The sequence below is a fragment of the Cricetulus griseus genome, chromosome 7 (assembly GCF_003668045.3).
Source record: "Cricetulus griseus strain 17A/GY chromosome 7, alternate assembly CriGri-PICRH-1.0, whole genome shotgun sequence".
Taxonomy (NCBI): Eukaryota; Metazoa; Chordata; class Mammalia; order Rodentia; family Cricetidae; genus Cricetulus; species Cricetulus griseus.
The window spans coordinates 28,100,900-28,245,078 of record NC_048600.1 but is presented as its reverse complement, the minus strand read 5'-3'; the positions used below and the strand labels follow the sequence as shown (position 1 = coordinate 28,245,078).

The 144,179-nt window shown below is 45.4% G+C and overlaps 1 long non-coding RNA gene across 1 annotated transcript; it reads right to left on the bottom strand.

Moving 5' to 3' along the window:
- Positions 1-65,909: 65,909 nt before the first annotated feature.
- Positions 65,910-138,977, bottom strand: LOC118239158. Its single transcript, XR_004770786.1, has 4 exons — positions 138,856-138,977; positions 134,831-134,965; positions 130,602-130,755; positions 65,910-66,807 (listed from the first exon to the last, which is right to left on the bottom strand). It is a non-coding gene; the product is annotated as an uncharacterized LOC118239158 (long non-coding RNA).
- Between the last annotated feature and the right edge of the window lie 5,202 nt (positions 138,978-144,179).

Sequence of the window (144,179 nt, the reverse complement as noted above, 5' to 3'; positions counted from 1 at the left end):
GGAAGTGGCACTCTGGTGGCTTTGTGCAAGAATTTCCCAAGGCTAACAGGATGCTTTTCTCTTCAAACAGATCTGATGTCCTTGTGCCCCATTGCCCTTGGAGCAGATCAGATACAAAGGCAATTTTTCCAAGACAATCAGGTTTGTGACTCCCCTTTGCAATCGACCTTTGGAAGCCTGTGATGTGCTGGCCAGCAACCCCCCCTCCCCCCGGGCACACTTTCCTTGGCTCTGTTATCAAGTCTGTTTTGAAGCAGTATCTTTCCAAAGCTGTTTCTTTGAAAAGTAGCCATTTCAAAGGATATTTTCAGTCACCATGTCAGCAGACAGCTGTATGGACATTAACGCATCTTATCACTTTAGGCATCAGGCTGCCTCTGGTACTTAGAAGCAATCCAGGCTTATCATGCTCTCCAAGTCCTGCCCATGCAGAGAGGGACAGTGTTGCAGATCAGTGTGGGAGAGCACAGCCATTTCTATTTGCCTATTCTCTTGTTCCTTCATTACAGAAAGGCACATGGAGCCACAGCTCTGAGCCACACTCCGAAGAGGCTTGAGAAATACAAGGAAAAGTGACATGGTCACCATCCTCAAGACAAACCTGTTCTAAAGAGGATGTGCAGAATGTATGTGGAGGCTCCAGAGGAGGGACAAACCATCAGTGGAGCTGGAGAAGGATTCCAAGATGGAGGAGACATTGTGTCTCTTCTATGTCCTTTATCTCTAGAAGGTAGCAGCCAGAGGTGTGCCAAAAAAAGAAAACACCATCTTGATGTCCTTGGTGTTAAATTCTCACTTAACACAGAAAATGCCAGACTACTGATAAACACCACTGTAAAATGGCTTAGTAGTAGCCACACCAGCACACAGCATGTCACCTACAAATATGAGGGACATATTACCTTTGGGACAACAGATAAAAGTAAAATAATTGGAAAGTGGCAGATTTGAATACTGTATTTGCTCCTTCTAGAATTCAAACTCCTTCCAAATTCTCAGAATGGACTTTAAAACTATGAACATGTTCAATAACCTGTTCCTCTGCATCCTCAGAGGCTACCATCACCTCATGGGTGGCAGCAGCCAGCTTCCTTGTTCCTGAGTCATTCCATCCCTTGCTGCCACAGTGACAGTCAGAATGCCCCCCACCCCTTACTGAAATCGCACCCCATTCTTCTATCCAGGCTTCCTGCTGTGAAAGTAAAGGCCTCAACTTCCACTCTGCCAATCCCTTCTCCACAGAATAGTCCCACCCCTTCCTAAAACATGGGCCTGGTCATGACAGCTACCCCATTAAGTCCTTTTATGAGCCTTCCATTCTCAGGCCCTCTGCCTCTGCCCCTAAGTCCTCACCATCCATCTTCCCACACCCTACCCTCCCGCCACCCTAGGCCTCCTTTGGCCCAAGTGCATCTTGTTCTTTGGGGTTTTCCAGTTTCATTGGCCTTCAGATGCACTTAGACTTAGCTTCCTTGAGGAGATTTTTCCCTATCCCAAGAAGAGAGTCTCCCTCTTTGATGCCCCCACGGGATCCCAGGCTTGAGGCTTGGAAGTTCCTATAATTGGACTCTGCTACTTGGTCTGGCACTTCCACATCCAGCATGAGACATGATTCAGACTGCATGAGTGTGACCCTGGCGCTGTCACCTGCAAGCTGTGTGTCCTGGAACTACTGTGCCTCTGTTTCTCTGTGAAATGAAGGAAAGGGCAGTGTGAAAGAATTAAACCTACATATGGCTATGTTAGCCTTGAATAACTTCATGTGCAGTGGGCATTTGGAAGTGCATCAGGCCCACAGGAAGCCAGTTCTCACTCTTATGTGGGCAGACCTGCCTATGTCTGCTTGCTCCTATCTGCAAAAGTATAGCAAGTGCTAACCATGCAATAGGGGCTCAGTACCCCTTCTAGGATGAGGCATCCAAAGGCTACATGGATTTGTGAGAGGCAAAGCAGCTAGGCTCTGGCTGCTGATGGCATAGTGACGAAGGGATTAATCAAAGAAAGGCCTGACTGGCAGGGCCCAGGGCTCAAGATGGCGGTAGCAGGTGTGTGGGAATTAGTGCAACAGCAGGAAGCCTCCCAGAAAGTCCATAGGCAGTATCTAGCTTTGACATTCTTTTTGGAACACACATCTTCATTTCACACCCTGTATCAGTCATCTCAGCTGCTCTGTCCAGCATGTGGATTTTTGTTGTTGTTGTTACAGAAGCTGTTCTTTCTCATGGTTCTAGAATTAAAAAGCTCAGAATCTAGATGGAATGAAGCCAGTTTCCAGTGACAGCACTCCTACTGGCTTGTAGAGGGTCACCTGTTTCCTGGGTCCTCCAGCAGCCTTGCCTTGGTAGATAGGTATATAGAGAGAGCACCAGTCTTGTTCTGAGGACACAAATCCTTTTGGTTAAGGTCCTACCTTGAGAGCCTCATCTACCCTTAATTACTTCCTTGGAGACTACACTTCCAGTACAATCTGCACTGAGGATTAGGGCTTCACCCTAAGAATTCAGAGAACACACACACATTCAGCCTGTGGCATCCCCTTGTTCCATGTGCTCTGACTCTTCATACAGGAACAGCAGACCTGCCCTTACATCTACTGGACGACAATGACGATGATGATGGCAGAGGCAGCAGCAGCCGTATGCAGAGGGGAAGAGGAAAAGCAGTTTCCTAGCATGCCAGCTCAGCCATCTGCTCCCAGCCTGGCTGCTAATGGCAACCTCGGTATATCCACCACATCTGCAACCTGAGAATTTGCTTCTAAACTGGGGACCTTATTAGCTGCTAACTGCTGAGCCGAGAAAGTGAGACGAGGCCTTTGAGGTGCCGGCCTTTCCGCTCAAGTCTCCTCTCTGGGGCTTGTCTGGGCCACTGCACACCCGGAGTTTTCTATCTTGCTTCATTTCTGTCAAGTAATTATTTACAAATTAGACTCCCAGGGAATACATGAGCAGAGGATGCAAGCATTACACATGTAAATAATAACAAACGGTTTTCCAGTAAACAACAAACCTTTCTCCAAATGCCCACCAACATTAGGGAACTTGGGGACCTGCCACAGTGACATCTCTCCAGTTGAGGGCATCCAACCAGCTCCAGGTCACCCTGCCGCCAGGGCAGGGGTGAGGATGTGGTGTGGCAGGGAGATCTCATGCTATGAAAATAACTATCTCATGCTATGAAAATAACTAGGTCACTAGACCTAGAACATTCATGAAACACGGCGTCAAATCAAGACCCCTGCATGCCTTGTGGAAGCTGGGGGTTTACTCGTGGCTTTGTTGAAGCTACAGCAACTGCTTCCTTAGAACATCTACTGTTTTCTGTAGGAATGGCTAAGTCTTTGGACATCACCAGCAAGATGTCACAATGGCTACCTTCCTTTGATGCACTTCAATATTGTCTGTGTCCAGCTGAAAGATCGTACTTGCTTGTCTCCCTCCCTTCAGGCCCATCCCATGGACGTGTAGCCAGAGATAAGATGGCTCACATACACAAGGTGAGGTAGCAAAGCAGCTTCCAGAAAAGACGCCCAATACAAGCATGGGGAAGAGAGTTGAGCACTTTTCCCTCTTCCCTTTTCTCTGAATATGAAGTGATGTCAAGAACACCCCCACACATAGTTTGACCAGGAGCTGGTCTCATGATTTAGATGAAGACTCTGGGGCTGCACCACCAGAGAAGGGTGTGGTGACTGTGGAGTGGTCCACCCAGACTGCTGAGACCCATACCAGCAGCAAATACCTCATTCCCAGGATGTGAGGGCTTGCTATTTCTCTCTAAGGCCAGCATGGACTTGGGGTCCAGAGTTTATTTAGAGGCAGGACTTTGCCAGTCTTTTTTTCATTCGCTCACTAATTACTTGTGACTAAAAGCTTCCAAGGGTAATTCTGTCCTGCAGCATTCCCAAGATAGTTTATGTTGTAGCATCAGCCTGGATGTTGTTCAATTCCAAGGGGTCATATCCTAAGCAGGGTTGGGCCTGCTGGAATTTATGAGTGTCAAAGTCAGGTGTATGGGTTTGTCCTTCCCTTCTTTTGGAAAGCTGCAGAGATGGAAATCTCCAAGACATGTGACTGCAAAAGTACACAAACATGTATACATGTGTGTGTATATGTGTGTGGGCATGAATATGAGCATATATATGCACATGTGCTCATGTGGATGCATCTGTGTATGTGTGTGCCATGTGGGTGTTTGCGTATGTTTACATGTGAGGGAACGTGCTTTGTGTGAGGCTGTGCTCATATACACATATGTGTACTTGCATGCATGAGCTCTTCTGGATACCAGGGGGTTGAAGAAGAAGAGACACAGCAGAGGATATGCGTGAGGCTCTGTGGATGAGTGCAATCAAATTAACATTTCCTGGCCAAAGTCCGCAATTCTTCCCCACCCCCACCCCTAGACAGGGTTTCTCTGTGTAAGCCTGGCTGTACTGGAACTCGCTGTGTACACCAGGTTGGCCTCGAACTCACAGAGACCCGCCTGTCTCTGCCTCCCAAGTTCTGGGATTAAAGGTGTGTGCCACCAACACCTGGCTCAAAGCCCATGATTCTTAACATTTGTATCTCAGCACTAACTTGCCTGCATTTAATGGCTGTTAAAACCTCCCACTACCACAGCAAAAAAAAAAAGAAAAAAAAAAGTATAGTGGCTCAACTCCATATAATTTTATTATTTCCAATAAAAGCAAAATAAATGTTAACAATACAACTATGTGTGATTGAGTTTTTATGTTTATGTAAGATGCTGCATATAATTAGACTCCCAATCCCTAAACTTCACTTTCTTCTGTGGCTCCAGTTTCAGTGTGAGATGGAAGAAACTAGCATCAGGGCATGACAATCTATTCGGAACTAGAGCATCTTCCCAGGGAAGGGAAAGCTATTCTTTACATTACTCTGACACTTCTTGTATACTCATCTCACTTAGTCATAGAAGATAGTCATATTATTTGGAATGATATATAAAAAAAAAAAAACCAATATTCTGTGCCTAGAAAGCCCACTGACGTGTGCACAACACAGAGCTGGCAGGCAGCGATCACACATGCTTTTACTTGAACTTCACCTTCTCAGGAGTGTAGTAGTGGCCTCTGCCTGAAAGTCTGGAACCTGGATTCTTTTGTTCCCCCCCCAAAAAAATGACAATAATTAAACCAGGCAGCTGCTGCCCCTAGCAATATGACATCCCCTCTGCTCCCTGGAATTTGTTGGAATTGCCCTGTCTGTGCCCATCCTGTTCGAATTAGCTGCTCCCTCCCCGTGTCGTAGAGATCTGGGCGAGTTCCCATCTATTAGCTGAGTTATTCAGATGTTTACCCACAATGGCACAGCAGTCACACGACTGGCTTCTAAATCATCAGTGAATTACATTATTGACAATCTGAGCAGATTAATTAAGAAATCTGTCACAATGACACGATGAGAGCTGGCTCCTTTTCAGGGCAGATCTGCACTGTCTTCAAGACAGGCACACCTGACAAGATTCCAGAAGAGGGAAGAGAAAGAGCCAGTCATCACAGCACCATGGCTGGGGACAGTTCCTACTGGGCTTGGAAGGGGAGGATAGGACAGAAAGTTCCCCACCCACACACAGGCTGCTGCCCGGGTGGGAGGACTGAAGATGATAACTGCCCCACTCCACCCCGTATTCTCCACACAGGGAAGTCCCTTTCAGAAGGAGCCTTATTGTAGACATGTGGCAGTGACAGCCTAAGATTATCTTAACCCTGTTGGACGAGGCTGCTTGCCCCCTGAGCTGCCCCATTCCTGTGTGTTTTAAGGGTCTAAAGGCTCTCAAAAAGCAAAGCTAGCCTACAAAAAATCCTCCCCATTGCCCAGCAAAGAGAAAGCAATTTCTATGCTCATCTATTCCCCCCTCCACATAATGAAAGTTTTATTGGTTTTTCCAGAGTCTTGCAACCGAACCCAGCATAAACACTAATGAGAGAGTAAATAAACGTTAAAATCAGAATAGCACACTGCTCAGGCCGATTTAACTGAGAAATGACTTGATAGTCAGCTAGACTGATCTGCAATAATTTTGCAGATTGACAGTGGATCCTGCATGTAGGCTAAAATCTGAACTCTTAAAGTTGTACTCAACCCTTTTGTAACCTGATGGGTGGCCTTGGGCCTGTCACCCTGGACCCAACAATGTGAACAGCAACAAAGAAAAGGACAGGAAGAGTTAGAAAGGTCAAGTACATTTTGGGAAGTTTCACCGTTTCCAGTGACACTGGAAGCCAGCTCATGTGCCAAGCACGGGCTTTAGGCTCAGGCTGAGGCACTCCCAAGAAGCACCTGAGCAGGAAGCTCAGGGAGGCAGGGAGGGGTTTAGTCAAAGCCAAGTGCAGTAAAGAAATGCTCTGGGAGCATCCTGTGGGGAAGAACCACAGAAAAGGAGGCCCTGAGATGACCGTGTGCCCGTAACCAGCAAGAGTCTAAACCAAGCTGTGTCAATGGAGACAGAGTGGAGACACTGCTTGCAGCTGTCACAGTAGCAAGGTAACAGGGGTGACAACTGGCACTGACTGAAGTGATCTGTGGGACTGGCATTGCTCTGGCTACTGTGCATGTGTTCATCCAGTCAGGGTACCCATTTACTGCTTGCAGTTGATTGAAGTAACACTCACAGGGCTTGGGCTCTATGACTGGACTTCAAGAGCCTGCGGGAAGAGGGGATGTGTGTGTCACTCCTGCATAGCCTGAGATGAAATCAGACAGGTCTACCGCCTATCGAGTGCCGTGCCTCTGATCACCTGAAGATGATTTTTGCCTCACAAAAGCCACAGGCAAAGACGCCTTATCTCCCCTGCCTGCATCTTGCTTAGAACTAGGACACATCTCATGACTGCTGCTTGTCACCATCCCCATCTTTCACATCTGATCTAGCCAGTCCTGGAACAAAACTGGACAGACTTCAAAGCAACGCCTAAAAGCAGAGATAAACTTCAGAGGTATATCTCCTTAGGTCAGAGATGAGCCCATCTAACCCGCATGATATGACAGACTTGAAGAATGAAGACAAGGGTCGCAGCTGCATGACACAGGACACTTGCCTGGAAGGAGGCAGTAGAGGAGAGACTGTCTTGCCAGAATCCAGAGAGCACCAGCTAGGGAGCATCCTTATCTCGGTAAAAACCCCATGCACCATCACTGCTCTCTTGCCATTCTGGAGACCCCTGTAGTTTCAGTGACACAGATACCACTTGACTGAAACACCCAGGGCTCTGGAATTCATCTTAGGAGCAGCCTTGGGCTTCAGGCATCCTTCCCTCCTGCTCCAACTTCAGCCAGAGTAGCATCTCAGGCTCACTTGACTCATGGAAATTGTCTTTGTGCTAGTGTCACACACACACACACACACATACACACACACACTTAATTTCCTGAACTCTGCTGGAAAGCATTTTGGTGGCAAGAAAGACGCCCTTAATGGTGTTCATCTGATTTCACCTAGATGCTTAAATTCTATAATCCCACCCCTTCTAACTGCTCAGATCCCCAAGTTCTGATCAGGTTGTGTGACAGGTCATTCCTACCTCTTCACCAAGATTTTGTTGCTAAAACATTTCCTCCCTAATGGGTTGGAAGAATTTTTGGAAAATGAGAAAGGAGAGGCTGTTAAATTTTCACAGCCTATATGCAGAAAAAAAATTAAGACCGGGGAACAGAATGAAGGCCCTCTGTTGGCTAGTGAGATGTTCCAGGTAAGGTAGCCAGCCAGAGGGATGCCTGAGGCCTCCTAGCAGTGGGGACAAGAGTCTAGTCCTCACACAGGAAGCCTGACTGATATAATCCCTCCTGAGTGTACACAACAGCCTATGGCTTTCTGTGGAGAAAACTGGGTCCATCCTCAAGGTACCAGGTTACCTGTAGCCACCTCCTGAAGATTATCTCAGTCAACATGGGCCATGGATCTTTGGCACTGAAGCTGCTCTTATCACTATGATGTTCATAGTACAAGTTGGTACTAATATAATCTTCCATATTTTAGAGTGAAAAGTAAATCATTAGGAATCCATCCACATGCAGTTCTGTCTGCTGTCTCACTTAACCCTTTTTCCAAATCAGAGGTGTAATGATGAGCATCTAGATTTATAGAAGTAAGAACTAGGGCTCTGCATGTTTACATGAAGTGTTTTTCTAAAGAAACTTCATGTTTTGTGCATTTCATAGAGCAAACTCAGTGGTACCCCTAGATGACTACCCATCACCCAAGACACCTATAACAACAGGATCTTATAACTACTGCATTAAAGACACCTATAAGAACAGATCCCTCCTCATAACTACTAAACTAGACTCTCCAAGACATTTATAGGAGGAAAGTTTATAAAATGTGACTTTAAAAGAGCCTCCCCACACAAATGGAGACCAGAGGAGTAAGCCAAGACCACAGGCATCCCCATTGATTTCTCATGCTGACTTTGAAAGGCTATTTCAGAGGTCTTGTGTTTTTATCTATTTGTCCTCATTAACACTATGCAGTTAGTTCATGGAAGGTTTTTCTTAGTATAACATTGTCCGCCCCATGGTGGAACAGAGGTCACTTATGGTGGTATTTCCCAGAAATACAAGACTCATTTTCATCCATGAGAGGAGAGATGAAGGTATCTTTGCAGATCTAAACTTGTTAAAGACCAGATCATTCCTCTACAATGAACCCCAGAGGGGAATTACATCCTAATGTATGCTTGCATTTGACAGTTTCCATTGGGCATGAAAGTGTTGGCTTTAAAGTCCATGAGTGTGCTCATTCATAGTTCACATAATCCTGGTACACCATACATACCTTATGAGCCTCTATTTTGTCATCTATGAAATAGATGCAACTGTGCTAACATCCTCCACAAAGTATGCTGCCTGGTGACACTGGTGTCTTGTTGGTTGTATGGGTATGTTCTGTGTCACACAATGACACAACTGCTTGTGATGCATTTCTCAGAATGTCTACCCATCACCAGATGACATTTGACTATCTATGGGACATACACACAAAGAGAAAAGACAACGCCATACTTAATCTTGATTGTCAACTTGATTGAATCCAGAAAATCTTGAATGCATACAGTACAGCTTTGGGTAATGCCTATGAGGTTACTTACAAGGTCACTGATAGGTAACACAGCATCTAGATCCTCCCTCAATGTGAACACCACCACCCAATAAACCAGGGACCCAGGAAGAACAAGAAGAAGAGGAAGAAGGAAGTAGATACAAGTAAACTCCAGTCTTCCTGGATGGGTGTGTCTGTGTCTGATTCTATCTCCCATGGACCCCAGACGCTGACTTCTATATGCTTTCTAGGAAGGTTCACGCCAGCAACTCTCCAGGAAGATTCTGGACCTTTAGCCCTGGGCTGGGACTGAATCATTGGTTATTCTGGTTCTGTGACTTTCAGTGTTTTGACCTGAGCAACTTCTGGGTTCTTTGTTTCTCCAGTATGTCAAAAGCCACTGTCCCCATTATGTCAGCCAATCAAATAGGTTTTTTTTTTGGTTTTTTTTTTTGGTTTTTTTTTGGTTTTTTTTTTGTTTTTTTGTTTTTTTGTTTTTTTGTTTTTTTGTTTTTTTTTTTGTGTGTGTGTGTGTGTTTACTGGCTCTCTTCCTCTAGTCAACCCTAATACAGTTAGTATGTCATTTGTAATGACTGAATTTTAAAATGGGGAAAATATTCCTTGCTTATTTCTTTTTTTATTTTCAAGCTTTGCCACAACTACCACCACAAATGTGGTCATTTAAATAAAAGTGGTCATCAGTACCAATGGCTAACATGAAGCCATGAATGTTGGAAAACTGATGGTGAAGAATCCATGGCACACACAAAGTGTGGTTCACTTCCACTTTCCCGGTGCTAGGATTATAAAATGTTACCTAACCTGGATTTTGTTTTATGTAAGTTCTAGAGATTAAGATATCACCTCAGATATTCATGATTGTGTGGTGTGGGGGTTTGAATGAAAATGGCCCCCAGAGGCTCATAGATTTCAATGCTTGGTCCTAACTGGTGGACTGAAGGATTAGGAGGTGTGGCCTTGTTGGAGGAGATATGTCACTTGGGGTGGGCTTTGAGGTGTCAAAAGACCAGGCCATTCCCAATTAAGTCCCCCCCTCCACCACTTCCCTCTGTCTTGTGCTTAGGATCAGCTGTAAGCCCTTATCTATGTCTTTTTTTAAATGATATTTTTATTCTTATTTTTGAGATTATAATTACAGCATTTCTCACTTCTCTTTCCTCCCTCCAAGTCCTCCCATATACCCCTCCTTGCTCTCTTTCAAATTCATGGCCTCTTTTTCATTAACTGTTATTACATTCATACATGTCTATGTGTTCCTAAATATAACCCGATCCGTCTGTAGTTTCTCCAGCACCATGGTTGCCTGCCTGTTCCCCACCGTGACAGTTATAGACCCACACTCTGAAACCATAAGCAAGCCCCCAATTAAATGTTTTCTTTTATAAATTGCCTTTGTCATGGTGTCTCTTCACAGCAATAGAACGTGACTAAGACATGTGGCAAACATTTCACCAACTGAGTCACCCCTTTATTCCTTCTCTCCCTGGCTTACTATAGAACTATAGATTATTTACTCAGACCTGGAGACCCTTCAACAGGAATGCTGTGCTCCAAGAGTCATTACAGTCCCTGGGAAGTTGTCCTTCACTCACATAACCCTAATATATCCAAATGGAACACATTTTCCCTCATCAAGTTTAATATTTTTCAGAAAAGCTAAAACATAACCATGTCAAATCATAACAATTCTTTATATTAATTAATATCAGTACATAAAGCTGCTGTGTAAAATTGCTTTCTAACCCCATACTCCAAATTATAGCAAAACATTGATAGAGCTTTTAATTTATGATTTAAAAATATGCAGTTCCAGACATGAAGTCTTCCCAGTTCTGTTGATTCTATAACTGAAAAAAACAAGAGCTTCATCATTAAGTGGTATTGATGAGCCCCAGAGTGGTCATGTTTGTCAATTTCATTAACCTTTCAAATTAGGTATTCAAAATGTGTTAATGACAGTATAACAGTCCATTACATTATTCAATGTAATTTCATGGATATTATGTATAGCTGGTAACATTAGATCTCTTCTCTTTACAGCTGTTAGAAAACATTATATTTTCCAAAACCATTGGGGAGGTAGGAATACCAAACAGCTAAATCCACAGCTCGAATAATGGTCCCTGCCCAGCTCTGAATCCAGATCAGGAGTGACCACAGCCCTTGTCAAGAAGGAGGGTTTTGCTCCCTTTGGGGTGGCAGAGCAGGAGAGAATCTAGGAGGAGCTTGAGAACCTATCCCATTAAATCCCCTTCAGACTGGCATGTGAAATTCATTTACAGCTTAGCAAATAGCCATTATCCATCCCCTTGGAACAGAGCATATTTGCTTCTAGTGACCATGGGACTGGTCACTGGCTTATCATAGCCAATGAAGTGTGAGGAAACAATGGGGATGAGTGTTGTAACTGTGTTCCTGTGGTTGCTTTGTCCTCTGTATCCCTGTGACTCAGCATTATGACAGTGAGATGCTCTAGCACAAGACCTTTAGAACAAGCCTGGATCCAAGCCCACTCACACCTAATAGAAATGGCAGAACCTCAGCCCCAGACCCATCACTGAGAAGCACAAATAAGAAAACTCAAAATTGCTTGTTACCCAGAATCATCAGAGCGATACAGACTGAAACAGAGGCGAAATTATTTAACTCTTCTAGCTGATTGCCGCTTCCATGTAAACCAGCAAAACCTTCTGAGCATTGATTCTTGGGTGCTAAATTTTTGCCCCTTTTATTACAATCACATTATCAACACCAAGTGACCATGTGTATTTTCTCTTAATGTTCTGTGTGTGCTTCAGTTTGTTCATAATTCATTTGGCAAGTCAGTCACTCCTTCACATAAATACTGTGCAGCACTTCCCATGTTCCATACATTAGTCTGATCAAGGAAGGAAGCATGGCCAATGAAATAACTGTAATACCTGCTCTACTAACATCTTAAGGTTGGAAGACAAACTCAGACCATGACCATGCTTGTAGAAGTACTATAGTCATTAGCAACATTGAGAAATCTGATTTTAACCCCAGAATCTTTATAAGTTAACATGTAGCCCAACTGTTAACAAGTCTGCCTTTAAAGGGAGCAAAACATGTAGTCTCACTTCAGCTTAGAGGAAAGTACTTGTGTTTGTGTCAGCATCTAGGATTGAGCATCTTCTGAACTTAGCAAGGATTCAAATCCCTTATCTCATCTCTATTGCAAAAGTGAAAAGAATGAATGAATTTTTCCCTTTCCTGTCTCTTCTCATTTGTTTATCATTTTCAAATTTATGTGTGCACTGATGCTAATTCCTCCACTTTGGCAATTGTGTAATAAGAGAGATTTAGTGTGAAGGCATTCGGAGGCTGGCGAGATGGTTTAGTTAGTTAAAGCTAAAGTCAAGGACTGGGAAATTCATAACTTAAGTCTAAGGTTCTATGAAAAAGCCATATGGGGATCTAATGCTTCGTATATTTGAAGACAGATAGGGGTTGGATTAGACTCACCCTAAATAGGAGGGGATTATGATCATCTCAGAAGTCATAGGTTGTCAAAAATAAAGAGCAGTACCAGGTGTGAGATAAACTGCCCTCCAGTTGTTGATCACGATATCTCAAAGACCCCTAAAACAATATAGGCTATTGCTATTGTTCTCTGCTGCTCATCAGAACTTGATGGTAAAACTCTACTGCTGAGGATACCATACACATGGGTGACAGGACATGGAGAAACAAAGCTGATACTGACCAGGAGCCTTCTCCCTACTAGCTAGCACTCTTAGTACTGGGAGATACTAGGGTTGGGGAAGTAATCAACATACTTACCCAGCTATGATGCCTATGAACTGCAATAAGGACCAGTGTGCCAAGATATACTCATGAGTGCAATAGTGTCATGCTTGCTTTGGGGGTAACTAGCTACTTTCTAATTGGATTTAAGGTCCACAAAGAAGGAAACACATCCCTGGTACTGAAGATCTTACCAAGAACCCATGCATGGGGAATTCACAGGCCCAGGATGTTGTATCAAACTGCTGTCTACATTCATATCTCTCTACCTATAACATAGCAAGCACAGCTCTCAGATCTCAGCAGAGGAGCTTCTTTGTACAGTAGATGGCAGCTAATGCAGAAACTCACAACTAGCCAACATGCAGAGAATAAGTGATGAACAAGACATCTATATCACACCTCTCTCCAAGGCTCAGGGACCACAGTAGATCAGGACCACAGCAGAAGAACCAGAGACCAGGGAAATTGAAGCAAAACAGTGCCTCCTGGACAGACCGACTGCACTCATGACCCCATAACAACTGTGTTTCCCTGCACAAGATCAATCCAGTCAACATTCCATCATGGAGTAGGAAGGGCTTCACACTCTTCCTCCCTTAACTAAGGAATTATGTGCAGCTGATGACTTCTGGGGGAGGAAGACTCAATTTTTTAAGGGCGTGGCTCCTAGTAAGCCAACCACACTTCAGTGGATGGCCCACATCCAGTAGTGTATGGACAGCACAATCAGAGTTGAAGGGTTACTAAATTTAACTTTTAAAAAAGTTAAAAGAGGGCTAGGGATATGGCTCAGTGGAAGAACACTAGCTTGGCATGCACAAGGTCCTAGCAATCCCCAATACCCGTGAAACATGGGGAAAGAATAGATGAACCACCCATCACCCACAAAGATAGCCTGGCACCCAGACTGACAGTGGTAGCTTTAAAAAAAAAACCAAACTAATAAACAGGAAAAGAGTTTGGGTTTCAAAAATCAACCAATTTCCTTACTGTGGCTGTATCTAGGTTGCGTATCAAAGAAAACAAAAATAATTCTGGGCACAGAAGAGAGATGGGATATTTCCACACTCAGCACCGGGCCAGCTTGGCTCCTTCCCAGGCACAGAATTCTGGTGTCTCTTTTTAAAATAATAATAAATAAAATAAAGCAGTTCAACCCTGTGGTGGGTGCCAGCAAAAGCAACAATGCCTGGGGAGTGGGTGGGAAGTGTGAACATTTGGCAATTACTGACAGCAGCCTTGTTGTGAAGCAAACAGCTGGGAGCATAAGGCAGGTGTGCTAACACAGCTGGGCCATTCCCACGCCCCCCCACTCCTCCAAGCCTGGGCTCTGCTGTCCACTAAGTACCTCTCTCCCACAACATGCTTGAGAAGCCAGCTACTACCCATCCAACACCCCCACAGTGGTCAGTCCCTGCTCCTCACTTGGATGCTGTCTCTGACCTACCCTACAGCCCAGAAGTTCTGCATATCTGCCCCGAGCCAGAGGTTCAACTGTCTGTTTCTGTTGTCCAATCCATGGGCAGGCAACTTGATCAGGTTAAAACTACCAAAAGCCTGACTCACACATGGTATAGGGCTTTGTAAAGGCTTCTGGAAATTTCCATGTTCAAATCTTTGCTTGGGAAAGCTGGTCTCTCATATTCCCCCTTTATACACAAATTTAGGGAGGGGGGCAGAGCATCAGTAGCAAGAGGGATGTTCTCTCCTCATTTCAATGATGGTACTGAGCAGGCTGCTAGAGAGCTTGTAGAAATTCAATCATAATCTAAACATTGTCCCTGATGCTTGTAAAATCAGCTCTGCCTAACAACCAGGCCTTCTCCACAAGGAGATCTTCGGCTGACTTTCCAGGTTCCTTCCTGCATGAGGCTTTAGAAAAACCTCAGTCCCATCAAAGGGAAAAAAGATCAGGTAGGTATAAAATATTGGCATTCCCAGGGTCATTTTGTGTGCATGAATGTACATGCACATTCACTTGTGAATACGTGTGCAAACACCTGTCTTTGGGCTTGTATGCATGCATGTATATGATGTTTGTGTGTGTGTGTGTGTGTGTGTGTGTGTGTGTGTGTGTGTGTGTGTGTGTGTATGCCTGTGTGCTCCAATGTGTGTTTGTGTATGCAGGTGCATGGGTAAGTTACTTAACCTCTGGCACTCCTTGCTCCCCTGTAATGAGGGTGCTTCTGCATCAGAAGTTGGTCATGAGAAAGCCATGGAACAACTGGGTAGAGTTCAGGCATAGGATGTACCTGCACTTGACATGAATTCTCTACCTCTGTATAGATAGCATCAGGGCATTGTCATCTTCACTTGACCAAGATTCACAGATTCAAAAGGAGCCAGTTACTTACTTTTGGCAGTAATGAAACACACAGCAGGAAAACAGCACACACTGGCACTCCAGCCACAGTGCAAAGGAGGATAGATGTGGCAATTGCAGTTGTCACCAATGCCCCAGACAGCTGAGGCCTTGGCTAGGGGACAGGCGGGCCACCAAGTGCCCTAGAATCAGGGTAGTGTGTAAATGATGTATCAGGAACTGAGCTGGCTGCAAACCATGGAGGCCAGGGGAACATCTGTGACCACTAAATGACTGGTGCCAAAAAGTTGGCCCCAGCTGTGCAAGCTTTTCTTCCCTCACCCAAATCCTACACCCCTTCAGGCCCACAATACCCCATCCCTGCACGTGCCCAATCACCTGGACCACCCCACCACATGCTCCCAAGCAAGCCTGTTTTATAGTTATCCCTCTAATTTCTACAGCAAAAGACTCTTATTGAAGCATTTAAGCATATAATGTTATAGAGAAAAAAGATCAAGAAATTTCCCAGAGTCAGCAAGCACTCTTTACCTAGAAGATGTTTCAGTGGAAAGGTCACCCTACCTCTTGCTCAGACACTGAGCTTTATATGATCCATCCTTGCCCATCACCATAACATTAGCACGTCTAGGAACACGGGGCAGGGGCATAAGATACTAGCAAAATGTTTTTTTGGAGCCAGTGGCCATGAGCCCCTGTTTCTTTATCCAAAGGGAAGCATTACCAGCTGGGATGCACCTCACCCAGTGTTCTCCTTTCTGGAGCCTGTCTTGACGGAATCCCTTTTTTTTTCAGCAATTTTAATTTCTGAAATGAGAAGGGAAGTATACAGTGCACGTGGGTGGGATATATACCAAAAATAAAAAAATATTCCAGCTCATCTGCTATGGATGTTATACAGATAGTGAATATCTATCTAGTTCTCTGTCTCTAGACATTCCTCCAGAACATGCATGATGATCTTATGGGCTAACACAATGGAAAGTCTCGGTCTTGAATTGTTAAGTCACAAGGTTATTGAAAATGTTCACATGTTCCACCATCTGTACAATTAATTGAAAGGAAGAAAACTGGGTCATGTATTCAACAGAATGGAGAAGCTGTGAAGCAAGCCAAGGCTGACAAAGTTTTATGACAGCTTGGGTGGCCTCAAAGCCTAAGTGACAAACACACAACAGAGAGCCCAATGGATGGAGACATCAACATTTAAGGGCCATAAATAGAAAGTGTCCATTTCAAAGATGAGCAGAGGTTAGATAGGCAGTTAGATGGAGACCACAGAACCCAAAATGTGCTCTGCCAGAAGTGTGGCTATGACTTTAGCTGCAAGCAGTGGGGCCTGAGATAGCTATCTGCTCAGAGTGTGGCCAGCGTCACCATGGCAGACAGCAAACCCACGCCACCTGCATGACACACCAGCATCACCATTCAACCACTTCTGTGTGTCCCTTCCTGGAATCTCAAACCTTGACTGCCAGACTTGTGAACATGATGCTTCATCCTGCAAGGTGACAGCCATGTTGACAACTGTCCCAACAATTGGAGGGCATGAATTCTGACAGAAGGGGATAACCATTGCTCTGTTCCTCTCCAAAATAGAGATAGATAATTCCCTCAAAGTAAACACACCCATATAACCAGCCATGCCTAAGTCCAATAGCATGGGTCAGAAGAGACCAAACATTTGGTCTCAGGATCCTTGCACACTTAAGTTCTGGGAAATCTCAAGGGGAGATATATACATATGCATGCTAACGTGGGGGGTGCACATGCAGATGTGTGCTTTTATGGAAACTGGGGAACATCTCAGGAACACTATCCACCCCCTTTTGAGACAGGATTTCCCCTAGTACACTTCACTGGCTGGCTCCCAAGCCCCAAGATTCCTTCTGGCTCTACCTCCCTGGTACTGTGATTACAAGCATCCACCATTGCACCTGGCATTTTTATACTGGCACCGGGGTGGGGGGGGAGTGAACTAGGTCTTCATGTTTGCAAAGTAAAAAAATCCCCCCATGGGGATTTTTAGTAATATAAATGAATATGGTATAGCCTGGAGATATTCAGTCACTAAGAAATGAGAGTAAAGGGCTCAATGTTAAACCAAGCTTTCAAAGACAAAATAAACACCTTGTGAAAATGGACAAGGTGAAGAAACAAGACATCCATGCAAGGTATAGATGCAACTTTGAAAAAACAAAAGCCAATACCTTGTTGAAACTCCCTGGGACCATCACTCTGGAGATCCCAGGGGCTCTAGTGTCTCCTTGAATAGTTCAAAAGGAGAATGACTCTACAGGGGTGAGTGTTTCCTCCTGTAGGAGAAACTGTGGCCAGCCTACCCAAGCTGCAATCACCTGCCCCTGTGCCCAGGCTAGCCTATATGAGCATGCACATGCTTGGCAGGCACTTCCTCCCTGAGCCAAGCTGCCAAGCCTGCCTCAATGCCCAGAGACTGCTGACGAAGAGATACCTGACCCAGAGACACTAATGAGGAAAGGACATGCAGTAGAGTCAGCTGCCTGAGCCAAGAGGACCTTGAGAGGGGTATAAAGGCAGGTCTAACTTCCTTAATAAAGGAGTCTGCAGAACACTCTGCTACTCACTGACTCCCAGGGCCTGAGTCATTGGTGCTGCCTCTTCTCGCCCCCTCCCCCAAGGGGTGTCCAAGTAGGGTAACCAGCAACACCTTCCATCATCAGAAACCATCCATCCATGGAAACCAGTAAGATGGAATCAAGTTTGTGAAGCTGACCGAGGCTGGTGGGATTCTAGTGTAGACATTCATCCCAATCTCTGCGTGTCTGCCCTGGATTGAGCTACTTCCCAGAACTGGACTGTTCTGGTCTCCCTGGTTTGCTGCCTTGACTGCTCAAAGGTGGCCAGTAAGGAAATGTTCCTAGTATCATACTCCAAAAAGGCCTTTCTTTAGCCATTGTTCCTCTTCACAAAATTGTGTTGATAGTGAACAGAACCATCACCCAATGAGCCCCAATCAGAACCTATAGCTTTAAAATGCCAGGAGTGTAATGAAGTGGCAGAGTTAATCCCCCAAACATGGATGTCCTTGTACATGTTAACCTCCTGCAGGGCTGGAATCATTACTTGTCCGTGTTGCCTTAGGGTCCTACATAGTCCTGGGATGCAGATAACTTCAAAACACATTTGTAGAATTGTCTGCTAAATATGGTTATTATATGTAGAATGTGTGCATATGCAGCTGAATAGATTGTCTTGTAAGACCCCCAAAAGCTCAGGCTTCCAGGATCTCAGCCCAGGACCTCGGCCACTCCAATCACCATGCAGAGTCAAAAGCTTGATGCAAACTGCATGAGGCTTTATTGTTGTTTAACGAGCTAACCCCATGTTAGCTCGGGTCTTCCATCCATCCACCATGGCCGATGGCTAGAAAAGACAGCTCGAAGAGTCTGCATAGAGATCTTATAGGGCAGCATAAGGGGGGGTGTCTAGGGATACGCACAGGCTCAGGATTGGTGTGCCTCCAGGCTTGGAGGGCTTGCCCTGTGTTAATTGGTCAACTGGTTGTTATGGCCCATAGGACCCCCGCCCCCAGGGTGGTTGCTATGCTCTGTGCGTCATTGTTGTGCACTTTTCCGTAAAGCACACCCAGAGCCATAAAGCATAGCACCACCAGCTAACTTCTGATTGGTTCCTTGCCACGAGGCAGGCGTCTGACCTCTTAGTGACTAAGACAAGGTCGGACAAGCATGTGTTCGGCTGTTATGGCTGCTGAAATGGGGAGCTGGTCCCTTCAGTCTGATAATTGACTTCTTTTCAACTACATTAGAGCCACATTGGAGGGAAATTACAATGATTGCTACTGATCTCACAGGCTAATGAAAAGTTCTAAGGGAAGCATTCTAGTGTTCCTTTTCCTTTACATGTTTTATTTACCTATAGCATGATGATGATGATGATGATGATGATGATTGCTGGGGCCTGGTTTGTATCAGTCCCATGCTACAAAGGCCATCTGTTCCGGACTGATGTCTTTGGGGCTGTAATCAGAGCCACCCAAACAGCCTCGGGTCCATCCCTGAATGGGGGTGCATGGACCTCGGGGAAACTCCTAGCTACCCCGAGGCGTTAAGGACAAGACACAGACACATCTTGTCGTCTCAGGAGAGCTCTCAGTCCATGCTGGAAACTGGAGTCTCCAGTTTATTCAAGCATCCTTTTAAATAGCTTTCCAACAGTGGGGGTGACCTCAGAAGATATCTACTATCATGTATATCAAAATTTTCTTTTCTGATATCAAAAAATTCTTTTAACCCTAGTGCACACCTGAACAGTCCCTAGGCACTTAAACAAAGCTCTCAGAACAGGTGTGGGCACACCCAGGGCATAGGTCTGTTGTTATGCAAACTTGGAGACATTCTCCACTGAGGTCAAGCCATCAGCAGTAATTAGCCAGACATCTGAAAGACAATGGGAGATTCAGGCTCCTGGAAATAGAGCGGAGGTTTGGATCCCAAACTTTATAATCGATATTTTTGAGGCCCCAATAAACGATGATGGTAATGATGGTGGTTATGGTGGTGAATGTGATGATGATGGTGATGGTGGCTATGGTGATGATGATGGTGGTGATGATGGTGATAGTGATGATTCACAAATACTATATATTGAACCCTTCTATTTGCCTGTACTTTCCCACCCATCCACTCTCCACCCCCAATTTTGTAAAACAATGTTTCATTATGTTGCTAAATTGTCCTTAAACTCACAATCCTTCTGCCTCAGCCTCCTAAGTACTAGGATTATAGGTGTGTGCCACCATACCTGGCCTATTGTCAAACACTATTCAACACATTTTATGTCCACTTATGCCTGCCTGTTGTTACCTTAGACATTTCTTTATAAACTAGCAAATCATGTTTGATTTCAGAATAAATATGGGAAAACAATTTAGGTATAAGAAGATGGAGGGCACTCAGGATCTTAAAATATAAACAATATGGGCAGAGCATTCCACCAATACCCTAAGATGAACATTTCCCTGCTTGTGATAACTAATCCTAACAGTTACCTTGGTGAGATCTAGAAATACCTGGGAGAGGACACTTTTCAAAATACCTGTGGTGTATTATCTTAATTAAGTTTTTTGGGATGGGAAGGCTTGCCCACTATGGTTGGCACCACTCCCTGTGCTAGGGTCTCTCTGTTTCTTGAGTACGAATCACAGCAACTAGAAAAACAGCTATGATACTGGCTAATGTCCAGCGGGTCCACAGGAGGGAAAGGCCATCAGCTCATCTTCAGATAAAGTCTTGGCTACTAGAAGCTCTTCAACAGAGAGCAAGCTTGAATGGAGGTGAGGTTGCCTCAGAGTGATTGCAGGCTTGTAAATGAGGTACCCAGGTGTGTGTCCCCCATGAGTCAACATTGTCAGTGCAGACAGAAGAGAGGAGAGAATGCTGGGACTCCCTAACAACTAACTAACAAGCCTTTCTTGAATATTTCTAAACCTAGAAAGAAAACAAATTGGACCTATAAAAGAAAAATGGAGGGGAAAAGAAAAAGATGATTCATCTCGAAAAACCCCTCACCCTCCATTTCCTATCGTGAGGCGCTTGCTGCGCCCTTGCTGTGATCCACTCTGTTATTTTAGTGTCATCATTCTCTCTCTTTCTCTCTTTGATCCAGAGATTAGCTGAGCATATTCTATGTGTTTCCCACATCCTGCCCACATCCTTTTATCTAAATGTCTTCAAGGTCTCACAATGAGGTACCAGCAACTTCTCTAAAACACTGTTGTCTCTTTCTTAGCCAGCCTTTCTGGAAACATAAGCATTTTCCTCCACTGGGCAAATGTTGGACAGCGAGACAGAAGGGTTCAAAGCTGAGCAGGCAGCAGACCATACCCTCAGGATCCTTGAGTTCTAATTTGAGGGTCAATTAATAGAAATTGTATTAATTGTTTCACAGAGTGGTCTAGACCCAGAATCATGAGAAAAGAACAAACAAAGTGACAGTTTATAGCAAGGGATCAAATGCCAGAAGGGATCAAAACTACAAAAATACTCTGAGCAAAGGACCTAGTTTGGCATACTCAAAACACCTGAAAATCAAACATGGATGAAGTATGTAACAAAAATTTCCAGAACAGTATGAAGCAGGGAAACTTCTTCAGGGGAGGCAGGGGGAGGCAGGGGGAGGCAGGGGGGCAGATTTTCCAGGGAATCATTGGTGTGGAGAGGGACATTGACACCAGATCAATGGAGGCAAGGAGCTATCATAAGTGATGTAGGAATGAATAATAACTTATCTTTCAGTTGTTTGGCCAATGCTCCTGAGAAACAGCTCCTGGTTCCCAGCTCTGCCATTAGCCAACCCATAACACCAGTGCCATACTGGTTATGTGGAGTTAGAGGGGGCTATTGGGACATATACTCAAAATTCCATTTTTAATAGATTTCTGATCCCAGCCCCTACACACACACACACACACACACACACACACACACAAAATAGCTCTAGGCTCCCACTCAGCTTGGCATATATTAAAAATCTGTTTGGAAGCAAACTGTTTTTTAAAGTACCTTTGGTTTTAATTAGTTTAGCATTTTAATTTTAAGAAAGGACAAGAAGCCTCAATAAGAAGCATCTTCCATTCGTGTGTTTGAGTCTGCATCATGATGCTGCATTGAGACAATCACTGTCATGTTGATGACATGTCCTAGGGGACACTAGGAACGTGGAAGGCTGCTGTGACTTACTCAGCTCAACTTGCGCTCAGTCCACCTTGAAATCCTATTAATCCCTGTTACATATGACAGGATCATTTAAATTCTTAAATAAGACATTTTTGTTAGCCTTTTATCTCAGTGACTTTATGGGTTTTGACAGGCCCTAAAGCCCATTTATATCTTTCAAAACACATTTTGTCCGGTGTTTTACCTATGTCTAATTTGACCCATGTTTAGGCTCCATATGAATCTAGCTGACCTGCTCCAGATCTCCCGGGGTTATAAACAGCACAGCTTTACATGGAGTTAGAGGTAGATGAGAACAGGATCAAGTAGGTATCGACTCCAAGGTACACAGACAACTCCAAAGTGACAACCAATGCAATTGTCTGGAAATGCACTTTGTGTGCAGAAACGAGGGATCTTACTTTTTTTTTTTTTTTCATTGCACAAGAAACTTTCTGAGAAAAACAAGGAGGAAATGTTTGGCTTTGGCTTACAGTTTGGAAATGTAGTCCATCATGGCAGCAGGAGCATGAGGCAGCTGGTCACACTGCATCCACAGTCAGGAAGCACCGAAAGAGATGGCTGCTGGGGCTCAGCCCATTTCCTCAGTTTGATTCAGTCTTGGAACAACACTGCCTACATCCCTGATGGGTCTTCTTACCTCAGTTTACCCTGCCTAGAAAGTCCCACAGACACAGCCAAAGGTTTGTCTCCTGGGTGAATCTAAACCAGTGGTTCTCAACCCGTGGGTTATGACCCCTATGTTTTCTGATGATCATCTAAGACCATCAGAAAACATAGGCACTTACATCACAATTGATAACTAGTCAAGTTTGCAGTTGTGAAACAGCAACGAAAATAGTTCTATTGTTGGGGGTCACCACAGCATGAGGATTAAAGGGTCACAGCTTTAGAAAGGCTGAGAACCACTGCTCTTAACCTCTCAAGCTGATTATCAGAGTTAACCATAACTACTCTTACATCGGAGCATGCAGGTGCCATAGGTGTCATGAGCAAAATGGCACCATCTGAAATGTTAATAAGCAGTTATCTATGACAATCTTGGGACTCTTGGAAGCTATGATAAGGTTAGAGAAAATCCACATCATCAGAGAGGCCATTGCTCCATCTAATCCTTTGTCTCTACCATCATTGATTCATATTAAATTAACAAATGTGGGCTGGCAAGAAGGCTCAGTTGGTAGAGGCACTCACTTCCAAGCCTGATGGGCCTGAGTTCAATCTTGAAGACCTAATGTTGCCCTCTGACCTCCACATACAGGTTGTGACAAGCACAGGAACACACACAAAAATATAACCAAAATATCCTAAAATAATGAATGTTTCAAGTTCTGTTCCTGCAGAAATCCTTGGAGAAAGATTATAAGAGCCAGGTTAAAGTCACTCCGAATCAAGGCATGGATAGTGCCACCCATCAACTAGACCTACTCAGACTGAGCCCTTTGATGAACTCACATACCAGACTCTGCCATCACTCACCTCACCTCTCCCCATCTCTTACTTAAATGGCAGTAGACACAGCAGCTCCCACCAATGGAGTCCTTCCCAGAATGCACCACACTGCCTGATGTGTTCAGATTACTATCTATCCACTTGGGACAAACAGTGACTTCAAGTCACTAAGAATTTTAGGCCATTAAGGAAGGACACAAAGAGCTTCAGCAGGGAAGATTCTAGCTCCAAAGGGTGACAACACACAGCGAGGGCACAGTTGGTGAGGAATTAAAGGGGCCACATGGCTCTCAGCCCTTTTCCCATGGGCAGCTGGGTTCTATTGCCCTCCTATTAGATACAGCCAATCTACAGTTGTTTGGGAAAAAAAATCAAAGAATTAGCAAAGTGTCTCCAGAAAATTCTTGGCAGAAAAAAAAAAAAAACTCACTCTACTCAATGTGAATTGAAATCAACAACCAATCCCTCTATGAGTGTCTGTCCTGTGCAAAGTTTGAGACACAGTGTTTGCTTATACCAAGTTCAAAGGGAATTAGGTGCCCTTCAAATTCATTTGACGAACCAGAGCTAGGCCAGCTCCCAAGTCAGGCTTCTGTCAGCCATGGTTGGCTTTCCTGGTTGGCATGTGCGATGTCTCAGCTGCTTTGCTGGAGAGTCCCCTTTGAGAAGTCCCGAGGGGAGGTGGATGTGGGGTGGTTTGATGGGCCTAGACTACTCAGTCATCCATCTATCCCCCTGCCCCCCCCCCCGGGTCTTTCGGTTTGTGAGTAAAGTCACCTGGGATGGCCCAAGTAGACCAGGCACAGGAGGAATGCCACTGAAACCTCTCTAGCCATCCAAGTACATCAGAAGATGTCAGGGAAGCCCTGCCTGGAATCCTGACCACAAAACCATATCTATCAGCCAATGCTTACTGTGCATGGTCATTTCCTGGCAGGAGAGGGGTTGCAATGCCACTATGGAACAGAACAGAAGTAAGGAGGAGAAATCAAAGCTGAGGCCCACAGCCACCAAGGTAATGAAAGCCTCAGCTGTCTTTGGGCATTCACACAGCTATTTTTAATGAGAGGGTTTAAATGATTGGAGCTTGCCTCTTGTTTTAGCATTTTGAGTGAAAGTTGATCATTACCAGATCCAGTCCTTAGAAAACACCTGAAACATAAACATAATCCTAAGGAACATCCTCAGTCTTCACTTCTACCAATCGTCCTTCTACTATGTTATCCTTTCTCAAAAGCAATTCGGAACAGCTTGTTTACAAGGCTGCAGCAGCTGTTGGTCCATTTGCTAATTAACGATTAAGGCAAAACCAGTGTAGATGATCAGGCGATAGCCAGTTTACAATTATTGGTTCTTTCTTTGTTATAGACCTTATAAATTATAGGCAATTCTGGAATTTTTACTCGTCATTAGTTAGGAAGCAGAAACTGCTGATGTTTCAGGCATTATCTTATTGATCACATCCAAGCAAAAAACCTAGGCATCCCCTCCTTGCTCCTCAGGGGCCAGTGGATGTGGACCAGACCCTACCTCCAGACCAGTCCCTCATCCCCTCTCCCCACCATGGTGCAAGACCCTGACGGTACTCTTCTTGTATGTGGAAACCATCCTCTGTCCCTGAAGTCCAGTGAGCAACTTTCAGATCCTAACCCTTAGCATCTGTGTATATGTCACTCTGTGTATTCTCTTTCCACAACTGTGACAAAAATCAACTTAAAGAAAGGGGCTGACACAGTTTGCAGGTATAGTTTATCATGACTGGGATGGAACATGCGCAAGACGGTTACATCATATACACAGAGAGATGGGAGTTGGTGCCCAGCTCACTTTCTCCTGTCTACTGTGTAAGAGACCCCAGCCCATGATATAGTGCTACCTGTATCAGACAAATCTTCCCTCCTCAGTCGAAGCTCTTTGGAAATGTGCTCATAGATGTACCCAGAGCTGTGTCTCTTAGGAGATCCCAAATCCAGTCGTGCTGGTAACGGTGACAAACCACCACACTTTGCATGCAAAGGGACTTGGTGGTTGTAACTAAATTAAGGATCCTTCAGTAGAGTTTATCCTCATCTGTTTGGACCTTGAGTCAATACAAGGTCTGGGACTGATGCAGCACAGCTGAGGGGTGGGGAATGGGAGGTCTGAGTTCAAATCCCTGGCACCCTTATAAAAGCCAGATGTGCATCTGGAACCACAGCCCTGGGAGGCAGAGGCAGGCAGGTCCAGGAACTCACTAGTTAGCCATCTAGCCAAAAGTAGCTCATGATTCGATGAGAAACCACATTACAGAATAAAGTGAAGAAGAAGCTCAACAAGGCATCTTGATCAACTTCCAGCCTCTACACATGCTGCCATGGATGAGAATACATGTATAACTACCCCCCTGTCTCTCTCTCTCACACACAGAGACAGAGAGATAGAGAGAGGGAGAGACAGAGAGCAGATTCTTCTTTCATTAGAAACCAAGTTTTGTTATCTTCTTGTTTCAAGTAACAATCAACCATCGAGGTCCTCAAACGTGAGCCCGGCTACTTCTGCTGATTCACAAAATGCCTCCCCACTACTCTGAACAAGGAGAAGCTTGCAAGAGGCACTAGGACACAGCAGGGACAGCAGCCAACAGAAAGAACAAGGGATATTGACTGACAGATTCGGGGTTCCTGCAGATTCTAAGTCTCCTGGGTTATTTTATCATTGCAGAGCTGAGGTTAGAGGTGACATTCACAGTCACCAGGGTGCTCCTGTTGGAGCAGGAATTAAAATGAAGTCCCTCTGCCATCTAGATCCCTCACAGCTTCCCTGCGCCGAAACCACTATTGATTCTATTCTGAGCCACAGCTCACTCCCGTCACACTGGCATTTCTGTCATTGTTCTTTTTCCTTTGGTCTGCAAGAGCATCCCTGTGGGGACACAATTTAGCCGGACATATTAAATCATGTCATCGGCAGTCACGGGCTGAATGAATTATTGATCAATGGCTGTGAAATCAAAGTGCATCTGTGGATTACACTTGGAGGCCAGGGTTTGCTTACAGTTAAGTTTATTCTAGAAGGTCTCCGACAGACCAAACACGGACTGGGTCCATGCCTCCAGCCTTTTCTCCTTATGTTCCTAACTATCTGTGTGTTGACTTGGAAGGAGCCATGCCAAGTCTAAAGAAGATCCTAAAGCTAGGATACTTTTCAATTCCAGTCATGGTTTTGTGTTTTCAGAAATGATACAAAATTGGATTTTCTAACAGTGTGTTATCCAGAGCTGTTGTTTCTAGCATACTACCCTATCCACTCATGACCACCGAGTGACACTCTGGGAAGATTCTGTACCTCACTGCGCTCCTTCCCGGACTGGACTGGTTTCCCTTCATGCCTGTCCTGCCTCTGGTATACAGTGCTGTTGAATCCTTTTGGTCCTATGACACTGGCACCCTTATTAACCCCATTTCCCAGAACAGGAATAAAACGGGGACAAGGAATTTTCCACGTGACACAGTGAATACGGGGTCCACCCTCACATGCCCCTCCTCACCTCTAGTTGGTACATGGATCTTCTAGAACCAAAAGGGACAAGCAGACAGTCTGGGCTGCACACAAAGCATCATGCATTGCATCCAGGCATCTTGGCTCTCTCAGAAAAGCCAGGCTCCAAAGGTCAGCTCAAAGAGGAGGCTCCTTAGAGGAGAAGCCTCCTGACCCTCAGCAACCTTGCAGGAAGGATAGGCACACTCAAAAAGGCTACTGAAGAGCTTGGAGAAGAGAGCATGTGTGGCCGCAGGCCTGGGCCAGTAAGAAGCCCACACTAGGACTAAACAAGCAACAGAGTAAACCAGTTCTATGTGCTAAGCATCAGGTCCAAAGGAAACTCCATTTCCCCAAATTCTGGCCCTTAGACAAAAGCCAGCATTCCTGAGGAACTCGGGAAGCTGGTACTCTTCTACCAAAGGAGTCATTTCCCTTATCATTGGCAAAAGGGACAAATGGCAATCTGGAGTGTCTGTTAGCATATTAAAGTGCATGCCAGCCTCCAGGCTCCCTCAGTACCACCGGTACCTCCTACTTCTCACTCCACTGCTACCTTCCCACCTTTACTCCTCCAGTCCATGATGGCTTCTCTCCTCCCATCTTTTCAACTCTCCTTATTACCTACTGTTTCAGCTATGCACTCTCTTTGACTTCTCTTCTCTCTCTCTCTCTCTCTCTCTCTCTCTCTCTCTCTGTGTGTGTGTGTGTGTGTGTGTGTGTGTGTGTGTGTGTGTGTGTGTGTGTCTCTTGGCCATGTTCAGTTTACTACTTCTCTCTCCATTCTGGACCCTTCCAGATGTCTGCCAGTTCTCTCCCTCGTATCTACAAGAAAAAACTTTCCCCTTAACCATACCTTGGAGCAGTCATATTGTCAATTTAGACATCTGGTGCCAAAACATCCAGTTGGGGTGCCATCAATTTATATAGCAGGGACTCGGGGCACAAGTGACACTAATGTCAGGTGCTGCAGTCTCAGGGAGGGACACCCTCTGCCATGCTCAGTCCTACAGGGAGCTCCCTTCCCTATGGGGTCCCAGCTGCCTCTTCTGGTTGAACCCAACTCCCACTACTTAGCCCAAGGTATGAGTTATGTCTAAAAGGCCCGGGAGAACTATCTGACATGACTCCCCACATAGATATCTTAGAGTCCTTTAGGTCCAGCCTGGGTTTTACAAGTTCCCCATTAAGCCACACCTGTGAATACTCAAAGGCCTCTGTGGTCTCTGTTTAGTGGTAGGGACAGTGGGCAACCAAAGCAAAACCCTTCTGCTCTTGATCTTATTCACTGGTGTCAGGAGCAGGAGGCACCCAGAGAACTGATAACAGAAACCACCATGCAGGTGCTAACTAGGGAAGTGAGGGTGGGGATGGCAAGCACCTCTCTAAGTACAATGCCCCAGAAGCATAGGTATAAGAAGGAGACATATTAGCATATTAGACTGAAGTCCAGGGACAATCAGTGGATGGGCATCGAAGAGTGGCCAGAAAGCCAGTGTGGCTGATGCACAGTGAGGTACCAAGGGTTCCGGGTACCCAACAACATCGGCATTCTTCCAAATGGATATACAATCCCTGGGCCCTCCTCTATGTCCTCTGATGACCTTGTAAAGCTAGAATAGAGGACCCTCTCTTTCACTCAGGTCCTGCATGGCTTCCTGACATCAGAAATCCCTGGTACCCAATCAGACACCAGTCGCTACAGGGCAGCACATCTTTAGACACCAGGGAACAGTGTGTGTCACATTTCTCCAAGAGCTCACCAACTTCCACCCTGACACAAGTATCAGATAGACCAAAGAGACTTACAGGGGGCCTGTGCATAACCCCGCCTACCCTGAAGGTTCCCTTGGATTTCCCTGGACTTGAAGGAAAGAGAGGCCACCTTCCACAGTGGGAAGAAGAGAACAGAATCACTTAGACTTTCTCTCCTCTCCCCAGGCCTCTTCTCATAGTCTAAAGTTGGGTGTGGTAGGCAGTGGGTGGCATTGAGCCTGTGGAAGGTGGCCAACCTCAATTTCTAGCACTCTTGAGAGTTTGGGCACACTCTCTTCACACTTTGGGTGTTCAGCCATGGCTCCTGGTTGTGCAAGAAAGGCCCTGCTCATACTCTGACTGCAAATGAAACCAGCATATGTCCTGAGGTAGACTTGTTAGCAACCTTGGTAAAGTGTAGCTTCCGGGAAGCCACCGCATCCTCTCAGAGAAGAGCACTTTGGCCTCTGGTCCCATGTATTTCTCAACTTTGCCGCCACCTTGACCAAGTCTCCTTACAGACCCTACATTTACTCTCCCCAGGTGCCTTGTATAAGACACACTGGCAAATTCTGTCTGATATGTATAATGCAATACCACATTGTTTGAAGGGCAGGCCTTGGGCATGGGGGTCAAAGGATCATCAATGATGAAGCAGTGAGGAGTAGGCAGCCAATCTCTTCCATCTGAAGCAGCACTTCATCAAAGGATCCATGGCATGTGAGATGAGTCCTAGAAGTGGAGAATGAGTGAGGATTCCCACAATCTGCATCACCAGCCACTCCACAAGGGCCATGGGGCGGGGAGTAAAAGGTGCCACTATCAAAATAGTCATCACGAGCATCGTAACACTGAGCTAATGGTTAATGTGCCAAGTTCACATCATAAAATCTGGGAGTTTTTTTGTATAAAATGATCAAAACACACACAGCTCTGCAGAGTCCCTATTTCTCCTATGTGGTTAGAAGGCATGTCATTTGGGGCATCCCAAAACCTCTGAGTGGGTTTTGGCTTCAAGAAGATTTTACAGCCAGTGACTCTAATCCAAGAAGCCACAGCACTTTGCAAGCACTACACCAAACTCTGAAGGCCTGAGATGGCCATGGAAGCCTCGATGACACGAAATCTGTCTTGCTGAGTGCTAACTCTGAGCATGACTCAACTTGAGTCTGGCTTGTTCAGGAAAATGACAGGGGTCTTAAGATCCAACATTGTGTGTTTTCTGTATGTCAGTTACTCATTCAAAGACAAATAATAATGTGTTGTTTCCCCACCCTCCTGATAAGATACAGATAAGGAAGCACAGACCTGGACAGAAAACAGTGACAGAGTAACTCATGGAGGCAGTAAAGATGGAGGAGTTATGCACCTGCCTGAACTCCCCACCTCCACAAGCTTCTAGAAATGACTCTTACTCCTTCCTCCCTCCCAGTGGGCACAAGAAACATAACATCATACCTGGACACCAGAATCTCTGAAGAATTAACTCCAAGTTCAGTTTCACTCCATCCGCCTTGCTGCGCAGCTTCTTTGGGGATGCCACACAAGGCCAGAAACCATGCAGTCACACAAAACAAATAGCGCACATTTGCAAGAGCCAAAAATTGCTTTGCCCAGTAAAGCGTGACTTTAATAAGCTCTGAATGTTGCAGTTGCATAATTTACAGTGGACATTTCTCTAATAGTGTCATTTCCAACAGCTAGCGCCCTGGCAAAATATCTAAGATGTAATTTTCATTGGAGATTTTCTTTTCTGCAAACGGTCTCTAAGTGAGAAGAGGATTTGAATCAATTATTTGACACTGGACACAAAGTACTGTCCTATAAAATGAATTTTTGAAAGGAGTAAGACGAAGAGAGGGAGAAATAAACCATGAGCAGCGAGTGATGGAATCTCACCCCACGTGCTCCTCAGCCAGCTTTCCTTTAACCACCAAGCCCAAGTCTCTGAGAGATACTGTTTACCCATTGTCCTAATCACGGTTTCTATTGTTGTGATGAAACACCATGACCAAAGCAACTTGGGGAGGAAACGGTTCATTTTACAAATACTTTCAAATCACTTTTCATCATTAAAGGAAGTCAGGACAGGAACTGGAGCATGCCAGAAACCTAGAATCAGGAGCTGATGCAGAGGCCATGGAGGGATGCTTCTTATTGGCTTGCTCCCCACGGCTTGCTCAACCTGCTTTCTGATGGACCCTAGGACCACCAGCCCAGGGATCCTTAAAGATGACTCTAGCTAAAACACATCAGCACACCCATGGAGGCAAGAATGTTCCAACTGTATCAGTCAGGTTTCTCTACATTCTAGCTGGTCTGCTCTTCTAGAAAACCCTGACTGATAAAATTAGAACATTCTTATTCAAGGTACAAAACAAACAACAGCAGAAAAAAAAAAAAAAAAAAAAAAAACCACAAAGTCCAAATTCTTGGCTTGCACAACTTTTAATCAGGAACAGAATCTCTAACTTACCAAGAGCTCCCTAGGAAATGGACATGATTTTCTGGGTCACATGACATTTGACCCTGCTGCTAAGTATACAATTCAGACTTGGTGAGTCTATGACTGAAGAAATCTGCTTGTGGGGGGAGGGTGTCAGGGGATAAAACCAGGTGTCACAGGGTAAATGGCACAAGTCAAGCAGTGAACCTATGGCCAGAAAGGTACCAGCCTGAGGAACAATTACCAGGCAACAGGACCTGGAGGAAGCACTGGATAAGGCAGGGTGCAGGAAGAGCAGACCCTGCTTACCTTAAACCTACAACTATGTCCAACTGTCCTGTCTGAGGCCGAGTTCATTATTACCTCATGCTGTCTGCTTGCCAGAATTGTTCTTTTCCATTATGTGTGGAGGTCAGAGGACAACCTGTGGGAGTCAATTACTCTCCATCTATCATGTGGATCCTTGAGGATTGACCTCCCGTCACCAGATTTGGCAGCAAGTACCTATAACCACTGAACCATCTCACAGGCTATAGTATTTGAATGAGAATGCCCCCATAGGCTCATGTATTAGAACATCTGGTTTCTGGTTGATGGGCCTGTTTAGGAAGGATTGGGAGGTGTGGCCTTGGAGGAGGTGTGTCACTGGGAGTGGGCTTTGATGCTTCAAGCCCACACCAGGCTCAGAGTGTCTCTCTCTCTCTCTCTCTCTCTCTCTCTCTCTCTCTCTCTCTCTCTCTCTCCTCTCCACCCCCCTGTCATGGCCCAGCATGTCTCAGCACCAAGCTTTGGCAGCCATGAGGTTCAGCCTGAGTTGGGGAGCATGGACTTGAAAGTTCCTAGCAACCCAACAGCGATAAAGACCAAACACAGGCATCTTGTCATCTTTAGAGAGCTCTCAGTTCCATGCTGCAAAACTGGAGTCTCTTGTTTATTTAGCATCTTCTTGGATGTTTCTTAACCATACTTCCATGGCCACGAGGAGGCCATTTCTCTCCTCCCGACCCCTCTCTGCTCGATGGCTCCTAACTCTCTCTCCTCACCCTAACCTCCTGCCCAGGTGCAGGCCTATTCAAATGCTTATTCCTGTAGAGATGCAAACTAGGAGGCATTGTACACTGGGGTTATGCTACACAATAGCAGACTTGCTCGAATTAGCAATACAATTGTGGGCCGGAGCTCCTGAGTGCTCCTGTTTACTGAAACTGGATGCTGGACCTTAAGACATTCCATAATGGAACTTTTTTGGTCCCCAACATCCCCCCCATCAGAATCTTAGCTACTGTTCCAGCACCATGCCTGCCTGCCGCCACACTCCCTGCCATTATGGTCTAACCCTCTGAAACTGTGAGCAAGCCTCTAATTAAAGGCTTTCTTTTAGATGCTGCCTTGGTTGCAGTGTCTCTTCACAGAAATAAAATAGCAACTAAGACACAGACTCAAGCAACCTTTTTGTATCTAAACATCTCCTGTTAGACCCCCGAAAACTCAAGTATTCGGGGTCCCAGGCCACGTTCGCGGTCACCCCAATCACCAGGCGGATTCGAGAGCTTGTTGCAAACTGCACGAGGCTTTATTGTAATTTAACGAGCTAACCCCATTGTTAGCTCGGGTCTTTCACCCACCCGCCATGGCGGACAGCTAGAAAAGACGGCTTGAAGCTGCTGCGCATAGATCTTTATAGGGCAGCGTAAGGGGAGTGTCTAGGGGTACGCACAGGCTCACGATTGGTGTGCCTCCAGGCTTGGAGGGCTTGCCCTGTGTTGATTGGTCAACTGGTTGTTATGGCTCATAGGCCCTCCCAGGGTGGTTGCTATGCTCTGCATGTCATTGCTGTGCGCTAGTCCGTAAAGCACACCCAGGGTCGTAAAGCATAGAGCCACCAGCTAACTTCTGATTGGTTCCTTGTCACGAGACAGGCATCTGACTTTCTAGTGACTAGGTCAAGGTCATAGAAGCACATGTTCGGCTATTATGGCTGCCGAAAGGGAAGCCGGTTCCTTCACTCCCAAAAATGTCATCACTAAAGTTGTGACATCAGTGTCCCCTTCTCTAGTCCTCCAGATGACCTGCCCCACACTCTGCCTTAATTAGCTTCAAGACACCTATTAGTATCTTCTGGGTGCTATGTTCACTTCATTCCTCTTACACCTGGACCCCTAAGGGCCAGAATTTGAATTAGATTCCTAGGCTGGTGACAACAAAGAATGAAGCCCAAATGTGAAATCACTGTGTGAGCAGGATGTCTCCTATAAGGGCTGTGAGGGTGGAGCCAGTCTAGGCTTGAGGGTGCCTGTCTACTCCCTGTGTGTCTTCAGGTCATCAGTTTTCCTATCTGGATATCTCTGTCCAAATGTTCCCTTCATCAAAGACGCCCATCCTGCTCATTAAAACCCACCATATACCACTTTACCTATTTGAAGAACCTGTCTCCAAACAGCCTCACTCTGAGATGCTAGAGGTAGACACCAGCATGCAGCCTTTTCTGTCAGGGAGGAAGGCACAATTAAGCCTACAACAAAGTCCTGTTCTGCACTGTGTTTCTAGCTCTTGTCAAGCAGATGCTTAGGCAAGAAAGGCAAGGGTGAACCTATGGCCAGAAAGATACCAGAAAGTACATGCATGAGTGTGTGTGTGTGTGTGTGTGTGTGTGTGTGTGTGTGAGTGTGTGTGTGTGTGTGTGTGTGTGTGTGTGTGTGTGTGTGTGTGTGTGTGTCTTTCCCATGGCGCACACACACAGACATAAACACACACACAGACACACCAAACTGTGGGAGGGTGCAGTAGGAGAAAGACCCTGGGAGCTCCACAGGGCATTGCTAAGGAGCCATCACAGATGGCAAAATGGAATTCCCTGCTGGCATCACTGGGCCAGAAAGCATCTGTAAAATAAAGGGCCAAAAGAAGACACACACAGCAGCCTCTTCGTCAACAGAATTACTCTCTACAAGCACAGACAGACCAATAGGCATGTGACCGTTACACATATCTGGATGTTCATGATCCCAACACAAAGGCATCCCAACAGTCATAATTTTACTGCATTTAATTTGAAATAATATTCAGGGGCTGGGGACATGGCTCAGTTTGTAAAGTGCCATCAATCAAGCAGAAGGACCTGGGTTTAGATCCCCAGAAACTGCATAAAAAGATGGGTATGGTGACAGCACCCAGTAAAACTCAGGACTGGGATGGTGGTGGCAGACATAGAAGGATCCCTGACACTCATGATCCAGGCAGCTTCTCTGTATCCATGAACTTTGGCTTCAATGAGAGAAATAATCTCGAAACATAAGATGAAGAGTGGGCAAGAAGGACTCCTAGCATCAACCTCTAGTTTGCACACACACACACATACACACACACACACACACACACACACACACCAGAAATACTCACGAACACTTTGCCTGGCTATTCAGAATAAACTCAAATATTTTTAACTGTGAAGAGCAAGATGGGCAGAACTTAACTTCATCTCTGTCTTTAACTCTCTGGGAAAACAAAACAAAACAAAACCCTTCTAACAATCACACCACAAATCAGAAGATAGATATAAACACAGTGCCAGGAAAGTGTCTCTATCCATATATATTTTTCCCCAAAATTACTTAAACGTTTTTTAGTGTTAGTAAATTAGTCCTACAGAAAAGACACATTTTATAGCCCTCTATAAAGGGCATTGAAATACCCATGGATGTTTAAGCAATATGGACACAGCTGTTTCTCAGCCAGTGGGCAACATGTGTCATGGCTTCTCCGTAAACAATAGCTTTTTAAATGAAACCCTCTTGTCCACTTAGAAAAATTAATTTTAAAATAATTTTAACCCAGCAGCAGTATTATGTGTAAAAGCATCTGAAAGTTTCAAGACCCAAATGTGAATACATTCACCATTCACTATTTTCCAAAAACTATACTCCCCTTGTCATCCCAATGTGGGTGTGGCAACCACTTGGTAGCAGGCAACGCAGGTGTAAAATATTCTTCCAGTTCAAGGCAGGCTAGAAGTAAGGGGAGGGGAGGAGGTGGTGTAAGTGCTGGAAGGCTTCTCATTAGGAAAGCTCTTGATTCACCTGCTATGTCCAAATCAAACTGCTGGGGTTGGCACTGGTGCCAGGAAGCGGTGCTGTCTGAGTGGTGGGCAGCTGGAACCCCCAGCCTATCTTCCCTTGTCAGGGATGAATCAATCATGGCGAGAGATGTCAGCATCTGCCCAAACCATTTCATATTAGAATAAATGGCAGATGGTGGTGTTTTTATATTTAATCAGTTCCACCAAATGCAGTTTCATCTCATATAAAGCAAAGCCATCTGCGATGTGTAGGTGTGCGAGCTCACTGAAGGCCCGCTGCAGAACCCTTTCCGGGAAGGTAAAGCCTACAGCTAACGTTTGCTGACACGAGGCACAATAAGCCCAGAAGCCTTAAAAATAAAGCCTCGTGTTGTCAACAAATACTCGTGTGCAATCATGCTAAATATTTATGGTGGAGGTACCCTCCATCTGAGGCTTGGGACACAGGTCACACCTCTAGAAGTGTCCAAACTCTCTGGAAACACTCTCAAAACAAAAACAGTTATTTTCCTTGCCTGAGGATCATTCTGATTTAGTGTTGGCATTGTTTTAAATTATTTTTTAGACTTAAGTTATATATGTATGGATATGTGCTGCATACATCTGCGTGTGTGCACCATGTGCTATGCCTGGTGCCCATGGAGATGAGAGAAGGATATCAGATCCACTGGCACTGGAGTTAAAGATCCTGTGATTCTCTGTGCGGGGGCTGGGAATTGAACCTGGGTCCTCTGGAAGTGCACCCAGTGCTCCTAACCACTGAGCCGTCTCACCTGCCTTCCTCTTCATCCACTTTAACATGAATTCTTCTAGTTCAAGATGGCCATGGCTGTCTCAGTAAACAGCTCACGGAAACACAGGGTGCACACCCCCACAACATCAACATAAAAAATGTTAATGTGTACATGTGTATTTCCTATGCGAGTGAGGGCTAACCAATGTAAAAACTGAAAAATTTTTTAATGTTGGCAGATAGGACCCCAACATTTTTGGCCTCAGAAAGCCACATACAAGCCTACCACCGGTGCCAAGTTCACACTCTAATCCTCCAAAGGCTGAGCACCAGAGTCAATATAACATAAAGGCAAGGAAAGAGATGTGCTCCCACCTCAAACAAGTAATGGCTGGCTACCTTTCCCCAAGATGGCAAACACTGAAGAGGTAGATTGTTCCAGAACCTTCTATCCCACATGCATTTCTTACCAGTCACAAGGTTGGTCGCCATGAATCCAGCAACAAATACTGTTCTACAGATATTGTCCTCCTGCTCTGATTTTAAAGGTTGACTTACACTGTTCAGATCCCTGGGTATGGTGTCCCCAACTCTCCCAGCATGGCCTAGTCTGTTTCTGGCTCCTGCTCTGCTCTACAAAGCCCCCATTTTTAAAGGAAACTCATTGCCACCTCCACCCTGAAGCTGCCTGTGCCCTGTAGCTGTTTGCCCCTCTGATTCCCACTGTTGTTTGTGTACCTGCCACTCAATGTCCTGACTCTCTAATACTCTGTCTCCTCCATAATCTCTCCAACTCTTCACTCCCTGCTTCACTCTGCTTCTAAGATACCAGTTCTTTCATCTGTTGTTTATTTGTTTGGGTTTTGTTTGCTTGGTGGTCACAACCCTGGTAGTGATGGTATGGTATTTTATTTTATTCTCATACAGCCCAAGCTGACCTTCAAATTCTTATGTAGCCAAAGATGACCTAGAACTCCTGATCCTTTCTTCGTCCACCAAGTGCTGGTATTACAAGTGTATACTACCATACCAAGCTAATAGCTACCATTCATGACTTCTTCATGTTATGTAAAACAGAGCTAGGAGGTCAATAAAAACTAAGAGTGAATGCACAGGACTGGTGTTGCAGCTCATCTGGTAGAGTGCTTGCTGAGCCTGCGCTAAACCCCTGGGTTGGGTGTTCAGCACTCGACTGATGAGTGGGTAGTGTATACCTGTAATTCCCAAACTCCAGACCTAAAGGAGAAGACAAGGCAGCAGACGCCTGGCATGGCATACCCAATTAGGAAGCATCAAAGAGAGAGCTATGCTGAAGCTCCACTCACTGTCTTTGTCTAGGACCTCAGCCCACTGACAGTGTCACCTGTCACTCAAAGTGGACCTTCGCTCTTCAGTTAAACCATTCTGGAAACACCTTCATAGACTCATTCAGAGGTTAAGAGTATTAACCATCACACCCATCAAGAGGCTTGTCTCCTTGCCTATATGGCCATGGCTGGCAACACAAGTCTTTCCCCTATGCTTTCCTTCCTGAAGAAGCCCTGCCTGATGAGGCAGACTCTGAGGAGCAATAGATCTGGTCATGGACTCTGCTTCCTCAACCCCACCCCCACCTGGTGCTCATGATCTGGCCCTCCCAGTGATTGGTCATTTCTACCCTATGGCACTCAACTCCCCCTTCCAGCCCCCTCCTCCCCTCTGATTTCATCCAGGTTTTCCTTGTCCAGGCACTAATGCCCTCCCACTTAAAATCTTCTAGTGACTTCCTGTCACCACTTGAACTGCAGACATGTGGCTCTTCCTGCTCTCTACCCTCTTCTTGTGCCCTTGGACTTCTCCCCACTGGGGCTGCACCTATCTTCCCTGTGTGCCTTACACACCCACTTCCTGTCTGTCCTGGGGCCACACATGTCCTACAGAAAACACACTGGCTGCTTCTTCTTCGTCACTCCAGAGCCAAAGCCCCTCCTACTCCAACAAGTTCCATGGCTCTCACACTTAAGTGAACTTTTGTCCCCAGCCCAGCCATCCATAATGTCCTGGGGTTCTAATATTGTCCTGGTACTATTTATAGCAGGCTCATTACCGTTTGGTCCCATGAAGGCCCTGTGGACCCTGCAGAAATGGGAAGCTTGTCTTTCTACTTCATCCCCTTTGCCAAGACCTTTTTCTGCTCTTACTAAACATTCAGGAAAATCACTGACTTCCTGGTGAGATCTTTGAACATCACCAATACCTGAGCTATCTGTAGACGAAAGGGTTAAATAATTACATGAGGAGACTTCAGGAAAGTTATGGCCTCCGATTCCCATAGAAACTGTACTTGCATTAAAAATGGCATCAATCACAAGGTCCTGTGGCAGTCCACTGAAATTGACCTAAGTAGACCCATTGGCTGTTTTCTAAGGTTCATTCACCTGCCTTTAGACTGGGCCCTTCTGTTAGACAAGTGACTACTGAAAGAGAAGGTTTGTGCAGACCGGTGAGGCTTCTGAGGGTAGGGCGGTCGTGGGCGTGTGCAGAAGAGCTCTCAACCTGGGTGAGAGCAAAACCTCCCTGGAAGTGACTTTGCAGGATATCAGGATGTGTGCATTCCAGGAGGGGAACACGGCCTATTGTCACATATGGAGATGGAAAATCACTCTGACGAGAGCATAAAGGTTAGTTCAAGTGGACCCCAACTGTCATAAATACAGGTAAATGTGTCTTATCTTCTAACACCAGTGACTCCCCCCCACATGGGCCCCCACAAATGAAGTCTGTGTTTGGATCCAGAGCTAGACAAGCAAGAACTTCTTTTCCAGCCAGTCACTGATGGCAGACTTTTGTTTCCTATCAGTAGGTGTCACTCAACCTGTCATGTGTAGTCTATTGCTGTTGCTGAAGAAAATGTCTTCTAGATGTGTCCCTTATATATCCTCCCTCCCCCTATACCATCCTGAGATTTTTTTAGATTCATTTTAGTTTCATTTATGTGTTTGCATCTATATGTGTATGCACTAAGTGCATGCAGATGCCAGTGAAGGCTAGAAGAAGGTATTCCATCTCCTGGAGTCATAGGCAGTTGTGAGCTGCCCCATATGGGTGCTGGGAACTGAACTTAGGGACTCTGGAAGAGCAGCAAGCACTCTTAACCACTGAGCCATCTCTCCAGTCCCTGCGTTATTTATGTAAATCTCAGACATCCTTATATACACTGAATATAACCCAATAAAAAATAAGTTGTCATAGAAAAACTCATACATGTAGTCTGAATGTGGTACCAGAAAGGGTGACTGTAATTATGCCTGCCTCTGAAGGGAAATCTCTATTCCTCCTGGTAAACTGTATTTCTCCATGGCTTTCCCGGGCTGCCAGGAACCCCACAGCTGAATGAGATGGGAAATCATGGTAACAATTATCACCCTTATTTTTTACCACCTACTTCCTTCTTTATTCCCATAAGTTTCTATTTCTGTTTCATCTTTGTTAGAGTTAGTAACAGCTATTGTTGGGGCTGGCTTGTTGATTTTCTATTTGTGTGTAGATCACATATCTGAGTACTGGTTAGTGGTCAGCTTCATTCTGTTCAAGGATTATGAAATGAATTGTGATCCTTCAAATAGAATTTCTTTTAGCCTGAGTGTGTGTTTGGGGGGAGAAGTAGTAAATGTATTCCTCCACACAGTGGTGGTAGAAGTTCTTTTAAACCCTGATGTCTATCCTGCCCTCTGATTAAAGTCCTGCAACTACCAAGTGGCTGCTGTATCCACCCAAGGGAAGAAGTCAGAAGAAGCATTGAGCAAGGACACAATCTTTTTTGTGTGAGGAAAATAAGATTTTTTGTGAAATGAATGTTGGGGTGGGGATATAGGGAAAGATGAAAACCTTGGTTGAGAGAAAATACTAATATGTAACAGATAGAATGGCAAACTTCCCTGAGCTGATTCTTGGGTTCAGTGATAACTCTTATCTGCCCAGTGTTCAAGCATCTCTCCTGCCCTCAATACAAGTCAGCTGACAGGCCCTTCCCTAGAATCTCAGGACACTCAAAGAGGATAGCACTCATTGCTGTGTCCTTTGCTTGAGTGGGGAAGCCATTAGCTTTGGCTGTCCTGCTCCTAATAGAGAGGAACTCAAAGACCCATTCCCTGGGCTTGTCACTGTCACCTGAAGAATCACGACAAGCACACACCTCTTTTGACAGGTCAGGGACAGGGGAGGAGGAGACCATAGGCTCCCAACAGCCACTTAGGGTTCTCTCTGCTGGGTACATCACTGCAGCTCACCTGTTCAGAACCTGAGGTGACAGAGGGCTATTTTTCAGAGTGACTCTGCGAACATGTTACCATGATCTTCAGTGAGCTTACTGTTTCCTCCCATCTCTCTTAATGGGGTGTGAAGAATCTACACATTCCCACTCTGCTAAAATCACCACAGCCGAGCCCGGGAGTTCTGCTCCTGAGAAGTTGGCTGCACTAATTAAGATGTCTACTTCTGCTGTGTTTGATGAAGATAGCTCTCCCTCCTTCATAACAAGAAACAAAGAGACAGAGAACTTTGTGTTTGCCTCGCCCTCTGTCTTGATGAAAACTTGCAATTTCTTTGCAAATACTACAGCGCAGACTCTCTATTTTAATCACCAAAAAGATGAAAATAAGGGCAGAGATGGGTTGTTCTGGGTTGTCTTCTGCATTGGACAGAGCAGCCTTGGACTTGATCCACATTGATGGAGGAGCCTTAGTGCCAACTCTGGCACTTAGTCAAGCCTAATGGCACAGACTGGCTACAGAATGAGGCACGGAGGTCACAAGTTCAAGGTTCACATGGGTTACAGTTTGAGCTGGGGGCCTGAGAAGGCAGGACACAGTCCCATAATAAAATAAAGGTGTGGGGCCGGGGAGATGACTAGGAAGGTAAGGTACTAACCATGCAAGCGTGATGACTAGGGTTCAAATCCCCAGCTTCTACAAAAGTCCAGGCAGGTGAGGTACCCCACCTGTAACTCTAGCACTCGGAAGATGGGATCTGAAGAGCAGACTAGAAAGGTAGAGGAGACCCTAGCTTACCAAAGAAGCTGTAGAGTCTAAGGATGGCTCAACCCTTCCATGTACTCACACACAGATGCAAGTGTGCCTACTTACATACACACCATACATTCACAGACACAAACAAAACATGCCATTTTTAAGAATATATAAATCAATTAACACGCTGGGTTTAGCACAGTGATAAAATGTTTGTGTAGTATGCTCCAGGTCCTAGGTTTAATCCTAAATAAAAAATTCAAAGCTAAACAAGAAGATCTGACTTCCAGGAATTATAAAATACATGCTTAGACCCTCACCTCTGTGGACACACTGCAGGTCCTCTCTCTGCTGATGCAAAATCCTCCTCCTTCCTGACCCTGCCAATCAGAAAAAAAATGCCTCACATACGTACGTATGGCCTGGCCTACCTGCTCCTCAGCAAGTCACATGGAATCATGTCGTGTCAGGCATAAATATACATCAGATGCCTGCTATAACATTATTAGCATAATGAATATTCTAATGTTAAAGCTGGCAACAAACATTAGTCCTTGGGGAATACTAACTGCCAAGAATATGCTTACCAACCTGTAAGAGGCAGAAGGGACTGAACTTGTGAAACCAAAGAACCATAGGACTTTTCCAGACACAGGCAGTCAGTTTGCCACAACAGGCTATCTAGCGGTGCGTGTGCGTGTGTGTGTGTGTGTGTGTGTGTGTGTGTGTGTGTGTGTGTGTGTGTGTGTGTGTGTGTGTGTGTGTGTGTGTGTGTGTGTGTGTGTGTGTGTGTGTGTGTGTGTGTGTGTGTGTGTGTGTGTGTGTGTGTGTGTGTGTGTGTGTGTGTGTGTGTGTGTGTGTGTGTGTGTGTGTGTATGTGTGTACATACCCACCTGCTGTCTCTTCCCTAGCCCCATTCCTACTAACACTCTTTTAGTTTATTTTTATCATGTTACTGCAGTAATAGAATTGAAACATAATTTAGTTATGTCACTAAGGGAGGACTTCGAAGAGCCAGGAGCAGCCAGGGAGCTTCTCTACTGCTGATTTCAAAATAATATGGTCATCACATCTGGGACACGTAAAAATGTTAAACTGAGTCATTGTAACTAAAATAAGGTCTAAGTCCTAAGTATTTTTTTTTTTGTTGTTGTGGTGGTGGTGAATTGGGGGTATGGGGAGAGCATGTAGCTAACTATATATCTTAGGCTGGCCTTGAACTTGTGTCAGTCTTTTTGCCTCATCCTCCCAAGAGCTGTGATCTTACTATGCCTAAGAACTAACTTTTGAGTGTTTTTTTTTTTTTTTCCACTACTCCACTACATTATGGAGGCAATTTGTATGGATTACAGTTACCACAACTTAGTTAGTTATACCCATGAACATGGACACTTAGTGGAGTCATGGAGCTAATAGCTGAGGTGAGCCAAGAGCTGTGTGGAGCTTATCTGTTCCCAGGGGGTGGACTTTGAAATGCCAAGGAACACTTCCAGTCTGTCTGAGCTCACACAGGGTCAGATTCAAACTCAGCCTTACCAGATGCCACAACCTGCCCACTAAACTAAGTATTTCTGGCATTCAGTGATGCCATCACTTCATATGGTTTCTGACAAGGGTAGTAGGGACAGGTTCTTCTGGCCACATAAGGGACCCATGAGTTTGGTTAATAGATAAAGAACTTTTTTGTTACACAAGCATGCCATTTGTCCCAAGCACTGCCAGGATGCAGATTTGGATCAGTAACTCATCATGGAACCAATGGAGCCACAGCTTATACTTAAGGAAGAGGTATGCTAGTCCAAAAGGTGTGACCTCGACCTCAGACTTAGTGTCACCTCCGCCCCCCAAGCTGCATTTAAAATTCCTTGTAAATGAACACAGTCAACAAGACACACAGTGAAGAGTGCCCATCCGGGGCTCCAGAAGAAAGTCACTCCATGGCCTGGCTTTTGGGGGAAAGCCTTGGAAACTAATTCAATGCAGTTGGAGGTGATTAGAAGTCACAGGCCCTCCTCCTGCCCATTCCCAAAAGCAAACAATGCTGGCAGCTCCAGATGGCAGCATGGGACAGGACTCCAAAGCTTTGCAGGAACAAATCCAGTAGGCTCAGAGATCAAAACTACCCTAGCAACCCTCTGTCAGCTAATCTTCCCTCCACAATGACTTCTTAAAGAAGCTAAGACGGAAGCTCTGGGTATAGAGAGAGGCAGAAAGTAGGTTCTGGGTGAAAATCCAGGAAAGATGTCACCCTGACAGGTTTGGGGCTTAGCGGGTTCACACTGGCTCAAGCGTGGAAAATGGATGGGAGGTAAAAAAATTGAAGACAGAAAGACAAAGTAGGCAATTTGGCTAGGAAACCCAAGCAAGAGGCAATTCAAGAGACCCAAAGGATGTGGAATTGATTAGACTTGTTGATGGATTAGAACTTGAAGGAAAGACAGCCATGAGGGAAATTCCCAGGTATTGGTTTGGCAGCTGACTAATAGAAAAATTCTGTAAAGATCAATCTGAAAAGCTGACATGTGATTACGGGAGTCCTCTCAGACAAACTTTTTAGTTGGTGCGGTTGGTGTCAAGATGATAAATTGATTATTCAAGCCTTGATTCAATACTCCATGGTGACATGTGTGAAACAGAGGCTTGTCATTCAAAATCCATGGAGAAGAACAGCAAGTGGAGGAGGGAGATGGAGAGAAGGGTGTATGTGTACACGGTCAGTTCCTCAAACAAGTAATTGTAGCATGTCTTTGTCTGTCCTGCCAGCCAGCTCCCAAACAATGACACAGAGACTTACATTAATTATGAAGGCTCAGCCTTAACTTAGGCTTGTTCCACCAGCTCTTATAACCTAAATTAACCCATTTATATCAATCTGCATTTTCCTCATGGCTTTTTACACTTCTTTCATTCTGTATGTCCAACTCCCTCTATGTCTCTTTGGCATACCCTCTCACACCTAGATTCCTCTCCAGTTTCTTCTCTCTGTCAGGAAGTCCCACCTATCTCTCCTGCCTAGCTATTGACCACTTGGCTCTTTATTAAACCAACCACAACAATATATCGTCACACAGTGTACAGATACCCCACAACAGGTAATAACACATATCCTCTGTCAGCCACAGGAGGCTGCCTGCTTGCAAAGGCATACCCTTTCTAGCCAAGATGAGATGAGTCATGCCCCTTGTAGTACAATATCTTCCATTCTAAGCCAGAAAAAAGGGGGGTAAGGGTAAGTCCTCCTGCAATGCACCTGAACCCACTCTGGGACTCAGACATGCAAGAAAAAGAGAGATACAGAAGCTAAGCCTGTCAGTGGGTGCTGCACCAGCCTAGCTAAATAAATAATAAACATGGGGCCAAGTCTGGGACTCACTACCAGATAGTAAGCATGTGGGCACAGGAGGCCATGGGGACAATGCATCCACAAGCTGATGTTTTGCCTTCCCTGGATATCAAGGGAGAGGATTTTATACACTCAGAACCCAAAAGTGTATTTGTCTACCTGCCTCAAAATCCAAATTGGTCCCACCAGCCCACTTGCTAGTCTCCCATTTATTCACATATTAACTATTCTTTTATCATGCATCCTTCACCCCATCCCCATGAGTGAGCTTGTAGGACAGGTTGGCACAGAGCCTGGTGGTCTGTTAGGGGTGGGGAGAGCTAGACACAAGCAGAAGTATTCCTGAACACTCGTAGACACCATCTGGAAAGGTGCAAGCCCAGAGCTGCTGTGGTGACAGGAAGATACCCAAGATTGATCCAGGAGAACAGAGGCAATTGGCAGTGACGAGAGCAAGCTGAGTGTCTTAGAAGTGATTCTATTACTGTGGAGAGACACCATGACTGTGGTGCTGAGAATAAGAATAGCCCCTGTAAGATGATATGTTTGAATGCTTGGTCTTCTGGAAGTGGAACTATTTGAGAAGGATTAGGAGCTATGGCCTTGTTGGAGGAAGTGTCAGCCAATAACCACAGGTGCATCCTGCTTGTTAGTCCTGGCTTACAGCCCCAGCCTCGACCCACTACACCTGGGAAAACATGAGCTCTTCTTCCACAAGCTCTTACACCTGGGGTTTTTCCACTGTGCTGTAAGTGTATATAAAGCTACTCTACCCTGGAATAAAGGAAGGCGAATACAGTCGGACAGACATGCATAGCACAAGTGGCCAGGTGTCTCTGCTTTTAAATAAATCTCCAGGCTTTCGCTTGATACTCAGACTTTGTAGTGGAGCGGATGCCACAGTGGGCTTTGGGGTTTCAAGAGCCTAAGCCTGGCCCAGTGTCTCCCTCTCTTCCTGCTGCCTACAGATCTTGATGTCAGACTCTGAGCTCCTTCTCCAGCACCATGTCTGCCTGCATGCTGTCATGATTCTTGCCATGATGATAATGAACTAAATTGACTAAACCTATGAAACTGTAAGCCAACCCCAATGAAATGTTTTCCTTTATAAGAGTTGCCATGGTCATGGTGTCTCTTCACAGCAACAGATCACTGACTAAGACAATGTCTGAGGCAGAGATAATAAGAGAAAGTATTTAATTAGCGGCTTTCTTACACTTTCAGGTGATTAGCCATGACCATGTTGGGAGCAGACAGGCATGGTGCTGGAGCAGTAGCTGAGAGCTTTTCATTCTGATCTGAAAGCAGCAGGAAGAGAAGGTGAAACTGGGATGGGCTTGAACTTTTAAAACCTCAAGGCTCACCCAAGTAACACACCTCCACCAAGGCTACATCCCCTAATCTTCCCCAAATACTTCCACTAACTGATGACAAACCATATGAGCCTATGGTGGCCATTCTCATTCACACCACCATACCAATGACACTGTGCTAACACTGCCTTCCTGCCAAAGCACCCTGGTGACTTCCCATAAGTGGATAGCATGGGCTCCTCTCCCTTCCTCTCTTTATCCTAGCCTGCTTGAGCTGGGTCACTTGTCACTGTTTCCAGAAAAAAAAAAATCTTCACTGTTAATTCGACTTCCAAATTGTAATTCTTGACCCAACCTCCCTCACAAAACCCTTTTGCCATGATTTGAATGCTTCCATGAGTGGCCCTGAGCCACTAGCACTACCTTATAGCCTTGCAATTACATAAATCAATTCCCTTCTTTAACTTAGGCCATAAAACAAATGGATCTCTGTCATCTATTATCAAAGACCTGCATGAAGCCGGTGCAGAATTCACTCAATTCTGGGTTGACCCACTGGGTTAAAAGCCATGGATCTTTTCCTGTGTCCTACAGTGGCCAAAGCTCAGTGCTTCTGGGAGGGACAAACTCAGTGAGAGATTAACCAAGAGGATGAAAGCTTCAGATTGTGACTGAGAGGTAATCCACACCACATCCACAGGATAGGACCCACACTTGTTTCAAAGTGCTCCCTCCAAGGGTTCTCCGTGATGATGAGCAATACTGTCCCTGGACCTGGTCCTCAGTTTGGAGGCATCTCCCAGGTGAGAGCAGGCTCTAGGAAACTAATAGGATCAGATGAAGTTCCCAGGGGTAGGATTGAAGCAGATGGCGATTTGCTAATAACCACACCAGCTGCCAGTCTTTGGAGAGTTACCATGAAGCTGACGCCAAGCTACACAGTAAAACATCTCATTTTGTTACCCTGTTTTAAGCTTGGAAAAGAACCCCCAGCCCATACATCTTATCTGTCAAGGGGGGGGGGGGGAGTCACAGAAGCCATGGGTTGCTTTATGAGAAAATGTCATCAGTGTATACAGATTAATCACCAAGGACCCCCAGTTTCATGGCTTCTTCTGTGACCCTGTATACACAGTTCTACCAAATATAGTGTCTTTCTCCCTGGTGACCGTCCTAATGATGAGGCACAGAGTTCAGCCTACAGGACTGCCCTATATGGCCCATTCCTGCATCATTCTGCCTGGCTGAACATCCAGACCCCATCACTGACCTTAACTAAAGAATAAGACCAAGTAGCCATTTTGGATGGACTGTGCATTTGGGGTAAACATGGTCCAATCTAAATGATAAGCCACCAGCAGCAACCGGTGGGGTTGGAGGTGTTCAGCTGACCTACTGAGCACCACACCTAGAGAGATTCACAAGCCTCCATGTTCCACAGTCATTGCTGGGGACCAGGGATGACCAAACCGGAGTCTGCAGAGGCAGGTGCACACGTGCCACTCCAGGGAAGGGTCCTGTAGTTGAAAATACTTTTCTCAATTGCATGGTGATGCCCCATCCGCTTGACCAGAAGAAAAGCCTGATTGCTACTACAATACCCACAAGAAAATAACATTGTAAAATTGTGTTATGAAGAGGCAATCTCAGGGGCTGGGGAGACAGCTCAGCAGGTAAAGAGTTTGCCTTGCAAGCATAAGGACTGGAGTTCAGATCCCTAGCACCATGTAAATGCTGGATAGGCTAAGTCCAAGGATGTGGGCGGTAGAGAGGCAGAGATGGAGGAACGCCAAAGCAAGCTGGCTAGCTTGGTTAGCTCTGGGCTTTAGGTAAGAGACCACCTCAACACATAAAGTAGAAAGCATGGTGGAAAACACCCAACATCAACCTCAGGCCTATGCACACACAGATTCACATGTACGCGCACACACACACACACACACACACACACACACACACATACTTCTGTAGTTTTGAGTAGGTAGAACCCCTTGATAGATGAACCAATCCTGAGAACAATGACCCTCTTCTAATCTGGACCCACTCCTTCACTGTTGGTTTCAGCTCTGGCTCCATGCTTGGGTTAGTTAGTCTTAATTGTCAACCTGATACAATGCAGAGTCTCAATGAGAAACTGACTAGACCTGGTTGGCCCATGGTGAGTTACAAGGGATTGTCTTGATTGCCTTAGTTGATATGAAAGTGGGTGGCACCATCCCCAGGTCCGGGCCCTGGACTATAAAAAAGTAGTGAAAGTTAACAGTGTACCAACCAAGCATTCGCTCTCTGCTCTTGACCCTGGATGAAGTGTGACTGGACACTTCAAGCCCCTCCCACTGTGACTTGCCCACAGTGACAGACTATTCCCTGAAACTGTAAACTAAACTCTTTCTCCCTTAGGTCAATTTTTGGCAAGATATTTTACCACACAAACATGAATGAACTAGCACAATGGATTCCCACCAAAAGGACAAGGAGAGGGAAATTTCTAAGCAGCTCCTTACCCATCTCCACTCCAGTCACTGTGCCACTTTCCAGTTTCTGCTGACAGTCACTGATGTGTCCTTAAACTACCCCAGTCTAACCCTGTGCAGTCTCCGTGCTCACATCTCCACCATCATCCTCTCGGGCCTTCAAGTCCAAGCCCATCGCCACCTCCAGAAACACTGGGCCACCCCCCTCTAAGGCAGGAATGTCAGAATCTAGTGTACTACCTGTCAGCTCCTCTCTAACTTACTTGAGGGAGCTTCCCCCTCATTCCTCCAGTCTCATCCTGCCTTTCCTCTGCAGCCACGCTGAGCCTCCAGCCTTCTCCTTGATTCCTCATCCAGGTTTCTTCTCAGGCCACCAGTGGCCACACAGAATCTAAGCCTCATCAGTCACTCCATCTCCTCCTTCAGAAGCGATCCCCAAAACGCTGGTGCAAAAGACAGCCCAGGAGTCTGTCTAAGTAGTGCTGAGTTTGTTGATGAGCCATCTCAGAGAAAGGTTAGCACATGCTGTGGGAGGAAGCCCCCAGCTAGCTACCTGCTGTAAAATTTCACAGCACAAACAGGAACAGAGCCATTTGCTCAAGTAACAAGCAGCTGCCCAGAGTATGGTTCAAAAAATCCCAGGAAGCTTTCCCTTCAAGGGTGATGCAGCACAGTGGAACCCTCTGGGCTTCCCCTGAAGCAGACATAAACGGTATCGCCCCACTATATGTGATAGAGATGAGAGCTAGGTCTCAGTGGTAGTTGGCTCTCCTCCTTCTCTCCCTTTCCTTCCCTCCCCACACCCAGGAATCATTCCATACAGCCCTGAAGGCAGCCTCTACTCCCTCTGCTCCCACCATCGATAGTGTTTCAGTGAGGGTCAGTGTGGACAGTGACCTGCTAGGTTTTTCAGAAAGTTAATGAACTGGAGAGGAAGGGAGACCTGCTTCTCAAGGCCAGAGGTTGGGGACACCAGAGCCACAGGCTATGCCCAGCAGCCAGAGGCCACAGTGGCTCAGGGTGTGGAACTTAGAAGATGGGAAAGGAATTATTTGGAAGTCCTTCTGTATGAGGGAGGGGCAGGTCTAATCACCATGTTTCACATCCACGCTTTTCCTAAGAATTCCAGCAAGACCCACTCAAACACTTTATTAGACTTCAAACATTGGCTGTGTGAACTTGTGACCCACCACAAGGATTGCTGAACCAAAAGATTATGGAAGCCTTTTAACAACTTAATAGACACCCATTTTAAATGAGATAATGAAAAGAAAAATCACCAAGTGTTTGCAATCAGCGATACCATCATTTTGGAGTATATGAAATGAGTATTTACAGGAGGAAAATCCTCTCCGAAAATACACTATTGAATAAATGTGAGCACTCCTTGGGGATTTACAAATCAATAGTGTGTATGCCCTCTCTTCCCTTCTCCCTACTAAAGAAATTTAATAATTACATCGCCACTAAAAGCAAACTCTTCGGTGGACCGTCTGGCTGCTGAAATTCAATCAAGACACACTCTGGAGTCACCTGCTCCCCTTTGAAAGGTCTATTACATTCCTCCCTCTATAATGAGCAGAAGTGTAAATGCAAGAAAGAAAAAAAATTGTCGAGGAGGCGGTTATGAGAAGTTCCTCATCTGGGTCCTCAGGTAAGCAAATTAAAGGGACCATCTTTCTTGCAGGGGTCAAGATTAATGCAATAAGCCCCAATCAAACAGGACACAAAGATATCAGAGATGCTGATGAGAGGCAAACAAAGGACGCCAACCCACCCCTACCAACATACAAGAGAGTGATAGGATGCTGAAGGCAGGCTCCACAGCATCTGTCAGATGCAGGATCTGAGTCTCCTGAGCAGCACTTTACAGCCATGCAGGCTCACTCTGCACATGGTAGTGTTCTTCCTGGACCCTTACAGACGGCTGGTGTTTCGCAGAGCTCTACAGTGTATACAGTTACAAAAGACTCTTAGTGCTTTCTAATAGTGCTATTTTAAAATTTTGCTTTTGTTGTTTTTAACTATGAGTATAGGTCCATGCACGTCCATGCAGGTGCCAGCAAATGTCAGACTGAGGGACTCTCCCAGAGCTCTGTGAGCCACTTGGCATGGGTACTAGGAAGAGAACTCAGGTTCTCTGCAAGAGCAGTAAGTGTTCTGAACTCCTGGGCCATCTCTCCAGCCCCAAGTGCTACTTTTAATTCCCATTAATTAATCATCTCAATCACTTCAAAGTTCCTAACTTCACTAAGTATATAGAGAGTATTCCTAAAAATCTTATCAGGAAAATTATGGCATATTTAGCACCACCTCATGGCACAAGTGGGAGATGAGAATGAGCCCCAATATTTGAATCCAAGAAAAAGAGACAACAGAGTTTTATATCAGTATAGGTGCTTATAGAAGAAGCCATACTGGGGATTTCAGCAAGAAGCATTGATTTTCTTATCACTGAAATTTTCAAACAGATTTTCATGTAACTCAACCAAAACTACTTAGATAGAAAATAAAACTTAATTACCTGAGTTTAAGAACTCACAAATTATGGCCCTGCAAGATGGCTTGGTGGATAAAAACAGATGGCTCAGTAGGTAAAGGCGCCTGTTGCCCATCCCAAGGCCACGCGGTAGAAAGGAACGACCAACTCCTGCAAGCTGTCCTCTGACTTACACATACATGCAATAAGTAAATAAATAGAGGAACATGAAATTTTTACAGAATTCACAAATCACACATTTTCCTTATAACAAAACACATTCTTTGACTTGATAACCCAAGTAACAAATAACTGATAAGCCATATGCAATTTACGTAATTAACAAAATTCTTGAATTGTGAAGTAACATATGCCAAGAGAGTATATAAACATCACACACACACACACACACACACACACACACACACACACACTTCCATGCCAGAATTCTTCCCCAAATTTGAACTTTTTTTTTTTAATTTGAACTTTTCTATGTTTGAAATACACACATCATAAAGGACTGTGAGAATTTGGGACATAGTTCAGCCACAGAGCACTTTGCCAAGTGTGTACAGCACAAGGCGGGGGGAGTCCCTAAATGTAAAATAAAATACACAGTGAACAGTTGAAATTTAAGTAAAGGAGATTTTCTAGGCCTCTCAAGAAGCCACCTAGAAGTTTTAGGGATACTCAGAGGCACTGACAGTCTCACAAGCAGCCTCCTGTTGAAACAGGAGACAGCTATGGCAACGGATCTCAAGCTGGTGAGAAGGCAAAGAGCCCAGAGGGGGCTGATATTCTGAGGGCCAGCTAGCTTTTCTTGCTAGTGCACAGGTAAAAGGCAGATGGGAAGGACCAGCTTGCACTAGCCAAGGGCACAAAAGGAGACAGGAAAGCAGTGAGCAGCAAATGCCAGAAGCAGGCTGTGGTGAGGCAGGAGCAGGGGAGACCTTAGGTTTCTGGCTAGAGTAACATCTGGGCATCTCAACAGGCTTTTAAAGTCAGGGCTGGAAGGAACATTTTCAAACAGGCCTATAATCCTGCTGGCCCATCCACAACATTCTCCTCCATTGTGTCACTTTGCAACAAACCAGACCAGAAAGAATTTACCTCAGTCATGTGTAATCAGTGACCAAAACCAAGGTAGTTCTCAGATTTATATTATATACCACAGCAAAAAACCAAAAATTTTATCACAGAAAAGCACAAAATTGGGGCTGGAGAGATGGCTCAGTAGTTAAGAGCACTGGCTGATCTTCCAAAGGATCCAGGTTCAATTCCCAGCACCCATACAGCAGCTCACAACTGTCTGTAACTCCAGTTCCAGGATATCTGATGCTCTCACACAGACACACATGCAGGCAAAACACCAATGCACATTAAATAAATAATAGAAAGAAAGGAAGAAAGAAAGGAAGAAAGAAAGAAAGAAAGAAAGAAAGAAAGAAAGGGAAGGAGGGAGGGAAAAAGAAAGGAAGGAAGAGAAAGAAAGAAAACAAAATCTTTAACACAGCACCATGTGGTTGTAAGAATTCAGATATAGTCACCTGACATGAGAGGCTCTCAAAGTAGAAAGGGCTCAAGAAGTTGTGGCCCAGCAACCACAGGAGGCAGACAAGCAGTAGAGCTTGGGAAAGACATGAAGAGAGAGGTAGGACCATCCGGAGATGAGGAACACAGCTGCCAGGTCTCAGAGTGCAGAGAACCCACAGGAAACAAGAGGATGTGATGATGGAAAACAAGCAAGAAACACAAATGACATGTACAGAGGGCTAAGGGGGACTAACAATGAAACAGGAGAGACTGACCACATGAGTCAGCCTGTGTGCTGTTGGTGTGCCCATGTTGATTGATAAGAGATGGAAAGGAGCACAGAGATGTATAGAGACAGGGGGACACACAGAGAGAGATGGAGAGACAGAGAAAGACAGACAGACACAGAGACAGAGACAGAGAAGCAGAAAGACAGCGAGAGAGACACACAGAAAGAGAGATAGAAAGAAAAAGGTAAAGAGAGAGACAAAGGAGTCAGAGACAGAGATATAGACACAGAAGCACAGAGACAAAGAGATATAGAGAGACAGAGAGACAGAGAAAGATGGAGACAGAATGACAGATGAAGACTGAGACCCACAGAGGAGACACATAGAAACAGAGCCGCAGACAGAGACAGAGAACGTCAGGAAAACTTGCATAAATGAAAGGTCTTAATTTACAGACACAAACTATAAGCACCAGGGAAATTTGACAGAATAGGATTAGAAATGGATAAGGAAACTAGCACACAATAATGAATAACTAAAATCCTACCAGTGGAAAACTTAAAAGACTCTTTCTCAATTCACAGCCAGATGAGAAATCTAAACTGAAATTGTGTTACAAATAGGAAAGAGTAACTAAAGTGTTCTGTGGTAGAACTAATGGGTGGTTCATATTTATAGCATAGATCTGAGAAGAAGCAAATAACCATACACATATACGTTAACAAACAGAAAGTACATGTGACTAGCTCATCAAAAGATGACATAAGAGGGATAAAATAAGGCAAAGAGTAACAGAAGTGACTCTACTAAACATGAAATATGAAATTAATAGTTTAGGAACTGAAAAGGATCACCATAATAAAATCAAAAGGCTATGAATAAATGAATGCACAAATATAGACAGCAAATATTATCTAATGCATTTTTAAATACACAGCCATGCATAAGCACCATAAGGGATTCGAAGGGACATTTGGAAAATCATGAGATCATATTCCTGAGCTTCCCGAAGCACTGAGAGTCTAAGAAGAGGGGACAAGATCCAGGAAAATAAAAATTATTAAAACTCCCATAAGAAATGGAATTCAGTCCTGATCAATTGCTGTCAAGAAAAATAGAGGACGTTGTTAAAGAATGCCTGCAAAGCAACGACCCCCTCAAAAGCAGTATGTTAGCATGACTTGATAGAATTCTACCAAATCTACCCAAAACCAGTAGTACCAATGTTCTTTCAAATTACTGTAGATTGCCAGAAAGAGTTCTCAATTGTTTGTCAGAGCATGAAAAGGGAAGTTCTGCTTATGAGTAGGAGTGCAAACCCCTTAACAAAATAATTAAAAGAACACTGTCATCAGGTCTGGTGGCACAGACCTGCAATCCCAGTTACTCGTGGGACTGAGGCAGGAGGATCACTACAGAGAGTTCAGTGCAATCTGAGGAATTTAATAAGACTTTGTTTTAAATATTTAAATTATGTGTTTATTACTAAATATAATACTATATTGCTATAATATAATATAGTGTATATTATATTAGTATGTATACTATATTACTATCTATGCTATATTATATATTACATATGTTATATTATAGTAATCTCAGAATAAAAGTGTAGTTAAATATTATTGAATCTATTAACATAGAGTATTATACAGATATGTTAAAATTAGAAACCAAGTGAACATTTCCATATATGATGCAGCCATTTGACATATTAACAATTTTAACAAATATCCTGCTGGGTGTTGGTGGTGCATGCCTTTAATCCCAGCACTCAGGAGTCAGAGGCAGGTGGGTGGATCTCTGTGAGTTCGGGACCAGCCTGGTCTACAAGAGCTAGTTCCAGGACAGCCTCCAAAGCCACAGAGAAACCCTGTCTCGAAAAACCAAAATAAATAAATAAATAAATAAATAAATAAATAAATATCATTAAACATAGGAATAGGTGGATAATTTAGAAGCATAACATCTATTTTCAAAATGCTTAGTTTATACATTTGTATGGATAATTATCTAAGGTAATTAACATTATATCTGGAACAGAGAAGGTAGAAGTTTCTAATCAGTGAAGAAAAAGTTAGAGGTTGGGAGACTGCTTGACAAATAAGGGTGCTTGCCACCAAGCTGGAAGCCGAGTTTTATCCCTGGAACACATGTGTTGGAAAGAGAGAACTGACTCCTGAAAGTTGTCCGTTGACCTGTACATTTATGTGATAGCATGCATTACACGCTAGCTAGCTAGCTATCCATCCATCCATCAATCCATCCATCCATCTCTCCCATTTAGGGCCGAGCACTCTGTAGTCTGTCTTCTCTGAGGGCTGACCAGTTGGGGGGCGGTCTCTGTTAACTGCCACCTACTGCAAGGAGAGCATCTCTTTGAGAGGTGGTCTGATCAGTGGGTATAGCAATAAGTCAATAGGAGTCATTTTAATATTATGCCCATTTAGCAGAATAATAGAATTAGGTTCCCATCCCTTGAGGCCTACGACCTGTCTATCCATGGATTCTTGGCCTCTTTAGCAGTGCCAGGTGTTGGTTCCATTTCATGGAGTAGGCTTCAGAGCCAAGCAGAAAGAAGTCAGTTATTCCCACAATATTCAAGGCACTACTGCACCAGTAGGCATATCTTGTCAGGGCAAGCTTTGATGTAGCTTGCAGAGTTTACAGGTGGCGAGATTGAGGATGAATTCTCTCCTCTTAGCAACATGCATAATTACCTTCCAGCACCACCCTGCTTCTCTCCCACTTCCCTTCTTTTCCATTCTTCAGTTTTAGAGTGGATAGGGTCTTACTAGGTAGTACTGGCCATGAGCTCACTATGTTGGGCTCACTATATGTGCCAGCTAGATGTATGGCAACTTGACACAAAATATAATCATCGGAGAGGAAGAAACCTCAACTGAGAAAATGCCTCTATAAGATCAGGCTGTGGAAACAGCCTGCAGAGCATTTTCTTAATCACTGATTGATGGGAGAGGGCCCAGCTCATCGTGGGTAAGGCTACTCTTGGGCTGTTGGTCCTGGGATCTATAAGAAAGCAGGCTGAGCAAGCCAGTAAGCAGCACCTCTCCATGGTCTCAGCATCAGCCCCGCCTCCAGGTTCCTGTCCCGCTTGAGTTCCTGTCCTGACTTCCTTCAGTGATGGACTATAATGTGGAAGTGTAAGCCTAATAAACCCTTTCCTCCCCAACTTGCCCTTTGGTCATGTTTCATTGCAGCAACAGTAACTCTAAGACACTATGTAGCCCAGGTTGGCTAGGAAGTCATCATCCTTCTGCCTCTACCTCTCAAGTGCTAGGATTACAGCAATGTGGCTCCATGCTAGTCTTTTAACTTCTCTTTCTCTCTCTCTCTCTTTATCTGTCCTGTCTCTTTCTCTGTCTGTCTCATCCAATTACAAACCAGTCATGTTCCCTTCTGATCCCATTAACTACTAGGTGATAAATGGGATCAAAGAAGAAAAGACCCAAGATATGATGATTCTTTCACAAACACAAACTTAAGCTTCCTCTCTGTGCCAGGTGATGGCGCTCACTATGGAGTTACACAATGGAACTACACAAAAAGGGGGTCAGAGCTCATTCTTTCACAAGACTCACAGCCCAGAGCCTCCCCCAGGGTGCCACTAATTGACTTTTGAAGTCACTAAATCAAACAGGTTAATTTGCATCTTATTTACATTTTAGAAAGTGCACCTCCACTCAGACATTTTCTCTACAGTCTATCTACATAGTGCTAATACATTCCCCACTTCCTCAACTAAAGGACAAGTCAGCCTAAAGCAGGCCATCCCTCTCCTCAGAATCTTACCCCAGTAGCCTCCCCACCCCATTCCCAGGTGAGCTGGTGCAGGGCCCAGCCCAGGAAACAGTCACTAGAGTTTCTCTGCCATGAAGACACCCTAGGTCACTGAGAGCACCCCTGAATTACCTCATCACAGCAGGCACTTCTGAATGAGCAGCTTCCTGAGTTTCCAGCATTCCCAGGATGCAGCACAAGCTCAATCTCCCCTGGGATATGTACAGTGTTCATCATCCCCAAATCCACTTTGCATCATCTGTGGTCTGGTAGGTAGTCTAGGATCTGTCACCAAAAACCTGCAGACCTAGTATGTGCTGTCAGTTGGCAGGTATCTGGGGACCTAGCATGCCCCACAGTCCTAATAGGGTCAGGACATTTGCATTCATTTAAAGGACTATAGAGGATATGGTAGAAATTTCCCAAAACACCCAATCCTACAGGAATGCATACAGTTCACTTTTCTGGTGGTGTGCCCCCCCACCCCCACCCCCCCCCCACCCCACCCCCACCCACCCCTCACCCCACCCCCGGCTTTACTGTCAACTTTCTCTTTGGAATCTATTTGTGTCCTTTCAAGGGTGGACTCTTAAACTCAACCTGAAACCCTGATGTGTGCATATGAGAAGCCACATATGTAAATGGCAGAGGTGAGCCCCCACCCCGAGAAAACCATCCCCACTCTAAGAAAAGCTTCTGTGATTTGTAGGCTGTGAGTCTACTTTCAAGAAAAGGAGGCTTCTGCCTGAGTCATCACCCTAGGCCACCACCCTCTGCCCCTGGCTGGAAGTTCTTTGGCCCTTCCCTCTGCCCTGTGCTAAGCACACTCCAACACTCTTCAGTACTGGCAGTAGGAGAACCTCACAGAAGGGTTAGAAGCTAACTGTAGGCAGACCTGTAGCCAGCCCCTAAGCAGGTGTGGCTACAGGTTCACCTACAGTTAGCTTCATATTCTTTTATTCTAGTGGAATTTTTAATAAAAAGTTTAAGGGAAAAGAAAGTATTGGTTGATGTCCCTGTCAGTGTGATTAAGATATGCACCAAAGCAACTGGAAGAAGAGAGGGCTTATTAGGGCTCACACTTTCAGGGTACAATCCCTCATGGCAGGGAAGTCATGGCAACAGGAGCTTGAGGCATTTGCAGTCAGGAAGCAGAGAGTGGTGAACACTGGAGCTCAGCTCACTTCTCCTTTTTATTTATTCCAGGACTCCAGCCCATGGGATGTGTCTTAGGGAGAGTTTGTATTGCTATGAAGAGACACCTTGATCATGGCAACCCCGTGAAGGAAAACATTTCATTGGGTAGCTTATAGTTTCAGAAGGTGAAGAGAAAGAAAGAAAGGAAAAAAGGAAGAGGAGGAGAAGGAGGAGAAGAGGGGGAAGGGGAGGAGAAAGAGGAAGAAGAAGAAAGAAAGGAGGAAGGAAGAGAAGAAGGGGAAAGAGTTGTGGCATTATGCTGTTAGGGTGACACCAACCAAGTGACACTAACAGTAGCTTTTAGTTTCACCAAACTAATAGTTTCATCCATTATCATCATGGTGGTACATGGTGGCATGTGGGCAGACATGGTGCTGGAGAAGAAGCTGAGAGTTAATACATCTTGATCCACAGGCAACAGGAACTGAACTATCTCACTGGGTGTAGCTTGAGCATAGGAGACCTCAAATTCCACCCCCACAGTGGCACACCACTCCAACAAAGGTTATACCTCCCAATAGTGCCACTCCCTTTGGTGGCCATTTTTTTTTCAAACCACCACAGAATGGTACCACCTGCCTTCCAATCTCAGTTAAGCTAATCTAGATGGCAAGAGGTTTGTTTTCCACCAAATCTAAGTCCCGTCAAGTAGAAAAGATGAACTACTGCACAGCTAAACTTAGTCACTGAGAAGACGGCTTTTAGGAAACCCATTGTTGTGATGCTTCGATTATCCCTTCCACCATTCCCCCTGTTCCCTGATTCAAGTTGACAAATATATTCTGAAACTCTGTTTGTCATCAAACAAAGTGCCAGGAGTCAAGAAGAAAAATAAGAGGACCACAGAGCTCAACCCTATGCTTAGAAGGTTGTCAACCTCTCAATCTACACAGGTTAGCATACACAAAATGACTATGAGTGACTGAGACAGACATCACCAAATGAGCAAGTACAACAAATATTAGAAACTCCAGCATCTTCAGTGTGTCTGAGTCAGCATTTCTCTCACACACAAGCTCTTCTCCTTCCCTCCGCATATGCTAGCACTGAGAGGCCAATACTATGAATACCAAATATGGTAGAAAAATGGCAGAAACAACAATGACCAACAAAGATTTTTGACTCGCTGAGCCCTGGGCCTCTAGTTACAATGGCATCATTAATTACTTGATTCCCAGCCCTGAAGCCCTTCACCCAGGGCCTTTCTTTCAGTCAGCCTCTCTGCTGACCTCAAGATCCAGCCACCCACTCTTGTCTCTGCCTCCCACAAAGAGCTCCACACAAGGGCACTCATCGTGAGGTGGAGAGCAAACAGTCAGTAAAAATATTTTGTTCAAATCTAATTCCCTGATATTGCGTGCGTTATGATATGCTGCAATTTTTCCCAATTCCAGTGGCATGTAAATTAATCTGCTGCATGGAAACCACTCCTTCAAACAAAGGAGACTGATTTATAGCCAGACTCTTCTTCGATATAAATTATCCTGTAGTGTGATACTTCAGGCTCTTGAGCTGTGCCAGCACTCACTTCTCACAAATGACGTAAGGTGACCTCCTGTCATACAAGGTAGCATAGCCATCACCCACAGTTCTTCCTGGCCATTCCAGTGAGGACTTCCTACCCACTTCCTTGCAAGCATGTCAAATGTGTCCTGGCTTGTTTTTATCTTGTAAATTAAGAAGTGTCAAAATTTAAGTCTTTGGCTTTGCCCTCTATCATACTTTGTCACCTCTGGGTATATAGATGTGTCACCTGTACCTGTCCCCTGTGCCAGTAACTTATACCAGGCATGCATGGAATCCAAAGGGCCTGGGGCACAGAACCATAACAGGCTCTGTCACTGTGTAGAGGAGTCTGGCTAATAGCCAAGGTTCTTCCTGTGAAATGCTCCATAGGGAATTATAGGAGAGGAACTCAAGGTCACTCTTTCCCATGTCATCTGCATGGACCTTCAGAAAACAGACAAAGGTTATCTAAAAGTAGCAGCCTGTGTTCACTAGGGCCAACATGCAGGTCAAGCCCTAAAGGCCACATCATTTCCTAAAAGAAAGGGCCTTCAAGAGAAAGGACAATGCCATGTACTTTAAGTTCAAGTTAGTGATAGCAAGTCCTTGAACATAGGCTTGAAGGTTTATCATCTTTCCAAAAGACCAAGTGTTTATGATGCAACCTGCCCTCCACCCTGCACACTGCAAAGGTGCATTTTTACTTCCTAGCATGTACCTTCAGCACATGTTACCTGCCATTAATGGTGAATGTTATCTTGGGCATGATTTTAGCAAAAACTGTGCATGAGTTAAATTTAAAAAAGGCTAAACCCTAGGAAATAAGAATTAAGAACCAGGCCACACATAGAACAAGATCAGGAGATCAGACACCCAGCTCAGTGACTTGGGCAGGCCATATCCAGAGGCTAGAAACCTGCACAGGAAAGAGAATGAGCCTTGAAGGCAACTTGATTGGTCCAAGCTCTGGGGTTGGCCTTAGTGTGGAGCATTATCCAAACAGTTGGTGACTGTGATTGACCAAAGCTGAGCTGTTATGACCGGATGGTATCTGTGACTGATCTCATTTGAAGAATGTAGCCTTTCTTCAAATATGCACTGAAGGCCAGCCTCCTGGTAGTTGAATTTTGATGATGTTCATTGCACAGAAGCTTAAGGTCAAGCCAAATGGGTGGTGTAGCTCATCTCTGAGGACTTGCCTAGCTTGTAATGCTCAAGCTCTGGGAGGAAGAATAGAAGGGAGGGAAAGAAAGGAGGGGGAGGGGAGGGGAAAGAGATGGAGGAAAAGGAGGGAAGAGAAAGGATGAAGGGTCTCCACTTATCCCTGTAGAGTTGTGCTCGCTGAGGCAAGCCACCCTGAGTCTTTAAGAAGAGTTCATTATACAGGGCTGGAGAGATGGCTCACTGGTTAAGAACACTAATTGCTCTTCTAGAGGACCTGGGTTCAGCTCCCAGCACCCACATGGCAGCCCAGAACTGTCTGTAACTCCAGTTCCAGGGGATCTGAAACCCATGGCAAAATACCAATGCACATAAAATTAAAAAAAAAGAAGTAAATTTTAAAAAGAAGTACTTTACTTTTCCAGCTATAGGGCAGAGAGGCATGGTTTACTTCTCTTCTAGCCCTGCAGATATGTTCTTCTGAGAGATATGTAGCCTAAGATGCCGGTGTCTGTTAGGGAATGCTTTTCTCTACAAGCAAGGCCACTTCCCTCTTTTGAGTTAGACATGGGTTGGAGTGGGGGTGTTAGGTGCCAAAGGCTGGAACTCTCAGAGCTTTGGCAAGACTTCTTGTTAAGTTATTTTTATTAAATCTTTTAGCTTACAAAGAAACACTGTGTTCCTTGTAAACAAATGATACAGATGCAAACTAAATAAACATTAGCCATCTTTCCTTCCCTGCTCTCTAGGTCTACAGGAGGTAGCTGACACTAAATCTGGCCATTCAGCATCCTCCCCATCCTTCAGTGCACTGGGGCCCTTCAGGAATGTGGCTGGGAATAAAAAATTGTTTTCCACAAATTGTTTAATTATAACATCCTCATGAACAGAGCATCCCACAGACCCTCCTCTTGAGGGAATGAGCTTTCAGTTGACACTCTCAGGGAAATCTGGAAGTAGGGTGGAGAATGGCTTGTGATAGAATTGAATTATTTTTGCCAATTCTACAAGAAATCCACACAGATCTGATTGAGCCACCAGATCACATGACCTACTCATTCTTAATAATGTTCGGAAGAAATTACAAATTGCCTTCATGCCATAAATAGATCTTCGACAGGAAGCCCTTAGAACGGGCATTGGAAACTCCTCCTGTGTAGATGAAAGTTTCTGTTCTGCCTGGTCCTGCCTCCCTTCAGACCCCAATAAATACAGAGACTTTTATTAATTAGAAACTGTTTGGCCCATGGCTTAGGCTTCCTACTAGCTAGCTCTCTATTAACCCATAACTACTAATCTACATATTTCTACATGGCCTTATCTTACCAGAGAAGGCTCCAGCATGTTACTCCTTCAGCGACTACATGGTGTCTCTCCCTGGCAGCTTCTCTCTCTCTTCTCTCCCCAGAATTCTCCTTGTCTCCTAGCCCCGCCTACACTTCCTGCCTGACTACTGGACAATCAGTGTTTTATTCATCAACCAATAAGAGAAACATATTCAGAAGGACATCCCCATCACTCCTGTCAAGAGCCACTCTCCTGGGCATCCTCAGGGTATCCATGCAACAGGGATGGAAGATGAAACAACTCAAAAGCATCCCTGCCATTCATGAAAGGGCTGGAGTAGGGTACCACTCCCATCTTCTTAATCCTGTCTGGAGAAGCCTCTGGTTACCAGTGGGCCCAGTCAATAAATACTCTTGAATTTTCTGATGAATAAGGACAGTATTTGCTAAGAAAATGAGAAAACAGGTAACACTGTAAGACCATCACGTACATCTGGCCATTGGATACATACTCTGCATTCTACCTCAGTTGTGCCAGGCATGCCTTGTGCAGTATTTAATGCAATCCATGTAAAAGCACTACACAGTCCTTGGAATTATCCCCTTTGCTGGGGTTGCAGGTTACATGAGCAAGAATACAACTTGGCTCTGTGGACTTTGATTGACAGGCAGGTGCCCTTCACTACCCAAGCACTGTCTCTATACTTCTCTCCTGCATGTTTAAGACTGGTCCTACATATTTGAGAGTGAACACAGGGGTGGCAGGATGCATGCAGCACACACCTGAAGGCCAACCCAGATTGACTATGTGATCTTTGGCCTAAATCACTTCAATATTTGGGCTCCACCAGTTCCCACATGACACCATGACACAGCTTGTGCAGTCCCACCTCCCCCTCGGTGCCCCCACCTCCCCCTCCATGCCCCCCACCTCCCCTCCATGCCCCCACCTCCCCCTCCATGCCCCTCCATGCCCCTCACCTCCAGTGTTTTCTAAAAGAGAAATCCATCTGCTACAGAAGCCATCTTGGACTCGCACATTGTTTGAGGGCACAGTCCATCACAGTGGAGAAGACAGGGAAGCAGGAGGCTGAGACTATTTATTCACTGCCTATCAGCAGCACAGGAGGTCAGGAAGTGAGCTCAGCTGTAGAGCTCAAGGCCCGCCTCTCCAAGAGCCACTTCCTCTAGTTAGCTTCCACTTCCCACAGGTTCCATAACCTGCCCAAATAGCAGCCAGCTGGGAACCAAGCTAAACACAAAAGCCCGTGAGGGACATTTTACACCCAAAACATAACACCCCCAATGGAAACTAAGCCACGGTTTGTGTTATCCGTGTAGGGGCGACTTTCCCCATTCACACATTCCATCTTTCTTTATTGCCCATTTTCATTTTCTGTCATCTGGATCCGTTGAACTTCTCATGGTTAGAATGAAACATTTTAAGCACTAAGTTCTTCCAAAGTCAAACTGTTCTGTGAACTTTTTAATGACTTCTATATTTATCACACCTGGTTTTCCTAATTGCTTAACAATTCTAAAATTAATAAGTATCATGAAGGGCTGTTTTATCTTCCTAAGGGAGAAGATGAAAACTATAGAAGAAAACTTGTCACCGTGGATATGAACAAAGGGAAATAGGCCACATGGAAGAATTCACGGTTATATTACAGCTCATTCTTACAAAAACACCTGTTCTGCTTTTCTAATTGCAGAAGAGATTGGCAACAGGGTTTCTTGATTTAAGGATGAATGCAAAGTACATATCTAGCACAGCAAAAGAGATTCTTTGCCATCATTCTTCCCCTGGGAACCATGGGCTTGTGTATACATGCAGTCAGATCTGTGAATAAGATGACATCAATTGATCTTGGCTGGATGTGTGTATGTGTCTTTTTAGAGATAAATAAATATAAATAAGCATGTCCATTGCCTTTGAAATCAAGAATGGGGCATATAAAATTATCTCAGTAATAGGCTCAAGCAGTGGGCAGGCACAGTTGGATGGATATGTGGTGTGGTCTGCTAAATAAGAAAAGGAAAGAAAACAGGAAACACAGGGGAGAGACTAAAGGTGGAGATGAGAAAGGGCTGAGGTATAGGAAATAAACAAAAAGAGATGCATCAGAGATGGTGAGATAAAACATGGGGAAAAAATCGAAGAAAGGGAGATAAAGTAGGATAAACTCCCAACAGAGGTCAAGAGAGGCCTCTGAAAAGATGAACATTGAGTTGAGATGCCAATCTCCAGAAAGCACACTCTAGGCTAAGAGTATAACAAGTCCAGTGTCCCTGCACTAAGGCGGGAGTAAGTATAGTCTCCTCAGGAACAGAAAAACCTCAGGGGTTAAAGTCAGGGGATCTCTACGCTGGAGGGCACAGTCTTAGAGAGGGAAGCCAGACACATATCACACAGCCATTTCAGGGCACAGGGAGACGTTGAGGTTTTTAGCATTGCAATGCAAACCCATTGACAGCTTTAAGTAAAAGGATATTACACTTCGACATGCATTTTTTAAAAGGTCACTCTGGATATTTCTGAAGAAAGTTTGGAGGGCAAGACTGGGTATAGGAAGACTGCCTGAGCTCAAGAGACACTGAGAGCAAAGCAAGAAAGAGCTGCAGTGGCGTGGCCCAGGGTAGTGACATCGGAAACTCTGAGCTGGGTAGACACGTTGAAACTGAAGCTAATATAAGAGCTGGGTTTATAGCTGGTGTGAAGGATAAGGACAGTCACAAACTCTGGGACTCTAGATGAAGATTCCTAATAGATGGTGGGGGCAGTGAGTGCATGAGTATAGTGGAGAAAGCATTTCAGAGGAACAGGGTAATGTCCTGTTAACTCTGAAGTGAAAGACAGATTTGCAAATGTGAGGCTTCTTGGCAATCAGGAGAGATCTCCTTTAACCCATGATACAGAGACATGGTGCAGGCCATAACATACAATAACACATGACCTGTATTTCCCAGGGCGAACTGAAGCTCAGACAGGAGGGGCTCTGCAAAAGCTTCCAAGTCAGTCACACACTGAGAACACAGCTCTGCTCTTAAGTCTGGGCTCTTTCAACAACTCTGTATGAAAAATGAGGAACAGAGCATACACAATGTGGTCCTAAGAATAACGTGAAGCAAATGTCTCTGATTCTGTGTAATTGCCATCCTTGTGACACAGCCTGCCCAGCATCCATCGTCCCTCATGTGAGCTCAGAACCAAATGAGTATCTGTGGAAATATGTCCGACTCCAAATAGACAAAAACTAACCTGTGTCTTGCCTAAGTTGTCCAAGTTATCACTCACATGCCTTACATTTAAATATTTTAATCATTTTACACCTGTAAGTTAGAGAAAATTTAATTTAAAAAATACCTGATTCATGTCCATAGAAATGCAAATTATAATGTTTGGGGTGATATTCTCTGGCTTTTGAGCAGTTGTAAATTCCCTGTAATGGTTCTGACTCTCTGTGTGTGTGTGTGTGTGTGTGTGTGTGTGTGTGTGTGTGTGTGTGTGTTGGATTCTTTTTTGAATTTGTCTCAGCCTCTCATTGGTTCTTTGAGTTAAAGCTTAGCTTTTTATTTATATGCATCCTTTCCTATTTATATGAATCATGACTTTAATCTTTTCAAAAACTGTCCTTTAACCTAAATATGTCAGCATTTAATTATTAAATTTCAAATATAATTTTAAAATATTCCTTCAAGTTTTGAATCATTAGGAAAAAGAATGACTTCAACAACAGAAACCAACTTTGGAATTTTAGAGATGTAAGTCAACTTGCCAGCAAATGAAGGCTGAACAGTTTTGGCCTTGAATAGTCTGCAGGCAGAGCAAGACCAATGTGGCATGCAAATCTCAATCTATGGACTTTGAATTTCCCAGAACTGAATGTGTAAAACTGTTTGCCACCTACTCCCCTATTTGCAGTCACAGCCACACACCTTGTCAGGGGAGAGACACCCTATCATGTCAAACATCTCTTCTTTGTTCAGGGACGAGTCCCTGGAGAGCCCTCCCAGATCCAATGAACATTTTGCATTGAATATAAGCAAACAGCCTCTCTCTTGGTATGAAAAAAGTGGTCAATGAAAAAGAGCTTCACAAACCATAAAAGAGGTTGAGGAAAGACAGATGCAGACATGGGGAATGAAGGTCCATCAGAGGGACAAGAAGCCTAGCTAAAAGTCACTATACACTCACTGAGGGTCTTGTGTTGACTTGGGCTCAATCCAAAGCCTGGAGCTCACTGTGGCAGAGCTCAAACATTCCTGGGTTGGAATGCTATAGCACAGTTTATCCTGGTACTTCTTCTGAATGCCTCCCAGTGCTGTGCCCTGTCCCAGGTAAAACTCGGGAAGCCTATCTGTGGGACCTGAGAGAACCATATCTTGGAGTAGTCAGTCACCTGTCATCAGTTGTCATCTGTCTCTGCAGAGGTGAAGAACCCAGAATCCCAGCCACAGGTGCACAGGCCACCACGGAGCTGTGCAGGGCCATTTGTCTCCAAGAGTGACACCCAGCAGGAGTGAAGTACAACTACAACAGAGGGGCACTGAGCTACTTCCCTGTAATGGCTGAATCTGAAAATTGAGTGAAGCTTTGGGCTGAGTGACCAACTCCCCTCCACAAGTGTGCGTTCGCATCATAGAAGACCTTCAAGAGGGTTGCTCTGTAAGGGCATATGCGAGTGGAATACATTTATTAGAAATATAAAAGCGATATTACCACATTTTTATCTCAAGTGGCTGAACCGGTTACACTGGTTTTCCTCTAATCAAATTTTGTATTACATTCTCACTGTACCTCAGGCAAGAAAAGTCAGAAAACCAGAAATAGAAGCCACATTAAATATTCCAATCACCTTCCAGCTGCTTTAGCTGTAGCTTTGCCCTTCCTGAAGGACAGAGGAGACAAAGGGGGGCAGTAATTACCGTGGAGCACTGGGAAGCAGGGAAGATTTGTTCCATGAGCAGGATCCTATTTGGTCAGAATTCCTAATCTCTGAAACTCCCAAGAGCCTGAGACTCAGGCCACACCCAGGCAGTAAGACAGGACTGGTTGACATTCTAACAGTGGCCCTAAGACCTGAAGCAAAATATCAGTTCTGGATAGCAATGATGAATAATAGCAGTGCCTCCAGAGCTTCTGGGGCCAAACGGTAAGACCATGAAGAAGCCTCTGCCAATTTCTATAAAGGTAGAAAGGAAACCGCATTAAGCCAGCCCTTCAGATAGGTGAGAGGTGAACTCAGGCGGAACCCCCAAAATAGACGTGGGTGGCTCCTGTGACAGCTTTCACTTCCACTAGACCTGGAGTTGCACTTCCAGGTGGGCCTGGTGGTTATTGGAAGGGGCCCACCATGGTGGGCTGTGACTCAAGCTTCTCCATCCATTCTGGTGCCACCTGCAACCACAGTCCGATTAGCGGAGGAAGTTCCAGAGCTGACTGCAGGCAGAGCGAAACCGACTGGAAGCAACGGGTTCTTACCCACGAAGGTCACCTGTCTCACGCAGATTCTGGGGGCCAAGTTGCTTTCGTTCTTTTATTTTCTCAGGAGCCTTCCCCCGGGGCTGGCTGGGTTCCATCTCTATACAACAGAAAAGAGTTGAGGACTCACCAGTTCAATCAAAAGGCTCATATCTTCTTTACTTTCAAAGAATTTAAGGGCTGGTGAAATGGCTCCATGGGAAAAAGGTGATTGCTGCCAAGCCTGACAAACCTGAGTTCCATCCCCCACGAATCACATGGTGGAAGAAAAGTACAAATTTCTGCAAATTTGTCTTCTCACCTCTGTACACCTTGGCACACATGTACCAGCACACACACACACACACACACACACACACACACACACACACACACACACAATAAATGTAATTTAGAAAAAAAAAAAGAATTTAGGATTAACACATGCTTATAATCCCAGAAGTTGAATGGGAAGCTGAAACAGGAGGATCTTGAGTTCAAAGCCAGCCTACACTTTCTGGGAGACCCTAAACAAAAGGACCTTGGTCTTTTGAGGTCTGTAGAAGGAAAAGTAGGAAAGTCACACAGCAATGACAATGCCTCATATGCTATTATTTAAATTTTTCTCTTAGGTCCTTTTCTAAAGACTTTCAGACCTTTATCTGTCCTAAATCTATCCAAATGAATACTCTGTGAAGGTGTAGTTACAAATGCTTGACAGTGAAAAAACCCTTAACACAGAATGATCAGGAAAGATGAACAGGGAAGATGCGAGAGAAAGAGAGGTCTTAGGGATGCAGACAGCAGAAAGAAGGAATTGTTTCCCCTCCATGAGTCTTGACATTCCAGTGACATCCAGTGATGAGAAGGCACCACTGTGCTATAAACAGAAGTGGGATCTTCCAAAGACATGTAACTTGACCCCTTTCTACCCTCACAGCCAGCTGCCCAAGGATCCACAGCCTAATCTTTCTGAATTCACGGGAAAAGGTAGGAACTAAGATACAATCCTCTACATAAATTTACAGTTTCACTTGTACAACTGATAAAATGAGAAGAAACAGGGCAGGAGGTGGGGTGGGGCTGCTCCAAAGGGGCAAAAATTGATGGGGAAGAAACAAGGAAGGAAGGAAGGAAGGAAGGAAGGAAGGAAGGAAGGAAGGAAGGAAGGAAGGAAGTCATCATTGCAACTTAACCCCTTCATCTGACTCAGTTGGTTGTTTACTGTCCCAAAATGGGGCTGTGAGGACAGGCATGAGGAGAGTCTCGGGTATGCGCTGGACCCAGATTCTGCTTGGACTCAAATATGATAGGGCAGACAGATGCATCACTGCTCATGGCACCATAGCCACAAAACAGTAACGGTCATAAATACTGTATGTGTCCTCGTATCTGAAGCTTAGGCACCTGCCAAAGAGGTCAACTTTGTCAGCCTCCTTTCACAGGTGAAAAGGTCAAGGCCAACAGACCTCAGAGCAATTCCAGATTTAAAGCAAAGCCTTAGGAAACAACAATACTCGGGAGTGATGAGGATAGGCACAGCCCAGAGGGGACAGTCAGTTAAAATGATGCCTGCTGGTTCCACTTGCCTTACCCAGTCTTTGCATGTGTGCTTTCATGGCCCAGGGCATAATTGCTTCTGGGGCAAGGACATTAAAGTAGGCTACAAGGTGTATTTGGGGAAGACAATAGCTGAAATTTTCAGATAGAGAAAACAGAACTCTACTGATTTGGAGGAGAAAACATAGAAGAAAAAAAGAAAGTTCTCCACAAAGTATGTCTGGCATTGGGAGTCCCCAGTGCTGGTGTACACCTTGACATTGACTTTACAGTCAATATTTTAGCATACTAAAATGGAGTACTTTAGACACTGAAGAGGACAGTGTCTAGTAACACATCACTGGTGCATACAGGAGTGCCCTCTCCCAGAAGGACCCTACACAGAAAAAATGCTACAAGGCAGACATAACTCAAAGTGCAAGGCTGAGGTTTGTCAAGGGTAAGCAGAACATACCACCCTGAGTCTCAGCTTCCTCGCTCATCAAAGTCACATTTTATAGAGCTGTGAACATGATATAAATTACAGCATCTACAAACCTCGCATGACATGGATACTATTCCAAACTGGCACATATTAACTTTCTTAATCCACACATGGCATGGGTAAACACTATCATAGACTCCATTTAACAGATTTGAGGACCCCATTACCTCCTGGGAAGAAGAATATTGTTCACTGACTTACACAGGCCTATAGCTCATACTTTTCTTCTAGAGTAGAAATTCACGACAATAAGACTACATCTCACCTACAATCGATCAGCCGCTTATAGTAGACGCCCAATAAGGATTTGTTGATCTAGCAGAGATAACTAAAATCCTAAAGAACAGAGAAGTTGATCATTTCTCTACAAGAAATCAATACCCACCAAAACAGAATCTCTCTGGTTGAGTTGGCTCATAACCAAAATATGGAAATGCCAAGTAAATGGCTTCCTTTGAAAAAGCCTATGTATGTGCTGTAGTGACAGCTGTGAGGCCACGGTGAGCCTGTGTGATGGTCTTGCTGTTCTGGATGACACACCCCTCAGGGACAGCTTTCCTCTGAAGGACCAGTAGATGCCTCAAGAGTCCCTCAGAAGCTGTGGACGGGAAGCAACCTTCAAAAGCAATGGTACTTCCCAATCTATGGATGCCTCAAACTGCCAAGCAAAGACTTGCAAACACTAGCCCTCTCCCTCCACTACTCCCTCCATACTCCCCTCTCCCTTCTTCTATACCTCCTCTCCCAGTCTGCAGATACTACAACACACTCTTCAAGATTCCAGTATAAAAAGAAGCCAACACACTGGTCACATGCTGAGACCAAAACTGCAAAGGCAGAGCCAGGAGGCACTACTGGTTCATTTACCCAAGGGACAGACTTCTTCCTGCTGTTCTGGAAAAAGGGAGAAGAGAAGGCAGCCTCTGCAGCAACTTGCAGCCTCGGGGGCCCAATGTCCCAGCTGCCAAAACCCAAACGCCCCAGTTCCATCCCAGTGTGAACAGTTTCCCTAGGAAAGGAACCCATCTTTGCAATCTTCTTGAACTGCACACTCCTCTTTCCAAAATATCAAATCAGCTTCCATTGGTACAGTTCTTGTTAGAGTTCTTTCAGGGTAAAAAACGGGCCATTAAACACATGTCCCTCCACAACTTTGCAATAGAACAGGAAATTGAAATGACCCATGCTCTGGCTCAGAGCAGCGCTGAACCAAAGGAGCCCCAATTTTTAAAACCCCACTCATCCCCAACTGCCAGTTAGGCTGGCATTATTGTGTTAATGTTCAGCGGGATGTATGCAGTGCTAGCCTCCACAGGGTTTTTATGGTCTGCTTTCCTGATTCTGTCCTGCTGTAACAAAACGGAGTTACAGCATCTCTGTGAAACCATTTAGTTCTAAGCTGTGAAATTTGTTTGCTGAAGTCAGCACCACAGCATCAAGAATTCCAAAAGCACAGGGTGGGGTGTCCGAGATAAACAGTGCCGCCAGCCTGTGGCGTCAGATAAGATTTATTCTGCAAACTTTGCCAACCCCCAAACAGAGATTATGCCCGGGTAGCTACAGCCCCACTTGGTTAGCGATGCTCATTTAGATTTTTTTTTAAACACTGAAGGTGCATTACATCTTCTTTATAAATATTAACAAAAGTTTGTTAAGAAGCATAATCCCCAAAGTAGGAGGCAGGCGACAGACTGAGCCCAACGGAGGCATGGATGGTGATGTCCCGGGAGAGCTGCTCGGCTCCTCTCTCCTGGTGGCATACTGTGTATACATTTGCTGGAACATTTCAAGTTAACCCTCCCAGAATCAGAGTTTTGTTTTTAATAATAACTACATATTTGGCGACAAATGATGCCTTCAGAACCCTAAATCAGTGATCTTCCTGCAGACTGGCAATCATATTTACAGAATACTGCACAGGCCTTTACAGACTTTTATTTATAAAAATAACAACAAAAATATATAACCACACCCCTGCCTGTGTCCCCTTCAGGCTGAATGCATCCCATTATTTAAGACCTCCCACTAAGCCCCTCCTTTTAAAGGTTCCACCCCCTACTTATCTATCCCATTAAGCCCTGCCTTTTAAAGGTTCCATACCTATTTATCTATCTCACTAAGCCCCACCTTTTAAAGGTTCCACCATCTTCCCACAGCACCAAGCCTTTGTCATAAGAGCCCTTAGGGATACTGCAAATTCAAGCTACAGCACACTCTGGGGTGTTAGCGTGGGCCTGTCCTCATAGATCTTATTACAATGGGATAAGGGAAAGTCACCTAAAAAGAAAGAAATCTTCAGCTTGAAAGTTAATTTCATATTGGGTAGTGCTTTCACCTTTTGAAAAAAAAATTGAGAATGAACCCAGAGAATCAATCGGTATCAAAGATAACTGAAGAAAAAACACTTTAAAAAAATAGTCATGAGAAAGTGGAGTCATTTTGACTCAATTGCTCACCAGTTTCAGGCCCATGGAAGTTCCCAGCAAAGCCACAGAGGATTTATCAGTTCATGTGGCCTCTCCTCCTATGAACCAGCCAGCCACACACCTCCACCCTGCAGTGGCCAGCATCATTCAGGTGATGTCACCATGTAGAGTGGAAACTGTAACCTTCTGATTTTGATGACCGGTATTACCATGACCTCAGGCGAGTTGGCGTTGCCACCACACAGAGTGGAAAGCCCAACATTCTGACCTCAGTGATGTGCATTGCAGTGACCTCATCAGACTAAACAGACGTCATAGCAGAAAGGAGGACAGGGCAACGCTCAGCTCTTAACAAGTGCTAGGTGACAGGTGCCATGACTTCAATAGCGATGACACAGGGGATATGTGAGTTTCACATTCAATATTTTCTTTCTGCTCTGAAAACCCAAACATTAACATGAGAGAGGACCAGAAAGTAAGACTCATAGTGACCAGGATGTGAAACTCACCACACACGCAGCTCACTTGTTACCTTGATGCTAAATAAAAGGACAAAAAATCCAACAACTTAAAAATTCTTCAAGGTTTCTCAGACAGGATCTCTGAGGTCCTGGGATAGCAGTGCTCAGATCCTGTCACAGTAACAGAAAGCACACAATTTAAACGTGTGTCTTAGTGATCTCTGGTACATTAGGGGCTCTTTGGAGAGCACTAGAATTTCCACAGCAGCTGTATTCTCCAGTCCTGGCGGTATTGGGGAAAACACTTGTCAAAGCCGTATCTGGAGCCAAAATTGCCTGCATGAAAACAATTTTTTCCTCTATTGTTAAGTGAAAATTCCATAAGAGGAAAAAATTTGCATTATGTCCATCAGAAATACATCTTTCCACTGAAAATATTGCCCTAATGAGTTTGCCTGTTGAGTATATGTTGAAAATGAGTACCAAAACATGCAGTCTCCACACCCTGTTCTCTTTTTACAAACTCATCTTCCACCTTTTAATAAGAATGGGAATAATCAGGAGGGGGTATCAGTGGTGGCAGATGCCATTCCTCCCCTGTGGATGGTGGGGAGTCCTTCAGAGAGCACCCCACTTCTGAGCCGCCACGGTCTTCTCCATGAGGCACTGCACATTAACGCATGGCTAAGAAGGCTCTGCCTCAGAACCATGGCACAGGCTTCAGGCTTCACACATTTGCAGAACCGGGTCCAACTGGCTGAAATAAGCCTTTGCTAATTTATCCTCTGGTTCAGGTCTCAGCTGCAGTTCTCAGCTTTGATCATAGCCAAAGCCCATATCGTCCTAAACGTCATGTGTGATCCTGGGGGTCTGGATCAGGGGAGGCTAGGGGGACCAAGAAGGGACAAGGAGCGTGGCTGGGCCACCTGCTCCCCTCATTAGCATGAGATGAAGTGGCACAGCTGATTGGTCCAGGGAGAAGTGGGGGTATGGTGGGGACAGGGAGAGGAGACTAGAGGTGTTCCCAAGGGGACTCAAACTGCCTCCCACCTGCTGCCTCTCATTAGCCTTGACTATGTACCAGGCACTGGACTTGGCTCTCAGAGACGGAGTCCAGCACCCAAGGACTTGCAGTCCAGTGGGAGACACAGACACAGAGAACTAGCTATTTCACACAATGCCCGGCAGATGGACGACTGCATGATCTGGGAGGAAGAAAGGAACCATAGGAGCACAGACAGGCTGCAGAGAGGTTCCCTTGGAAATGTAACTTTGAAAGGGAGATAAGAGGACAAAAAGGTATCTAAGACCTCATTTTTCTTATTTGGATCCAAGTAGATACATGTAGTTCTTATGCCCAGGACTCTGAGACACAGGTGCTGGCGGTGGCGGTTGGGGGGGGGGGTATGTTTATGCATCCCATGCTAGAGGATGCTTCCAGGGAAACTGAAACCTTCAAGGAGCCTTCAAGGTGAGCAGGGACTTCATCTTACCAAGATAGGAGTGGGGGGGTCCTGACAGAAGCCTTGGGAGCCAGACGAGGTAGCCCAGCCAGGTGCCCAGCTTTTCACCTTTGGCAGAAGCGCTGAAAAGAGGGAGCTTGCAGCCTGTAGGGAGCACATCTGGTGCCTCCTTAGGACAAAGGGGTCACCTTGAGATGCAGTTCCCTTGCTCTGTGAGTGTAACCACCTGGCGGGAAGGAAGCTCCCAAGGAGAAACACTACTGTCCTTGCCTTTAGCCATCAACCTATTGAAATCATCTCTCCCAGGAACTGGATTTTCTTAGGAGTTTCATACTGGGGGAGGGGAAGAATCCATGACCAGTGCTAGCCAGTGGGGGGGGGGGGACCTGTCTCCCGGAAAGAGATTCCATCCTGTTCTGACAGCTTGTCACACCACCTTGAAGAGAGACTGAAGCTGAGGCGATGACTCCAGGGGGAAACACACTTTGACTAGGACTGCTCGGTGATGTACACCTACCACTTGTTCCATTTAAGCACAAACTTCATTCATATGAGGACCCCAAAGATAGACCTGGAGTCAGGCCATCACAGTACTTCTTTGCTCTTCTTTTCAAAGTAGCCACAGTAAATAAACCCCATCTCTGCCTGTCACTGTGACTTGCCTGAGACAGTCTTTCTTGCCCTTTTTCCTATGAATGCCAGAGTCGGCTGAAACCAGCCATGATTTCATACTTGTCCCAGAGTCCCCCACTGATATCAGTATCCATTAACAATGAATTAACCCAGGAAAGGATGGGTTAGGTGCCAATCCTGAGGTATAAACAATGGTGGCAGCAGTGGGGACATCTCTCCTTCATCTCATTCTTCCCTTTGGGTTTTGTTTGCACAGGACTTCCCAGCACACAGTGCCCACTGGCTTGTGAGGAGTAACTAGGCCTTGCTTACTGCTTCTCCCTCTTTTTTTTTTTTTTTTTTTTTTTTTTTTTTTTTTTTTTTGGCCAGGCTAACTTTCTCCTCAGGCTCACAAACAGGCCTTTGGAAGTTTACCTTTCACTCCAATCTACCCTGGTGATTAAGTGCCATAATTGCCACCAAACAGTCCAGTGTAGCACAGAAAAAGGCAACCAATATCCACAGAGAGTATTTAGGTGCTGGCAGTGGGAATAGTCAAAGAAAGTTTACTAGGCACCAAGTAGTAAAAAGAGCAGGGGCGACAGACACTGAACAGCCCCTCCACCCTGGGCACTACCAGAGCGGCATGTAATGAAATAAACCTTCCTGCTGGGGCCTGGCAAAATCACATCATAAAACTGCAACAGACAGCAATCTAAAGTAACAAGTCCACAGTTACTTCACAGTGACAAAGGAGCATAGCCGTGAGGATCAATCATGTTCCAGAGCCCCTGAGAGGTTGGAGGACTTGACATTGACCCATCCCTCCAAAGGTTACTACATCCCCATGCCCACATCAGACCAGGTGATGTGTGAATGACTGTGGGCAACTGCAAGAGGCCTCTAGCTTCAGGAGACCCAGGGATAAACACTGTACTAGAGATTTTCCCACATGGCAAACAGGCCTGGTGCATCCCAAAGGTACAGAGGGGCACCCATGTTGGCCGAGGAGATCCTGAGAGCCCAGAGACCAAGCAGACAGCAGGTTAGACTGGGTAGGAGAACAGGCTAAAGGACCTTTGAAATGCATCTAAACCCAGAGTGTTGCTATATCCCTCAACCTGGTCTTTAGAAAAACCATTTTTAGCCAGAGGCACAGGCATTTTATCTTTTATCCCAGCACTCAAGAGGCAAAAGCAAGCACATTTCTGCATTCAAGTCCAGTCAGAGCTACACAGTGAGATCAGATCTCAAAATAAAACATACAAAACCAAAACAAAACATTTTTATGGATGGGGACAAACTATGAAGTTGAGAAAGTATACTTCCTACTCTAAGTTTGCAGCCAAAAATCAAGAGGAACCAAAAAACCTGTGTATGTATACACATGAGTACGTACACACACACACACACACACACACACACACTAGAATTCTCTATAGGAACAGAACTGGTAGCATGAATAAACACATACTAAGTGGAAATTTTAATATTTATATTTTAGTATTTAGATTTATGTGGTGTTGTAACAGTAGCTGTCTGTATATTGGACAAGAGGCTGAGCACTCAGTAGCTACTGGGTCCACAAGACTAGATGACTCAGTTGTGCCAACCTGAGAGATTCCTGGAGAGCCACTGGTCTTCAGTCCACAGGGGAAGGCCATGGATTTAGGTTCTGGTGTCAGTGAAGAAATGCAACTGCTGCAGCAGCAGTGACAATGTTGGCAGCAATAGCAGTGAGAGGGTAGATCCACTCACCAGCAAGATATATGGCAAAAACCAGAACTTTCCCCAGAGGTCCTCTCCTTCTCTAGGCTGGCAAGGAGAGGTGCCGCCCATACTTGGGGTGGGCCAACCACTTGAAACAGCATGATCAAGAAAAGCTCTTGCAGGCTGTCCAGTAGTCTCTTAGCTGATTTTAGATCCAGGCACACTGATTGACTACCAAGGTTAACCATCACTGCTACACATGTATGTGTATACATGTACATGTATTTACATGTATGTGTACATGTATGTGTATGCATGCATGTGTGCACATACAAATGTGTATGTGTACATCTATGCATATGTATATGTGTATGTGTACATCTATGCTTATGTATATGCATATGTGTCCATGTATATGTGCACATGTATGTGTATATATGTGTCTACTTCTATGTGTATGTATATGTGTGTACATCTAGGTACATATATATGTATGTGTGCCTCTATGTGTATTAATATATGTTTGTATATGTGCATGTGTACCTGTACATGTATGTGTATATATATGTGTATGTCCGCATATATATGTGTGTGTGTGTGTGTGTGTGTGTGTGTGTGTGTGTGTGTACATGTATGAGCCACGGGTTAAAGCCTTGGCATTAGTAGGATCCTTCCTTTCCCAGGACCAGCAGCAAAGGTGAATCTTCAAGGATGGAGAGCAACCACTGTGAACAGAGCCTGGAGAGAGCACCTGTTTTCAGAACATTTCTAGGTAGAGGCATCAGGGGTGGGCCCTAAGTAAATGATCATGTAATGTCTGGTCCAATACAACCAAGTGTGAGAAACAAGTTGTTACTAATAACATCTGGACAGTCCAGTGCAAATCACATTGCCAGGCTCTAGGTAAGGGAGGCACCTTGTGGGGAGAAGCAGATCACATGGGGAAGAGTTCAGACATTACAAATACCAAGACTTTATTTTCTCAGACATCACCCTCACCAGATTAGTTTAGTTCTCTGACCTTTCCCAGCCCACCTCACACCGACTCCCATGTTTGCTGGCTTGCTTGTTTGATATAGGGTCTCTCATAGCCCTGACTGGCCTCAAGCTGTAGCTGAGACTGGCCTTGAACTCCTAATCCTCTTGCCTCTTGCCTTCTGAGTGCTTCCCAGCGGTCAGATTACAAGTATGTGTCACCACACCCAGTTCCTCACATGGGCATTTGCTATCAGCAAAAGCAGGCAATGAAACTGGGAAGGACCATCAGAGAAATGGGCCAGAACACTTGTGAAACTCTTTCAACACGTTAGCATGCTCTGCAAACAGGAAACATTCAGCCAGTGGCATGCTCGCTGCTTGTGGGTGCAGTCAGGGGACTCAAAAGCACCTCCCACATAAGACCTGCTGCACCCTATTTTCTCCCCTTGAAATAGAAGTCAGAAAAGTGAAGCCCAGAGGTTACTGCGTGACAAAGGCATCCATGCCCTACCGGGGTGGTTTCTGAAGGACAGATGTGAAAGAGAACGCAATGCATCAGCTCTGCTGGGAAATGTCACCAAGGTCCCCGGTACTTCCCTGGTGTGGCAGTCACCTCAAGGGCAAGTCACTGAGAGAGGCTTCCTTCAAACACAGGCCTGCTTTGGATAAAAGCTCCCTAAGGAGTCAGAAGTCAGTGTGGCTACCATTTAAAAACAAACAGACTCAATAAATAGCACCAGAGGCCGGGCGGTGGGGGCGCACACCTTTAATCCCAGCACTCAGGAGGCAGAGGCAGGTGGATCTCTGTGAGTTCAAGACCAGCCTAGTCTACAAGAGCTAGTTCCAGGTCAGCCTCCAAAGCCACAGAGAAACCCTGCCTCAAAAAACCAAAAAATAAATTAAATAAATAAATAAATAAATAGCACCAGAGGAAAACAAACTAAGAGGTTTCTTACAACTTCTCTTCTGGGACCAAATTTTCCCTCCTCCTATATCTTCCATCCAAAGAAAATATATGCATACCTAGAAACCTAAAAGAGGAAAACTGTGAAGCCAGGGAGACAGCTTAGTGGGTAAAGGCTTGCCATGCAAGCCTGGGGTTTTAAGTTCAACCCCCAATATTCACACAAAAGCTAGGCCTGCCTGCAATCCCAGCGCTGGGGAGACAGACAAGAGGAAATCCCTGATCTAGCTGAATCAGCATCCTCAAATGGAGATGCCAAGCAAAGAGCAGGCCGTTGGAAGCAGCCAGGCCCGGCCCCTTTCAGAATGTGCACCTAGATGTGTGGCCAGTGAAGATGAGATGTGTTCTCTAATTCCATTTTCCACTCACTGTCCCCACAAAGTCCCTCAGTCCCCAAAAGATCGCCTTTGCCACTTCCCCTTACCCACATATAGCTCACATGTGACAGAGAGACACTGTTAGAGGAAAGGACTGCAACATTGTATCAACCTGCTTTGGAGTATTTGGAGTATTTCACACTAGGCTGGCCTTTGGCTTTACCAGCAAACCTTCCCCTAATGCAGCAATTCAAACTGATCACTGCATTGGTGGGTGTCCCAGTTTGGTCTCTGTTGTTGTGATGAGCAATCGTGACCAAAAATAGTTTGGGAAGGAAAGGATTTGCTACAATGTATAATACATCATCAAAGGAAGCCAAGGCAGGAACCTAGAAGCTAGGACTGGAGTAGGGAGCTGCTTACTGGCTTGCTCTCTATGGCTCTCTTGTCTGTCTTTCTTAGGTAACCCAGGACCACCTGCCCAGGGCTGGCACCACTCATGATGGGCTAAGTCTTCCTGCATTAATAATAAATTAAGGAAATGTTCCACAGACATGCCCAGAGGCCAGTCTGATGGAAGCAATTCCTCAATTGAGATTCCCTCTTCCCAGACTCTAGGTTGTATCAATTTGACAAAACTAGCCAGCATAGTAAGGAAGCATCCAGGCACATCAGACATCACTTGGACACATCCCAGGCACTCACTCCCAGCTTATTATAGGAAATAGCGGTTGTTAAATATGCAGTAACTATAGGTCCCTGAAGGCACCACTTCTCATGCACTTGTGTTTCTCGTGACTCATTCATAGTCTATTTACTTAGAAAATGGGTGATTCCCTGGGTTACCCCAAATGAGTGTCACCTCATTCTATCTATAATTGAAAGAATCCTCTGTCCAGTAAACATTAGTCATTGAATTTTAAATGTTTTCTGTGAGCCCTCAATAAGGAGTGTGGCTGGAGCTACTTCCTCTGCAGGATCTAAATGGCTTCCCATCATGCTTCCTCCATGCCCCATCCATGCTCTGTGCCCTGCAAGAGATTCAGAGGGAGGGAGGGAGGAAACGACCACCACACAGAATAACTGATTCCAAACTCCAGAGTCTGCTGTGGTCTGTATGTGTCCCTTAGAGCACATGTGTTGGCAACTTAATGCAACTGTGCTGGTTGGATGCAAGAAGCATCTGTTGGAATCACCAAGAAATGATTAGGCAGACGGTCTCTGCCCCGGTAAGCAGAGGAATGCCTGTATCATTAGTAAGAAAATCAACTTGTTATTGTGCAAGTGGGATCCTAACAGAAAGGCAATATGAACCCCCCCTCTTGCCCCCACTGTCTTCCAAGTAACAAGCAAATCTCACCAGATGTGGTCCCCCAAACCTTACACTTCCCAGCCTCCAGAATGGTGATTGAAATGTACTGTTGTATGTTAGAAATCACCCAGTCTCCGGACTTCTATTGAAACCCCACAAAATCCAGGTGAACCAAAGCTAGGTGACAAGAAAGAGGCCGAACATAACCCATCCTGAGCTCAGCAGACTGTTTCATATCCCATCCCCAACCCCAGGACTCTGCAGACAGTGTTTCCCTGAACAAGATTGCCCTGCCTGCCTCCCTGAGCTCCCTACTGCCTCCTCAGTCTCCTTTCAGTATTCCAGGTCTACTATTCCTACACAGCACCAGCAACCCCACCCACTCACCTGCTCACTGTTCACGTGTGCCATGGCACAGGACTCTTCCCACAATCCTGTGCTCCTAAACTGTGCACATCTCCAGGGCAGATGCCAAGCCTATGCTTCTGAGAGCTGCCAGCATCTTGCAAGGAACCAGGCACAAAATAAGCTCTCAATAGAGCTATGTGGAATGAATGAATACATGAATGCATGAATGAATGAATGAGTCCTATATTTATTCCTGTATTATTTCCTATCTCTTTGTGGAGAGTACTCAGCTTTTAAATAACAAGTAGATCCTATCTCAGAGTGTGTAGCCTCAGTGACTGTGGATGTCACTGTCAGATACAGATACCAGCATCACCAAGAAGCTGCCAGGTGCTACCATTCTCCCAAAGTGGCAGGTTGGTCGCTGAATGAATGAGTAAGCTTTTGGTTCTAGAAACCCATGGACATGTTCTTGGTCACAATGTAGCACACAGCAGCACATCCCACGCTTGCATGACCTCTTTCAACAGAACCCTGTCTTGAAGCCATCTATCTGGAGTCATCTCCATGGCCATGTTTCCTATGGGATCTACTGGTTTGTGGCAATACATTTGTCTTCTGGAAGGAAAAGTCTTAACTTCATCAATAACAAGGGCAGAAGTGAGCACTAGTGCTGGTGTTTTAGGGTTGAGCTTTCGTCTTCCTTTGAGATACTGCGTGAACTTTCTTAGTTTCTCCACATGAGTGAGGCAGAAACACACAAGGAAGGGCTTCCCACTCCTGTCCTCTTGCTCCTCTCTCCATAGATAGATGGATAGACAGATAGGTAGATAGACACAGATAGATATAGATATACACGTCAGCATTCTTCCTTGTCTGGCCTACTTCATCAGCTGGACCTCATTCTTCTCTGACATCCATTTCTTTATTGTTACTCCCACTGATCCATCTGTACACAGATTTGAAAATCTTATTTTACTGATTATTAATCCGACTTTTAACCTCTACAACCTCCTGTGCCATTTCATTTCCAAGATTTGACCTGCTTCTTAATCTTGAGTAAGCCCTAACTTTCAATATTCTGACTCAAGTTGATTCTAAGATCTACATGGCAAGAAAACATGTCCTTGAAAAATCCTCACCCTGCCGGCATATACCTGGATTTGACATGCAGGGAGCAGGACCAGGCTCTGCCTGTGGCATTGCCACCAGCAAGAGATGACCACTCTGACTCTCCCATCACCTGTCCTTCCCCAGGGGCCCAAACACAAAAAAAGACCCAGAAGCCAGCTGAAACAAAGAAGCTCTGAATGCCACCAAAAGTCTGTAGTGTCCACCGTCTCTCTAAGAGAGCCTTGACTAATCAATGGGTTAGCCAAACACTGGACTCATTTCAGAGATGAGAAGGATTAGCAGGGAAATGGGGGAAAGACAAGGTACCCATGTATAGGAAGAGGCATTGGTTTCACAACATTAATGTGACTTTGAATTCTGGATTTCCTAACTGCTGGCCATGGAACTTGGGAGAGAGATTACCAACCAACAACAGTCTCATTTATTCAGATGTAAGAGAGCAATAAAACAACAACAAAATTCTATCCCACAGGAATGTTTGTATGTGAAGATGAAGATTGCATGATGAGTTCCCAAAGCCTAGCACACCACACACTACATAGATACACTATATTATCTCTTTTTATCTAGATATATCTTTAATCAGTTATTGGTTCTTGGAAGTAGATATCACTCCTAATTCATTACCCATCTGAGAGGAGACTTCCTGAGTGCTAATGAATCCATGTTGTTAAATTCATACTTGAGTCCAGCTATCATCTAAAAGGGATTCTAATGAATGCAAGACATTGATGAACAAAAATACAAGGTTTTCTTTTTCTTTCCATACCAAGATTTCTGGGGTTGTTTTTAAAGCTCCATACATCTGCTTACATCTTACAACACAGCTGCAGTCCAACACAGGAAGAGGTTTGGACCAGCCTGGAGAGTTGCCATAATGCATGTGTGATAGGATATACAAGGAAGCTCTAGATCTAGAAACAGGCGGGGGCAGTGGGCTGCCAAGGTAAACCATTGGCTGACAGTCAGGTGTCCTTCAAGGGCTTCACACTTCAACACTGTACCTGGAAAGAGTGATGACCTGTTATCTGGGCAGCTTGGAGGTAGTGGGCGGTTATATATGCACAGGAGCTTAAAACTCAATTCTGCTTCAGAGCAGAGAGACAGCTAAAGTCAAAGTGAAATCTTTGGTTTGGGAAGACTGGGAAACTGAAGTGCCCGTCTTTCATCCATGTGGGGATGTTTTGCTTAGGCATGGACATGGAGAAGACTAAGCAAGTCTATCCTCTTCCTAAGGTCCCAACAATAAACTAAGATTAGTTCTACCAAGGTTTATTCTGGGAAACCAATAGTACTATTAGTAGACTACTTATAGAGATATGGGTGAGGGGCTATAGGCAGGAGAAAAGGTGGCCATAAAGCAACCATACTATAAGGTGTGTGCCCAGTGTGGATTATGACTGTATATATTGACTATATACATTATGACTGGATATATTATGGCTGGATAGATGAGGCCCCATCCCCTAGTCCTTTCCAAACTACACACTCTAGATCTTCTCAGAGACCTGGAGGTCAAGTAAAATCAGGTCAGAATTGCATACAACTAGTTGGGAGAGGTTTCTGGAAACTCAAAAGGTTCCATGATCCTCCATAACACCTCCTTCTAGGAGGGAATGTCAACAGGCCCAGCTATGGTGATCTTTTGTAGCAACTCTAACAGAATCCCAGAAGGTAGTGGCTTGGAGGATAGTCTTATATAACACAAAGAAACACAATAAAGAAAGCTTCCACATTAAAGGCATTTTCTGCAAAACTCCTGAGGGTGACTAAGTTGTAGCAAGCGTCACAGAGAAAATATAGGTGTCAGAACACCCATGCCTTAGCAGAGAACAGGCAACAATGGAACAAGGGTATGAAGTAAGCCAGGCATGAGCCAGGTGTGAGCCAGGTATGGCAGTGCTGTACTAGAAGCTTCTACAGTGTGGACAGGAATCAGAGAGATGGCTAATTTGAGTCTGTCGATGAGCTCTACAAACGCGGGGGGGGGGGGGAAGCAACAAAGAGCCCTATCTAGCTATTATGCGTATGAATGAACTACAATGACCAGCATGGTCCAACAATCCTATGGGGTACAATAGTGGCATGCATATTTAGGCAGTAACCAACAGTTCTCTAATTAGACTTAAGGTCCACTCAACAAGAAGGAGATCATTCCTGGTACTGGAAACCTAGACAGCTACCTGGGGCTAGTGAAGTGTTGGATCTTGGAGGAGAACCTAAACTGTCACTTTACTAACCCAGCATAATCTCTAACTGCATTCTAATTATTTATCCCTGTACCCACAGATAAGTGTAGTCTTCACTCCTCATCAAGCAATCTTCTCTTTGCAACAGAGAAAAAGCATTACATAAAACCACAACCAATCAAAGTGCAAAGTAGTGGAGCCCAGTCTCAACTGATACATCTACAGAGTAACTCAACTCCCACACCTAAGACTCAGGGATCATAGTGGAAAAGAGATCAGAAAGATTTTAAGAGCTAGAGGGATGGGGAGTTTACTATAAAATTTATGTCTCCTAAAAAGGTCAGAAACTATACCCATGAAATCTCACCAAAATTGATGAATAAACATGACCCAAACACAAATGACACCAACAGACATGCTAACACGGAAAGAAAAAACCTCAGATCTCAACTCTATTCAAAGAACTATAGGCAACTAAGAAATGTCAAGAGCAGGAGAAACAATCTTCCCCAGGGAAGAGCACACCAATTGGTTATCCGACAGCAAATGGTCAGCCTTGAAATTATGTACATACAAGTTAACATTATGTGGATGGAGCAGTTGCAGTTATATATTTAGGATAATATACATATATACACATATATGTAACAACAGTTAAAGCAAAAGACGCCATGATTTTGAAAAAAACAAAAAAAAAGCAAGGCAAGGTACATGTGAGGATTTGTGGGGAGAGTGGGGAAGTGGAAAAGGCTGTGATTATATTATATCTCAAGACAAGTTTTAAAATACTTTAAATTCTTTAAAAGAAAGATATCAAATAAAATTTCAAATTTGGCCTGGCGTTGGTGACGCACACCTTTAATCCCAACACTCGGGAGGCAGTGAGTTTGAGACCAGCCTGGTCTACAAGAGCTAGTTTCGGGACAGCCTCCAAAGCCACAGAGAAACCCTGTCTCGAAAAAAAAAAAAAAAAAAATTCAAATTTGGGCGAGCAAGATGAGATGCTTCACCCAGTAAAGGCATTCACCATGCAAGCCTGGCAACCTGAGTTTGACTCCCAGAATCCCATGAAGGCAGAAGGAGGGAACTGACCCCACCAAGTTGTCCTCTGAAAGCCATACACGCATGGTGGCACACCAGCACTAACACTAGCCTTAAATTCAAGCTCATTCAAAACCACACTGGTTCTTCAACATGGGGAATCAGTGAATTGAGGAAATGTCTATGAAAACAAGGTTCTTCTTCCCATGAAGAGGGAAACTGTAGATGGGTAGGTTCCTGTGTGACCGTGATTCTTCTCACAGACTGCACCTTTGTGACCCCTTCCAAATACACTCATTTGCATCTGCTGTTAAGCAAACAGAGGCTAAGGAATTTGAAAATATGATTTAAGAATGCCAAGCTTAAAAAATGAAATAACCCTCCACACGAGTAAGCCCTGGCTGAGCAAGTGCAAAGAACTGAGTTCAGTTATCCAACACCCACATAAATGTTGGGTGTGTGATGGCCTGCATGTAATTCCAGCCTCAGAAAGCAATCCCCAGAGCAAGCTGATTAATACTAGCCAGCAGGTGACCTCTGGCCTTGATTGAGCACCCTTTCCTCGGGGAATAAGTTATGTGCTCGAACACACACACACACACACACACACACACACACACACACACACACGAATGAAAATGGGGGGGGGGAAGCCCACATGTTCTCTGACACCAAAGTCCACATTCATCTTTGCCTTGGCATCTCCTACAATTAACTCCATTTTTATCTGCAGAATTTTTTCTGGTATTCACAGTGCCCCACCTATATCTAAGAAAACCTGCAACAGCCACACCCACAAACACTCAGATACCAGCTACCCTGAGAGAGCTCTCAAAGACAGTGAGGATGCTGTGATTCTTTTCAACATGTAAAAAACCAGCAAGTTCAAGTAAGACTCAAAACCCCGCCTCCTGTAGCAGGACCTTCTACAACAAGATTAAAACCCTCACACTCATCAGACTGCTCAGGGATAGGATGGTGATGCAAGCAAGACGAAATGTAAGAAGGAACTGGCAGTATCAGTAATCAGTAAAAATAAAGCATAATGCAAAAATTCCAGGGGGAAGAAACTATTAACATTTCCATAAAGACTAACACAGACTGCTAGGTACTTCTTTGATAACCCCCGGGGTTTTCAATCAACGTGGTTCCCATGGCCCTGTGGCCTCTGTGTCTATTCTAGATATCTTTTTGCAGCAGTGACAGTGGTGACAATGGACAATGCTGGACTTCATAGCTACTTTAATGCAGAATTTCTGTTCTTTTTCTCTATTTGAGACAAACTATGAGAAGGAGCACTTAGATAAGTACACACGAAGTATGTTCTTCCTTTTGCCTTGAACTCCAGCATGAGGTTCCAAACTCTGCCCCCTATCATTTTGCTACTATAGAAAGGAGACAGGAGCCGGGCATTGGTGGCGCATGCCTTTAATCCCAGCATTCAGGAGGCAGAGGCAGGCGGATCTCTGTGAGTTCGAGGCCAGCCTGGTCTCCAGAGCAAGTGCCAGGATAGGCTCCAAAGCTATACAGAGAAACCCTGTCTTGAAAAAAAAAACCAAAAAAAGAAAGAAAGAAAGAAAGAGAAAGAAAGAAAGAAAGAAAGAAAGAAAGAAAGAAAGAAAGAAAGAAAGAAAGAAAGAAAGGAGACAGGAAGCTGAGCAAGGAGAACATTAGATGGCATTAGAGAATTTGCAGCTTCCTGTGGGTTAACCCCTTCCACACTTACTCAGCAAAGTAGCTGTCAGCTACAGCACACTTTGCAAAGAGCCCTGTCTTTGGGGAGACACTGTGAATTTTAAATGACCTTAACAATGTTGAAATGGCCTTGTTACCCTCACAAGACATCCTGCATGTAGCAGTGAACAGTCCAGATATGAAACTTGTTCTTTATTAACAGGGACACTGATAATTACTTTGACAACAGTAGAGAGGCTGGAAGGCTAGAGACTGGGTACAGGACAATGAAACCAGACTAGAGTCATTTGCATTTAAAAGGTTGCAAGAGCAATTAGCACCCCATTAATATGACATAAATGCAAAGTTACAGGGCTCCCTCATGACCTCCAATCCTTCCCACCCAAGCATGGAAAGCAGTGTATTAGGAAACACCACTATGAGATGCCCATGCAGACAGGGAACAGTTCCACTGCCCTGCCTCTTTGAAGAGGCCCGGATAAGAGACTTCACTCAGGGCTTGAGTGGCCACTTAACAGAGACCCGGGCAACGCTGTCAGATGAAAGAGGCTTTGGGAATTCCACAGCCACACCAGGCTGTGTTCAGTGAGGAGCTTGGCTGGCTGCTGTGTATGACAGGACAGTGACAGAATGCAGTGACACCGAGGTGGCCCTCCGAAGAGCTGCTTCCACCTTCCACGCTGAGAAGGCAGAGGTGGGCAGGGAACTGCACAGCCGAGAGCTTTTTCTCCATCGAAAACCCACAGTTGATGATCAAAGCAATCACCTTAAATAATTGATTTCCTAACCAAAACAAAAGAAAGGAAGAAAGAAAGAAAGAAAGAAAGAAAGAAAGAAAGAAAGAAAGAAAGAAAGAAAGAAACCCCTCCTGGGTGTTGAACAGTGAGAGAGAGATATAATCACACCACTAGGAATGAGAGGTGCTTGGAGAGACAGGTCTGAATGCCCAAGGGTGTGATTAGGGTATCTTACATCAAAGGACAGCATCCTAAAATAGCTCACCCTGAATACATTGTAAATAGCACCACAGATAAGAATATTCCCTAAAAGCATCTTTCTGCCCCTTATTTTCATCACTAGCCTGTCAAGTGGGGAGGGGAAGAAGACAAAATATCAGAAGGAAAATGGGGTAACCAATAGACAGAGAAACTTCCTGTAGGTACAATGTCCCACTGCTACTGTTACCCGTGAAGATGATTAAACCAACACAAAAAATACACCCCCAACACAATACAAACACACAAATATGCTGCAAACCAACACACAAATACTTTCATACATACGATTATACAAAATACAATTAAAATCACACAGACACATGTAGAGAACTACATGCAAAATATGCTCACATATATGTATACATGCTCACAAACACATACTCTCACATGCAAACACATACTCACCAGCATACTAACATACAAGGCTTGTGCCATCATGTCAGTGTGGTAAGGTTTTATGGCACTCTGTCCAGAAACAGGGAGGCAACATCCCTGAGTCCAGATACTATGTCCAAATCAGATCACCAATTGCATAGTGATCCACGATGGAAAGCAAATCCAAACAGTTTAAAAGGGAATGCTGGGCCTTGTGTTCAAACACACACCATGGGTGATTGTGAGCAAGTTTCCACCTGGAAGAATGCTACATGGGGAATGAGATAGACAGATCCCAGCAGGCTTTCACAGCCGTTGCCAGGATAAAAAAGAACCAAGCAGAGAGCTGGTGCCTCCAAAGGATGAGAACATCTCAACAGCACCAAGGGGAAAGAAGTAGCCTACCCAAGAAGAAGGGACCAGTGTGAAAGGAGGCACAAAGCTGTGGTCAGAACACAGGTCAGGGGCTGTGTTGCCCTGGCCAGCCTCAGCACCATGACATAGACACGTGAACAAGGAGCATCGTGAAATGTGTGGTTTTCATTCTGGTGTGTACTTTATTAGGAAAAGGCTTACTTTTCTGTAATTAAAAAAATACACTCAGAATTATACTCAAAGGTAAATTCCCAGATGTGCATTTGTGTGAACAAAAATTCATTTTATTTATCAGTTGGTGGCTGAGGTGTCCTTTCTTCTTTACAAGGGGTCCCTGGGGTTCCAGAAACTCTACAGATAGGTTCATTGAGAGCAGTCCTTCACTGCTGTTGCCAGCAGAGCCCTGGCATGTAGAAGGATTTTATGGAGTCATGGCATTTATTGGGAGCAGGGTAGGTTAAACCCCCAGGTATTTCAGTCAGCCCTTGGCAAAACAAGTTATGGAGGACAATAGTATATAGGGTCACCAGGAGGAACAGAGATCTAGTGGCCATGGCAGAACTAAGAGAAGGAGACTTGGGAGTCAGGGACTTGGGCTGTTATTGAAATTCTAAGCCATGGGCTGGAGATATGGCTCAGCATGTAAGAGCACTTGCTGTTCAAACACAAGGACCTAAGTTTGAGTTCCAGCATCCACATAAAAGCCATGCACAGTCAAGTGTGACTGTAACCTCAGTGTTGGAGGTTAGCTTCCTCTGTGCATACAAGAATACATGCACTTGCATATACATGTGTGCACACACAAAAGTACACTAACACACCTACACACATACACACACACACACACACACACACACACACACACATATCCCACAATTGCAACCTGCTTATCATTTTATCAAGAGATTCTTTTTCCCCTCTATTTTATGAATTTTTTTTGAGTGTTACTGGCATTATTTGTTTTAATGATGTTTAAAATACTGAAAAGCAAAGGAACACTACAGATATACACAAATTCTCCCATCCAGGTACTAAGCTTGCCCTCCTTAGCTTCAGAGATGAGATGATATCAGGTGTGTTCAGGGTGGTAGGACCATAGACGACACCCAAATTCTCAACACCCAAAATTAACATCTACTAATATTTATTCATATTTGCATCTTTATGCATGTAGGTTTTCATTATGAAAATAATGTGTGAGTTGTTCTTATTAACGGAAGAGAAAGAAAGGAGAGAGAGAGGAGGCTACAGAGGAAGACAGGAGGCGGTAGACATACATGAGTAGAGACCAGCCAGTCACCCCAAAATCTTCCCTGGGAAACACCTCTCCACCTGGCCTTTACACACACACACACACACACACACACACACACACACACACACACACCAGGAAAGGAACTTCAGGGTATTGCAATGATCCTGCAATTAATTCTCCATCCCTGCATCTCTATACACATGTATCAGTGTTTTCCCAATTGTATTCCTAGGAATGGTACCACAGAGTCATCAAGCAGTCATATTCTTCATTACTAGAAAATGACCAATTGTTCCCCAAATCCAAACCTCCTCCCACCAGCGAGTAATGTGGTCATCTCCCCCACCTTCATATTAAATTTTTGTTATCTCTTGTCATTACTTTTAAAATTGATATCTTGCTTCCCTACATAGTTTGAGTCTGTCAGTAAAGCTGAATACCTGTGTCTACATTATTATAGATTTTTGGTTCCTATCTCCCCAACTCTTTGTGCCCTTTATCTGTTTTTCTCTTGCATTTTTCCCATATGTTGAGTTCTAAGAGTGTTTGATATTGGTTAAAGTTAGCATCTTAGAACATTAAGAGTCACCAAGGAGTCCTGTTTGGTTGTCACCATGACCATGCTTGACTGTGATCTTAACTGTGCTTGATATTTACCTATGTGAGGAAACTCCCTCCATTTTTTCTTGTCAAGTTCGACTGCGTTAAGTTTAGATGTAGCACAAAGTGCCTCTGGGATACCTGTTGTGTATGGGATGTGTCTGAGTTAATTGTGATATATTTTCCAATGGGGAGATGTTGAAGAATGCTCAGAACATTTTGTTTGCTTGGCTGTGCTTTTGTTTTGTTGTTTTTTATTTCTTGTTTTGTGACAGGGGCTAGCCTTTAATTCATTATACAAATTCACCTGCCTCTGTCTCTCAGTTTCTGGGATTAAAGGCATGTGCCACCATGCCCAACTAGTGAAAACTTCTCTCCTGACCATTAAGCCTTCCCTTTGCCATCTCTCTATGTCCCTTGACACTTAAGGGTTAAGATGGGCCTCCCCTTGTCCTCTTCCTCTATCACCATATTAATTCTTCTTCCCTTTGTCTTTCTACATAAAATTTCAGTGGTAGTTTGGGGATTTCTCATCCAAAATGACTTGGATTTAAATTGCATTTGGTGTGACAATTATTTGGAAAGAAAACCAGCTTCACAAGGTCACTATTTCAATCCCTAAATGCCATCTGGGTCTCCATTCCTGGGTCTTCGACCTTCTCCTTTGTGGCTTCTCACCATCTTTATGCAAATGTGAGACTCATTTTTTTTTTCTTTTTAGGTCTTCGGCTTCATTCTTCCATGCACAATGATGGTTTCAAGATAAATTACTGATATTTTCCCCCCAGAAACAAAGGTATTAGGGCTAGTGACTGTGGAAGAAGAAAAAGAAAGTAGATAGGAGACAAGCCTTCAGGGTGGAGTTAACAAAAAGTCATGGGCAGGACACTGATGAGTTTTCTTTGGCCTGAGAGCATCTTGGGTGTGGACATTTGATAGGAGATAATGCAATCAGATGCCTGGGAAGAGGCCACATTGGAACTCATGAAATACACAGTCAAGATCAACATGGTGGCCATGGTGATCTCCTCTCCCCATGTCTCTGTTTAACCACAGTTAACCACAGTAGCTTCCATTGGTGTTCCTCATAACGCTCTCCCCACAGGACTAGCACCTCAGGGAGGCAGAAAGGAAGAAGGGAGAAAGTTCTTGTGTTTTTTACATGAAAATGCACTTTGGTATCTTATGGAACAGAGTATGGTTTAAAAGCACAAGCATGTTGGGATAGTCAAAGACTTTGTAGATTCCATCAGAAAGAAGAAACTAGGAACTGAGATAGCAGAGTCAGGAGAGCTTCGAGCAGGAGAACCTCAAAGACCTCAGTGGGAGGGTCCCAGCAAGCAGAGGAGCCTGGGTAGCTCCCAGATGGATGGATCCTGAAACAAACTGATAGAACTGCTAACACGAAGCCAAGAGGCCCCCAGAATGGAACTAGCCTTCAACTATTCCAAATTCCTAAAGACCCAGAAGTGTTAAAGAAGACAGAACAGCATAACCCACAGTCCAAAGATGTGGAAAGCAGGAAAAAAAGAGACACCTCGAGACAGCCTGCACGCAAGACCCACCCACCAACAAATGGCATCAGGACAGACAACCACCTGTTAAGAGCGCCATTCACTGGAGCAGAGAGCTGCAACAGTGGATTCAACCAGAGCTGCCTTCCCACAGACATAGCAAGGAGGATCCCTGACTGTGACCCTGACTTAGGGTTCAATATCTATCAGAATAGAAGCATTAACTGTAATAAAGATCATAAGCACCTCATCACTGTTGATTAGCAGCCCGTACCAACAGTGGGAGTCATCATCAGTAGTGGGAACAATGCTCCAACTCTCAGACCCTACAAGGGTCACCTCCTATAGAATCTACATGTAATTCTCAGACCCTACAGGTGTCACCTCCTATAGAATCTACATGCAACTCTCAGACCCTACAAGTGTCACCTTCTATAGAATCTGCATGCAACTCTCAAACCCTCCAGGTGTCACCTTCTATGAGACCTGGCAGGTGTGACTAAGGATCTTGACATAAGGCAATTATTCTGGTTTATCAGTAAGGGCCCTAAATGCTCCCTCCGGTGTCTGTGGGGGAAGAGCCTGGAGCAACCCAGTCACAAGCCAAGGAGTGACAGCTGCCACCAGAAGGTGGAAGAGTAGGGGAAGAAGTCTCACCAAGAGCTCCCTGAGAGCCTGCAGCTCTTAGATACCTTGACCTCAGATCTACTGGCAATTGCTCCAGACTTTTGATGCTGAGAACTGAGACAGGATAACCAACTATCTGTGGGCTTTAGCCACCAAGATGAGTGATTCATCAAGACAGCAATGGGAACTTAACAAGTCTTATTTTTTTTTTTAAAGACAGGGTCTCATGTAGCCCAGGCTGGCCTTAAATTTTCTAAGTAGTGGGGTATGAGCATTAAAACCTCATCCATCAGCTTCTCTACCTCCCAGTTGCTACAATCACCATCATGTACCATCACGCCGAGTTTTTGTGTTGCTTAACATTGACTCTATGACAATGGTTCTCAACCTGTGGGCTACAACCCCTTTGGGAGTTGAAAGACTCTTTCACATGGGTTGCCTAAGACCATTGGAAACATAGACACTTACATTATGATTCGTAACAGTAGCAAAATTACAGTTATGAATTAGCAATGAAAATAATTTTATGGTTAGGGGTCACCACAACATCAGGAACTGTGTTAAAGGGTCTAAGTATTAGGAAAATTGAGAAACCCTGCTCTGGAACTTTTTGCATGTTAGGGAAGTGTTCTATGACAAAGCCACATGCAGCCTTAACGGGCTATAGGTATCTGCTCTTATGACCAACAACACCCACACAGCCTCTTTCAACATTGGGCCAATGACATTGACACCAAAGGAGACTGCTTCCTCGGGCAAGGAAAAACTATTTCTTATGTGGGAGTCAATCAAGTTTGAATAAAATCCTAGTCCAATGGGTGAGAGTCAGGAAAGCTTTCCCATCATGCCTCAATGCTATAATTTCAGAGGCCATCTACACCTGTTTTCATTCATCCTCTTTTAATCATCTGTTCTTTTGTTTTTTTGTTGTTGGTGGTGTTGGTGTTGTTGGTGTTGTTGTTGTTGGTGGTGGTGGTGGCTGTTTTTGTTTTCTGAGTTTGCAACAGAGCCCCAAAGATGCATCTGACATCAAACAGAAGGCTTACCATCCCTTCTATGAGTCAAACCCTATGGGTAGGCTTGTCTTGGCTTGGGTCATTACTTTCCCAAGGATGGAAATCAAGCTTGTCTGTTTCTTAGAATGGGCAAACTTAATTAAAGGAATGAGCTCAAAGAGAAATCTTCAGGAGGCACACAGGAGAGAAGCAAAAGCTTCGGACATTCTCTGGTCATTGCAAACTGTAAGGCCAAGGAGGCCCTTTTTATAATATTTCTGTTGTTGTTGTTGTTGTTGTTGTTGTTGTTGTCATTTTAAAATCTAGCCCTAAAGGACTGTTTACAAACATCAATTCTGACATTAGGAATCCTGGAGGACCCATGCCACCAACACAGGACCAAAGTTGAAGAAAAAGCAAAGGATAAGATCCAGCCCCAACAAAGGCCAAAACGAGTGGAAACAGGAATTCTAGTTCCAGTGAGCACTTTTAAAAGAAGGGGCCAATCTCCCAAACTTGCATGTAGGCTGCCTAATTAACTATGGCAGCGCCACTGTTCAGTGACAAAAGAGCATGAGTGTGGATGTGGAAATTAAACATTGAGAGTGTGAAAGTTTCAGGCAAACAAAAGATTAATTACTATATGCATTGACTTTTTGCATAGAAACAGCTTCCAGGCCTGCCTGCTTCTCTGTGATTTCCTGCAGACTGTCTAAGCTAAAAGTATGAGTTTTCCATAGTGAAGTATTTTTTTAAGTGAAGAAACATATACAGTTGGTAACATTTCATACCCATGATGCCTCTCCAGGCAGTATACTGGAAACCAACTCACACAGGAACATGTATCCGAATATAAATTTATGTTTGGTTCATTGACACTCTACTTGTTCAACTGCACACTTCAAAATACTGACTAGTGTTCTTAAAAACTGATGTAAATGGGCATGTCATGCATGGCACAAGAATGCCTTAATGATGGCCCACACACCCCATGGTGGGCCCATGAGATTAGACAATCTATGACCTCATAGGGCAGCGGTTCTCAACCTTCTTAATGCTGCAACCCTTCAATATACAATTCATCACGTTGTGGTAACCCCCAACCATAAAATTATTTTCACTGCTAATTCATAACTGTGATTTTGCTACTGTTATAAATCATAATGTTAATGTCTGTGTTTTCTGATGGTCTTAGGCAAACCCTGTGAAAGGGTTATTCAAACCCCCAAAGGGGTCACGACCCACCAGTTGAGAACCAGTGTCATAGGGTCTTAGTTTACAAAAGTGTACTCTTCGATACTTCCAAAACAACAAAGTTATTTCGGATGCACATCTCAGAACAAGCACCCAGGGGCCTTGAAGCCTGACCATCTTCCACATCTGCAGGGAGACCCCTGAAGAAACCTAGAGGTACAAGAGAGGCTGAGTGACAGGGCAACACCTGGAAGTCCCAGCCTCTGCAAGGCAACCTCACACTAAACAGACAAAATAGCCCCTTCCCAATCATGCTTCCCAAATTAAAGCCTGCCATAGGGTGGGGATCAAAAAATACTAAGGAAAAGAAAAAAAAGGCAAGAAAAAAGGGAGGAGGAGGGGAGGGGGGAGGGAGGGAGGGAGGGAGGAAGGAAGGAAGGAAGGAAGGAAGGAAGGAAGGAAGGAAGGAAGGAAGAAGGGAGGGAAAGAAGGAAGAAAGGAAGGAAGGAAGGTAGAGGTAGTATGGATGGTATGGGGTGAAACAGTATAAGGGTATTTTGTTAGGATGTGAAGACATTGCCCTACAACCCAGTGTTTAGTAATGTGGCTTTATTCCTTAATTTGTTGGTGAGAAATAAAGGATTGTATGATTTCTAAAGCATCTTGGGGTGGGGGGTAATGTCAATGTCTATGAAACAAGGACACTATACCACTTAGCAGATATGAAACCTCAAAGCCCGCCCCCACAGTGACACACTTCCTCCAACAAAGCCACACCTCCTAACAGTGGCCCTCCCTATGAGCTCATGGGGGCCAATTACATTCAAACGACCACACCTGCTCCTTAGAGGACACCTAGAAATTGCCATCTTGGTGGGAATGAAGGTAGGGCAAGACCAGCAGAGGATGCGGAGCTGGTATAGGTGCTATGCTGGAAGCCCTCATCAGGCTACAGAGGGCAGCTGCTAGCTCTCCCCAGTGGAGGAACAAACAGCCCAGAGACAGAGAAGGAAACACACACACTGGCAAAAACAAGATCCAGAACACAGCTAGGTGCTAGAAAGAGGTCACTCTAAGGACAGGGGAAATAAAAGGTTGCTGAGTGGGGCCATCTACTAGAAAAAGATAAGGAAAGACCAAGAGTTCCCAACCACAAAGTTAGGGTGAACAAATGTTGATTCGGGGCCTCCTACAAGGAGAGAGAGAGAGACAGAGCAAGTGTGGAGGCCTGGCTGAGAAGATGAGTGAGTGGCATCCAGAACAGATTGAGCCTCTGAGGGCACGGGGTCAGAGAGGGGATGATCGTAGGATTGAAACAGGGAGACTTGATCAATACAGGCTTCCTCTTCCATGACACTGGGTCTTTAATTCTGACAAGGAACTGGGGCAGTACTGAAAGCAATGATGCCCAGAGGGTAAGGTGGAAAACCCGGAGCCATCCAGATAACAGAAGAGGAGGAAAACAACCTGGGCTCACAGCACTTCAGAGCAAACATTCACTGTAGGTGGAAACCGTAGGCCAGAAAACCAAGTGAATTCTTTGTGTATGGGGACACGGTGATTACGTGTGTAGGGGTGTGCATGTACATGTGTGTGGAAGCCAGAGCTTGACCTCTGGTACCTTCCTTGATCACTCCCTACCTTATTTTTTGAGTCCAAGTTTCTCACTGAACCTGGAGCTCACTCACTTGGTTAGACTAGCCAGCCATCAAGCTCCAGGGATTTCTTGCTGTCTTAGCTTGCCAGGTGAAGGTTTCAAACACATCAAGACTGTAAAGCAAGAATAATTCTAGAGGAAGTAATGATATCTCCTAGAAGAATCCAAAGCAAAAGTGCTTGTCTTTTTGACGCTGTGGAAGGGACGTCCACTTGTTTTTATTTGGTACCCTTCATTGTTGCTCTTTCTTTAATGCATATTATTTTAAAAAAATCTTTTAAATCAGCATTAATTTTTCTGTTAGAGAAGAAACAGCTGAAGGGTGGTGTTTATGGGAAATGTTCTAGAAGCCTATTAACAGATGTCAGTAACAAAGCACAGCTCTGGAAATAATGAACGTTTAAATTCTGAAATGCCTCGAAGTTTTCTCAATTTGCAAATCTCCCTTGAAAGTGTTCCTCCAAGTCCGACTTCTCAGACGCACTACTAACTTCAAATTATAAAAACCTTACCTGTAATTGGAGGCAGCTGCAACCTTTTTGACAAGGACTAATTGCCGATAATGATTTAAGTGCTGCGAATTCGCATGCCACAATTGTTTTAAATAGGGAACCCTCTTCGCAGCTTTCTCCGAAAAGAACTGCTAATCTTTGCTGCTGACTTATCAAATCCTTCAGTCAGCTGTTTGCCATCATTTTTCACGAGCTGATAACGAGTTTATTAGAGTCACAATGTGCAGGTGGGAGAAGAAAGGTCTCATTTGATGGCACTGGAATTTCATCTAACATTTTTACATGGGAAAAGTTGGCCCAAGCCCTGGGCTGGGCTAAGCAGAGGAAGACAAAAGAGGAAGGCATGCTTTTTGAGGGTGGTTTTTCTCTCCCTGAAAGGGAAATGGGAGGTGAGCATTTATTTAACATGACTAACTCTCAGTTATACAGCTCAGCCAACCCAGAGCCTAGAAGGTTATTTCTCCTGCTACCTATGTATCAGGACTTCGGAAACTGAGGACCGGCTCAGAACTGGCTGGGGCTGCAAAAGTGGAGCCACCCTTCATGACCTGCCTCCTCATACCCACCCCAACCCCCACCCCTCCCAGCATACCTGGCTTTGATTCACTCCTCTCCATGCCCTAGCTTCCATTTTTCTACAACACCCAGGGACACTCCTGTCCCGGCTTCTGGTTGCCAGAAGTGTGGTTTGGTACCATAGAGTTAGTGAGGTCCTCGACATTATGATTCTGCCACTAAGGATTTAATCCAGCAAAAATAAATACAGACCACATGCAAGCCTGGATTCTAAACTGAAAACATTCTGGGGTGGGCGCGGCCACAAGTTGCAGAGGAATCCCTGGACATCTGGGTTCACCGCAGGGACAATGACATTCAAGGGTGTGATCTCCAGCCATTTGCTTAAGTGATGTCAGCCTCGGACTCTGCGTTTGAAAATGGGAATTCCAGGACCTACCTACCTCGGATCTGTTCAGCCGGGATTTCAGGACCTCCTCTCTAAACCACCTGGCCCAGTGCCCAGCAATTCGTAAATACTTGATAAATGATACATAGCAATAATAGTAATAACAATAATGACCACAGTTATTACTCTAAACCATAAAATTCAGGCTGAAGAGAGAGATAGTCTTCATGGGGGAAAAAAGACATAACCTGTGGGAATTAAATAAGAAACAAAACAGAAGCTATCCCTGCTCTGTCTGGGCACTGCACGAACAAGAGAAGTTTAGTTACTAAAGTTCAACAGTAATGATGATGATTCCAAATTGTAGAAGGATGACTGTTTTCTTTCCCTTCTTTTTATAAAGGTTTCTAAAACACAGCAGTTATTCCTGAAAACCAGACTTCTCTTTTAGATTACTCCACTTCGTACAACTCTCAAAATGTGAAATATCATCTACCCCAACATTGTCACCCCGCCAATAAAGAACAAATAACAGACCCCCCAATACGAGAGCTGATCCCCAACTCTAAACCCTACTCCCCATGCTTTTGCATTCCTCCACAGCTTGCCAAAAACGAGCATCAGAAATCGAGTTCCCTGAGGCTCACGGTGCAATTGTACCCAGGCATCTCCTAGAGTAAGGCCTGCCTTGGCTCTCACCTACTCCAACTCCAGATGCACAGCATAGTGCCTAGAACATAGCAAGAACTTGATAAGTGTTTGTTGACTGGATACATGTATAGATGGCATATTAGCCATTGATATACCAGAAAAAATTGGCATCTTCTCCCATGAGAGCTAGGACAGCAATAGGGGCAATAGAGTCTCAGAGAATGCATCCAACACAGTCTTCAAGGCAGAACTGAATATGATTTAGCAAAGAGGCTGTGTCATTTTTGGCAAAGTCGAGAGTCTGAGTGACATGGCATGAGAACTGAGGAAGAAGTCAGTGGCAATGACATCCATTCCTCCACTGACTTGTCGGTCAGTGCAAGAGGCCAGCTATGGGGACAGGGTTGAAGATAAATGACTGAGAACTGCCAATGGCTTAATGGGTCTCTCTTACCAGGTGACACTTGCCTTTCTGTCACTGGGGCCTCTGACTGTGCCCCTCAGTTCTGGGGGAACAGCAGGCAACCCAGGTTGGTCATGAAGCAGGGTTCTCAGTCAGGGAATGCCTCTAGGCCTCCATAAATCACCTTCCCTGACAGCATACTTCCTCACCCACCCACATTTCATGTTTAGCCAGGGAGACTGCAAAAGCTAACCCTACTTTTAACCCCTGGCCACACAAACCCCAGCCTCACTCACCCTCCAGCCCACAGCTGATGGGCTCTGAAAAGCATTTTTACAATAGATTTTTTCAAAATCCAATCACATCCTTTCCATCTGCTCTTCTGTACCTCTCACAACTTAAGAGAGGCTCAAAGAAGAAAAAAATACTATTGCTGATTTCCCAAGACTCAATTCTTCACCACCAGCCTTGATCATAAGCGCTTAAGACGTGACACTTTGTACCGTGGGAGCCCATTATGTCCCTGGGAGATTCGATGTCTGTTTTGATAGGAGCAATTTATCACCCCGGTGAAATCATACTGCCGTACTGAAGGCAGTGCCAGGATTTATGAATCTCTGTTCACAGAGAATGAATTTAATTCCCAGAGTGGAAACGGTATTAAAAGATTTGGCCTGCCACACCTGTGGCATCTGACACGGTTTCGGAGTGAGTGGTACACCCACCTCCACACTGCCTACTGTAAAACTCATTGCCTTCCTGAGCACAGAAGGAACTCCAGCAGGGCGTGACATCCAGCCTTGTAGAGTACAAAACACTGTGTTACCTTAGTAATGAACAACAATAAGTCGGTCTTAAAGAACATTCTCTCCCTACCCCAGCCCTGTGTGTGTGTGTGTGTGTGTGTGTGTGTGTGTGTGTGTGTGTTGTGTGTGTGTGTGTGTGTGAGAGAGAGAGAGAGAGAGAGAGAATGTGTGTGAATGAGTGTATGTGAAAGAGTGTGTGTGAGTGTGTGTATGTGTGTATGTGAATGAGTGTGTGTGAGTGTGTGTATGTGTGTATGTGAAAGAGTGTGTGCATATGTGAATGAGTGTGTGTGAGAGAATGATATGAATGAGTGTGTGAGTGTGTGTGAGTGTGTATGTAAATGAGTGTGTGTGAGAATGACACGAATGAGTGTGTGAGTGTATGTGTTATATGAATGAGTGTGTGTGTATGTGTTATGTGAATGAGTGTGTGTGAGAGAATGATATGAATGAGTGTGTGTATGTGTTGTGTGAATGAGTATGTGTGTGAGAATGTCATGAGTGTGTGTGTGTGTGTGTGTGTGTGTGTGTGTGTGTGTGTGTAGGTACACATGCAGGAGTGCAGAGGTCAGAAACCCACATCAGATGTTGTTTCTCAGACACCATCCACCTTACTTTGTAAGATTCTCTCTCTCTCTCTCTGTCTCTCTCTGTCTCTGTCTCTCTCTCTCTCTCTCCATATATATATATATATATATATATATATATATATATATATATATGTCCCTCCCTCCCTCTCTCTGGGATCTAGGGCTTGCCAACTAGGCTAGGCTAAACTGGCAAGCCCCCAATTCTTGGATTTAATCCCACCTATGGGCCATGACCCCTTTAAGACCATCTGAAAACACAGATATTTTCATTATGACTCATAACAGCGGCAAAATGACAGGTATGAAGCAGCAACAGAATAACGTTATGGCTGGGGGTCAGCACAGCATGAAGAACTATGTCAAAGGGTGGCAGCATCAGGGAGGCTGAGAACCACTAGGTTACACACAAACCACCATCGCCTGCTTTTTAATTTTTTAATTTGGTTGCTGGGGACCAAACCCAGGTCCTCACCCTTACCCAGCAAACACTTCACCAAGTGACCCTCCTCCCCAGCTCACAGTTTTCACTCTATTCTTAATGTGCATGAGTTTTAAAATTACTATTGACTGCTTTCTCAAAAATTCTTTTCATAAAGTACTGAGCTAAGTTCTTGTTACACAGGGGCTGGGGGGGGGAGGGTGGTAAATTCCTTCTTGCAGTTCAGTATCCAGTCCTCATGTTTCCCACCAAGGCAAGATGCCACAGATAAATACCAGAGTCTCCTGTGGACTCACTGGAACTGTTGATAGGGGGTTTCTTCCCTGAGAGAGATCCTATTTGAGGCAGTCTGAGTATCAGGAAGTTTTTAAGTCTCCCACATGATTTTAGTATCCAGCCGTGGCTTACGAAACACTGCTCTATAATATTGGGCACCTTTCTTGCAATCTGGCATCATTTTATGTGAACAAACCCTGACTGCCCTGGTTATATCACCGGCCTCTTTTCGTAGGTGGAGAATGCCTTCCACTTTCGTAGACAAGGGGTGGGCCCATAAAGAATTCCCTTTATTGTCTTAAGTTTGTGTGCAAGGTAACAATTCTAAATACTGGCAGTTGTTTCTCATTTTAAAAATTACTGTTGTATGGGTTTGTGTGTGTGTATCAGGGACACTTGTGCAATGGTTAACATGTGGGCATCAGAGGCCAACTTTATGGAGTTGGTTTTTTCCTCTCACTCTGTTGTTGGTTCCAGGGCTAGAACTCAGGTCACCAGGCTTGCACGGCAAGCACTGTACCTGTGGAGCTGTATTGCCTGCCCCATTACCAGTTCTTTTGCTCCATGCATCGTCTCCGAACACTCACTGGCCATTTTCCTTGCGCCATTGATGTCACCTGCCGTTTCACATTAGTCACTGAGTCATATAGTGGCCATTCATTTTCTGCTTTGCGACTTCTACTGCTGTGACATAGACACCGGAGATTAGGATTGTTTCCCTGACAGCGGGGAGGTTTCAGTAGGAACCCTTCTTGACCCTTCCCACAAGGGTATCACATGAAGACAGAGCCCTGGACACCCTCAGATCCCCCCTCCCCTCTCTCTCTCTCTCTCTGGGTAACAGAGAACACAGCCTACTTCAGGATTCACTATGCTCCAGGCTTGAAGCCAAGACTCTGTCCACTGTTCTGTCCTTCACACTTCCACCACGACATCCTCAATCTCACCGCTGTAAAATGTGGCAGGTCAAACATCATTCAACCTTACCAAGATCAAGAAAATCCCTCAGTGAGCTCATTACATGCCTTCCTTTACTGTAGTATGTTCCATTGTCATCCTCAGCCCCAGACTGACTCAGACAGAAGTGCAAGTCTCACAGGGAAATCTTGGCAATCATGGAACGCTGGCCACAAATGTCAGACATGATGGGACAGTCATATAATACCAGGACTTAGGAGTTAGAGACAGAAGAATCAGGAGTTCAAGGTCATCCTTAATGACCTATGAAGTACCAGGCCAGCCTGTGGGTCTTTGAGACTGGGTTTCAAAAACACAGAAAAGCAATGAGAACAGGAGCACAGTGTATGTCAGTATTTTCTTTAACTCTTGAGCTGCAACAGAATGACCTCTCCCCTCACAGCAGGTTCTTATCTCCACAGGGCAATAGCATCTGTTCCCACAGGTTGCTATGATGATGGCACACAAGAAGAGGAAGCCCTTCCAAGGGACCTGGTCTGATTGTCATGGCATAAATAACAACTACTCTTTGAATGGGTCTCCTTTGTATCACTGTCAAATGCCCCCCCCTGAAGATTTGCAAGACACCCCCTGACCTTCTGAGGCTGCCAGCTCTCATGCTTGCACACTGTCAGAAAGGAGACTTGAGACAAGACTGTGATGGCCACACAGGTTCTGTGGAGAAGGAGGGGCTAAAAAAAGGCTGGCATTTATAAAAGTGTCTAGGAAATACGAATGGTTGCTAACAAAGCCATCTGTGAGAGTTTGAATGCCTCAGTAGGTGCCATTTCCATCTCTCAACAAACACCCAGACCACTTCATCTCACCTGGATCTAGCCTGTAGCACAGTTGCAATGAGTTATAGCTGGAGACAGATGCTACATGGACCAGGGCTTTGCACGGCCCTGTCCAGTCACCACACAGAGTCAGCATGCGATCTCAAGCCCACTCTCTAGAGCTCTCCATTCAGAAGAATGGTCAGGGGGCTTCGTGGGAAGGAATTCCAGAAAGGATCTGACCTGAAATACTTTTGACCGCAGGAGGAGTTCCAAGGACGAGCAGGTGCAGCTTCGTGGGGCTGCTCACGCATTTCCTGCTGGCTGCATCCCAGCCTGAGTTGCCAGCCAGCACCCACGACAGTCAGAGCATTCCACAAACCTTTGTGCAACCCTGGCTTCAGCTCTATATTCTAGAGGTTTCCCTTTGAGTCACACCACTTTTAAATACACTGAGCAAACAGACATGACTTTTTTTCTTATTTTTCAATATTCCTGGGTGTTCAGGAGTAGTTCAACGAATAATCTGAAATTGTATTTTATATAAAGTTGAACCAGAAAATACTGGCTAAATCCCAACCCATGCCTTCAATAGAGCATATGCCAGAGTAAAACTTGACAGTAGTCCTATGCCAACCCAGTCTCCTCCAGACCTCAGTCTCACCATATCACACTGTCTGAAAGCAGCTGGTCATTTCAGCGTGACTCCAGCTAAAGAATTGGGAAAACTGGAGCCCACATTAGCCAATGACTTCCCCTTGGGTTAGCAGGGAAGTAAATTAATTATATTCTCCTTCCCTCTGCCTCTTTTTGCTGTCCCTCCCCCTCTTTCTCAGTCTTCCCATCTCAAAAAAAAAAAAAAAAAAAAAGTCACAAACCAATAATTGGATTAGGAGCAATGGGTCAACCAAATGCCCCAACCTTAAGATGAGGAGCCAGGAGCCCCCAGTTCCACACTGACTGCCACCAGACTCTATTCTGAAGAGATGGTACTGATTCATTTCTTCCTCGAGCTGATTCTATGTGGTTGATACTCTTATTCACCCCACTTGGCAAAGGAGGGAAACATAAGGCACAAGAAGAATTCAATCACAGGACATTGCAGTTCCTGAGATTTGTGATCCAGTCTTTCCCTCATTCAATACTGCCACTCTTGAGATGCCCAAGAATTGTAATATGGCTTCATCCAGAGCCACTGGGGCTATGACAAAGGAATCAGGGCACTTCCTTTATGGAAACCACAGGAATTAATGGCTCTTATGTCCCCTGAGGAACATTCCCAGTGAAGGGCCCCCTGGAGACCAATGTCATCTTGTAAGAATTCCAGGATGAAGCAAGCCTGCTGAGTTCAACAGCAGGGGTGCAGCAGGGGTGTATCTCCAGGCCAGTACCTAAGGAGAAAAGGCCACTGGCTAAAGTCTGGGCATGCCTTGCTGCAAGCCAGTGAGAGGGAAGCACCCCCCACCCCTGTGCCTCCTTCATACCAAACTGAACAAACAATACATCCCCAGTCACCACCGCCTATCTGAAAACACACCAAGAGGGGTTACCAAGACAGAAAATGAGCAATCCTTTCAAGATCTGTCCATTAACAGCAGTAAAGGAGATTTCATAAGGTTAATTGGAAAAATCCACCCTACTCTCCTCCCTTCCCCGGCAACCAGTTTAACACTTGCACTTATACCCAAATGCACAATCGTCACTCCTAACAGAGACAAAAACAGGACACACTCAATTCTAGCAGTCGCTGCAAGGAACAGCACTTAGGCTGGCGGCTGATAGCTGGGGCTTGGCTTCCTGGCTTCTAAACAAGACAGACCCTCCTCAATCCATGAACACGGTAATGTCAGGGGGCGTTCTGGGCTTGAATCTCTCCATCCCACATCACTGGATCTCCCTGGAGGAGCATACGATCTTTTGTGGTTTGGGGCAGAGCCGAGTAACCCAAGGGCGTCTCTAAGAGCGCCTTCCTAGAGCTCGTTGCACCTGCTGTCAGGACAAAGAACCGAGATTCAAAGATTTCTGAGCAGGAAATGTCGAAGAATGAGGTATCTTGATGAAGGCAACCAAGAGAATGAAAGCGAAGCGCAGCCTGCGCTCACAGGGCCTCCGGGCCCACACTCCTCCAACCCAGCCCCAAGCCCTTCAAAGGTTTGTGAGGCCTGAGCAGGTGCGGGCAAGTGGATGGTGTCCTCAACCCACCACCGACAGGACACCCAGAAGGAATGGGGTGGGGGGGGGCAGTTGTGAGAAGCAGGCCCCTGAGACAGCGGCTGAAATAGCTAAACTTCAACCTAGAAGTTCAAACTCTGGTGCCCTGACCGCTGCTGAGGAGCCCTCATCCAGTGGCTGATGGAAGCAGAGGCAGACACCCACAGCTAAACACTGAACTGAACTCTGGAACCCAGTTGCAGAGAAGGAGGAGTGAAGAGCAAAGAGGTCAGGACCAAACTGGTGAAACACACAGACACAGCTAACCTGAGTAAGGGGGAGCACATGGACCCCAGAGTGATGTCTGGGAGGCCATCACGGGACTGATCCAGACCCCTGAATGGGATGTCAATGAGGAGGCCTCGGCACTCTGTGGGGCCCCTGGTAGTGGATCAGTATTTACCCAGTGGAGTTAGAAGGGACTTTGGGAGGCCATCCCACATGGAGGGATGCTCTCTCAGCCTGGACACATGGGGGAGGGCCTAGGCCCTGCCCAGGATGATATGACTGACTTTGGGGAGGTCCCATTGAAGGCCTTAACCTCCCTTGGGAGCAGAGGGGGGATGAGGGGGGGCTGGTGGGGTTTGGGGGAGGGGAAGGAGAGGGAGAAGGGATTGACAGTGAGGCAGCCTTGTTCTAATTTGAACCAATAAAAAATCTAAAAAGAAAAAAAAAGTACCACTTTACACTTAACATAAATTCTTTTTTTTTTTTTTTCAAGGTTTCATTAAAAAAAAAAAAAAAAAGAAAGAACTTCAAACTCCGGCCCAGTACCCTTGCTTGCTTGGGAGATTTGGCTGGGAGATGGGTATTGTGCAAGTTGCCTGCCAGGGCCAAAGAGGGTATGAGGGAGCTCGAAACTCCTACGTGCTTAGATGCATTGTGAACACTGTCCAGCAGGACTGAAGATGGTGCCCAGCCAAGGACACCTGTTACCCCAGGATGTATTTTCCAGGTGCTGCCTACAGCAGTGTGGCCCACTGTGTGATTGTGCCATTCGGCATTGAGGGCCTCCACTCTGCCTAGAGCTTAAAGGCAGCATTAAGGAAGCCCTAGAATGTGGGCTCTGAATTAACAGGACTCAGGACCGGTCACCTGTGTCAACAGCTCTTGGCGCAGTGCTGGCGTCGTGGGGGAGTGGAAGGGTCCACCCAGCTCTTGTCCAGGCGCAGCCCTGGCACACCCTTCAGGACTGGAAGCCGCTCCTGGGGAGGTGGCTGAGGCTCAGTGATAGAGGGAAGGGAGTAGGGACATGGGGTTAAGGGCCTTGGTGGGGCATGCAAGGCTGTCTTCTGGCTGCACCCACGCCTCTGGTGACAGCAGCACCTGCCTTGCAGCTGGGCGACCTCCCCTCCCCCTCCCTTCCCCCAGATACCCTGCGTCCTGCCAGCCGCGCCTGGCTCCCGCCTACACCCATCTGTGCAGCGGTGGGACCTAGGACAAGACCTGCTCCTGCCGGATGCGGGGGTGGGAACTAGTGGGTTGGGGGATGTGGGGGCAGGGCAAGCAGGGAGAGGCTGAGCACACAGCACCAGACATTCTGCAGACAACGAAGAGTACACAGGAATATACCTGCCTTATAGGTATACGAGGAAGTCGGTGGTTCTTTTATATTTAGAGTATGTTTGTTTGTTTATTTAATTAGATTGCAAGTAACAGGCTCTCTGGTGGCATTTGCAAACATGCTTTTTGGCAGTTTATTTCCCATCCCTCTTCCTCCCATTTCCCTGTGCCTCTATCCAGTGCCGCCCCCCTCCCCCCCCCCCGTTCCCTCTTGCCCCCAAGACTGTCATTCCTACCACTTTCTTTAAAGTCCCCGGCCTCTTCCATCTCAAGGATCCCTTTCCAGTTTCCTGGCCTTTCTCCACATTTACTCCCACCTAGACAATGAGAAAGGAGGATCCAAGATTGGCACAAATGAGAGAACGCGAGGTATTTGCCATTCTGTGCCTGGCTTAGCTTGCTTGAGTTCAGTCCTTTCAGAAAGCAAGAGTACATTGAGAAATGAGGGAGGGGTGTATCTCAATGTAGCAAGTGACAGAAAAGCTGCCTGTGCTCACCCGTAGCTCAGGTCTGAGCAGCCTCTGCAGATTGCCAGAAAGTAAAATAAAGGTTGCAAAGCGGGGTGGAGAGCCTGCCCACAGAACTGCTGGCTCCTGGGCTGGAGGTGTGTATAAACAGGAACCTGCTATTGCATTCTTCAGAGGTTAGCTAAGAGATGCAGGTGCAGCCTACGTGGTACTTATCTTCTTGGCTTTGACAAGTTAGAAATATTTATCCTTTAGTACCTACTGTGTTGCCTACTCTATGTAGGAGCCTATTGAGTTTCTGGCCCTTTCTGTTGGTTGTTTTAAGTTAGTATTTTGTTTGTTTGTTTGTTTGTTTGTTTGTTTATTCTTCCTTATCACCTCCTTGATCTACAGCAGAAGTTCGAAAGTCCAGTGAGGTCTGTGAACCATCCCGACTCGCCCTGTCCCACTGTCTGCCCTCTGAACAGGTCAAATCAACTTTCCAGGTGTTTAATAACATTGAATAATAATTGTGTAATCACCATAAAAGTTAAGTGCTGTGTTCCAAGGCAGGGAAAGTGCCTTGTGTTTGCTGCCACTTTCTGCAATGTTTCTTTGAACTCTTGGGGAACCTGCCCTCTGTTACTGAATTTGTCACATTGGGTTTTTGGTGTATTTACTTAAAAATCTTAATTTTCAACTGAGGGCATGAATTGCATTTTAAATGTGCTGTGTGAGCAGTTGGAAGGACCCACAGGGCAAACTTTCTCCTTTCTCTGCCTTTGTATTTATTCATCCAGGTGGGAAGGGCAGCTACTCTAATGGGGTCACATTGCAGGCTAACTAGGCATTTATTTGCCTGCCTGCATCTCTGGCCTCCCAGGGTCTTGTGTGTGTGTGTGTGTGTGTGTGTGTGTGTGTGTGTGTGTGTGTGTGTGTCGTATTTCATACTAAAATAAGGCTTATTACCTTACTCGTGTCATGATAACATACACCCTGGTTGGGGGGGCAGGACATGAGTCTACGAGACTCCTATACTTTCAAGTGCATAGCACAGAGACAGCAAAATGCCAGCTCCAGCTTCACACCTACACCAGCTCTTCTGCTTGGCTGCAGGCCTGCCTGTAACCAGCGTGGCCTTTGTAAGTTGGCGTAACAGAGCACAGGCTGAAATAATGTCAAGATTCAAACCCAAGCCTCCAGGCATGAGATGTTTGTTATGAAATCCCACCCACCTCAGCCCTGAGCCCAGGTTGCAAAACATGCCAACAGAGCCAGACAGCACTTTGAGGCAAGGACCATCAGCTATGCCGTGCCTACAGATGGACTTCTCAAAAGCCACAGTGCATCCCAGACTTTTATCTGGCTCTCCTAATGGCATGTGCCCCTTCTCTCTAAGAAACATCACTACCTGCTCCTCCTGGGTCACCTGTTCCTCCTGGGCGCAGATGACTTGCCACACCTGCAGGTACATGGGCATCTGGCACACCAAATTCACCGGTGAGTCCCGAAGCACTTCAAAATAATGAGCAATGACTTTGGGCTACTTCTCAACTTTACCAGGCCCTTATTTTGATGAAATGTTGTCATCCCTTAGTCACTTGGGCTCTGTCTGTCCACAGTGCACAGCTCATGCTTGGAGTAACCATTCCTCTGACCCCAGGCACGAACAGGCTCTACTCTGACTGTCTCCACAGCTCCTCAGTGTGGAGGGCCTCAACTGGGAAGTTGTCTTGGGTTTCTGGTTCTCTCATGCCCCACACCTTTGGGTATCCTGGAGAAGTTCCATGTGTGAGAACAGGCCTCTGATAGACAAAAAGGCACCTCCCTGAGGGCACCAGAGGGCACTGACCCAGAGTCCTCTGACTAACACAAGGGCTCAGGAATAGCTCTGTCCACCCCTGCGGGCTTCAACAGTTTTCCTGGCCCAGACTGAGTAAGAAGTGCACATTCCAGGGCCTGAAAGTATTGGCTGTGTGAATGAAAACCTAAGTATAAAAAAAAAGAATCAACAGGAATATTGTCAATTGTCCCCTCTCCTGGCTGTCCTTTATTTATTTATTTATTTATTTATTTATTTATTTATTTATTTATTTTCTGTGTTCCTAGGCCAGCTATTGTGGGACCTTTAACTTGGTGAGTTACTTAAATTTTTTTAAGTCACAGGAATTCTACTGTCTTAGTCATGGTTTCTGTTCCTGTGATGAAACGCCATGACCAAAAACAAGCTGAGGAGGAAAGGGTTTGTGTGACTTACACTTCCATATTGCTGTTCATCATCGATGGAAGTCAGGACAGGAACTCAAACAGGGCAGGAACCTGGAGGCAGGAGCTGATGCAGAGGCCATGGAAAGGTGCTGCTTACTGGCTTGCTCCCCATGGCTTGCTCAATCTGCTTTCTTATAGAACCCAGGACCACCAGCCCAGGGATGACACCACCCACAGTGGGCTGGGCCCTCTCCCATCAATCACTAATTAAGAAAATGCCCTACAGCCAAATCTTATGGAGGCATTTTCTCAATTAAGGTTTCCTCCTTTCCAATGACTCTAGTTTGTGTCAAGTTGACATAAGACTAGCCAGTATATCTATCTTTAATTTTTGTCAAGGAAAGCTGAGCAGCTGTCATTGTCATATCATCAAAGGATGAGAGGTGCTGCAGGGGCAGGACACGTTTGAGGAAAAAAATACCTGTTTATGAATTTTATTCTTTCAGTGGGACCCCTGAGAACTCTTTCAAAGATTGACAGTGGCTTGGGCAGTGCCCACAGGGACATAGTCCGTTTGGTCTCACTCACTGCTGTGACCTTGCCGCCACCCTCTGCTGTCCCACACGCCATTCCCTGGCTGTTGATTTCTGTATCAACAACAGAACAACAATTTCTTCTCTATCTGACTCCTCTCCTTGAAGCCCAGAAAAAAAAAGGCCTTGTCCAACAACCTAGACCTGCTCCTGCCTGAGGTTTCCTGCCACACAGGCAGATCCATCCCTCTCTTGTTGAGAGGCCACCAAGCCCACCCATGTCTTTCTCAAGAGTGGATCTTCATTCCTTCCCCTCCATAGTGTTGTCCCCAGCAGGAGGCCAGTGAGCAATCATGTAATTGACCTGCAGAAACTTTTCCATTAAATACACACACACACACACACACACACACGCACGCACGCACGCACGCACGCACGCACGCACGCACGCACACACGCATACACACGAAAAGAAGAAAAAGAAAAAGAAAACCAAGCCTCCAACCTAATTGCTTTCCAAAGATTTCTGGTAACTGCTGTTACCAGTTTTGGACTCTCGGTAAATATCTAGTCCCTTTAGGCAGTCAAGGAGCTTGCCATGACATCACAGGCCCCAACACAAACAGTGCCACAGTGAAGCTCTTAGACAAGAGGCAGGCAGTGTGGGACTGACGTCCTCTGGCCTAAAGTGCCCTTGCCTTCCTCCAACTCCTGCCCAGCCCTTAAAAATTCCATCAGGTGCCACCTTCTCCAAAGAGCTTTTGTCACCTCTCCAGCTGTCTTCAATTTCTTCCACTTTGGATTCCAGCCTCACTTCTAGAGCTTCAACTTAGCATTTAGTTATAAGCCTGTCTTGACCGTTCCCACCGTTGCATGTGGGTTATTCTGGTCTCCCTAAGTGGATGGTAGTGGGCAGGGCCAACTTCTTCATATCTTTCTCTTTCCTGGATCCTGCCCAAGGGGACCAGGTATAGTGCTAGGCACATGGAGGAGCACTAGGTCCCCACCAGCTGCTGGCTTTAGCTCCTTCCAACCGCTGTCAGTCTCTCTGGCAGGTCCTTTGTGAGCAGAGAGAGGAGACTACAGCAGAGTGGGACATTGTCACTAGCTGCCAGGAATTTACTCTGCCCCCTCCTTACAGCAGTGTGGCAGGGAGACCCACCTTCCCACAGGATGCTTATTGGGAAGTTCAAGGAGAGGAAAAGTAGGCAAAGCTGTGTTATAAGGTGTTATACCATCTACCTAAATACACTGGACAGGGTGTAAGCCACAGCCCTGAAAAGAAACCCAGCGCCTAAGGGTGCAGAGGAAAAGGAAATACTTTCTCAAAGTAGCCCTATGCAATATCCCCAGAAGCGGTCTAAAGAGTAGACTCAGTCATGCTGGATGGATTCTACTTGTGTCCCCAGCATCCTCCAACAGCAGGACACTAGTGCTGGTGCCCTCCATAACTCAAGGTGCCACATGGGTCATGGGCATCACCAGGGACATTTACATCACCAGCTGCTTCCAGATGTGGACCCACCAAGAGCCCAAGGGTGGGACTGTTTTTGAAGCTTTCTGAGATAGTCTCCATACACTCTAGATCAGTGAGTGAGTTCTAGATGATGCTAGCTTATGATACTCAAAGCCTTCCATTCTCTGTCGAGGAATGACCCTTGCCCTTGTGACTCATCTACCACCTGGTCCATAGTGGAACAAAGGCAGTGGTTCATTTGTGCCGTCTCCTAACCAGAAGAGCTGGTCTATGGGTGACCATGGGACCCAGGTCAGGCTGAAGAGGCAAAACCAGGGCAGGTTCAATCATCCTGAAAAGTTGATTTTGTTTTTTTTCAAGGTGAAAATGAAACAGGATGTTGGGGCACTGACTGCTGTGTGCCACCCTATAGAGAAACCATGACGACTATATGATATCTTAGAGAAGATAAGTGCTGTGCACCATCCTACAGAAGATTACACCCAGAGTTTTGATCACTACCATATATCAGCTCCCAGGGTGTTGGGGTGTGATCCATGGTGTATAAAAGACCATGGCTACTTTTTACCTGAAAGTGACTGAATAAGAAGACAATAAAGAGACACTGCATGCCGTGACCTTAAGTCTGGATAGTGGAGTGAGTCTAAATAAACTATTGCATCACATACTACTAAACTCTCGTCAACTTCTATCACCTTGCTTGGGTGACTTGCCAATTAAGTGAGCTCTTGTGACTGTGGGGCCCACTGCTTTGAGTCACAGCAGGTGTCAGGTATTGAGCGCTACTGTCACGGAGGCTGCTGTCACCGAGGCCAAGGGTGAGGCCCTCAAAGTTGCACAGACTTTCAACAGCTCCAATAGGAAAGCTCAAGACTATTCATGCTGGCCCCTTGTTGACTCATCTAAAGGAAATGGTGCCTTGAGGACCACCCTTTCCCAGAGGATGAAACCGGAGGGATGAAAACCGAGGGCTTGAAGGTTCTGAGTGGCAAACCAGAGGTACATACTCACATGATGTAACACTTTAACATAACATAGTGTAACTTCAGTCTATTCTCCTAGGGGAGAAATGTCCTTCCCTCTGTGAATGCATCCTACCACCTTCCAGAGATTGAGAGCACCCAACTTGCAAGAGTTTCAGCACCTGTGATGGGTCAAACTTAGATCAGTCCAGTTCTCTTTATTCTCTGAAGTGAGCCTTACCGCAAAAAAAAAAAAGAAAAAACAAACAAACAAACAAAAAACATGAGTTCTCTGCTATTGCTTCTAACTCTCAATCACCCTGGATCTACCCAGTGCACACCCTCTATAGGCAGTCACAGTTAGACCCACCCCTCCATCAGTGCACACTGGACACACTCATCCATTAATAGATATCTGAGCCCAGGCAGTCACAGCCAGACCTGCCCCTCTAGCTCTGTAAATCTGTGAATATGCAGAGGTCAGAGGATGACATCATCATCATGTGCCCAATTCTATCACCCTCTCCTTTTTCCTTCGAGACAGAATCTCTCACCTGAACTGTGCTGGGAGCTAACAAGCCCCAGCAATCCTCCAATCTCTGATGTCCCTCAGCTCTGGGGTCACAGGTATATGTATGGCCAGGTCCAGCTTTTTCTATGAAGGCCAGAATCCTAGAGAACTCAGGCCTTCAAGCTTACCCAGCAAGTATTCTTACCCACCACACAGTCTTCTCAGGGTCCCATTCACGGCACTCCTAAGTAAGTCTTTTGTAGTCTTGATGGTCTTGCAAAGACTCTACAAGGCCAGTTTATAGAAATTATTTTCCCAACAGTCATTATTTCAGGAGGATTTGTCTATATGCCTATGCTGCATGATTATTATACACTCTAATTTAAATTCAGAATGGATATTATGGTTTAGCCAGGACCACAGACATTATAAAGAAGAGGCTCAACTTTCAGTGAACAAAAAAGCAAAATTCCTTAATGTCCTTGCCATCCCATCTTGTTATTCATCTCCTGCATTCTTATTATTCTATACTCATGTAGTATATGCTCAATAAATGTACATGGCCTTACACTAGTCATAGTTGAGAGAAGTTTATGCATCAAATCCATATTAACATATTATCGTTCTCTTCCATACTAAACTCACTGGGCACTATTTTCACACTTTCCTTACTAAGACACACATGTGTTAAACTGACACCCTTGATCTTCTGTCCGCATCTCAACTGCTGAGGTAGACTGGCCAATGTCTGCCACCTTAGTTAAATTAGGAGCAAGTGATGAGACTGAAAGTGACTGCAGGCTTCAGCCTGGACCTCCTGCTCTAAAGACCAGATATGTCATGCCATCGGTGGGTCCACCGCATCTCTAAAACAAAGCTACAAGCCACACACACACATACACATACACACACACACACACACACACACACACACACACACGTATTCACATAATCCTTTCCACACATCCGTCCCATCCCTCATTTCATTAACAATCACCTACCCCTTGCCCATAAGAAAATTATTGCATCGGCAATATTCAAACAGAATTTTTTTTTCTTTCCAGCACTTGCAATTAAGGACTGCCATGCCCACTCAACCTGGTGGGAAATCTGGTCTCGTCCACTTCAATACAGGTTGAGGGGTTTCTAAGAAAGGGAAAGTTGATGGAGTTATACAGTCTTTCGGGTGAGTCCATCTTCAGCTCCCACAGTTGCACTAAAGAGGTTGCCACTGCACATGGGGTCAAGAAGCACCTTAGTGAGTAGGTGACCCTGTTAATGTGGACCCTGGAGTCGTTCGTGTAGGTTTACACTATAGTCTGAAAGATTAAGATAGCAGAACAGCTTTAGATCCTGAAAACAGAGCCCACTGAGTGTTTCAAGATTTCCCACTAAACCTCAATCAGTCCTTCATCTTGTGGTCCATGTTGCCTATGTACATGACAGGTCCATGTTTGGGTATAGCCATTGTCACCATCTATCTCTTCCCAAACTGATACTCTGCCCCAGCTAAATACTAACTCCCCATTCCTCCCACTGCCTGCCTGTGAAGAAGCAAGCTTTCTTTACCAAGCATTGTTTTGAAAGATCTGTCTACATATAGGACATTATTTTTTTTTTCCGGTTTTTCAAGACAGGGTTTCTCTGTGGCTTTGGAGGCTGACCTGGAACTAGCTCTTGTAGACCAGGCTGGTCTCGAACTTACAGAGATCCACCTACCTCTGCCTCCCGAGTGCTGGGATTAAAGGCGTGCACCACCACCACCCGGCTGATATAGGACATTTTAATGGCTGCATAGTATTCTACTTAATGATGTAACAATTTGTTTATCCTTCATCCTAGCACTGGATGGCTTCAAATTTTCCTCAATAGGAACAGTGGTGCAGAAGTGTTTTTGTGCGTAATTTCACCACAGGTGTGAGAAATTCCCTAGGGTATGTCCTTGAAAGGAGGCGCTGACACAGAGGTGTGCCATTCTCCACCATCTGCCAGATATTGCCAAATTGTCCTCAAAGAGTCTGTAGGGAGTTTTTTCTTCACACATCACCCATGACATGTGACAGATCTTATTGCTTCACTCCCATCTCCAGGCATTAGGAGACTTGGGTTTTTGCAATCTGATAGGTGTGAGATACAATCTCATTGTTGGTTTGCTGTGTATCTGTCTCCCTGGGGTGAGCATGTTCTTCCATCTTGACTGGTCTTTCAGGTTTTCCTCTCCATGAACTGAACTAGAAGTAGATTCATGCAACATTTCTTCTTGTAACGGCGTGTCTTCAAGGTTCACCCATGTTGGAGCATGGGCCAGAATGCCCCTTTGCCAGAAGGCTGACTCAAACTGCTGAGTCCATGCCTCATTTTGCCTGCTCATTCATTTGGGTTGTTTTCAGTGTTTGGTTCTTGTGAATAACACTGCTGTGAGCACTGGAATAAAAAAAATCTACCCAAGCCCCTGCTTTCTGTCCTTTAGGTGTGTTCCCAGAGAAATTGCATCACACACTGAATGTCTAACTTTGGACTTTATTGACATTCTTAATGCTTGCCCTTTACCTTTTATATTTGTTATAAATATCCCGTGTGTGTGTGTGTGTGTGTGTGTGTGTGTGTGTGTGTGTGTGTGTGTGTGTATGTGTTTAAGAATTGCAATACTAGTACAAAGTTCAGTAACTTGATGTATCTTTCTTAATTTACTTCCCTCACCCAGTGTTGGAAGTCATTCTCCTGTGTCTTTCCTTTTTTTATCTCTTCATCTAAAGTGACGCTGTGTATGTACTGTAAGGTGGGGATCTGCTTTAATTATTTTTTTCTGATTTGATAAACAGATAACTGGAGAAGAAATCCCTATACTTCCCAGTGGTTCACAATTCTATGTCTGAGGCCAACTACCCTAATGGGTCATTTCCTAGGCACCCATCCCTATGGTTAATCCATTTTGAATTCTCAGCCCAGTGTTGAGCTGTCTTCACTTGCGACTGCTTTTTCATAAGTTTTATTCTTCATAGGACAAATTCCATTCTGCACTTTTCCTTTCAAAATGCTTGGCCTTTACTCCTGCATGTAAATTCAAGTTCCATGAACTTAGGTTAACAGTGCGTGCTGAGAGCTGTGCTACTGTAACGTCCCTTCCATGATGTCAGGGTCTTCCCACCACCTCCTCCATCTCATGATTGCATGTGACATTTCCATGACCACAGCAGAAACAAGTTCCAGGCCTAGAGCGTCAGTATAGCACCCCTTCTATCAACTTCAGAGACCTGAGCCTCACCCGAGTAACTTCTGTCACCTCCTCTGAATGTCCAGGCATCAGTTCATCCACTCTTTTGGTGAAGATGAATCAAAGCTAGTGGGTCCCTTGGTTCTGTTTCCTTCTCCTAGGACAGAACTTTGTGGCCTAAAGATATGGCTGAGCAATTAAGATCACCGGATGCTCTTGCAGAGGACCATGGTTCAGTTCCCAGCACCCACATGCTGTAACTCTAGTTCCAGATACCCTCTTCTGGCCAGAGAGCGTGTGGATGAGGGCCACGCTGACTTCCAGCTAACCAGCCCAAAGGAGAGCAAAGCACAGAAGCCAGATAGACTGTCAATTTAACCAGTTTCTGCCAAGGCAAAACACAATGGCCAAGTACATTTCCAATGGCCGAATATCCTCTCTATAAAGGCAAACTGCAGACTAAGCAGGGAGCTGAGTTATGGTCAGCTTTTGCTGAGTGACCTCAGAGTGAGAGCAGAGAAACTTGTGTTTGAGCTAAATGTGTCTTGACACCAGGTGGCCTTGAGCTGCTAACAGAGCTTTGTGGACAGCTGGAGGGGACCTATCCTGGGCCAGGAAAATCCCTTTCAGTGTTCTGTCCATGAGTCCACACCCTGTCTTCCTGCTGCTTCCAAGACAGCCCCTTCTCCTGCCATATCCCTTCTGCCTGCGGACATGGCAACCCCAAACAGCTGTAATTGACATGTGTTTAGAAGACAGCCAGGTGCTTTAGGTTCTCTAATGTAAATTATAATTAACTCTTTATATGAGCAAGTTCCAATTCAGGGAACATGAAGGCTGATCAGAGAGGTTCTGCAGCAAGGGTACAGAGGCTCACAGAGGATAAGGGACTCTTCTCTGAAGCCACCTAGTTTGTGGTTGCCTGGATCCATGGCAAGGATGGTTGTCATCTGAGAAGGGGAGGCATCAAGAGCTAAGTGGCTGAGTTAGGCCTCTAACCACATGTCACTGAGGTGAAGACCCCTGAAAGTGAGACACTGACTCCTGCTCTTAAAATGTCCACAGTATCCAACCTTAGTCTGGCACAGCATGTCTGGGAATGGGTGTCTGGGGGATATACCATAGGACATAGACCACCACATCTCTTTCTGATGCTGGAGTTACTGTCTCCCTCCAGGGCCTGCTCGCTGCATTCTAGCCCCACTTCCCCTGTGTCTCTGTCTCCTGCCTACCCCTCCCTCCTCATAGTCCTCAGGGTGCTGTCTCCATTTCTGTTCCTGTTGCTGTGATAAAATACCCTAACAAAAGCAACTGAAGGGAGAAAGGGTTTATTCTGGCTTGCTGCTCAGAGATACAGAACAGTCACATGGCAGGAGCTTGAAGCAGCTGGTCACTCAGCACCCACAGCCAGGAAGTAGAGATAAATGCGTGCTATCACCCTTCCCCCACTCATAGAATCCAACATCCCACAGGGAATGGTGCTACCCACAGAAGGTGTGTCTTCTCACTTCAGTCATCTTAACCAAGATAACCCCCTATAGTGACACCCAGAGGCTGGTCTCCAGGGTGGTTCTTGATTCTATCAAGTTGACAACACTGACCATCACAGTTATTGTTGACCCTTAATTCTGGTCCATCCCCAGAGGCAGAGATCCACCTACCTATGTGACCTGAACTAGAGCCCTTAGCTCTGGCCATAACTAACCCTTTCTCCCAAGCACAGTGCCTCTGTGCTATAAAAGTCTCCATGTCTGACCACTAGATAAAAGTGTCCTGCCTTCCAGGGTCTAGAACACAAGGGAAAATGTGTTCAATACACTTATCACATAAATACTGAATCCCATGGAGCAGATATATCCCTGTGAACTGTGTCCTGGAAAAAAAAATAAAACATCAACTCTACCATGCACTGAACCACACTGAACAGACACAGCCTTGAGACTGTTGGGGTAATCTCACTCTGATCCTGTTTCCCTATCATAAAGAGGGTATATGGCCTCTGAACCCCCTTTCATCACTGATAGCCTATGGTTCCTGTGCAGGAACATTTTTAAGTACTGCTGGAGATTAGGATAAAATCATTAATAAACTTAGCAGAAACAGGGAGAACCTTATTCTGGTGAGATATAAACTCTCTTAAGGTTGGTATGATACTGGACAGTGGTTCTAAGTAAGTCCTTGAAAGTCATCCCTCTGAGGTTTCAATGGTCCATTTCAATCGTCAACTTGATTAGAAACCATTAATGAGACATATTACAAGTTACATTTCTCCTCAGGAGTGGTCTCTGTGAAGACACCCTGAGAGTTGTCTGAGAATCTCCATCTACAAATGTCCAATCTCCAGGCTCAGGAATCCCTCACCAGAAGGAAAATGGAGGCTGCATTCACCCTAGACCTTCACTTTACTGCCAGTCTGCCTACCTTTGCCAACAAAGCCACTTCCTTGTCCTGGAGGCACCTCAGGATTCCACTTCTTCTCCCTTTTTGACTTTCATTTCTCAGACCTTGTCTTGAGCCACATCCTTTGTGTAAGAAACAGTTCCCACTTCCTGTGGGCCCAGCACCTCCACATTACTTCCTCTTCACTTAGTGCTATCTGCAGTTTTGACACTTGAGCCTTGGGGAGCTTTCCAACACTGCTGTGTAGCCTGACTGGGAAACTAATGTCAGTGGGTGTTCTATAAACTAGTGTGCTGGGGACAGGGGCCTGTCCCCCAGGGCCAGTGAGATGGGACAAACCCTCCAGCTCCTCTCCCTCAAATATAAAGAGAAGACTCCTCAAGTGGGGGGACACTAAAACTACCACCTGACACTATTTTTCTCATTTCCCCAGTATAAAGGGACATGGGTCACTGTTTGAATTCCAGCTTCTTGTCTTCAGTTCTTGACCTCTGTCGATCTCAATTTAATAGTCAAATGAGAGCCTTCTCTATTACAAGGTGGGTCATAGATTCTGTGGCCAGACAAGCAAAGTGCTACAAAGACAGAGAGAGAGACAGCTATTTCCTGGGTGAGGGAAGAAACACCAAAGCTGAGCCCACACAGTTCCCAGGAGTTCAGGGGGTCCTGGAGCAGTGGATGGGATGAGATTACAGCAGCCATATAGCAACAGTAGTGAAGCCAGTGGAGTACCTGCTTTGTGGAAATGCTATGAGGCATAGTGATCTTTATCCTGTGAACACAGGCAATCTCACTCCCCTTTTTGTAGACATAAAGAATGAGACATCTCTCAGACCTCAGCAGAGAGGTTACTTCGTGCAGTAGACAGAGTTAATGTAGAAACTCACAAGTAGACAAATTGCGGGGAATAAGTGTCTGTGGGAACACAGATCCGTTTATGGAATCCCCCTCTTTCTGTCTCTCTGTCTCTGTCTCTCTCACACACATACACACACACTCCCTACACACACTTACTCAAACTCACACACTAAGGCTCAGGGACCATTGTAGAAGAAACATTCTAGAAGCCAGAGGTCAGAAAGGACCACCTGGCTTCTGGTCATGCCGGACTGCTGCAGTCAAGAAACCACAGCAGCTGTGGTTGTCTGCACGAGACCTGCACAAGACCAAGCCAGCTGACATTCCAGCAGGGTCACAGGTGTGAGACATTCTATACTACTCATGAGCCCCTGCCTATAGCTGAGGCAGTTGGTGGCTGCTGATAGAGGTAGTCAGTGTTTTCTAAGGGTGTGGCCTCTGCTAAACCAAACTCACTCTAGTAGCATACATCCATGAGAATATGACTAGCACAAACTGAAAACTGTCAAGGCAGGGTGGTGTGGGGTAGGACATGAAGTTGAAACATGTATGAAATTCTCAAAGAATTGATAAAAAATGCATCTCTTTCCTTCCTTTCTTTTCTTTCTTTCTTTCTTTTTTTTTTTTTTTTTTTTTTTTTTTTTTTTTTTTTTTTTTTTGAAAAGACAGGCTGAGGTGTAAATGATCTTTCCATTCCCACTCTGGGAGAGCCAGGGCTGTCTGGCACATTGCCATTCTACAGCTCTCTCCCAACAGTGTCTGTCCTTTGTGACTCTGTAAGAAAGAGCCTGCTTTTCAAGACTCCTTTGCTGAGGCCATGGGTATTGCCAAGAGGCCCCTGGCTTTGCCTCCTCCTATCATGAGACAATTCTTAGAAGTAGGACTGGCTCTAAACCTGTCAGTGGACCTTCCCTTCCGGACAAAGGAATCTAAGTCCAATCAGCAGTGACCATGGTGGTCATCATCCCTCCCTCAGGGCTGTGGATACTGCTCCCAAATGCACTGAATCAACAGTGCCTGCCATTCCATGTTCAAAATCTACAGTATTCAGGAAAGCAGCCCAAGTGCCGGCCTTCTCGGTGGTAAGACATTCTGCAGAGCCAGGGCGTCACAGTCCAGGCCAGCTCTTCTCCAAACCCCAGGCTCAGTTGGCAAATCACACGGACTTGGCCCTTGGCAGTGCCCAGGTGGCCAACACCTGAGCTTCCTGACCAGGTGTTTCTAGGTGAAACGGGCCTGGCTGGTCCCTTTAAGGAAGTGGAAATGTAGCAAAAGACAAAAGCTACAGAGAATTGGGACAAGGAGTGGACATGGTCAGCCCCAAGGAACCATGGGAGCTGCTGTGGAAACAAAAACCAAGTGCCCACGGCGGGAGGGGGGAAGAGGGGTGAGGCCCTTGGGCGTGCTGGGCAAGTGCTGTGACAAAAAGGGCAAGATGGCGGACACTCTGACAGTTGTAAGCTCTGTGACCTTGAACTTCTGGTCTCCCTTCTGGGAAATGAAATTAATAATGTTGACCTCCTAAAGGCCCCATAACTCAGAAGATGTTATAGGCAAAACTTTTTGTGATTGTACTGGTTGCTTCTCTCAGTGCAGGACCAAACTACCTGACACAAGCAGCTTAAAGAAGAAAAGGTTTCTTTTGGCTCCTGGTGTGCAGCAGAGAAAGCCCAGCAGCAGGGGCTTGAGCCACACGGCATCTTCAGTTGGGAAGTGAAAAGAAATGCATGCAGGTGCTCTTCTCTGACTCGTTTTTATTCAGTCTGGGGCCTCAGCCTGTGGAATGGTACCAGCCATATGTTGGGTGGATATTCTCACCTCTGTTTATCTACAAACTCTCTCAAGATAGAAGCTTGCCTCCATGGTTATTTAAGACTATCAAGTCAATGGTCAATACTGATCATCACAGCAGTGTATGATGGGGAGCTGCTACGATCACCATCATGGCAAGGTCCCCTAACAGGAGCAAGTGACTAGAAATTCCGAGGGCAGGGTTCTCAAGGCAAGTCGGTAGTTGGGCCTCACAGACTGAATATGGCAAGAGGCACCTTCCCCTTCCGGAGCACCCACAAAATCACCCTTGGGTTCTGTGGGCCCCTGAAGAATTTCGAGAGAACCCAGAGGCATGAATTTGGTGCATTTTCTAAGAGAAGTCACAATGCTTAGCTTCCCTTTTGTTTCCAGTGTCCAAGTAGCCACCAACAAAGACCAGGGCCAGCCAGGTTCCAGGCTGTGTATACCAGGTGCCAAGAAATCGGCAAGAAGCAGATGACTTGCTGAGGGGTTCTCACCTCCTGCCCCTCCCAGCAGGTTTCCTCAGATGACTGATAATCTCCTAGGCAACCTGGAAGTCCTGATCACCTGAATCCCCCACCACCAACTAACCAACCTGACTAACCAGCCTAGGACAGTCCCCACCGCACTCAATCGCCAGAAGTCCCTGAGCAAAGGTGATTTTGCAATGGCTTGCAGGGCTGAGAGACGAGAACTTTGTTCCTGAAACCAGGTGCTGAGATGACAAATACTTACTTCCCTTTAACGGTTGGGGTTTTATCGAGCAGGGAATCAGGTCTGATGAACGCTAGAATAATCAACCGGATTGAAGCAGGGACATCAACAGGCCAGAAAAGCAGGCCATGGCCTGTGGGTACTTTCCGAAGCACTGTGAGCCAAAATGTCCGCTGCTCTTAGCTATAATAGGTTCACCTGAGAACACAGCCACTTCTCATCCTGGCAAGGAAGGAAGGAAGGAAGGAAGGAAGGAAGGAAGGAAGGAAGGAAGGAAGGAAGGAAGGAAGGAAGAGAGAGGGGAGAGAGACAGAGAGACAGGGACACAGAGACAGACAGAGACAGAGAGAGGGAGAGAGAGAGAGAGCACGCGCTACCTGAGTCTCAGCAGGGTCCAGCTGTCACCTGCTAGCTGCTGCGCCATGTGAAGAACTTTTTTCCATATTCACAGTGGTCATTTCAAGGGCATTTAGGCAGGAAAATCAATGGAGGAAGTCATCAACTCTATCTGGCATGAGGAGTTGAGGTGGGGGAGCACCAGGCTTTTCAGGCCCAGCTAAACAAAGAACAATGACAGGGACTAAAACTAAAGGACAAAGACACAAGCTCTTCTCACTTAACTTCAAGGGCAAGTTCTTCGGGTTGGCCAGCACCGTTTGCCAACCCCTCACCTAAGCTTTTCCCCAGGGGAAGGGCAGACATCTCTGAAGAACCCATAAATCATCTTTTGAAGAAGGCCTGACCTTTCACAAGGTGAGAAATCTGGCTTTATCTTCAGGAGGGAGGAGATTGGCAGGACACAGGGCTCGAAACGCACCACCAGGACTAACAAACTAAATGAGTAGCTTCCCCAGGGACCTGGTCTGCCCTACATTTGTCTGCCCAGGATTGACTAAATAAACTCTTCCCTCCCTGGCACTGTGGGAGCTTCGGGGCATTAGCACTGTGACTCTGGTCTGCACTTCTGGGGCGCAGTTACAGAGAAAGATGGACACCAGCAGATAGACGATTGTAACTTGGACTAGCTCATCAGCAGAGGTAGAACAAGGAGAAGGGGACCCATGGCTACACTTGCAAGTTCAAGGCCAAGGCCAGGGGATTTTACCACAGTGAAAGGGGGAGAGACAGGATTAGGGAGAGAGCCGTCGAAAGTACAGCAGTGGGAATTCCAGCTTCTCACATCCCTGAGCCACATCAGAATGCCTGCCACTGAAGTCCGGGCAATGGCTCCATGGGTAAAGGGTTTACTTGTACATGTGTGAGGCCTGAGTCAGAGGCCCAAAGCCCACTTCGAGCTGGCATGGAAGCATATGCCTATCATTACATGCTTCTATGGTGAGGTGGGAGGAGGAGAATCCCTAGAAGCTCTCAGGCACTCACACACACCACAGACATCATGCATACCACACCACACACATACATACACACTACACACACGCACATACCACATACACATCACACACACACACACACATATATACATCTCACACCACACACATGCATACACACTACATACATGCACGTACCACACATCACACACACACACACATATATATGTATGTATATATACATACATATATATCTCACAACACACACATTCACAGATTGGAATGTCTGCTGTCCAATAATATAGACAACACACACACATATATCTCACACCACACACATACACCACACACACATACACACATACACACATATATCTCACAACACACACACATATATCTCACAATACACACACATACACTCAGACTAGAATGTCTGCTGTTCAATAATATAGACACACACCACACACACACATCACACATGCATATATATATATATATATATATATATATATATATATACATCTCACTATCTCACATCACACACACACACACACACACACACACACACACACACACACACACACTCACAGATTAGAATGCCTGCTGTCCAATAATATAGACCCAAAGGTGAAGCCCAGGAGAAGGAACACTCGTCCACCGCGAGAATTTTTAAGAAAAATAACTAAGGCCATTACCTTTGCAGGCTATTTCATTTCAGCTCTCTCTGCTTTTGGCCTGAACCAACATGCCTCTATCTAGGACCATTTCTGCTGCTGATTAAAATCGATGACTACTTTGAAGAAAATAAATAACCAAAGTACGCATTTCCTTCAAGATCTTCAGATAGATTTCCGTATTGTAATCAATTAAGGAGTATTTACCGAGCTCCTCCCAGGTGCCATATCCTGTTTGACATCTGTAATTAAATCAGTGGAGCTGCAGCTAAGGAAGAGGCGATGGGTAGCATCGATATTCACCTTTCCTTCCCATTTCTGTATTTCTGTCAGTTTGGAGCCCAGGAAATAAATTCCTCAGGAAAAGATTCTGCCAGCCATGCTTCTCTGGAGCACTATTTTCTGTGCAAAGAGCCTGACTGAGGAGGAAATCAGAGCAACATGTGTGACAAGAGCAGCAAATGATTCCAGTGGGGACTGGGTTTTCTCATCTCCAGCAAATAGGGCTACACTTCTGAGCTAGGGTGTAAGTTCCACATACAAAGTTTCCCCAATCATGACAGATTTGGGAGAGCCAGTTGGTGAATGGAACCAATAAGAACTGAACAATCTGCCCCAAACCACTCAGGCTCAGCACCCAACAGGACATGCCCTGGGGCTCTGTGTTCCTGAGCTACTGAGCCTTCTGGGAGCAAATAACAGCTTCCCAGGGTGGTCTGTCTCCCATCTTGCCTTAGCTATGTATGTACTCTTCCTTTACGGGGACAAAGGGGTAAGCATGCCAAGACTACTAGTACATTGAATGGTTGAGAAATGTTTGCCATTGAAAGCTGTTTCACTTCCTGCCTGATGCCTCAAAGCATCTCTCTAATTAAGTTAGCCTCTGCTGTTGCTAATGCCACTGTGTGGCTGCCTCACTCTGCCCAATTTTCATTTTCAGAACTGGGTTATGATAATGGAACACTTGGTTTCTATTGCTTACAATTATACTTCAAGGCAGTCTAACTAGGGGAAAGAGTCGGTGACAGCAAGTGGTACGGAATGAGAGGGCCAACCACTGGGGACAGAGCCAGAAGGCAGCAACCATTTTCACCCTGTTCAGCAGAGGCCTGGCTTTCATGGGCTGACCTTGATCTGTGGGAAACTGAGCCCTTAGACTTTCCATAGACTGAGCAGCTAGCACCCACCCCAAGAACAAGGGTCCCCTCATTTGACATGTGAATGTGTTGACTAAGCCCTAGGGTCAGCATATGACTTTCCCTGTGACAGACAAAAAATAACACCAAAAAACAAACAAATAAAACAAAACCACCACGCAGGATAGATAGCTTTGCATTCTCCAAACACTGCCAAAGGCCTGTCACTGGGAGCTGCTGGGGGCTGAAAGATCCTGTTACTACTAAAATCTGAGTCGTCCTCGTTGCTCACAAGGATCTAGCTTAAAATACAGACAGCTGCTGTGTCTTTCATGCTAGATGTGTGCCAGGTACATGATATACAATGTACAGCTGCTCGTTTAATCTTCCCATGACATACTGAGAAAATGTGGACACCAAGTGGCTAGAGAACTTGACCTGGGTCAGCTGCTAACACAACTATACCTGAGGGGTATGTGACTATAAGCCTGAGTCCCAGCGTGCCACTCCAGGGCTCTCTGGTCTACTGCTACCATTTTGTTTAAGAAAACCCCTTGCCAGCAGTGTGGATGCATCTGTTCATTCAATGAACAGTTTGTGAAGGATCTCTCACATTGCAGGCCTTGGAGATGAAGAGGTGACATATATAGAGTCTCCTCCAGATGAGATCAGGCAACTCCAGGACAGCATGATCTGACTTTGCTTCAGAAGGATTCCAGGTTTTTATCCCCTCTCCTTGAGCCCCCAGGAGTCAAAATCCTACCTGCTTGTTACAAATCACTCCCTCATTCCAAACTATTTGAAAACTATGGCATGCATCATTTGTCTACATGATGACCTCTGCTCTGCTCCTTGCTAGAAGAATCCCCTTTGGACCAGAGCAGCCATGGGCCAAACCCTAAGTGCCAGGCACAGCCTCCCAGGTAGCCAGCAGAAAAAAAAAAAAAAAAAAAAAAAAAAAAAAAAAAAAAAAAAAAAAAAAAAAAAAAAAAAAAAAAAACACATCTTTGACCAAAAAACAAAAAACAAAAAAAACAAAAAAAACAAACCCAAAGACCTGGGGTGAGTGTATAGAAAACTTTGTTTTCTGAACAGAATAAGATCAAGTGGGCCTCAGAATGTGTCCCCATTCTCCCCTATGCCCTTACTACTGCTTTTGACAGCTAGGACTGTAATATCCATGGACAGTGCATACGACTACACAGGCCAGCACTGAAGTGGAGCCCTGGACAGACAGGTTTCTGGTAGACAACATTATGTCCTCCTTTACTCACGCCCACAGTAGCCACGCCCCACCACCTGTTTTCCTACAGCACCCTTCTTCCTTCATGGCTCCCTGAGGTCAGGAGCCACATCACAGGCCTGAGTGCACATGGGCACTTTGAATGACTGAAGGTCTCACAGAACCAAATCCATTCCAATGTTCAGAGTGACAATTTCACAAGGGAAGGAGAGCCCGCAGATTGCAGGTTTGATGTGGCTTTGACAAAAGCAGCTCCAACCAGTTGAGCAAATCAGGCTCGATTTGTGGCCTGCTTTCCTTGATGGCATCTCCTAAAAGCACAGCTTAACGACTCCATGAACAGTTGTGCTTTTATTGGATAAGCGTAGTAAAAGTGCACAAAATAACTCTCTGCTGAAATGGAGAATTCTTTGGCAGCACCTGAACCAAGCTCATTTGTGCATTTTAAAACAATTTGCACTTGGCCTTGCGCTGTGCTGTTCTTGCCCACATGGCCCCGACGGTGCCAGTGCAAGATTACTCTGCAATGGCACATACACTCCTTGCCAGGACAGCCCCATCACCCATATGCCCTCCTTCCTGGCCAAGTCACCTAACAGCAAAGGCAGTGGTCTCTTGAAAGGGACACTGTAAGGTGAGTGCTTGACAGCCTCCAAGTACTTGGAGTGCAAGATCAAGAACCAGGGTGAAGGGAAGATGTGGACCACACCAAGTTGGAGCTTCTGGTGAACCCCTCCACTAGCTGTCACCTGATCACTATGTTTTGATGGTAATGATGATGCTTGACGAAGCTGGAGAGATACTGCTGGTGGTGATGATGATGGCTATAATGATGATGCTGATAGTGTCATTCCCTTCAAGGTCATCTGTCTCTTACTGAGGGCAGTGAGATTATCTTTGCAATTGTTTATTGCCTTTCCTGATGATAAAGTACACCTCGGGTGAGGTCCATGGAATCTCCTGAAAGTAGATTCAGGCCCAAGAAGATGACTCAGTGGGTAAAGTGCTTGCCATACAAATATGAGAACCTATGTTTCAATCCCCAGGTCCCACGTGAAGCCAGACATGATAGCATTCATCTATAACCCTAGTACTTCTACGGTGAGATGAGAGATGGAACCAGGGAGATGGTGGAAACTTGTGAGCATGCAACAGCAACAAACCATAACAGACTTGTCTCATCTGAAGAAGAAGGCGAGGGCCAATCTTCACTGGAGGTTGTCCTCTGATCTCCACGGATGCACTGTGGCAGACACTCACACATCACACACCACAGACATACAAGCAAGAGAATCCTGAAAACCATTTACCAGGCTCTTCCACATTTGCTATGAAGAGAGGAGAGCAGAAGCAGCCCTGTCCACACAGAACCAACAGACTCCTATAACCTTCTCCTGGTACAGGGCCAGCAGGTTGTAAAATAGAACTCATAAATTCATCCAAAGCTTTCAGAAGAGCATGCCAAAACCCATTATGGACCCTTTATCAGATGAGAGACCATACATACCACACAGACACATCAGGAATGCATGCACACACCAACTCCAGGCCAGTTGCTGTGTGGGTATAGTACTAAACTCTTACCCCTCCTCTCATTTAGGATTCTATGAGTGGAATTATTCACAAATTTATAGAAGAGGCAGGGCCGTAGGAGGTAAAGAGACTGTTTAACGGCACTGGGATGCCAACTCAGACTTGGCTAGCTCCACAATGTAGTCTTCTCTGTTTCTGGCTGCCCTCTGGACCTATGACTGGCCCAGGGAAGGCGGCAGAGGCTAAGATGTGGCCACATCTTCATTCTGGCCCCAGATGTCATGGAGTGGTGGCTTTGGGGGTCCACCTCTGACCTTTGTCAAAGTTGGCAGCACCAGGGTGAGGGACTCAGCTCCAGAGGTTTCTATGAAGGCTATCTGGAATGACATATGTATCATTCTCAGTAGCTGAGTCAATTCTGTGAGTTGAATCATTTTGAAATATTTTCTAGGTCAGACATGATTATTATAGAAAATTCAAGGAAAGCAGAGCACTCTGGGAAAGGAAAAGGAAATCAGTTACAATCATCTATTAGCTAGGAAGAGTGGTTCTTCATGTCTTGGTATATTCTTAGACACACACACACACACACACACACACACACACACACACACATACACAAATACATGCACACATACACATACACAAACATATGCATACACACATACACAAACACATGTACACACACATACACAGCCATGCATATATTAATGATGGAGATTTGTCCTAAGAAATGTACTTTACACAATTTTGTCTTTGTGTAAACTCCCCAGAGTATACTTATACCAACACTGCAGGCCTCAGCTGCATGAAACAACCCATTTCTCCTAGGCTGTACACCCATATAGCGTGGTGCCACACTGGATGCTCTAGGCAGCTGTAGTGCAATGTTAAGTATTCATGTATGTAGCCAAGTTTGTGATGACACATGCATAAGTAATGTTAAGCAGTAGGCTGAACTACAGAGAATATGACCATGCTACTGGCTGATAGGAATTTTCTAGCTACACATTAACCCTATGGGTCCAGTGGTCACTAGCAAAAACTCTCTCTCTCCTCTCTCTCCATCTCTTCTTAAATGCAAATACATGTCATGTCTACATACATATTTGTTTTTACATGTTGCATTAGATTTAATAGTTTAAATCTAGTATTATAAAATTAACATCTTCCCATAGTATTAGCTGCTCTTTAAACTGATTTAACTTTTTTGTTTGTGTGCACATGCATACACATGCATGCAGGTGTGTGTAGAGGTCAGAAGTCAGGTGTTTTCTTCTATCACTTTCTACATTATTTTTCAAGACTGGGTCTAGCACTGAATTTATGCTCACTGATTGGCTGGACTAGCTATCCATCAAGCTCTAGCTATCTGTTCTGCTCCCAACCCTCACCCCGGGTTCTAGAGTTACAGACATGCACCACCATACTCAGCTTATGCATTTGTGCTGGGGAATTCAAACGCAGGTCTTCAAGCTGGCATACCAAGTCTGTATTTACCAGGTGAATGATCTCCCAAGCCCCTAAATGGGTTTTAATGACTTTAAAAGATTTTATATATGTAAATAGGAGAATTTATTGGTGTTGCCTCTATTTTAGATATATAACATGTTCGTGCCCCATACATTTAAGAATGTAAATCAGTGCTTGCAGACCTGCCCTGTTCTTGACACAAATATCTGGGAGTTAAAGTTCTGGGATAGGAACTTTTTTTTAAGTCCCTGATCAATATTGTTAACTTGCTCTTTGGGAATACACTACTAAGTCACACTATCTTTGTCCCTTGTTGACTAGGATGGAAAGTACTGTAGAGTTCACATAGGAAACAGGTGATTTCGGTTAGATCTGAGGTCCAGATGGCCACTCCCTCCCCAAGGGAGTCAATATTTGGAATGAAGATGCTAGGGGACCTATTTAGTACAGGGGGCCAGGAGGACAGAGGTGACCAGTGGTGTCTTTGCTGGTTAACCCTGGGGAAAACAGGCACAGGCTTGCTCAATAGAGCCAGAGGCTCTGGGCAGCAGACCTACTACATCACTAGAGTACCCTGACAAGGCCATCATCCTACCTCTTCAAGAAGCCAAGCCACTCCATCCCATTAAGGTGGGAAGTATGGGTAGCCCACAGGTGACATCTGCCACAGAAGTGATGGTGGACAAGGGCAGCTTGTTTGTTTGTAGACAGCAGCCTTTAACAAGGAGGCAGGTGATGACTTGATTCAGGGGGTATTCCAGGCTGGAGACAAGTGGGAGCCCCAGGGTGGGGACCAGACTATGCCTTAGGTGGCAGCTCAGACCTAAGAGTTTTGAGCTACAGACAACATGATCCGTTTTCCTAAGTTTCTCCAAAGGTTTTAAGTATTTCATTATGTTTCTGTAGATGGATCTGACATCCATTCAACCTTACATGTAACTGACAGCCATGTGGACAGTGCTTTCTTTCCATTACATTACACGCAGGCCTTGGTGGGGGATGAAAGATGGGATGGCAAAGGCATCAGCTGTCATATCTCACTCACTCCTTGCTCACAGCCCCAATCCCAAACTCTCTGGAGTTTGCAGGTGTCTGAGGGCTGCTCATGCCATCATCTAGCAGCCCCAAGAGCCTGTGTGTCACAGAGTACACCAAACACCAAGGGCATGGGGGTATTAGCTCCTGGAAGTTGAAAAAGGGGCCTCAGTTTACACTTCCTAAACAAGACATTTATTTAAGAAAGATTTGGCCTCCTTGCCTAAAATGAGCTAATGAAAATTTGTATTGGGTTTTTAAGTGAGTTGGAAATACATAAATCTACTTTTCTCCATAAAAAAGACTACATCTCATCAATACTTAGATTTATGATGGTCAGAAATGAAAACATGAGACATTTCCATAAAGCTCAAGACTAAAAGAGTGGGTTAAAGGTCAGGGAGATGGCTCAGTAGATAAAGCACTTTTCACATAAGCACCAAGAGCTGAGTTCAAATCCCCAAAACCCCCACAAAAGATGACTACTGCAGCACAACTTTAACTCCAGCTCTCCTACAAAGAGACAGGAGGCAGAGACAGGAAAGTCCCTGGAAGCTCATAGGTCAGCTAGCATGTGCAACAGAAAAAATGATGCAGAGACCCTGTCTCAAATAAGATGGAAGGTGAGGGACTGAATCCTAAGGCTGCCCTCTGACCTCAGCATGGGTCACATGGCATGGTGGGGGTTGCTGTTTAAAAGGAGTGAGTCAGAAGTTCAAATAACCCCGATGCATTCATCATTGCCTGGCTGAATCTTCCTCTTTAAACTCCTATCCATCCATCTCCTAGCAAGCATTGCTAACGCACCAAATACTTGGCACACTGTCTTAGAGTGTGCAAGTTCTGTGATGTGGGTAATATTGTTTTTCCCATGCAGATGACTTTTTTATTGTGGTAAGAACTCTTGATATGAGATTGTCCGTGTTAACAGACATGTAAGAAATTACTGTTGACTATAGGTTCAATGTCAGTAGTTTATCCACCCGACTTCCGGGGAAACTTTTGCTCCCTTCTCTCGCCACTGCCTGGTAAACAGCTACCAGTCCACTCTTGGAGTCCATAAATGTGATTATTTTTTCCAAATGATGCAAGTTCATGAAATCATGCAGTGTTTGTTTTCTGTGACTGGCTTATTTTACTTAGCATGTCCTCAAGGCATACCAGTGCTATTAAATCTGTTGTAGAATTTCCTTCTTCTTGAGGGCTGAGTAACATTCCACTGTTTGCAGATGCTATGTCTCCTTTGTGCGTCTATCTGTCAAATGATATTTATTTGGGCCCTTTCTGAATCTTTCCTATGTGGTCATTATGATTACACCCATTTAACAGATGAGTTGACTGAGAGTCAGAGAAGTCAAGAAACCCTCAAATTCAAGTAACCTACTCAGACCAGGTCTTAACTACCTCTTAGCCCCAACTCCACCTCATAAATCTCAGCATTTGCAGCTCCATGGGAGCCATACCAGGATCCCCTTTCCCTCTGTGTCACATGCAGCCTACAGGCAGTAAATGCAGAGGGAGGCAAGCCAGGCTAAGGCATCCTACTCCAAGGGCCTGCTTCTATTATTCTACACTGTCCTCCTCCAATCTGCAATTAAGACTCGCAAGGGGTGGCTGTCTAAAACTCTGATTCTCATCGGATGGGCTGTTGCCTGGTATCTTTTGTACCCCAGGGTCAGGATCCTCAGGCCCTCTGCCTTTGTTGGACTGACAGTGCTCAGTAGGTTGCTGGCTTCCAGGAATATCTCAGACAGAGAGACAGAGTGGTGAGAGAAAAACCACGGCCAATTAGAAAGGTTTTTACTGACAGGAGTCCCAGGAGGGAAATCTGGGCCATCCCTGTGGAGCAGGATTGAGATGCCCTGGGAAAGATCCACGCAGAAGGAGGTGCTATTGCAGAGTTCAGACCAGATGGGAGAAAAGAAGAAACCAGTGGCTGGGCTGGGCAGAGCATCTCTGAATCTCTCTGGGCTGGGTGGGCTGAGGTGGTATGAGTGTACCCACCTTGATGCCCCACTTCAGTTCCTCCTGCCAGGGATGCTGAGATGGGAGCACTTGAGATGGGAGCACTTGCATCAATCCAGATGTAACAACCAGCTGCCAACCTCATGGGGACCCAGTTCAATGAAACTCAGGGAGTTCAATTTTCACCTCGTCTCTAAAACACAAAACAAAGACTTGCATGAGGAACCCTTTGGGACTTTTCCTTTCTGATTGGGAAATACACCCAGGAAGGTTGGAGGGGGACTGAATAAAAACTTTTGGGTGAATATAGTAACTAGGTGGCCTTTGCTGTCTCCTTTCCTTAGGAAGATTAGCAGGAAGTCCCTTAACCCAGACCACTTCCCAGCATCAGAAAGAGCAGAACATCCTGTCCCCACAGCTCTGCAAGGTCAAATCAATCAGTGGCATCTCTGTCCCCTTTTTTCATCAGAGGCCAGCATGACTCCCCTCATCAGCATTCTGCCGGCTAGGCGTCGAGGCTACAGGAATTGAGAAGTAGGTCACCCCACAGGCTGGGAAGGCTGCTGTGTGGTTTCAGCTAACTAGGTTGCTGGAAAGCCCCCCTGCCCACAGTTATCCCCTGAGTCACCACCTCACAGTGAGGCAGCAGACTGCCTCTGTCTGCAGCTCGCTTTGGTAAAGAAAGCCGTGCTATGGAGTACAGAGAAGGGAAGGACTTGCCTCTGAAACCAAGTCCAGCAGCCTCTCCCCCATTCACTGCAGATCTTTGAGCACCTTCCAGAAATCAGCCCTGGTGTGTGAGCACCTGGAAGCATGGCTGAGGAGGCCTCAGCCCCTGTCCTAGATTCCTAGTGCTCTCACCAAGACAAGCACTTGAGCCACAGGAGATGGAAGCAGAGGTGGCTCAAAAGCCTGGGAGGCTGCAGGTGGCACAGGTGGGGGTGTACAGAGAGGCAAGGCTGGGACCAGATGAGATCAGGGTAAAAGTCACCCACATCTAGCCACCCAATTGTTTAGCTCCCCAAGCAGAGTCAGAGCAAGGGAGGACAACACAATATTGGTCTTCTTCAAGCCCATGTGTTTGGCTACTAAGGTGGCATTTTACCCCAAAGATGATAAAGATGGTCTGGGTATTTTCTGATGGAAACATATGATCTGATATCTATTTCAGAAAGATGCCTCTGGGGCTGTGGAGTCTCTTTAATTGGGAAAGTGCTTACAAGACCTGAATTCAATCTTCAAAACCCACATCAAACAAAAGGCATATGTTAACAGCTCACATTCACATTTATAATCCCCAGGCCTGGTAGACAGAGACAGGTAGATCCCTGGGGCTTACTGGTCAACGAGGCTAGCCTACTTGGAGAGTTCTAAGGCAGTGAGAGAACCCTCTTTCAAGAAAAGTAGTAGACAGCATCTGAGGAGTGGTGTTCAAGCTGTTTCACTGTTGGGAACAAACATCTATAAACACCAACACACACACACACACACACACACACACACACACACACACACACACACACACCCTTGACCAGAGACTGTGGGGATGGCTTAATGATAGGGAGCCAGAGGAGAGGCATCAGGGGCATACTAGGGACCCATTAGGCCTGGGGGAGAGTGACTCAGGACAGAGATTTTGTGGAGGGACACAAACTCACCCAGTAGGTGACAGTAGGGAGAAGCAGAACTTGTGATGAATTGAGAGTGATTCTGCCTGTCCTCATGTAATATCTGTTGAGTGTCCCTGGGTATGTTAGCTGCATCACTTTCCTAATCTCCACAGTTCCCTAATATGGGTCCTGGGCTTCTCCACATTTTGAAAAAAGCAAAACACAAAACAAAAACTGAGACCCAAAAGGCATCAGAGCACTGAGCTTAGAAATATTGTTTGAGGGTCCCTATCCCCAGAATCCCCCTAGCATGGAACACCCAGCTTCAAGTGTGAGCTGGAAGATCTGGGAGGGGGGTGGCATAGCTAGACACAGGCAAAGGGGAATGTCAGAAAGAAAGCAGACATACCCAGAGAACATCCAGGGCATTGTAACCCTGTAAATTTTTCTGTGATATGTTCTAGAATGCTCTATATTTCTGTACTGTCTAAGAGAATGCCCAAATGCACTTACTATTGCTGTGGGTACTTGAAATATGACTTCTGGGAATTTTAACTTTTATTTCATGCTCACTAACTTAAACTTGAGCCACTTCATGCAGGGCTAGATGTAGCAGTGAATGCTCATAATCCCAACAGGAGGCTCACTGGCCACCAGCCTATAGCCAATCTGACACACTCCAAACTGTGTGAGAGATTCTGTCTTGAGAAAGACAGAAAGACAAAAGCAGCAAAGTGGATGGCACTTGAGAAGACACTTGAGGTTGACCTTTGACCTTTAAATAAAACTTGCACTCACATACATGCATGGGCTCATGTGTGCATTTATGTATCCACACAGTCAGTTAGACACACACACACACACAGAGAGAGAGAGAGAGAGAGAGAGAGAGAGAGAGAGAGAGAGAGAGAGAGAGAGAAGAGAGAGAGGTACTCCTAAATGGTTTCCACAAGTTCCTAAGGAATCCTAAAAGAGTGAGTGGTTCCATTGTTGTTCCTAATGGGGAATAACTCAAAATGTGAACTAGAAGCATCCAGAGGCGTTCATTTGCTAGTTCCCTTCAACTGTCGCCTGCCAGGGGTGAGCACATCTGTAATTACCTTCAGCATCTGTGGCATGCCACACGTCATCTGCCAAGCCCAGCCCCTTCTAGTCCATTCTGCTTCTCAGCTGTGAATTGAGCCTTTTCAGAAAAGCCAAAGGAAGTCAAAAGAAAGTTTCCAAAAAACAAAAAGAGAGACTGGGGCTCACAGATAAATGGTATCATTGCCCTGAACTCATTGTTTCAAACACATGATTTTATTTGGAGAGGAAAAAAAAAGTGTAATTATGTTGGAGTGGATTGCTAAATTCTTTGACTTCAAACCCAATACTTTCTGCAAGATTTCACCTGTGAAATCTGCAGCCTTTAATTATTGCCTTGCGTGTTAAAAAAGAGATGCCTTCTTTCTGAACGGCTAATAACTTTATTAGCAGAGGTAATTATAGATCTGAAGGCGGTGGCCAAAAACACAGAAGCATGTGGACGGCAACATTCTGAGTTTTGAACCTTGGACGTGGTGCACGAGGGGGCACTTTCTCCTCCACACTGTTTGTTTGTTTGGATTTGTTAGGTTTTCTTATCTTCCATGACACCGCTTCTTTTTACGGGGTGGGAGAGAAAACATTTAGAAATCGGTCCATTCCTGGATGAATTTCTTCCCTTCCCAGAAAGTGGGGGAAGAAAAAAAAAAAAAACCAATCTTCTCCTGTAATTGGACAGTTTGATTGGAGGCAGGTGGTGCTGAGCTGCAGCAAGCAGAGCCACAAAGCCAGTTTTGGCTTCAAGCACTCGTCCCCAGCTCTGAGTTTCAGCAGTACAACATGGAAATTGGCTCCCCAAATGCCAACAATAAATTTAGTCCCTGTTTCTCTAACAAGCACTTTATCAGTGTGGACAATTTTCAGCAAACTGGACAATGCACAGACACAGAGCTGGCCTGGACTATCCCTACCCCCACCCCTCACCTCCACCCCGCACCCCAGGCCTTAATTTCTCAGGACATATTCTTGCTGCCACAAAATTGGGACTTATGCATGATTCTGGAAGCAATCACACACTATCATCTGAAAACATGGTGAGATTTTTCTTTTTCTGGGTAAACTGGCCTCTGTGCTGCTCATGTTGCATTATCCTGAGCTAATATTTGCTTGCAATATTTTTGAGTAACAAGCCAAGTTATCGTGGCATTGCAGATTACAAATGTCAGTCCTGAGAACGAGCCAGAATGAGTGGCCAAAGGAGTAAGTAGAAGCTGTATTCTACTTTTCTACCACCTTCAGGCAACGTCTCTGAGACCTTTATTTCTTTTCTCAAGGGCCAGCTTGTTCATCTTAGCCATGCCCTACAGATCAGCCAACAACAGTATTCACCTTTTGTGAAACAAAAATGATGGAGGGCCTGAGCCCCAGAGAGGTTAATTGCTTTGACCAACATCACACAGTAAGCCAGTAGAGAAGTCAGAGACACAGGCACTAACTCCCAAGACCCTGATTCCAACTGTGTGTCTGTTAGCTTCCTCTCGCTAGCAGATCATTTGAAAATGCCATTTATAAGAATCTTAGAAGTAAAGGAGAGTGGGCCTGTAGTTCAGTTTGTAGGATGCTTGCCCAACGTACATGAAGCCTGGGCCTTGAGACCCAGAACCACAGAAACCAGGCACATGGCCACAGGTAGTCCCAGCATTCAGGTGGAGTCAGGGGAGTCACAGTTTGAAGTAATCCTCAGGCCCAGTTATACAGTAAGTTGGAGACCTGTGTGGGGAAGACAGAATGAATAGCTCAATTGAATTGTTGACCTTCGTACACTGTGACAACTTGGTCACTTCATTTATCTCCCCAAAGACATGTACAACTTTCCAGACCCCCTTACAGGAAGGGACTGACAAGGATGAGTCAATGGCAGAGGGACTACACCCTGGTGGGACGGCTTAGCTGCACTGTCCCCCTTACCTTCTATTTGAGCTTTGTCCTCATTTAAGGACCTCGAAGATAGACTTGGGGAAGCAACAGTTACTGGTCTCTTTGTCCTTCTTCCCAAACTGACCACTCTGAATAAGTCTCCTTTTTCTACTACTACTGCTGCTACTACCACTACTACTACTACTATTAATAATAATAATAATAATAATAATAATAATAATAATAATAAATATCAGTTATTTCCTGGTTTGGCATGTTTTCTTATTCATTTCTGTCCATACTCAGATTCTTCTAAATGTACTCTGGATTAGTTTTGAGCTTCTAATTCATTTGCAGAACTTGACAATAGCCTTCTCTGACCTCAAATGGATGTAGGCAGAGACAGTCACCTCCCCTCAGCTGTATCTGTATCAAATTATTCTGTGAAAACCAGTTGGAGAGTGTGCTCAGAGCCTCTGGAGTGCAACACTCTTGGTTTGCCCTTCCGAGCCTGTGGCTCACAAACTTGACCTTGCTCATGGGAGTCTCAGAGCCTAAGGTTCTGGAGAAGACACTGGGCCCCCTGAGTGGCCAGGACACTTCTCCAAATCTCACTGGCAGACAATCTTCCCTGAAAGCTGGCTAGCTGGTGCAAGGCACCAAGGACGAGTTTCTCCCAGCCCCTTAGATGATGAACTCTTCTGTCCTAAATGAACAACTTCGTGTGGCTGCTACTGGGTGGCTGATGGTGACAGGCAAGCAAGGAGAGAAGAGGAGTCCAGCAGTACCAGGGACATTTTCTCAGAAGGACTGCTCACTGGTTAAACCTGTCTGAAGGCAGACTGCATTTGTACAGGAGTGCTGGCTGGGAGATAACTCAGAAATCTTGGCAACACTACAGAAACAATATTTTTACAGAGGTGACACCATCTTAAACAATGTCCCCAGTGTGCAGGCTACAAGCGGCCCTCTATCCAAAGGGTGACTGTCCTTTCCACCTGTTCTAAGCAAAGAGGCTCAGGGGAGTGGGGCCAGGAAATAGGGGTAGGGAGTGGGCACGTTAGGAACACAGAAATTGGAAAGCCGTTTTGGGGCTCTCCTTCTATAATGAAGCCACTTCTGCCAACCTGCACCAAAGCTGGCTTCCCAAGGTAGAAACAGACTGAAGTGATGCCATCTCAGAGGCCAGATATTCTGCTGTTTTTCCAAGCCTGTGTGAAAACAGCCAGACACAAAGGCAACAGCACTCTACAGTTCCTCGTTCTGTGTCCCGCAGTCCTGGCACCTCACAGACAGGTGCAAGGGCACTGTGCTGTGTGACACAGCCTCCTCCCTCTTTGGCCTGAGCTCTTTCTCTGGAGAATTGCCACCTGTCCCTGACTGTTACAGCAACCTCCTTCTTCCTAGAATTAACTATCATTCCTTCCCAAAGCCTGTATCATTTCCCAGAAGAAGAAGAAAAAATAAAGAATCCCAGAACCTGCCAACCCAGTCCACAGTGTTGTCTGAGCTGGGTGGCCCAGCTGGGGTGAGACAGAAGTGTCCCTCAGCCTCCTGATGTGCAAACCACAGGTGGGCAGAGAGCCAGAAAGTGGCCCAGGCTGTATCATGGGGGCCTTGGCTGAGGCTGAAGGCCAGGAGTCATGGCCAGGGGACAGTGGCATCTGAGCATCCATCCACTTATTTGTTTGCTGAGCCCATGTAAGCAAAGTCCATGAATGGGGTGACTTGCACAACAGACATGAACTCTCTGATAGTTCTGGAGGCTGGAGCCTATAATCACGGTGTGCTGTGAGTTCTCTCTAGGGACACTCTGGGGACCCTCATTCACCTGATCCTAAGTTTAACCTGACTTTTTCTTCTTCTTCAATGCGGTACTATGAGCCATATTTTGATAAATTGTATGAAGTTCCTTCTCTTTCCACACATAGATAACATGCATTCTAGAATATATGCTATTATTTCAGCAGACCCCAGATCTTCCTTTATCAGCAGTGTGACAAGTTGGTTAAAGTCCTGACACTGATGATCTCGTCAGTAAAATGGTGAGCCACGCTGACCTCAGTTCTCCTGCCACCAACCATCATTCATAGCCAGGGCCTGTTAGCACTCAGTGTACTGTGGCTATTGAGAGTCTCCGTGCATACACATTTTCATAAAGCATCAGATGTAGGTCTAAAAGCACAGGAGAAGTTAAAACCAACTGTGTCCCCATGGCAGACAGGGGAGACCCCAACCAGGCACTCCTTTTCATTGTTCCTAATGGCAGAATCCTCGGGTCAGATCACACACTAACTTGGCAAAGCAATGTCCCTGTCACATGTCAGATGAGGTGTAAAAAGGATGCATTTGATCAACAAGGCAGAAATGCCATCTAGAAATTACATACCAACTTTCTCAGCACAGCCGCAAGAAGCCTGGGTGTCCTTGAGGTCTGTGAGCTGGGAGAGAGGTCACCCTGAGCCTTGGGGATCCTGACAGGCTTCAGCCTCAAGGAGCACAGCCTGGTGCTACAGAACCTGCCCTTGGGCCAGGCAGCATCCTGCTTCCCTGAGGCATCCTCTCCTCCTCTTCCCTCAGAGCCTACCTGCCTTCACACAGTAGCCTCAGGAGCCAGATCCTGCCTCCTCCACAGTCAATCCTGTGTGAAGGCCCTGACTCAAAAGGGCAGCCATACCCTTGTCTCATACCTCAGGTCCCTGTTAGGAAATCTGAATGTTTCCTATCACCCTTCAGCTACCATCCATCCATCACACAACTGCATTGTCATGGCACCATCTTCAGTGTACCCCTAGGCACAGATACCCTAAGAACTGAGAATATACAGAACACAGATTCTCAGTGAGAAATAGAAGTTGTATAAATTAACCAAACTGTCAAGGCAGGGAAGGCAAGGAGGAAAGGAAGTGGGCCAGGATAAAAGCTTCCTGCAGGTACAGCAGCCCTAACCCATCAGCCTCTAGATGCCTTACCACCCACACCAGCCCAGCCCTTAGGATTCTTTGTTTTCCTCTGCGATGACCGGTCTGGATGGTTTGGACTTCAGTATGTCTAACCAGAGACTTGGTTGAGAGGTCAAGTTGGCCTCAACCACCCAAGTGCCAGGAGGACAGGCATTCACACCCATGAGAAGTCCCTGAGTTCTCCTTGGCTCTCCCATTTGGCAATGTTTGGGAAGCCTTGCAGTCAGGCTGGAGCACAGACTTGGAATGGAGTCATTAGGACCACAGCTCTGGAAAGGCAGAGGCTCTAGGGTTGAGGAGATGGGTAGACCAGCCTGTGCAAGCGAGACTGGGACTACATTTCTGAGTCCCGAGTCTACCTATGTCTGTGGGTGCTGCATACCTGTATTCCTGAGTGTCACACATTTATCCCAGGTACCACACACCTGTGGTCCAGGTATGTGCACCTGTGTCCCTGGGAGACACATTCCTCTGTTCCCAAATCTCACACACCTGTCCAGGATACCGCACACCTGTGTCCCTGAGTGTTGCACATCTGTATTCCTGAGTCCCAACCATTTGCACCACATATCACACATATGTGTCCTTGGGTTTCTGTAGTACTGGGGGCTTGGTATTTGTCTGACAGCCAGTCCCTTGATAAGTGAATACATATACATTCTCCTTGAAGCCCTGTTACAAACCCCACTAGTTCGCTTCTTACCATAATTCCATGCACTATAGCCATCATACCCATTTTCATCTGAGGAAAGAGGGGCCAATGGAAGTTATATCACTTACCCAAGATCGCCTGTGAGGAGGTGGCAAAGCCAGTCCCAGGCCAGGCCTTAGTTCCAGGCCGCATGTTCTGATATGGGATAATGCTCTTGTTCACTGTAAAGATTTGCCACATGAGGAGGATTCTGGAAGGAAAAAGGCAGAGACACAATCATCAGCCAGACACAGAGGAAGTAAGATAAAAATGCCTTACTGAGACAAGGTACTGAGCCATGTGGCTAAACATAGATGAGAATCATGGGTTAATTTAAATTGTAAGAGTTTGTTAGTAAGAAGCCTGAGCCATCGGACAGTTTATAATTAATATAATCCCCTGTGTGTTTATTTGGGACTGAATGGCTGCGGGACAGGGTGGGGCAGAAACTTCCATCTAAAGGTTCTGCCTGCCTGAGCCACTTACCCTCCTGGCGAAAGAAGTCACCACATGCCTGGAAGAAATGTTTGTAGCCATACTGCACCAAAACATTTGAAGTGACTATATCCTACCCTTTGACTCACTAAGTACCTTCTGGGAAGCCACCCAGGGGAAACATCCCAGAATATGAGAAAAACCATTATGCCTGAAGATGTCCATTGCTTTATTATTTATTGAGCACACGCTACATCCCGAAATCCTGGGAGACATATAAATCTCCACCCACAGGCAGACAGTGCAGCACATAAGAATATTAAGCTATGTGTTCACTTAAGGGATGCTAGGCAAAGAGGGTGAGAATATGGAGCTGTGTGTTAGAGCTCTACAGGAGGACAGGGGCACACAATGCCTGGGTGTTCTGTTTTCTCCTACCAGTCCCCCTTGAGTGCAGCTGCACGAGAACTGTACGGGTTATCAAGGAAGAAGGCGGAAAATGAGAACAACCGAGGTTTTGTCTGCTGAACCCACAATCAATGGATAATTACAACTGTTTGAGAAAACTGATGCGTAGGGGAAACAGAACAAGCTGGAATGCATTGGCGAGTGCCTGGAGCCAGTTTCTGGAGAACTTAGAGGTAACTGCTTTTCTCCTGGTGCCTTACCTTTTGTACTTTGAGTTTTTCAGTGGTGAGCATTGCAGGGTTAGTTTGATTTAATTTGTTAATAAAACATATACTTCAGTTTTTGGAAACGGCTTTCCTCTGTGGCTTCCCTTCAGTTCCATGCATGCATGGTTCTGGGGGATATTTGATGGCAGACTGTGGGAGTTTCTTGAAATCTCTGTCATATAGCCCAGGACCTGAAGGCCTTAGAGCTAAGTAAATGTCCCTATAACAAAGACAGCATATGACCATATAAGAGGACTCCTCTTTGCTCCAGGATTGTAGACCCCAGCTCTACTCCTTTCTGGCTGTCTGAACCTGGGGCACACCAGTCCCTAAGTCCCATACACTTGTCATAAACAGTAGATACCCAATCACTGAAGGTCATTGTGTGTCGCTAGTTATTGAACCTATGTAACTTGGAGCAGTTGTGAAGTTTTGTCACCTCATCTGCTTCCATTCAACAAATGTCACCAAGTCTATCTCCCATCCTGTAAGAGTGACTCTGCGTGTTTGATGGGTGATAGTATGTTGCCTAAGAGCTTATCAAGAGATATCATATGGACCATAGCATCTCCCCCCAGAGAAAGATCCAGAAGAGAGCTTCACTGACAGGACCTGGATGGGAAGCTGCTGTGATGGGAGAGCCCCAGCTGATGTTCTCAGCTCTGGGAACAAGTGCCACATCTGACAAGGCTGAACTTCCTGGGGAAGACAGCCATGCTCCAGCCCTGCTTCCAGTTTGCTCACCTCGCAGGGTGACCAAAAAGAAACCCAAGAGTAAACAATGCAAGTGACAAGGACAGTATCAGATGGCTGAGGTAAATGTGCCACCACCCCCCACACACACACACACAGTGACTGTTCCTGCCATGAATAGTGCCTCTGACAGTGAAGGAAGAGCAATGACGGAAAAGGCCCAAACTCACTGCTGCAGTAGCAATGGAGGAGGTTTTGCCTCACGTTAGATGCATCAGAATCTGAAGAGAGTCTGGCCCTTGTATATCTCCCAAATGAGACTGATCTCTTGGACAAATACCAAAAGGTGGGGGTTTAGCCTGAGCTCCACCTGGGGAAGGGACCTTGTTCTTCTCTAGCCCCGTGTCCACCTGTCTCAGATCACCCTCATGATCCTGCCATGGTGTGTCAGAATGGGTATGACACTCATTTCCACTCCATCTTGCCAGCTTCTCTCCTTGCCTTGCAGTAGAGCTTCCTAACCTTTTGCCTTGCTGTGTTTACCTGCTCATCAGACAGAAACTGCCAGAATAAGGAGGCCCGGGAACAGAAAAACCACCACCACCCTCAGAAGGCATTTGAGAGGAGAGTGTGGCTGTGAGGACATAAAGGACGAGGGTGTATCTCCCAAGTGGACAAAAGTCAATTCCAAAATCTAGGATCAACTTGCAGGCAACTGTGAGCTATGGGAAGTTCACATGGCCTCATCAGCCACCATCAGGGTCTGTGTGCACCAGTGTTTTACATCAGCGGAAGCCCCATGATAGAATAATCGCATCTCTGCTAGTCTGCTGGGACTTCTCTAAGGAAGACCTACACCAGAGGGTTTTGCAACTGGAAGTCCAAAAGCAAGCTTCCCCTTGGAGCCTCTCTGCTGGCTATCTCCCTTTTCTCATGGACTTACACCTACCTTTCTGTGTGCCTCTATTCTAATCTCTTCATAGTAGGACAACAGTCAGACCCAATGAGGGACACTCCAATGACTCATTTGGACAGAATTTCTTTAAGGCCCTAGGTCTTGTACATCTAAACACAGTCACATTCTGGGGTTAAAACTCCAGGCTATGGTTTGAAGGGGAAGGCACAACTCAGGTCCCTTAGATGAACAAGAGAAACCAAAGGTCAGGGACCTTTCCTGGGATTTAGATAACTTGGTGTCAGAAGCAATGGTAGGGCACTGAGCTGCTGACCCACAGCCTCTGCCTCTCCTATGATCCTGGAAACCACACACAGCTCCAGGCAACCTGTGAGTGCAGTCTACCCTGGGGAAAGTGAGGCTGGCTGCTGTGCAGGAGAGCACTGTGTTTAAAGATGAGAAGTTCATGGGTGGACACATGGCCATCTCTGTGGCTTCTGGCAGCTCATTTTAAGCTGTGGGATAGGAGGGTTAATCTGAAACTCACAAAGGGTCAGCTTAGATGTCTGTATTGGGATGTACCATGGGGTGAGATTGGGATAATGGGCCCCATCACATAAAAGCAGTAACAGGACATGGACACCAGATGAAATACACTTCCTACACACTTTGGAAGCTTATTGAATCGTGGTATGGCAACTTCTCCTCATGTCCCCTCATCACTCTCCTGGAGATCAGAGAGGTGACAACTCACTCTTCTCCGAGGCAGTGATGTAAAGAAGGGCAAACATGGCTTGGGAACACTGGGTCATGAGTAGGACCTCTGAGTATTAACCAGTAATGGGGGCAAGCATTGTAACTATTCCAAGCATGAACTCTTTAGTTGACAATGGACGATCATATAGTAACTGTCACCACAGTGAGATTGCTCAGTTCAGTATGAAATGGGGCATCAAGCTGGCCAGAGTGAATGTCTACCAAGTGCTTATGTGAAGCTTGGGGGAGAAGGTCTGTCCAAGCATGAGCCTGTAGTAGGTGTCCCCTGTCTATCCTTTCAAGCAGGATACCCAGCCCAGGTCTGCTCAGTTTTGGCAGATTCTCCTTCAGTGTACACTTGGACTATGTGCCATGGCCATAGCATCCTGAACACACCAAGTCTCCTCTGAGAGTGTCTCATGGCACTCAGGTGATGAGCAAATGTGTCTGCTTAGTCCCTTGTCTCAGCCAGTGCCTCCTCTCATTTAATACTCAGGCAGAAGTGAAGCGAGTTGGCTTGATGTCCTTGCCCTGTGTCTTCTGAGTCCAAATCTGGGCCACTTTAGATAGTGAGCAGAACCTCTGGCTTTTCCCTTGCATGACATACTGTGGCCTTGGCTAATGAGAGCTGCAATGGCTTCTAGAACAGGGCAGTGAACTTGCCATTGGCATTGGCCTTCAGGTAACTTGGTAACTGCTTGGCTGGCTAATCTGCCCAGTTTACTTAGTTACAGAAATTCTACCACAGTGTTCATTCCCTGATCTTACACTAAATAAAGGGATGGGGAGAAGGGATAGATGAAATTGCTGTGTTTTTAAAATATACAGAGAGGTATATAAAATACGTCACAGTGGGATTTATATGATAAATGGGGAAATAAAATAACATAAAATATTTGTACCTTGCTTGATATCCTATTTCTAAAAAATTATTACAGGCCAGGTGTGGGGGTGCACACCTTCAATCCCAGCACTCGGTAAGCAGAGATTGGGGAATTTCTGTGAGTTTGAGGCCAGACTGGTCAACATAGTGAGTGCCAGGACAGCCAAGGATATGTAGAGAGATCCTGCCTCAAAAAATAAAAAATTTTACATTGACTTATTATTGACTTATTATGTATGTTGGGGAGGAAGCTTGTTCACATGGTACAGTGAGTGGGTGGTGGGGCAGGGGACAACCTATGGAATCAATTCTGTCCTCCTACCATATGGACAGAGTGACAGAACTAGGGTTTAGAGGTCTTCTTGGGGGAATCCATTACTTCTTTTATCTATGAGCAGCCAACATAAAATCTAGCTGCCCCACCCCCCACAGGTTTCCATCACACTTTCCCACTAAGGGTGAGGAAGTACCAGGTGTAGGATCTGTACTCCAGATGGCATGGGAGCTGGTTGCAGGCCTTCCTGGCTGGCATTCTGCAGTGTGAGCCAGGCTAGGTGAGCCATAGTTCTCTCCTGGCCCTGAAACGTGCAAAGCACACAATGTTTAGATGTTTTTGTTTTTTTTTTCCTCCTTTTGAAGTCTTTGATCACATGGATTCGAACTCAGACAGGAGCCATGCCTAACTTCATGCACATCCTCTCTGGATGTTGGGATCCTAAGGCCTCCTACACCGTGCCAGCAGTGCCCCAGCCTCCCAAAATTTAGCAGCTTGGCTCCATTGGGGTGTGCTCCAAAGTTCAGTGTCTGCATCTCAAGGACTAAATTCGGTAATAACACCACCACAATCTCACCAAAAAGCATTATAGTGATTATTGAGTTACATCAGGAGCTTGTTTAAGATAACATCTTATTTGTACAATGCAGCTCAAATAGCTGGTTAGTGCAGCCCGTGCAATTGTTAGGCTCCTTCCATGCATTAGCATAACCATCCTGGAAGCGCCTTGATGCTTTTAAACATATGCACAGCTAAAACCGAAAACATAAATATATGTCTCTTAAGGTGGCAGTGGAGGGAGA